Source organism: Schistocerca piceifrons, chromosome 1 (assembly GCF_021461385.2).
Source record: "Schistocerca piceifrons isolate TAMUIC-IGC-003096 chromosome 1, iqSchPice1.1, whole genome shotgun sequence".
Classification (NCBI taxonomy): Eukaryota; Metazoa; Arthropoda; class Insecta; order Orthoptera; family Acrididae; genus Schistocerca; species Schistocerca piceifrons.
Window position 1 is genome coordinate 630502106 of NC_060138.1, and position 139637 is coordinate 630641742.

General features: G+C 40.1%; 1 protein-coding gene across 2 annotated transcripts; it reads right to left on the minus strand.

The window, feature by feature from the left end:
• Positions 1 to 6274: 6274 nt before the first annotated feature.
• On the minus strand, positions 6275 to 110968 carry LOC124804785 (presenilin homolog). Of its 2 annotated transcripts, XM_047265122.1 has the most exons (12): positions 110844 to 110968; positions 110606 to 110738; positions 110283 to 110491; positions 91642 to 91783; positions 90863 to 90930; positions 76591 to 76811; positions 72437 to 72535; positions 46618 to 46764; positions 44772 to 44939; positions 19938 to 20050; positions 10990 to 11152; positions 6275 to 7586 (listed from the first exon to the last, which is right to left on the minus strand). In XM_047265122.1, exons 2-11 carry the CDS (start codon positions 110702 to 110704, stop codon positions 10997 to 10999), a joined length of 1422 nt encoding a protein of 473 aa, XP_047121078.1. In that variant the 5' UTR covers positions 110705 to 110738; positions 110844 to 110968; the 3' UTR covers positions 6275 to 7586; positions 10990 to 10996. The 2 variants fall into 2 exon arrangements, with proteins under 2 accessions (XP_047121078.1, XP_047121071.1); XM_047265115.1 differs by lacking the exon at positions 110844 to 110968 and having other exon boundaries at positions 110606 to 110832.
• Positions 110969 to 139637: the final 28669 nt, after the last annotated feature.

Genomic DNA, 139637 nt, shown 5'->3' on the forward strand with positions numbered 1-139637 from the left:
GTTTTTCTGGTTTGTACCCTTTACATTTAAATAATGTTTAACTTTAATATTTTGAGCTACAGTACTATTGCTCCATCAAAGATGGCATTTACTCTGTGTTTGAGCCTGACTCCCCATTGTGTAAAATCTTTATCAATATCTCTAATACCTTATTCTCCTGGACGACAATAGTCAGTTAATTTAAAATACAGCCTTCTAAGCCAAAAATCAATTAACAAAACAAATTAGTACAGAACACTGACAACTGTATGCTTTTCCTTTATAATAATTACAGAGTATAAAACTTTCAATAGCCAATATCATATAAATACATCTTTATTTTCAACAATTGGTTTTGACAGATTTTGCTGTCATCTTCTGGTCTGTAAAACTGTGCATATACAGGGAAAAATCTCTCCTATCATGACCTACGAGATAATATTTGAGAAAAATGTTTTTTTTTTGTCTGACATGACAAGAAACAGAAATGGAAACTACATTTACATACGTTCAAAATTTTTTGACGTTACGTAAATGTTCTGTTTCTTGTAACGTAAAAAAAAAATTTTCTCACATATCTGGCGTAAATCATGTATATGCACTATGTTACAGACCAGAAGATGACAGCAAAATCTGTTAAAACTGGTAGCTGAAAATAGATAAATCTTTATGTGATCTTGGCTATAGAACATAGTTGCCTAGTGAAACAGATCACTCTTCTTCATTTCTCAGCATGAGGAAATTCAATAACATTGTTATCATCATCTTTGTCATCCTTAAGGAGTTAATGTCCTGAAGAGTGAGTATAAGAATTCTAAGATCCTTAAAAATGCTTCTGCAAGATGTATAGCTACCTGTTTCACATGGTATTTTTACTGCTCACACCTAGTGAAAAAACATTTTATTCACTTTATGTGCACTGCACCGAAGTAAGATAACAAGGAGTGAAAATACACAAAATAAACAAACATTCTTGTCTTTAGGTGATCACAATGAGAGATGCTGAGCTCTTTGAGTAGAGTATCTAAAATTGACTCCATTTTAACATTTAACCAATTGGACACAAAGGAATTTCACACACAGTTTTCCATTTAGTGTATGAACTTAATGTCTGTTTCTGGCACTGACATGTCATTATCATTTGTCTGAAATTGCATTATATAAGTGTTTGTGTGCAAAGTTATCTTCACTCATATTTAACACAAGGAAGTTATAAAATCACAGGTCAAGAGGAGGTTATTAATAATATTGCAAATTTTAAAAACTATCAACCTGGTGATGATATAAAACGTGATCACATCATGTTTACAAGGAGATGGGATGAAATACACTCCTGGAAATTGAAATAAGAACACTGTGAATTCATTGTCCCAGGAAGGGGAAACTTTATTGACACATTCCTGGGGTCAGGTACATCACATGATCACACTCACAGAACCACAGGCACATAGACACAGGCAACAGAGCATGCACAATGTCGGCACTAGTACAGTGGATATCCACCTTTCGCAGCAATGCAGGCTGCTATTCTCCCTTGGAGACGATCGTAGAGATGCTGGATGTAGTTCTATGGAACGGCTTGCCATGCCATTTCCACCTGGCGCCTCAGTTGGACCAGCGTTCGTGCTGGACGTGCAGACCGCGTGAGACGACGCTTCATCCAGTCCCAAACATGCTCAATGGGGGACAGATCCGGAGATCTTGCTGGCCAGGGTAGTTGACTTACACCTTCTAGAGCACGTTGGGTGGCATGGGATACATGCGGACGTGCATTGTCCTGTTGGAACAGCAAGTTCCCTTGCCGGTCTAGGAATGGTAGAACGATGGGTTCGATGACGGTTTGGATGTACCGTGCACTATTCAGTGTCCCCTCGACGATCACCAGTGGTGTACGGCCAGTGTAGGAGATCGCTCCCCACACCATGATGCCGGGTGTTGGCCCTGTGTGCCTCGGTCGTATGCAGTCCTGATTGTGGCGCTCACCTGCATGGCGCCAAACACGCATACGACCATCATTGGCACCAAGGCAGAAGCGACTCTCATCGCTGAAGACGACACGTCCCCATTCGTCCCTCCATTCACGCCTGTCGCGACACCACTGGAGGCGGGCTGCACGATGTTGGGGCGTGAGTGGAAGACGGCCTAACGGTGTGCGGGACCGTAGCCCAGCTTTATGGAGACGGTTGCGAATGGTCCTCGCCGATACCCCAGGAGCAACAGTGTCCCTAATTTGCTGGGAAGTGGCGGTGCGGTCCCCTATGGCACTGCGTAGGATCCTACGGTCTTGGCGTGCATCCGTGCGTCGCTGCGGTCCGGTGCCAGGTCGACGGGCACGTGCACCTCCCGCCGACCACTGGCGACAACATCGATGTACTGTGGAGACCTCACGCCCCACGTCTTGAGCAATTCGGCGGTACGTCCACTCGGCCTCCCGCATGCCCACTATACGCCCTCGCTCAAAGTCCGTCAACTGCACATACGGTTCACGTCCACGCTGTCGCGGCATGCTACCAGTGTTAAAGATTGCGATGGAGCTCCGTATGCCACGGCAAACTGGCTGACACTGACGGCGGCGGTGCACAAATGCTGCGCAGCTAGCGCCATTCGACGGCCAACACCGCGGTTCCTGGTGTGTCCGCTGTGCCGTGCGTGTGATCATTGCTTGTACAGCCCTCTCGCAGTGTCCGGAGCAAGTATGGTGGGTCTGACACACCGGTGTCAATGTGTTCTTTTTTCCATTTCCAGGAGTGTATTTAGGTGCAGATGAACTAAATAATAGTTTCATAAATTCTGGGGAATTAGCTATAACAGATGAAAGAAATTTAGAGGACAATGAAGTTAGTCTTCCCAATTTGTGGGAAACAGAGTTACGAGTAGACTTGCCAAAATATGGATGGAGAACTATTTATCGTAAGGATATACTGAATTTAGTCAAATCACTGGGCAACTCCAGAACTGAGGACATCTATGGTTTTTCTAATTTTATCAGAAAGAAAATAATAGACACTATATGCAGTCCACTGTCTTATCTAATCAATAGGATGTTTACAGAAGGAACATTTCCAGACTGCCTTAAACTGACAATTGTATTGTTCCACAAAATTTCGGGAGAACTGCCGGATGTTTGCAACTTCCCACCACAATATTTTGGCACAGAGTCTTCTGGCAATCTTCAGGTGATACTGGCGAAAACTCCCTGATCTCTGGTATTTAGGGCCCCTCCAGCACATGCGTGGTGGATTCACTTGGCATTACACGTGCGCTATTTGAGCGTGTTCGATTCTGATGCGCCGCGTGCCATCCGTGGTGAAAACTCGCTGCATCGATATCAATTTGATTGTCATCCTGCGATCAAATTGATATCCATGCGGTGAGTTGTCACCACGGAGGGCGTGCGGCACAGCAGAGTCGAACACGCTCAAGTAGCGCACGCGCAACGCCAAGTGAATCCACCACGCATGTGCCGTAGGGGCCTTTGTGGAACAATATGTACGCCGGGAAAGTTTTAAATCTCACGATAATTGTATTGCCTGAATTTAAAACAGGAGGCAGAAATTCACCCCAAAATTATGGACCCATTGCAATAGTACCTATAATATCCAAAATTATTGAAACACTAATGAAAGACCAATTACATGTTTTTTTTTAGTCTTACAACCTCTTAAATAGGGCCCAATATGGATTCTGAAGTGGGCCATCAACAATAAAGGCATTTCAGGAAGTTTTATGACCAATATTACATGGTTTTGAAAATAGGGAACACACCTATGCAACTTCAGTAGCTTTAACCAAGGCATTTGACACTGTCGCAAATAGCATTTTAATTAAAAATCTTGAAAAACGTGGAATAACTGGTAATGTATGCCGATGACACAACTTTTACCATGTCACATAGTGATGCGAATGTTGTCAAACAAATGAGCAACTCAATCATGGAAAAGGCAACTCAGTGGTTCCATGAAAATAGACTGTCATTACATAAAAACAAAACTGAACACATCCTCTTTCCCCTTAGAGATATTAATAATGGACCAAATGAACTCAGACATTCAGTAAAATTGTTGGCATATATCTAGATACTAAATTATGCTGGAATACCCACACAGAAGAACTGTGCAGAAAGTTGGCAAGGATTGAGTCACTAACGAGTGCATGCTCCTGGCATATTATGCCTTTTTTCATGCACATTTGCATTATGGAATGCTTCTTTGGGGTAACTCTGTTGGGGCAAAAGATGTCTTCCAGTGGCAGAAGAAGCCATTAGATGTATTTTTGGCTTGAGCAAATTACCTTCTTGCAGACAGTACTTTATTGGGCACAAAATACTTACAGTGCCCAGTCCATACATACTCAAAGCACTTATGCAAGCCAAACACGTATGAAAGCAGGTCAGATGTGCACTCATATGAAACAAGAAACAGAAACTTATGAGACATTCCTTGGTCGCGTTTGAGTAAAGTCCAAAATTATTTTGTACATGCTGGCTAAGCATTTTTTAACACTATATCACATGGCACAAGGGAATAGCATGAAAATAAATTTAAAATGGTGGTAGAGATATGGCTGAAAGACAAAGCATTCTACAGTACAAGTGAATCCATACATAATGAAAAAATATGATGTTCTTTCATATAATGATAATATATTACTATTTTATATAATGAAAAATATGATGCTCTTTTATTATAAACGTGATTGTGAACTAACAAAATTGTAACTTATGATATACATCAAAATTTGTCTGTGCAACCAGTGTAACAAAACTAATTATGGATGAGCACAAGATATGCTATATTTATGTAATAATATCTATATATGTTAACCTTTTGTATAATCATTTGTATAACCATCTGTAGAATTATGTACCTACCTTTTGTATAATTTGTGTAAGCAACTGTATAATTACGTAACAATTTACGATGCCTTATACAACACAACAGTTGTCTACAGGCAAATAAATCCAATTCACTTCTGTTCAAGAATAGCACATCATCTATTAATAGGTACAAATTTATCGATAGCAATGTCTTGTATTGGTCGGGTGGTCTACTTTCATATTGAAAGCTGTGAGATGACGGATATTTGTACAGAAAATTCTAATAATCAAGGTATATTATTGGTTCTCATAAACCAAAGTTATCAAGTTTTGAAATTTTTATGGCAGTTCAATAAAAAATTGAAAATAAACACAAATCCAGATTTACAAAAGTTGTCAGTACTACACTAACAGTTTCACTGCTGACATCTCATTTCCAATCTTCTCTAGCACATTTCACAACTTCCTAAAAGTTATTGTATTCCAGAGTAAACTCTTGTTTTTAACTAAAAATTCAAACAATATTTTTTTCTGTTTAAAATTGAATCATATGTAACCAAAGCTATTTTCTGCCCTGTAAAGAGATTTGATACTATAACATCAGATCTTTCATAAAACAATAGCACTGCAGGGGTGCAGCAGTGTTAATGTGGTAATGAAAAGAAGTACAACAATAAATATGCAACTGATTTTATGTATTATAAATTCTATTATTAAAAATATATAAAACTGTACATGCAATATGAACAAAATAAATACAGTAATTGTATTTTTTATGAAATTTGAGTTGTTCAAATTAAATGTTAGGAACTACAGTCTTACAAGGACATCACATGCCAATTGGATTTTTGTAAATTTTTATATTTAGAGTAGGTGAAGCTTGGAACTCAAATATCAATTGATCAAAGCAGTTCAAAAAAATAATTTGTAATGTCGTTTTTAAATTTAAACATTGCTGATTATCAATTTTTATAAAAGATTGGTAATAAGAATTTATATTTGCTATAAAAACTGGATTTTGTAAGTGATATGTCATTAGCAATAAGAAAAACATGAATTTTTCATAAAAATGAGACATATATATGTGTTAACCAGCATATATCTGACAACTTTTGTATTTAAATGACATAGGTATTTGAAAAAAAAAAGGAATTACAAATGAGAGCCGATCAAGCAATTAATCTCAATGTTATTGATTGTTTCCCCATCTTTATGTATTTTACACTTCGTGGAAGTTTTTGAAGAACACACAACTTCGTTTAAAAATTTGAAACTGTTGGGAATCAAACCCAGGCCCCCTACACAGCAGGCAAGCACACTACCGTGCTTCCTGTAGAAAAATTGACCTTAATTTAGCATATTAATGATGATCAGAAAACTTCAAAATCAATTTTCTTGACCATTTTTGTGTGTGTGTGTGTGTGTGTGTGTGTGTGTGTGTGTGTGGCGGGGGGGGGGGGGGGGGGTGGCGGGGGGGGGGGGGGGGTTGCACACTGAACTGCTTTGGCAAATTGATATTTGAGTTCTGAACTTCATGTACCACAAATATAAAAAGTTAGGAAAATCCGATTGGCACGAGGTCTCCTTGTCAGTGATTCTTCCAATAAATATTATACTACAAGTAGACATTTTAACTCCACAACTAACTAATTAACTGATGTTGAGGGTAATAGCCACATCAAGAAACTGGCAGTGTCTTTTATATTTTAATTAAAAATATGGTCTTGAGAGGTGGGAGGAGAGTGGGGACTGCACAGGGCACCAGGCAAAAGTCCTGGTTCCTGAGTAGATAAATACTGAACTAAACAGGACAGAAGAAATTTAAAGAAATGGAAAGCACATAGGAAAATTTGTCATTCAGTGTCACAGCAATTTGAATTTTGTTTGTAATGTTTCACCAATTAAACCTATTTCATCCCATGTCTCTTTTCCATAATGCCGAAAAAATTATATTTCTGAGTAGATTTTCTTTTTATTTTCATAGATTTTTGTCTGCTCTCTGAACCATAAGAGGCGACCACTCACTTTGAAACCTTGATATTGTCAACTTTTCCATGTGGTGTCCATCCCAAACAACAAACAATTTATCTAAAGACTTTACACATCTTTTATGTGCTTTTTAGTTTCTTTTTTCACTTCAATAAGTGTCTGGACAGAATTTAACTTATCCATTATCTTTCATCAAATACTGCAGTATAAGCTGCATGTAAAACAGGTAGGCCTAATTATAAAGTGGCCGTACCTTAACAGAAAATTTTTAAGTAACTTAATGTAACATTTATTCATGAGGTTATATTTGTTAATGAACACATCCATTCAAAATAACGTACACGTCAGAGTCCAAGAATTTCATTCACACTTCATAATTACACAAAAGAAAAATACTAAACAACTGTTCTTCATGATGTTTTGATCAGCTATGATACTTGAGGATCAATATCAATTAGTTACTAAAGTTACATATAATATTTGATCTATTTTTCAACTTTAAAATTTTATTTATATTTGGCTTTAGTATAAGTTAGCAAATGAAGTATAAAAAATTGTTGCATGTTGTAATATACATATGTAAGTCCCATCTCTAGCTACTGAGTTTCAGATATATCAAGCTGCCAAAAATTATGGTAACAAAGACAAGTGAATGCAACAGTTTCATTATCACAGACTATAGATCAGTTTGCATGGTCTGGTGACAGAGGTTCCATCCAAGTAAGCAACACTCTCAAGCTGCTTTCAGCATCTGTCGGACCACAGCCAAACAATTACTTAAAGAGGTGAACATGGTAAAGACCTGTGAAGATAACAATAGTTTAGTTCACTTCAAAAGAGAAACAAAATACATATTTTGTAATAAATCAGTATAACAACTAAAGAAAATAAAGTGTTGTTGTAAAGCAAAGAATCATCATATAGGTTAACTCTTAAACAGAAGATAACAGCAACCAACCACTTTTTATAATGCTATTTATTTATTTTTTTAAATAGCACTGTTAGCGGTTTCAAACTGAAAGGTTCATCATCAGATGGCTTGTTCAGGTTAAGATACATTTTACATTAGTTTTCTCTTTTAGTTTTCCCAAATGATGAAATTTCCTTGGGGCGATGGTGCCCTACAACCAAAACAAGATATGAGAAAATGTCTATTTCACTGTAATTGTGCCTCACAACAATTTTAAATGATGTGAACAAATTATTGAAGTGAAGATGTTTTGGCCACTCATTGAAAAATCTGCACCGTTACATTCTAGTGCTGATTGCTTGTGTTCATGCAGCGCAGACTGTATGAAGCACTTTCTTTATATATGGTGCTTCATGCAGTCTTTGCTGCTGTATGAACACAAGCAGTCAGCACTGGAATGTAATGGCATGGATTTCAACGTAAGTGACCAAAACATCTTCCCTTTGATAATTTGTTTGCATCATTTAAAATCATTGTTACGCATAATTACAGTTAAATAGACACTGGCTCATATCTTGTTTTGGTTGTAGGGCACCACTACCCCAAAAAAATTTCATGTTTTTAGGAGAACAAAAAGTGAAAACTAATGTAAAATGAATCTTAATGTGAACAGGCTGTCTGATGAGCCTGTCAGTTTGAAACTGGTAACGGCATTATTTAAATAAATAACATTATAAAAAGTGGTTGGTTACAGTTATCTTCTCTGTAAGAGTCAACTTATATTTTTTACACAGCCACGGGCTCAGGCTGTCAGTTTTCGACAAAATAGCCCAAAGAATCACCATTTTGGTAACTTTTACAAGTAGTCTTCATTGGTATAACTGCTTGGGGTTTGTCACTGCAGTTGTATATGTGCCCTTTCTCTCCAGTTGTAACAAGGCAAAGCCGTGATATACAGCTGAATCATTTGTTATACCAAAATATCAACACACACTCAGTAAAGTTTTATTGAATCAAATGCTAATCACATTAGCTTAAGATCATATATTTTAAAACAAGACGACTGCCAATACAACAAATGTCAAAACATCAGATCTTGCTCTTGTAGAAATGGCAGATAAGGGAACATGAACAAAATTTGGAATCAGCAATTATGGAAAAACAAAATGGCTGACACCTACAGATGAAGAGTGTCACATGCAGTATGACAGCAACAGCTGAGCTTCAAATCTTAGCTTACCAATAAGCTTGTACAAGCATCTGTTTGTACCTGAAATAGGTTGAGCTCACACGACGTATGCTCACATGATCGGTCCAAGATAGTGAATGATTTGCATAGAGGTGAAATTTTATGCACTTTGCATGCTGCATTGATAGAAAACATGCTAATATAATTCCTACAGCTGCAATTTGGTCATTTTATTTTAAATACGAACCTATCCACCCAATGGTTTTATGTGCTTTCCACAGCGGATGCAAATTATGGATTTAATGGAATTGGTTTTGGTACAATGGCAGAATATCGGGTGGAGCTGTTCTTCAGCATATAATTTTTTTTAGGAGATTTGCAAGTCACTGAATATTTCAGAGAGTCAAATGCCACAGCCAGTTTGCAAGAACTGCCTTATGTATTTATACAACATGACACGTTTTCCTTTGATGACTGATATGCTAAAACCATCTGGTGTATCCCCCTTCATCTTTGTCTACCCTCCCCCTCATTACAGGTGGATCTTTCTCATTCTGGAATCTGAGTGACCTTCCTTCTCAACTTTTCCCAACACAACCCTCTCTCCTCCCTGACAAAGGAACTACTAATTCCATTCCATTTTCCATTGGTAGTAATGTATATTTCACTTCCTGAAGGTAAGTCTATCTCATAATATATCCTGCCTGCAAAAAAAAAAAAAAATGAAGCACCCAGAACATACGATGGAAATAAAATGAAACCTCATGGGTTGAGAGGGTATGTGGTGATTACAAAATAGAGTCAAATTTACAAAGAACTTGGCAATATGACTCCCACTTATCAGTATGATACTGCACCCTCTCTGTCTTGGACATACGCACTGATCTGGTTGAGAAGGGTTTAATTAAGCTGTTGTATCCTCCCATGAGGTGAGCTCGTTCACAACAGTTGTAATTGGTCCTTGATATCCTAAATACTGGCACTGGTACAGAGCTGATGTCTGAGCTGCTCCATCACTTTTTAATGGGGGGCCGATCTGGAGATCTTACTGGCCATGGGAGTACTTCAACATCATGCAGATGTTTCATAAACACATGTGCCATGTGTGGAGAAGCACTGTTCTGTTGAAAAATGACACCATGATATTTCCAGATGAGAGGTAACACATAAGGATACAGGATGTCTGTCACGTACCACTGTGCCTTCAGAGTTCCCTCAATCACTACAAGCCATGACCTGAAATCATGATCAATGGTTCCCCACAACACAACACCAGGAATAACACCACTATGTCTCTCCACAACAAAGGAAGAATTGGACCACTCTCCAGGTCATCGCCCTACTTGCTGATGATGTGGGGTAGTGCAGAGTTGCAATTCATCACTGAGCACAATGCGACATCATTCTTTCACTGTCCTTGCCTCCCAGTTTCAGCATCAACCCAAACACAGCCATTTCTATTATGGCGCTAACAACAGCCTAGTCTGACTGCTGCTAGTCTCCAACCAATGGTATGGGATGACTCAGAATGCTCAGGCAAGTTCATTACTTTTTCTCAGATGGCAGTCACAGACACGAGGGAGTTACAATGCGCTTGGTGCACAATATGGTGATCCTCCATTATGGCAGTCAGACATGGCCGACCAGAACCTTGAAAACAAGTATGTCTGCCATCATACTCTTACACAGTCTAACACTGGCTGGGCCACAGTCTCACTGATTGCCCCACAAATCTGGGTATTGTAAGATTTGACCAACCACCAACAACGAGTCTCATTTCAGATTCTGTTAGGTGCCCCTAAATATGTCTGACAGGAGTATGTGGCACATCACTCATATACCACACCTAGCATGGCCTGCTGTAGTTCTGCAGCTTGACTGGGGTAAGGCGTAGTGTCAGGTGTAGGAAGAAGGCAGGTGTGGTGGGGAATGTGGTGTTGGAGAAGGGCGGGGGTGGCTAACAGTTGGTACATCTATGAAACCCAATTGAAAATGTTATGGCATCTTGAAACCATCAGTAAATGAATATAGTGAATGCGGTTCATATTCCATAAAATCTTCCTAATGAAAAATAATAAATTGGTTTTACAAAAAGATGACACTTACCTGTGGACTAAATAAACACCTGCTCACTGGCCAGACTATCAGCAAATGGTTTGACAATTTCACGTGTTGTAAAATAAAAAACTAGACCAAATGTAATAGAAATTGGAAGAGCAGGCAATGCCTTCTTGAAAATTGCAAGCAGCAACAATGTGAGACAGAGGCCCTGCAAAATGACAAAAAATAAGCACATTTCATCAAATAAATTGATAAGTATGCAGTACATAATAAAAAGTTTTGTTTCTACCCATTTCACCTGCATAAGGAGCACAAGATGAATGGCTGCTTAAATTTATCTGAGCATGCTGTAATTAGTCTAATTTTACCTCTGCACTTCCCACTGATGCCTGTATGTAATCTATTACTAGAATCCTCACTTAAGATCATCCCTGTAAATCATTATATGAGATACTGAGTACATGAATTTGTTTGTGAAACTTCACATTTGTATATATATGTTAAGTATGCTACTAGGTATCAAGCCATAAAATGGAAAACAGGCAACTGCTCATCTAAATAAATATGCTTGGAAAGCTACACACACACTACCTCTGGACTGCCAGAATCCTTGATCATAGGTCATTAAAGTTTGACATCGGACATTAAAGTTTGACTAACTTTGCTGTCCAGAACCATAGTCTAAGGTTTCAAACTTTCTCAGAAAGATAATTTTAATTGTAGTAATTGTGACTGATGCCTTTTGACACAGCCACCAACCACACAGCAGAGTGCTGCAGGTTGCTGTTCTGCCAAAGGCACCTGCAACTTGACTGCAGCACATCACACCTGCAGCAGCTGTTGCGGTATAGCCGGCCGGGGTGGCCGAGCAGTTCTAGGCACTACAGTCTGGAACCGCGTGGGCGCTACGGTCGCAGGTTCGAATCCTGCCTCGGGCATGGATATGTGTGATGTCCTTAGGTTAGTTAGGTTTAATTAGTTCCAAATTATGGGGGACTGATGACCTCAGAAGTTAAGTCCCGTAGTGCTCAGAGCCATTTGTTACGGTATATGGTGATGCCACATCTGCAGGGTACAGCACTTTTATCACTGGCACTAGCTCACATCTGCAAGCCACTTGATATTATCTAAGTATCCTGGTATTCTTCTGCCACATGGATTCATAGCATGCAGCCCAACTGCTCACAAACAGTCAATGTCGGGAGTTCACAGTTAATGTTCTCTGGACAAGGAACTGACTGCGTAAGTGGTCCCACAATCCCAGTTCTATTCACCACAGCACAGCGCACACTAGTCAGAGCCTACAGCCTCATATACATGTCCAAACTACTGAGTCTTTGCAAGTGCTTCAACCACAGACTACACTCACATGAGGGCATTTCTGGGCTATATTAATGCTACCCAATTTAGGATTGACAGTATACTTAACTCAGTGGTTACTTTAGCATAATGGTGCAACAGACATTCATTCAAGAAACTGTCACTGTGTTTGGATGTGAACCTTTATCAGATCCAGACAATCTTTAGTGGTATTACTTTTGAAGCTGTTAGCCGTTTTACTTCTTAAGGTACTGTGTAATACAGCTCTATTGTTCTTTTGGCTACCTGGGCACATCTATCCATTGCAGCATGCACATCCCACAATGGGATTCAATAGTGAGATGAGGATAAGCTTGTTTTCTGTAATGCTCTAAACAGTTGTGATGAGGGTACAGTTTTTAGCAACAACTGTTTTGGTTATGGAACTTCGATCTGTGTGTCTTTGTACTCAACTGGGTAGCCTTCCCCTCTGTTTTCATGCCTCCTCCATGTGATATTTTTTATGGTTGTGGTAGACCAGTTGCTGTTGGGTGTTTTCTTTGTCTTATTTGTTTTTTTGGTGTCCCTTTCTTACATTCTGTAGCACTGTGCCCAGTTGATTTCACTATCGGTTGTTTTTGAGTTACACGTGATCACTGCATCTTTTGTACTTTCCAGTCCTTTGTTAACACAGTTTTCTGTGAGAGACATTGCTGTGTGTGAATTACCTGTTATTTACTAGTTTCTATTATGTCAGAGAGAACAGCTCTTCATTTGTGTGTGCCCAATTTTTGCTCTATCATATTCCATGATTAAATGTCACATTATTATTTATTTTGCTTGTTCCTGTATCATGATGGTGCACATTATTTCCATTTCTTAAGGTGTTTTGTTCAGTTACGTGCTAGTACTGTTAACATGGGGACCATCATGCCCCTGCACGCTCCCACAGGCAGCACACCATGTTCCCCACCACTACCAGCGTCTTCCCCATGCCTACCTTGCTATGCCTCCTCCACCCCACCCCATGCGTCCTCCTTACCCCTATCACTCATCCCAACAGACTGCTACTCACATCAGATACAGCCACAGAAGGGCCTGAGTGGCCAGAGACAGTGGCCATGTGTGTAAGAGTTGTGTTTGTGTGACTGTGTATGTGTATGTTCTCTATTTCGGAAGAAGGACTTTGTCTGCAAGCTTATACACTGAGGGTGCCAAAAGTCACAGGTTACCTCCCAATATTGTGTTGGACTTCCTTTTGCCTAGTGTAGTGCAGCAACTCAATGTGGCATTGACTCAACAAGTCATTGGATGTCCCCTGCAGAAATAATGAGCTATCCATAATTCCAAAAGTGTTGCTGGTGCAGGATTTTGTGGATGAACTGACCTCTCAATTATGTACCTTAAATGTTTGATGGGATTCATGTCAGGCAATTGGGTGGCTAAATCATTTGCTCGAATTGTCCAGAATGTTCTTCAAACCAATCGTGAACAATTGTGGGCTGCTGACATGGTGCATTGTCACTCATAAAAATTCCATCGCTGTTTGGCTGCAAATAGTCTCCAAGTAAACGAACATAACCATTTCCACCCAGTGGTCAGTTCAGCTGGACCAGAGGACCCAGTCTGTTCCAAGCAAACACAGCCCACATCATTATGGAGCCACCACTAGCATGCACAGTGCCTTGTTGACAAACTGGTTCCATGGCTTTGTGAGGTCTGTGCCACACTTGAGCCCTACCATCAGCTCTTATCAACAGAAATCAGGACTCATCTGACCAGGCCATGGCTAATCCACTCATCTAGGGTCTAACTGAAACAGTCACTAGCTGAGAAGAGGCACTGTAGGTGATGTCGTGTCATCACCAAAGGCACTCGCATTGGTTGTCTGCTGCCAAAGTCCATTTAAGCCAAATTTCACTACATTGCCCAAGGAGACATTCATCATACAGTCCACATTGATTGATGCAGTCATTTCATGCAATGTTGCTTTTATGTTAGCACTAGCAACTCTATGCAAATGCCACTGCTCTCATCATTAAGTAAAGGCTGATGGCCACTGCACTGTCCATGGTGAGAGGTAATGCTTGAAATTTGGTATTCTCGGCACACTATTGGCACTGTAGATCTCAGAATACTGAATTCCCTAATGATCTCTGAAATGGAAAGTCCCTTGTGTCTAGCTCCAACTACCATTCCAGATCAAGTCTTACTCATTGTGCAGCCATAATCACGTCAGAAACCTTTTCACATGAATACCTGAGTACAAATGACAGCTCCGCCAATCCACTGCCTTTTATATATTGCGTGTGCAATACCAACCCCATGTATATATGTGCATATTGATGTCCCATGACTTTTGTCACCTCAGTGTACATTTTAGCAGTCTTCTCATTGTGCCTGTCAGCAACTCAGTGCCTTCTCTATGTGGTGAGTAGCAATCTATCGTCTCCATATTCTTGTCAAATAATACACCCTGATATGGCAAATGAAAATAGAGAATTATTGCCCAGGCTAAGAAAACAATAAGAATGTTCTTAAGCAGAAGGTAGTGGTACTGAAAGACTTTTTCAAAGTAATATCAAAACTGACCTCAGAATAAGTTACAACACACCTGAAGACAGAAATCTCTGCACAGTCAGTGCCCAAGTCACCTGGAGAGGTTAAAAAACTACAGATGAGATGCATCAGTGACCACAGACCACTTATTAGGCTTTCCACCTTTGTGAAGAAGCATAACTCAAGATGCACAATAAGGCATACTTGTACCTTCAATGGTAAATATGTGGAGTGTTAATAGAATCAGATCTCTCCAAAAAATGGAACAACAGTACACATGAAGTGATCACAACAGCTAGTAGTAACACTATCCTATACAATCAACGAATACATACTGACCAAACAGTTGCAGTTAAGAATGGTGATATTTTGTATGTCAGCCTTATAAAAGATCATGGTTCTTAACATTTCAGTCCCATAGGATGGGCATATTAATGGAAAAGCCTATCAGAAGAAATTGAAATTTAAGGATCTGAGCATAGAAGTCAGTTGAATGCAGAATGTTAAAAGCTGATCTCTTTGTTGCCCTGAGGTCAGTACCATATAAACTGAAGAGTGGTCTGCCTAGAATCTGAGACTGTAGTAAAGACAAAGACAATGAAACACAAGTAAAGTACTGTTAGGATATGGACACATCTTGCATAAAGTATTGTAAAATGGCAACAGGTGTTCGAAATATTCCTGTATGTGAAACTTATTGTTCCTTAGTTACAATCAATATGTACTGCAATTATGTTACAGAAACATTAAATGAATGTATTAACAATCTGCAGAAAATTGTCGGAGATCCACATAAAGAAATTACATATCTCAAGAAAGAAAATAATGAGCTGTGATCAAAGAGTAGCACATGTGGAAATTTGTTAGCTACAAAAGGAAACATAGGCCTTGACAGTAGATCAATATTAAATGGAAATATGACCTTGCTAAACAATTCATTCCAAAAGCAGGACAATAAGTGGAAACAACAAAGTAAGTTTAGTGAATTTTGCTTATCCAATCAAGTTTACACTGTTTTGTCCAACTGCGAACAATGATCATATTACAAAAGCAAACGAATTTTGTGAACAACATAGAAAATGAACAACATTCTCCGCAAAACGAAGTGCCACTAAAAAAGCCAAGAAATCTTCCAATCCTGTTGAAATAGATACAGAATAGTGTGTTACGCAAGAACATTAATGCTGCTATAATGAGTTCCAGTCAATGACACATTCAAGTATTCTGAAAAAAAAAAATAAATAAATAAATACCATGTGTGTAGGATACCTTACAGAATGTGGGCACCAGCCTCAGTACAATATCCAATTCAAATATTGTAATTATAATCACAGGAACGAGTGACAGCTAAAAACAACAGCCAGAAAATAATAAATGATTTAAGAAGGATATTATCAGGCATTATGCCAAAGCAGATGTTTATAGTTGACACACCAGTTACACATCACTTCACAAATTGGTCATGTGTAAATATAGAAGTAATGAAGGCAAATAAATGTCTGCATAACTTGTGGTCGAAATTCAAAATTCCACCATTATAAAAGCAACAGAATTTTGTAGGGAGTGTTATATTCACGTGAATAACTTCCGACGAACAAAACTCTCAGAACTCATCTCCAAACCAACAAGAAGCAATGGTCAGTCTACTAGTATTACCTCTCAGATATAGCAAAAATTTCAATGTTACACCATGTTTTGCTGCAGCCTCAAACAAAAATTCCACCATTTCATGAGCAGACCTAACACTGTTGAAAGTAAGGATAGCGGCAGTAGCAAGAGTCCCATTGCTAACAAAACCTATAGATCGAAGTGTAAAAATACAACAACCATAAATGATATCAGCTCCTTACCTGTCCTAGAAACTTCTAACTATCCACCAAACAGCTCTAAATCAAGAAATACCCTGAACTGTCATCCAACCAACTTCAACTATACACTAAGGAATTACAGACCTTTGATGTGAGCGGGCATTGATTGAAATCAATGCGGAAAGTTGAAAATTTGTGCTGGACCACTATTTGAAACTAGGTGTCTTGTTTACTAGGCAGATGCTCTCACCAGTGAGCCATCCAGATACAGTGGTCATGGCAACTGCATTGACTACCCTAGTAAGCCTTCTGTCAGACCCAAATTCTCAACTTATCCACACACTACAAATGTGGTCCGCCTTTCTCATTATCCTCATTACTCATCGCATTCAACTATCATTAACATATTAGTGTGAAGCAGGACAATATGTAAAGCTTGCTGGACAATCTGATAAGAGTGCTACAGCATCACTACTTTGCAATTCACATCCAAGTGTTTGGCAGAGGGTTCACAGAACCAGTTTCAGACTATTTCTTGCCCATTCCACACTCAAAAGAGCACACTGGAAAAATGAATACCTAAACCTTGCTCTTATTTTTCTATGATTCCCATTTCTTCCTACACAGGGGGGACGTGAACACAATATTTCTACATACAGAGGAGAAAGATGGCGACTGAAATTTTGTGAAAAGATCTCGCCACAAGGAAAAATGTCTTTGTTTAATGATTGCCACCTCAGCTCGCATATCATATGTATGACCCTTCTCTCCCCTATTTTGCAATAATAAAAAATGAGCTGTCCTTCTCTGAACTTTTTCAATGTATGTCATTGGTTAAATCTGGTATACTCCACACCAAGATGAACAAGTGTAATGTAGCCAGTCTGTAGTATACTTGTCACATCTTCTAAGAGTTTTGGTGAAAAAACACAGTCTTTGGTTCACCTTCTCCACACTTTCCAAGTGATGGTTCCAATAAAAGTCTACAGAAACCATCCAACAATACCATTTCAGTTTTACGATTTTCCACCAAACTTTAGAAACCTATGAAATAAACACAATGATTTGGACACCACAATATGTATTAATAAACTGGATGTTTTAGTTATTACTGAAAATGGCATTCTGAAGAAAAAATTATCACTGCACACCCAATAACAATGAATCTTCGTTCTGTTGGTTAGTCTAACAATGATAATTTAAGAAACCATAAATATAACTTTAAGGATAATGCTTCTACATACAGCATGTACTTCACCCCAACTGACAATGAAATAAAATGCGTAGTGAAGGCATTATGCAATTCTATGTCTTCAGGATGTGATGGGCTTAACAGAAATATTTTGAAGTCTTGCATTGAAAACAAATCCGGGCCTCTTTCCATTGCACTTCATCATTTGCATTGGGCCTTTGTCCCACTTCAACACAAGGTCAGCCTTGTTCCTATGGATTTGGAGATGTTAGTGTCAGAGGATGGCCGGATGCCCTTCCTGTTGCCACCCCGTACCCTCTGGGACAGAATTAGTGTACCCCAGCTGTCTCCATCCAGTGTAAGCCATGAAATAGTGCGCACGTTTCAAAGGTCTGCAAGTCGTGTAACTGAAGCAGGATGTGGGGACCAGCCCGGTATTCACCTAGTGGGATGTTGGAAACTGCCCAAAAACCACATAAGAAGCATAAATATTATGGTCAATTAGAAATATTATGCAGTCATGTTAAAACTGAAATAATTCAATATTTCAATGAAACTCACTTTGTCATCACAAAGAAAGCACTGAACACTCGGATAAGATTTTGACACCACAAGACAAAAAAATTCTGAAATACATTGGAACTGATATTGCCACTAAAGAGAACTATGTTGAATTCCTGGGAATAACAATACAAGACACACTTCAGTGGACAGGCTTGTTTATTCTGTGGCAGCAAGCAAACTGGCTGAAAATATATTTGCCATAAATACACTTAGCAAATGTGGTAATGATATCCATGTACTAGAGACTCTTTATCATGTAGTGGTCTTGTCCAGTATAAAAAACAGAATAGAAGAATGGAGTGTCACAACACAAGCAAACCTTAAAAAGTTTCTAAAGTTACAGAACAGGACTGTAAGAATTATTTGCCGTGCAAAGCAAGGACACTCATGGTGTGATTTATTCCCTAAAGCTGGAACATTAACGATCACAAATACGTATGTTTTTAAATTGATCATGCTGCCTCAAACAAATATTGAAAATGTAAATTCTGACCTGCTAAAACACAATACTAGAAACAAAGATCAGCCATAGGACTGCACTGTATCAAAGAAATACACTGCATGCAGGACTGAGGCTTGCCAATGTCTTGTCGAGTTGTCACATCTCTCCCCACTGCAAAATTTAAACTCAGACCAAAAGGAATATTGATTGTCGACTCACACTGCTCATTATATGAGTAACTCAGCTTTGCACAGAATAAAGTAAATTTTATAGAGACTTTATACAAGTACACGTTTCGGAGGAGTGGACGAAGACAGAGACCATATGTGTATGAGTTGTGCTTGTGTGAATGTGTGTGTTGTCTATTTGGAAAGAAGGACTTTTTTGTCTGAAAGTTGACATGTTTAGTAGTCTTTTCATTGTGTCTGTCTGTAACTCAATGTCTCCTCTATGTGGTTAGTAGCAATCTATCCTTTTCATAATAGTGTTGTTACATTTTTGTATTGTCTGTCTGAATAAAAAATAATCAACATATTACTGAAAACTAAAGTAAGTTAAAATTTATTTATCATGATATACCATAGTGGAATATTTAACTTGAAAATGAAAGTTTGGAAAAAATGTTTCCTGCACAGTATATCTTCTCTGTAGCCTTATGCACTGAAGGTAATAAAACTGATATTTTAAATAGAAAATTAAAAAATTTACTGCTGGAACTTAACATGGTCAGCATAGCCTGCTGCAGATGAATCAACTGGATGTTTGCAGTATTATAAATATGTAAGGCACATTTTTGCTGGTAGTCTTACCTTCGAACAGTTATGCACAATCGTCACTTTTGAAAGAATCAGAGGACTATAGCCTTGCAATAGAGTGAAATACAACTACAAATGGATGTCACTGTTGCTATGAATAACAACTAACAATAGTATATCACTACAAGTAGATAGCTTAAGGGCAGTAAAATTCAGGCAACCAAGAAGATTGGAACCAACCACTGAGTATTGCTGAGAGAATGAACATCACATGATGGTGGGAACTTACAATCTGTTGAAAGCACTTATTTGTGTACAAACAATCTTTATTTACGTTCTGTAATATTCATACTTGTCCAATGCTAAATACTTACAATGAGAATTGCGACAAAACAAGCAAGTGTTGTATTCCAGTCTCCATATGATGAAGCTTTCCCAACAAGAACACTGTAGAAAATGAAGTCTCCTAAGCCCAGCTTAACACCTCCTGCAAACAGAAACCACAACTTCCAACTTTATTTCTCACTAAACATGTATACAAAAATGAACAATCATATAAGATAACTAGTAGGTAGTTAATATAACAGCCTTTCCATAAGCAATAATGTGGAACTGGGAAGAGGGGCGAATTTCTTTGGCAGGAAGACATGGCTAAAAAATATTCAGTGGAACTGAAAAATTCATCATCTTCCTTGCAGTGTCTTACAAAAAACTGTAATATTTATGAAAGCCCCTCCCTCTTATTTGAGGCTTTTTGTGAACTTCTTGTGGTAAATATGAAATCCAACGCGTACACAGTTTCATGATAGAATGTGTGGGGAAATTTGTGGAAAAGCAGAAACAGTTTTCATGGTGAATTGTTAGTTCATTCATCTTCTTTTCCACAGGGTGCCTATATTTCACCAAATACAAATGCCCTTTGTGTTTCTCATCCTGTAGTAGTTGTGTTCTTTGTTCAACTGCCAAATCCATGTTTTTCCCACCAGGAAACAAACAAATATGATGGTGAACATCAGCAACTGTCATATTCTGTGCATTTAAGATAAATATGATTAGGTGCCCTTACCTACAGCACTGCATAGATATTTTTTGCATATGTACAGAAATTCTTGAACATCATAATAAACCAATACCAAGCATCATTACTGCTGTTGTCTCAAACAATGGCACCTTTGCTCTGCTAATGAGTAACATTATTTTGAGCTAACTGACAACATTAGAAGAAATATCAAAAGAACAGCACCTCCGAGCAACCTGGAAAAACACAAACCATGACAGGTGGAGAGGGGAAATGATGATATGTGACAATGGGAGGAAGGGGAAAAAGCAGTACCCCAGAGGGAGATAAAGAGCCTAAATGTTGATATAATTTTAAAAAATGGTGTCACACTTTTACTGTTGAATATACTCTTGGAAACGTATGCGTGCGTGGAAGGAGGAGAGATGGCACCTGCGCTTGCATGTGGATGAATGTGTGCACCTCAAACAAAGACTTTGAAATCATAAGACTAAGTGGTCTACATGAACTATGATGATAATAATACTCCTGTAGTGGGGTGACGATGAGAACATTCAAAATCTAGTATGCGCTGAAATTTTGCAAAGAATATTAATGAAGACATGATTAATGTTTATAAAGATAGATTAGGGAGAGAGGGGGAGGAGAAATGGTACCAGACAAAAAAGGAGTCAGAAATAAATAAAGACAAAAAACAAATGTTATGATTGAAACAGGAATACTGTGAAAGGAGTACTGTTAAATACCACTTTTATACTTTTCAAGGGACTTCAAAAACTGTGTAAAATGTGGGGAAACATGAAAGGTGGGAAATTGCTATTTAAGCAGCAACAACTTCATGTAGATCTCCTCCTCCCCATGTTTTCATATTTTGTACATCAAAGTACCAATATCAGACTTGTTTATTATTTAACAAACGTGTTCCTAATTTGGTACTACGTTTAGCCACTAGCATGGCATTTCCTGATATTTTAACACAACAACTCATGTTACTAATCACACACTATAAAATGTCATTTGCTGAAGATGCTGGGCAAAAGCAATTGGATCAAAGCACACTCACTGGAGGGACAGTCACTGCCCCCTCATTGCAAAGCTGATTACAGATTTATAGGTTATAAAAGAAACAAGCATTTAATGTAAACGCTGCGAAGAACATATCAGATGTGTGCGACTGGGTCACACAGAAAAATCAGCTATAGCAGAACACAGCATAAATGAAGAACACACCTTCAACTTCGAAAACACGAAGGTACTGTGCCGAGCATCTGGCTTCTGGGAAAGCATTATCAAAGAATCCATAGAAATAAGGGTTCACGACAATCTGGTCAACAGAGATGAGGGATACCAACACAGCGCAGCATGGAACCCTGCGATAGCGGCAATCCATCGGGAGCGCGCCCGTCAACGTCCTCCGCTGCGGATGCAGACAGATGGCTTACACCGAGAACTGAACGCGGCCGCTGGGGGCGACTGCCATCCCCACCACTGCGCGCACGCCGCTGGTCCACCGCAGCCACTGGAGGTCCAGTGGAGGGGGGCGACTGCGCATATAAATAACCCGCTCTCCAAGAATCTCGACACTTCGCCAGAAGATGGGTAGTATGACACTTCCTGAAACGTCGCGAGATATCAACACTTATCATCCGGCTGGAGACCTGAGAAACCTTCATCAATAGTTTATGCCGGGAAAGCCTACAGTCACATATAAGCATTTAATGTGTTAACACATTGCAGTCGGGCCACAGATACTACTGCAATCCCTCAGAAGTCGTAGACTTTTGCGCCTTTTTTACATGGCTCCTGACCAAAAGGTAATGAAGGAAAGCAAAACCTTTTAACTGATGTGTGTGTTATCATCCTATATCTAAACATTTGTTTAAAGTTTTTTGTAAGATATCATATATTTACAGAATTATTATATTATGAAAATTAGATGATTCAGAGGTAGAAAAAAAGTTTGAAATTGCAAGAAATCAGAATTTATTATAAAATAAATGTACAAAATTATTTCATTGAATTTTTACAACTCTTTTCATTGAGTAAAATTTGTCTTTGTGTGATATTGCTTGAAACAGTCAGGTAGACACAATCCTACATTACATTCTTCACACCACCATCTCGTCTCCCTTCTCACTCGTTTGCCAGTACTCCGTGCGCCCTTCTCAGAGCAAACAATGCAATATCTTGATGCATATTTCTTGCTTGTTGTCGATGGGACGTGAGTGGGGAAATGCCTTGCTGTTAGCCTGTTTGCTGCTGAACCCTGCTTTTCATTTTCGTTGAAAACTTCGCCGGATTTCTCCAGTATTTGTTTTCCCAGGTTCACCATAAAAGTAAACAAGCTGGTTCGTTTGTGAGAGACAGGCCGAAGTTTCTTGTACAGAATGTAAGAATTGACCGCGCACATCATAAATACATGAAAAAATACCTTTTTCCACCATTTCATTGTTCGTCGTTGAAAATAATAGTAGGTCACCAGCTGATCTCCATGATCAACACCAGTTTTATTTTTATTATAATCAAGTATGAGATCAGGCTTCAGTTTTTCTACCATTCCAGCCTTGGATTTTGTCTTAGTAACACTACTTGTCATTCTATGTTTGGTAGAAAGGGCAAACACATCCCTAGTATCTTTCCAGTGAAGTGCTAGCACGGAATTTTTTCTCTTGAATACGATTTCACCTCTTCTTAGTTTATTCTGTTTGAATTCCTGTGGTAGGCCTCTTCTGTTTCTCATTACTGTGCCAACGGCAGATGTGCCCTCATCAAACAACTTTTCAAATAATTTTACAGAAGTATAAAAGCGGTCCATGTACAATGTATGACCCTTACGTAGATAACTGTTGCACAAACGTAGCACCACTGAATCTGCACTGTTGTCTTTTTCACCTGCACCGGTGTACACTTCACAGTTCAAAACATATCCTGTTGCTGAATCACTTAGAATGAAAAATTTTATACCATACCTGCTCGGTTTGTTCTTGATATATACTCGAAATCGAATTCTCCCTCTGAATGAACATAAACCTTCATCAACTGTGAGATTCTCGCCAGGAGAAAAACTGTTCTTGCTTTTCAGTACAAAGTTATCAAAAAAAGGTCGGATTTTGTGTATAGGATCATGGTTTGGTTGACCCCTTCGTACATAATTGTTGTTGTTATTTACGTGAAGCATAAAGTAAATTGACCTAAATCTGTCTCTTTTCACGATTTTTGCAGGTAAGGAGGAATCTAGCATTAGGTCATTGCTCCAATAGTCCGTAATATTTGGTTTGTGTACAAGGCACATGTGAATAATTATAGCAAAAAACTGTTACATCTCATGTAGCTTCACAGCAGACCAATTGGCCCAAAGCGACCTGGAAGTTATTTTATTTTGCATCTGCAATTTGGAAATTGTTGCTGCAGCGTAGCGGTTTGTTTCTGTCTTTATATTTTTGATGACATTTGCGTCAATAAGGACGCTCCAACGGTCAAATTCAGTGCTTTCGGCGCTCAAAGGTGCCAAGACATTACTTACGCCTTCAAAGAGCGGTAATTGTTGTAGGACATCGTCATTTACCCATTCAACAACGTTGTTTTGGGACTGCTGTTGTTGTATTCTGCCTCTGCCTTTTTGAATGGGAGCTTCACACTCTTCTAATACGTCTGATGGCTCATTTTCATTTTCGGACCACTCGTTGTTACCTTCGAAATAAATGACATAAGTCAGTGAAACTGCCGAGATTGTAATTGTGATTCGTAAACACAATGACTGACCATTATAATTACCATCTATTTCAGAAGAACTATTTTCAGTTTGAAATCCATCATCGTCAATTTCAGATCCAGATTCTTCCAGCAGCCTCAGAATTTCCTCTTCAGTCAAACTGTCCCCCATTTTACGACAAACGTTTGCGATAAAGACAACTACATATGCACACTGCAAGAGTGAATGCGCGGGAATCGTTTTGGCGCCTCTTTTGAGTGACATAGCGCTTAGAGGATGCAGGAACACCATCTAGCGGTCGTCCGATGTACTACAAGACCGAAACACTCAACTCCAGATGTCACTGCACGGATATAATGCGCCGCAACCTGAAATAATAATCGAGAAGGCGGCGCTCGGAGAATCTCCGAGCGCCGACTGTTACGGCAATAAATGCGCGCTCGTAGTTTCTACGGGCAACCACCGGAATGTGTTAATGCAGCCTAGAAGTGACATGAAAATTGGTGTTGAGCTGCTAGAACAACCAGGTATAGCCTCTTCTCATATTTTTCCAAATAACAGTAATAACCACTACACACAACACACACAAATCAACACTATTTTTACACTGACTACTTCACTGCTACAGCTGGCAACAAGCCTAAACACTCCACGGTAGCCTGGAGTGAGCCAAAGTTTACCAATTGGAAAAGGGCCACAGTAAAGAGGGTGATTAACAAAAATTATGCATTTTGGAGAGAGGCAGACAGTAGCCAATTGAGCACCGACCATGTTGATTTAAGTGTTTGTGATGCTAAGCTGGCATATTTGGCAGTTTTGTCTTCATACTCGTGTACTACACAAATGCAGTTTAAGTGTTACACCATGTAAAAGAGTTCTTCAAAATGCATCATTTGCAGTGCACTTCATCATGCTACATTGTTGGAAAAAGGGACGACCATAAATTAACACAGTGCCAAAAACTTGTGTAATCATTTTAGATTTTACAATGACAAGTGCATGAAGTATTGCAAAGTGCATTAAATATCATACACTAACATAAGAGACTGGGCTATGCTACGGATCAGTCTGTCACTTAGACTTTATTTCACATTCATAGTCGGTGGCTTCACCAAATAGCAACCAAACTGACAATTTACAAACTAAGAATTAACTTTGACCTCTGGCTTTGCTACAGATCAATCTGACACCATAATCAAGACTTTGGGGTGGGAGGTAGGGGGAGGCAGTTGTACATATCACAATTTAGCCTTTTAAGCACTTATTTTATAAAACACCAATAAGTCATTAACAACTGGTACAGCCATTCATACTTTTTACAAAAAATCAAAAATTGTTTATTGTTTTAAGTTTTTGTGATTTTTCAATATGGCTTTCCAGTTCATAAACACAATGGAGAGCTTAGACATCTATATCTGCAGCACAATTGTACTTTTTACTGTCTTCACTGCTGCATTTACATAGGCAACAGAGAGAATCCCACTGTAATCATCTCTATCTCTTATCATTTTACTGTATATAAAAGCCAGTTATACTTAAAACAATGCAAATGGTTTAGAAGTAAAGGAGGCAAGTTACGAGATGAAAGAAGCATTGAGTTATCAAAAGGCACAATGCACAATGACTACAGTTCATCAGGTAGGCTGTTGCGAGAGGTTGTGTCAGACAGAGTGAATAGAGGGAGAAAGGATGCAGGAGGAGGGAGGGTTGACAAGAGATGGCTGAAGGCTCAGAGGGAGGCAGCAGGGGATAGGAACACAGGAGGGAGAGGCATCAGTTGTACAGGATAGGGGTATGACACAGGCACGGGAGACGACGTTTTCGTGTGCGGCATAACGACACTGATGTGACAGAGTGAACTGGAGGAGGGTGCAGGACAGAGGATGGGGAGACTGTTGGATAGTGGGTGTGGGTGTCGTGGGTTAGTGGAGATGAGGCCAGGATGATTGTGGGAGTGAAGAATGTGTTGATGTGTTACAACTCCCACTCACATAGTTCGTAAAAGATGATGTTGGGAGGAGGGGGGGGGGGGGGGGTTAGTCTACAGATGGCACAGTTTGTCAAGCAGCCACTGAACTCAAGCATATTGTGTTTAGCAGCATATTCCGCCACTGGGTGGTCAACTCTGGTCTTGGCCACAGTTTTCAGTGCCCATTCATTCTGGTGTACAATTGTTTGGTGGTCATGCCTACATAAAACGCTTTACAGAAATTGCAGCAGATCTGGTACATGACATGCCTACTTTAATAGGTGCTCTGATGGAATTAGATAAGCCTGTGACAGGATTGGAGTGAGTGTGCTGGCTGGGTGACTCCAGAGGTCTTGCAATTTGTTCTTAGACAATTATATAACCCTTTTGAAAGGGTTGAGCGTTGGAGGGGCAATCGTCAAAAGCTAGCAAAGTAGGGGGTTGTCTCTTGCTCCTAAATTATCTCTATCTTCATCACATACATTTTCAACATTGTCAACATTATCGTCAGTATATAGGAAATCTCACACTGGATGCTCCAGCGGCAGCTTTTCATATAATGAACAATGGAGAGTTCCAGTGTCATCATTATTACTCAGTCTTGGTAAGTCAAATCCATTTCCTTCACCTGCCTGAAAGAACGCAGCTTTTCAGAAGCAGTTGGAGACTCTTTAACCTCTGTCCAAGCCTTGGCAATATGGTACAAAGCATCTAAAATTGATAGTTTATAGGAGGCCAGATGTTTTCTAGCTTCCATCAAACTTAATGCCTTCTGCACTATGGCTTTCTTGTAATAGGTTTTGAAGGTATGGATTAAATCAGTATCCAAGGGCTGCAGCAATATGCAGTGCAGTTTGATGACAGAAACTTTAACTGCACAATTTATATGTTTTGGATGACCATGGCAACAATCCATAAACAGGAGAATTTTCATATTACAGACACCCATTTTTGAATCAACTGCTCCTTGAATACTTACAATGTCATCCACACCTATGGTCCATGAGTAATGTTTTTACATTTTAAAACCAACGTACTTTTTTGCTATGAGCATTTGTACCTAGCATGACTGGATTAGTCTGTGTTCCCTTAATGGAAATTTCCTCCTATAAATGCAAGTGTTTTATTTAGAAGCATATTAAAAAAGAGACCATTTTCATCTATGTTGAAGGTGACTTTCAGTTTACATGGTTTTATAAGTTTTTGTAATCTACCACTCTGTCATTCACAAACAGTTTTCATGTTTATGTTCCTACAAGAATTCCAGATAAAATATATCACATGAAGGGTTCTCAGAACAAAGTTCCCAATGCTTTATTAAGATTATCTTTGAGTATAAATTAAATGAAACATACCAAGGGACCCGGTGTCATTGTTGTGATTAACTTTCTAACTGTAAGTTACACCAATACGGACCTTACCCTTAAAAATAAACAATGAATAAAGAATGGTGAATATTTAGCATTAAATTTCAGCAATGCACATAGGCAAGATTGTCACCATCTGAAGAGGAATTATGGATAATTATTGATCATATTTTGTTCTGGAGACTAAACTACTGGGAAATTATACGAGAGGGGTCAAAACGTTTCTAGCCAAACAAATAAACAATAGTAGAAATTTCATAATACCAATTTATTTTTCAATATAATACCTGTGTACACTAATACACTTGTGGGCATACTCAGATAACTTCTGCAAAGCATTCAAATAAAACGTCTTCGATTTTGAGTCCAACCAAGCGTTCGCAGCATCAATCACTGCATCATCACTGTCAAATTGTCCTCTTTTGAGGTCTTTTTTTGAGGTTTGGGAAAAGAAAAAAAGTCTGATGGAGCCAAATCTGAAGAATATGCCGGACGACGTAACAATTCGAACCCACAGTCATGCAGAGTTTCCAGTGTTGCAAGGGTTCTGTGCACCAGTGCGTTGTCCTGACGCAAATTTCTGCTCCTCCTTTCTCTCTCTCTTCTCTCAAATGGCGCAGGAGGGTGCAATAAAACAATGCATTGATAGTTATGCCCTTTTGCAAGTAATCTACTGTAATTACCCATTCTGCATCCCAGAAGACTGATGCCATCACTTTACCTGCTGATTTTTGCACCTGGAATTTATTTGGGGTAGGGGATAAAGTATGTTTCCATTATTGTGACTGTTTTTTTTTTGTCTCAGGATCAAGGTGGTGAATCCACACTTCGTCCATTTTCACATACCTTGCAAGAAAGCCATCTTCACTCACTTCAAATTGGCAGACAATTTCTTCACAACACTGCACACGTTCCCATCTCTGATCTGCATACAAGTCTTTCGGGATCCACTAAGATGAAACTTTCCGCATTCCTGAAATATCCACGGCAATGTCATGAGCATGCCCATGGGAGATTCCATATATCATTTCAATGTGCCGCAACATTGTTTGATGATCACAGAAAATTGTGTCATAAATTGCAGTCACTGTTTTATCAGTGGCAATGGTGCCAGGCTCTCTGCTCCTTGGTGCATCTTCCACACTCGTTCTTCCACATTTGAAGTCAGACACCCAGTTTTTCACTGTTGCATGAGATGGAGCACTGTCCTTAAGTGTATTCCACATGTCTCCACAATTTCTTTGGGCATCATTCCATTCAAATGGAAATATTCAATCACAGCACTGATCTTAATTTTCTCGATATTCATCATTTTGCTTACACTACAATACACAATGCATCCTAGCGACAAAACAAACAAAGCTGGAGCCGCGAAATTTGACTTGCATACCCACAAAGTGTCACCATAAAAGTTGGTGGTGGTGTTTGTGCGAGATATTATGGTAACTATCTTGAGGCAGAAACTTTTCAACCGTCCTTTGTACATACCTCAAAATGTGGAAGAAGATATAATATGGTTTATCCATAAAGGATAGAGACATTTTGGTTCTCATAAGTGTATTAGGCACATTAATAAATTTTATTACTTTAAAAACTTATGTAGGTAAATAATATAGCTACTAACATGCTGTGAAGTGTGGGGAGGCTAAAAATGAAAACAGTCACCTACAATATGAACTACAGTGGAACTTCCAATTTTATATTTTCCGATTTTACGTTTTTTGCAATTCTACACAATAAATTCGTAGCCCCTGTGTAAAACTCATAAGATCAATGCTAAGAATTCCCCGGTTTTACATTTATTCCTAGTAAGGTTTACCAAGATTCTAAGTTCTGACTTGACTTCATCCCATTTTCTTCCTATTGATATTTGATGTGACTGAACACTTAATAAGTGGCTTGAAATACAGATGGTTTGTACCATGGGTAGCGGGGGAACTAAGAAAATATTTTAGGCCGTTGAGGAGAGGAGAGATGTGAGACAGGAAATGCTGATGTAATCCACAACCAATGTAGCCCACACAACTTGTAACATTTACCTTTGTGGCACAATTATGATAGAACTACTGCTAGGTTGCAGTGGTAGTGGAAAAACAAGACAGTTGACGTGAATTGTTCTGGACCAAGCTAATACGTGATGAAGTGGCCCAGCCACCACCTTTTCTAATGCCACTTTTAACTCAGTCTCTTCTTTTTGCATGTATTTCAAAAGTATAAGAGGCATTCAAATGAAACCCAGTCACTAGCATAAACTAACGGCAATGATTTTATTAACTCAAAAATGTAGTTATACACAATACACATACTCAAAAATAGTCACCAAAACTGTTGGCACATTTATCCCACTGTGACACCAGCAGTCGATTCCATCGTTGAAGAAGCTAGGAGCTGCTGTCGGATCCAGGCCTGGACACAGTCACACACTTTGTCGTCCATTGCAAATTGATGTTCACAAATAGCTTGTTTTAGAGGTCCAAGCACATGACAGTCACACGGTGAAAGGTCGGGACTGTACGGTGGATATTCCAGTGTTTCCCACCGAAACTGCTGCAATGTTGTCTTCACTGCATAGGCCATGTGTGGACGGGCATTACCATGCAGGAGGATAATGCCATTGGACAACATGCCATGGCATTTCAACTTGATGGCTCATCTAAGGTTCTGTAAAGTGGCTTGATAATGCTGGGCATTGATGGTGGTTCCCCATTCCAGAAACTTGACAAGCAGTGGGCCCTTGTGGTCAGAAAAGGAAGACATCATGACCTTACCAGAACTGGTGTGCACGGCCTTTGATTTCTTTGCAGGTGGTGAAGTCACATGTTTCCACTGCTTGCATTGACGCTTGCTTTACAATTCAAAATGGAGGCAATTTTTGGTCACCTGTGACAATAAATGACAGAAAGCCGTATTCCTCCTCATGATAATGTTGCAGATGACTCAAAGACAGCGCCATACGAGTATTGTGCTGTTCGGCAGTCAGTTGGTGGGGAATCCACTGCGCACAGATTTTTCAAAAGTTCAAGTGTTGATGCATTATGATGTGGCTGGTGATTAAGCTAATACCCAGTAACCAATGGATCTCATCCATAATGATTTTGCGGTTGTCCAAGACCAAAGCATTCACTTCCGCAACCATTTCTGGTGTGATGACATGATGAGCCTGTCCAGGATGAGCATCGTCTTCCAGTGACTTGTGCCCCTCAAGGAATCGTTTGTGCCATTACACAATGCTTGAATAACTCAGACTGTACTCACCGTACACGGCCTTCACAAATCGATTCATTTCATGGCCTCCAACTACCTCCGCCGACAAAAATCGAATCACTCCTCATATGTTTGCTTACTCGCCTGCATGTTAGGCAGTGGACGATAACTTGTGTGAACACCTTCTCTTCAGCATGAAACCACACTGGCACTATGCAACGTCAAACGGTGTGCACACCTCAGTCTCGACCAATAGATGGCACAACCGTACCCACAGTTACTTGGTGCCACCTTACATCTAAGGCAAAGGTACATACAATGACCAGGTTTCATTTGAATGAAGCTCATACAATATTCAGCAACAATATCAATCATCAACCTTTTAAATTCAAACACTGAGTCTCAAAGAATATGCTCGGTCGTAATCGAGAAAACATTGTCCATTTCCAGCAAGCGAGCTCTTATTGGCTGGTGATTTATTAAGTTACACAACAGCCAGCACAGCCATCACACCACACTAATACACGTAAAATGAGCTCACCTATTGGATGTGTGGGGAGAGTGGGTTGGTTGGTTGGTTGTTTGTTTTGGGGAAGAGACCAAACAGCGAGGTCATCGGTCTCATCGGATTAGGGAAGGAGGGGGAAGGAAGTCGGTCATGCCCTTTCAAGGGAATCATCCCAGCATTTGCCTGGAGTGATTTAGGGAAATCACGGAAAACCTAAATCAGGATGACCGGACACGGGATTGAACGATCATCCTCCCGAATGCGAGTCCAATGTGCTAACCACTGCGCCACCTCGCTCGGTTGGGGAGAGTGGGAATGGCGCTTCAGCAATGGGGGTGCAGGTAGGGGTGAAATCATTTTGTGAAGTGCTAAAAATACACTTTTCATGCAGATTATGTGCTATGACAGAGATGTCACACAGAAATAGAACAAAGGTTTTTAGATAACACATTTTAGAGGCTTTAGTGTTCAATTCTGACGTGATACAGTTGCAACAACTACATACATTACTCATGTATATACTTTGCACACTGCAATCTGTAGAGATTGGTAGCAGTGACAGAGGACATGAAGCGAAACTGAAGCACCTGAATTGTCTTTCAAATTTTCATTTTACACGGTGTACAGAAATTCACTGAGCCAACTTCTAATAAGTTTGTAACATCAATTGGGAAAGTAAACTCATTATTTCACATCTCTGTTTCTCTCATTAAGCCTAAAATAACATTTTAACAGTGGTGAGCATAGGAAGTGCAGCTCATAAGAAAAGCATTAAACAATAACAGCAAAGGAGACAAAGAATGTCATTAAGCAGATGTATGCAAATTATGCTTATGGTTTAACCACTTAGCTGCTGTGATGTTTTTGGTTTAATTCAACATGTTCACCGATTTTTGCTTTTTTTCTGAGAGAGTACAAATTATGAACTCTCAAAAACACGTGTTTTGAATGTATAATTTGTAGTCATAGCATGTTGGAAGGCAGCTTGATTGCCTTGTACCTAGATACCAGTTTTAATTTTTTGATGATAATGGTCGAAGTAGAGAGGATATAAAATGTAGAGTCAGGAACTCTTTTCGGAAAGTATTTGTATGGATGTGAAACATTGAAGATAAATAATTTAGACAAGAAGAGAACAGAAGCTTTTGAAATGTGGTGCTACAGAAGAATGCTGAAGATTAGATAGGCAGATCACATAATTAATGAGGAGGTATTGAATAGAATTGGGGAGAAGAGGAGTTTGTAGCACAACTTGACAAAAAGAAGGGACCGGTTAGTAGGACATGTTCTGAGGCACCAAGGGATCACCAATTTAGTATAGGAGGGCAGCGAGGAGGGTATAAACCGTAGAGGGAGACCAAGAGATGAATACACTAAACAGATCCAGAAGGTTGTAGGTTGCAGTAGGTACTGGGATATGAAGAAGCTTGCACAGGATAGAGTAGCATGGAGAGCTGCATCAAACCACTCTCTGGACTAAAGACCACAACAACCCAAAGGATTACATGATTTAACTGCAACCGATTTTTTTTTACAGCTACCTTCAAACAGAGGAGGGGTAACCACTATCTTAGTACTGATAGAATGTTGGTCAAAGTACACAAAATTTTGTTCTTTTAAACAAGCTAATGTAGATACAGCAATAAAATGTTTAAGAGACTGTTTTAAAGACATAGGTAAGCCTTGCAGACTCCCACAGTTTACAAGTAATAACTTCAAAGAATGTTTAGCAAAAAATTATGATATCTATAGCCATTTCAAAATGTCATCCACAATCCAATCCTTGTGGCTGGATTATGAAGAAGATTGAATGTTTGTGTAGAACATATTGATCTAACAGGCACTGGCTTAGTTAATCCTTGAATTCCATACCACCTCGAATGAACTACTCCATATGTTTACAGGTTCATCACCAGTAAAAATAATCAATAAAACTGTTAATGGTGAACCACTGTTAAAGTTACACTTGTTTTGTAAATAAAACCAACTTTTCTTGGTGCAACTCTTCCCTGATGCATTTCGCCTTTTTCTTGCTCGAAGGCATCTTCAGTGGGATAGTTTGCTGTGATCTACATTTCCTCTGATCTGGTCTGGAGGTTGCACTACCATTTTATTTTCAAAACATAAGCACAATTTTGTATTCCAAACTTTCTCACACTGTTCACCATGTTTCTCCTTGTTAGGGAAATATAAAATAAGTTGCAGCAAGAAAAGGCGGTTTTATTTACAAAACAAGTATTTCTGTGCTTCCTGTTGAGGGTGGCCATGCAAACAAACTTGTACTGTTGATGTTGTTTAAGTGCTGCCTTCTGTGCCCACTAAATCTGAAGAACTACAAAATACAGTGAAGGATAATTTGCAAAAACAATTCGAAAGTAGATTAAGGAAATATAACAAAAAAGCAATTACATCAGCATTCTAGGTTGATGACTTAGTATTAGCCAAGGACTTCCATCCTAGTTCTAACTTAAAGAGAGAAACAAGTAATTCTTTTCGAAAATATAGGGGATCTTTAAAGATGCTTGGCCTTCCTCATCTAAAAGCAGTATACTTAGTAGGCCCAAACACTACTCAAGAGAAGGGCTTAGATAACATTGATATGTTAAAGAAACTTAAACCCTTAGGACAATCTGCCATCTCTGCATATTTGGCAGAGTGATGACCGCCAGCTTCCAAGTTAGCTGCTTTACATTTTCATACTTCCGTTTTCCCCAGAGCAGTTTCTTCTACTCTTACTATCCTGTGATTTTTAACTTGAATTTATCTTTCACTGTCCTATATTAATTTTAGTCATAGAATGACCCGTCTTGTTACAGAAAGACTTATTACAGTTCTCTCATATGGAAAAGAAATAAATACAAAAAATACAAACAAAAACCATTACAGCTACAGTACAAGATGTATTGTATATGTTCTGTATAGTAGGAGTTTCATACTTTTCATATACAGCACATCGATGAAGAACCCATCAAGAAGGGATCCTGGGATGTGGGGGTGGTGGTGGAGTGGGATTCTTTCTTTGGGACTCTATCTTCTTTCTTTGATCATAGCAAGCTTGTGATTAATTTTCATTTTCTTTCTTTTCTGAGAGGAATAGGCCCTACCAATTCTATCCTCCCCTTTTCCACATTCATATATTTCTATTGTCACATAGAAGAAGGTGTAATTAGAAGAATGACGAACACTAACTTCACTTAACATAGGTTTATTCAGCACTTGCACATACAAGAGCGCGGAGCGAACTGCCTCCGGCCAGAACACATACAGTATATATACAGCTACAGAACATTCCAGTACAATGATTCTTGTCATTTGTGGATACTTCTAGAATGTACTCGAACCAAATATAGAAATTAAAATTGTACAGTCTAGGTGAGTTTTGAACTCACGACCCTCTATCCAACAGTTTAGTATCATAACCACTACACCACAGCGCTACTCAGCTTCTTCTGCAACATTGCTCCCTCTTAAGAGAAGAGTGTCTCCGTCTTACCTCCTCCTAGTCTGGGAACAAGTCATCAGTCCTGCATACTCCGACTCCCAATGACTGATGCTTGCCCTGGCAGTGATCTTCTTAGAACTTCTTTGGCCGCTACACTCTTCGTCACCTTTTCACTTGTTGCCTGTCGCTGGAGCTTCGAATTTACCCTGGATGGCAGGATCCTTGTAGGGCTTCATTCGAAGGATGTGGACCGTATCTCTGATCTTTCGTCATCTTGTGCTGGGGTCGAAATCTTCAACTTCATAAGTAACATCAGACAACTATCTTACAACCTTATACAGTTCAAAGTAGTGCCTGAGGAGCTTCTCAGAGACACCAACCTTCTGAATAGGAGTGAAGATCCAGAAGAGGTCACCAGGCTGGTAGACAACAGGGCAGAGGTTCGTGTCATACCTTCGGCGATCGTTTTCTTCAGCCTGCAGCATGCAGAGTCAAGCTAACTGCCGAGCTTCCTCAGCTCTGGTTAACACCTGGCCGATGTAGTCGTCGTCCACGTCATCAGGATGTAACAGAAATACAGTGTCCATTGTCGTAGTTACCTCACGCCCATCCACCACGAAAAATGGCATAAATCCTGTGGTGTCTTGTTTGGATGTGTTGTAGGCAAATGTCATGAAAGGTGGTGCCTCCTCCCAATTGCTCTGCTCAACATTGAAGAACATTGATAGCAGGTCGACCAAGGTCTTATTAAGGCGTTCAGTAAGCCCGTTGGTTTGTGGATGGTAGGCAGTCGTCATGTGATGAGTAATGGTGCACCGACAGTTTATCTCTGTCACAAGAATCGATTGAAAAACTTTCCCGCGATCTGTAATTAATGACCTTGGGGCACCGTGTTTTAATACAATGTCTTCCACAATGAATTTGGCTACCTTGGATGCTTCAGCTACTTTCACGGCTTTTGTAATGGCATAGCGTGTCAGATAATCAGTGCAAACAATAATACATCTATTGCCACAAGCAGACGTTGGAAATCGTCCAAGGAGGTCAATCCCAACATGCTGGAAAGGAGTTTCGGCTGGAGAAATTGGTATGAGTTGGCCAGATGGTTTCTGAGGAACTGCCTTTCTCCTCTGGCATACTCTACAGTGCGACACACAGTGAGGGACACTCCTAAATAAACCTGGCCAGAAAAGTCTCTTGCAGATTCTATCGTAGGTCTTAATAAGTCCTAAATGTCTGGCCTCAGGTGTCTCATGGAATTTCTGTAGAACATCTAAGCGCATGTGTTTAGGAATCACTGGTAGCCACCTCTTTCCAAACAGATCAAAGTTTTTCTTGCAAAGTAATCCATTAACTACCTTAAAAAATTGTCCTTTCACATCCTCTGACCGATTTAAGGCAAGCATAATTTGAGATATCTTGGCGTCGTCCTCCTGCTCAGCAGAGAGATCCTGGAGTGCAGCGAGACAGTCATCTTCATCAAAGTCTTGATGGTCTTGCACAGGGTTTCTTGAGACACAGTAGGCATCTTGGTGTTTTCTTCCACTTTTGTACACTATGGTAATGTCATACTCTTGAAGACGTAGTGCCCACCTGGCGAGTCGTCCTGTTGGGTCCTTAAGACCTGTCAGCCTCCAAAGTGTATGATGGTCTGTAACAACTGTGAATGGCCTTCCATAGAGATAATGTCGAAATTTGCACATGGCCCAGATCACATCAAGACATTCTCTTTCTGTAGTTGAGTAGTTTATCTCGGCTTTCGTAAGTGTCCTAGAAGCATAGACTATAGCCTTCTCTTTTCCGTCTGAAATTTGCACCTTGATCCCATACCCACTGGCATCTGTGTGTAGTTCTGTAGGTGCTCTCTCATCATACAGACCAAGTACGGGGTCAGTCGTCAGAGCTTTTTGCAGCACATCGAAAGAGTCTTGTTGAGCACCACCCCAGATAAATTTAGCATCAGCTTTTAACAACTCTTGGAGTGGCCTAGCTTTGATACAAAAGTCTTTGATAAAATGGCGGTAATAGGAACGTAATCTGAGGAAGCTTCTCACATCTCTAATACTTTTAGGAATAGCGAATTCCATTATAGATCTCACCTTATCTGGGTCTGGCCGCACACCTTCGTTTGACACAAGGTGTCCAAGTACTCTGATATCTTTTGCACCAAAGAGACACTTTCTTGGATTAAGTTTCAGTCCGCCTTGTTGGAGACACTCAAGAACGGCCCTCAGTCATTTTATATGTTCATCAAATGTCTCTGAGAACACTATAATGTCATCTAAATAACAAAGACACATCGTCCACTTCTGGTGACATAGAAGATTATCCATCATCTGTTCAAAAGTTGCTGGTGCATTACACAAACCAAACGGCATTACCTTAAACTCATACAGGCCCTCAGGGGTGATGAATGCAGTTCTCTCACGATCAACCTCATCTACTTCGATTTGCCAGTATCCCGAGTACATGTCCATGGTAGAGAAAAACTTAGCCCCCTCCAGACAGTCTAGTGTATCGTCAATTTGTGGAAGAGGACGAGTGCCAACTGCCATCCTTCTTCCTGACGAGGACCTCTGGTGACCACCGTGGACTCTGTGAAGGCTGAATGATGTCATTCTTCATCAAATAAGCTACATCGTCGCGAATTATTCGATGTTCCGTTGCTGACACACAGTATGCTCTCTGCCTTATTGGTTGATCGTCTCCAGTGCTAATCTGTTGCTTCACTGTCAGTTTGTCTAATTTGCTCTTCACCTGTGGATTGAAGCATTCAGAGAACTCTTTAAGAATGGCAAGTAGCTTCTTCTGTTGTTCCTTAGTGATATCTGGTGATAGTCAAGCTAGAAGATCTTGTCTCGTAGGAGTAGCGCTAATTTTGCCCACAGACTCGGCATGGGAGGTTTCTATGATGCTCAGCTGTTCAAGTAACGGCTTTGTCGCGGACTGATGGGAGCCACTGTGTCGTCGATAATGTGTGCACCCGGTGTCACCACAAGAATAATGTGACTTAAAAGAAGGTGTAATTAGATGAATGACAAACACTAACTTCACTTAACAAAGGTTTATTCAGCACTTGCACACACAAGAGTGCGGAGCAAACTGCCTCCGGCCAGGTCACATACAGTATACATATACAGCTACAGAACATTCCAGTACAATGATTCTTGCCATTTTTGGATACTTCTAGAATGAACTCGAACTGAATATAGAAATACAGTTAATCAATGCAGACATTATGTTTGATGATAATACATATGTTAGTCACACTACAAAAACTGGGGGAAGTGGACAGGAAAGGAAACCATTCCCTAAGGGAAATCAATTACAACATGCTAACGTAAGCACTTTGAAGATTTCAAGTCATTAAGTATCTTATTATCGAGAAGACTAAATACAGCTTAGGAGAAAAGTAGAATTATTCTCAATAGAACTTGAGAAGAGGCTTTTAATATAGTGCAAGCAAGCATTTCAAAAAGTGAGAATGGAGTATGTTATCTGTCACTGCAAATTTCACTTTTGCATGATTTTTTAGTGCGGGCAGAATGTGACCACTGTTATAGTTAAGAAAAATAAATCATATAATCGAGTAGTAGTGAATATAACCCAGGCAAATAGTAATTAACAAATGCTATTTATAGGAAGGTAATATATAACATTGCAAGAAGTACAGGTAGAAATTATAAAACAATGAGTTATGAAACATCTGCCAGAGAAACCAGGTAGAGTCACCAGGTTACATGGAAACTTAGCCTTTGGGAGGCATAAGGGTCAGAGGCTCTGCAAGCTGTTTAAGTTTTAAGATGGGGTGTACCCAGTTTTAGACAGGTACTGGACTCATAGAAGGTGTGGCATATACCTAGATCAGGTGAGTCCATAGATGGAATTACCGGACTTACGTAATGAATGTGTAAGAGAGTAAAGGATAAGCAGATCCATGGAAAGCATGGCATATTCCTAGGTTAGGTGAATCCACAGACGTGGGGTCAATAGAAGTACACTCGCACTGAAAATATAAAAAGGTAATTGCTCAGCATCTGCCAACAGAATAAGCTGTAACAGCAGCTCTTATAGAGACAGGAAGCCGTACAGTAACAGTCACACTCTTGAAATGTTCTCCAAAATAGAAGCTAATAGACTTAGATGAGCACTGATGATCCTTTGCATCCAGATGCCTGCAAATGTTTGATTTACTACAAATATAAGATTTGTATAGAGTGTTGTAAATTAAAATATCAGCATGTACTTCCTTATGGTACAGATAAAGCTAACCATTTTTCTACCTCACCATAATTGAAAAACTTACACTCATGGGATCAATAACTTCAAAGTAAAGAAATAGCAGTTATATTGAATTAAACATAATATAACCCAACTGAACCAATTCAGCTACTGCTTGTACTCTTATTGACAGAAAAGAATGACCAATTGGACCTTCACAAACAATGCAACAAGTACATTCAGTATTAATCTATTCTTTGTCTGACCAATATGGATTAATTGATGAAGATTCATCAAAAATAGAAATGTATTTTGTTTTAGAAGACTTTAAGCATGCAAAATTATAATAATATAAATAAAAATAAACCTATTATAATTTAAATAACATTTTGTTCTTATGCAATGTTGTAGTTAGTTAAGTTTGTTGAGCTACACATCTTTCGGTTAAGTAAGGTGTAACCTGGGATTCATCAGAATAAAATGTTCCATCTTTATCCTCTTAGGCTCGCAAAAAATGTTTATGATAACTGAAAACATAGTTTGTGTCAGGACAACTCACTATGGGACATATTAACAACCTATGTATAGGTGGGATACAAAAGCCACTAGCTTTGGGCGTCATCAAGACGCAGAGGCGATTGTGCATCTCCGTCTGCTATTGAGGATTGAGGATCACTTGTTCTTTGGACATTATGGCTTAGCAGTGCCTTGGAGGTCGAGGAGCAAAAAGGCATGTGCAAGAACGTAAACAATCATAAACAACTGAAAAATCATTGTAAGATTTGTCATTGATTTGATGGCTAATGTCAAGGCAAGACACACACGTTGTAATCTGTCATCATCAGCTATGAAGTAAGATACAGTTGCTTACTTGTTATTGTAATTGAAGCTGTACAAGAAAAACATTGCGCATAAAATACAGAAGAGTTGCTGCAAAACTGTTTATGTCATTTAGCAGCTTGGACAGATTGAAGCTGTCTTCCAGCACCTGCACGTAACAATAAGATAAAGAAGTCCAATAGCACTGCACAGCAAGACCACAAAAGTGATTAACTTTGAAAACAGTGACCAAAAATTATTAAAGAGTGAAAATTGACAACCAGGCATCAGGGTGACAGTCTGTACATTGGAGTCTAACAATGCAAGCAGCCATCAGCTGTAACACCTCACACTGTTTCCTTCACCACATAGTTCTGTACACCACATCACACTGTTTCTTGAACCTCTTTTTACCCACCCATCAGATGAGGAGAAGTCCTCAACTCCAGATATAATCGCCACCTTATGCGCATTTTTGCACATCACACCATTCACAAGGATGTTTGAGGCACTTTCTGTCTGAAACCAGTTCTTTATAATTTCTTCCCGTTCCAGATATTTAGAATAACTGGCATATTTAATATTTTTTGTTTACAGCCTACTGTTACTTGCACTTTCCAGAACAAAGCTTTATTTTTCACAATGGTGTTCAGCATAGACACACGTATCCCTAACTCTGTGCCAATGCAATGTGCGTCCCATTATGGACTTTAACGTTTTCAAGAGTCTTTACTTTCTCTTCCATCGAAATTCCTCTCTCTTTTTGTAATACATTCATAAAAAAAAAGTTTTGCATCACCCCATTTCCCGGAATTCCTGAAGATAGATGTTGACTGTAGATACTGTATCAAAGACACAGTCCCTTTCACTGTTCAGAGATGTCACTAAACCTGGCCAAAGTTGCAAACAACCATACATGAGCAGCGCCTGTTAGACGGAGAGGGTCCGACAGCTGATCAGTTAGAGTCATTCCACCAGGAAGGAGGTACACGGCTTGTGTTGTCTGTAGTTCAACCATGCCTAGACTGTCAATACCACGGTTCGATCGCATCCGCATTGTTACTTTATGCCAGGAAGGGCTCTCAACAACGGAAGTGTCCAGGTGTATCGGAGTGAACCAAAGCAATGTTGTTCGGACATGGAGGAGATACAGAGAGATAGGAACTGTCGATGACATGCCTTGCTCAGGCCACCCAATGGCTACTACTACAGTGGATGACTGCTACCTATGGATTATGGCTCGGAGGAACCCTGACAGCAATGCCACCATGTTGAATAATGCTTTTCGTGTAGCCACATGATGCCGTGTTACGACTCAAACTGTGCACAATAGGCTGCATGATGCGCAACTTCACTCCCGAGGTCCGGGGCGAGGTTCATCTTTGCAACCACAACACCATGCAGTGCAGCACACATGGGCCCAACAACATGCCGACTGGACCGCTCAGGATTGGCATCACGTTCTCTTCACCGACGAGTGTCGCATATGTCTTCAACCAGGCATTCGTCGGAGACGTGTTTGGAGGCAACTCGGTCAGGCTGAAAGTCTTACCCACAATGGCCAGTGAGTGCAGCAAGGTGGAGTTTCCCTGCTGTTTTGCAGTGGCATTATGTGGGGCCGACGTACGCCACTGGTGGTCATGGAAGGTGCCCTAACGGCTGTACGATATGTGAATGCCAACCACCGACTGATAGTGCCACCATATCAACAGCATATTGGCAAGGCATTCGTCTTCATGGACAACAATTTGCACCGCCATCGTGCACATCTTGCGAATGACTTCCTTCAGGATAATGACATCACTTGGCTAGAGTGGCCAGCATGTTCTCCAGACAGGAACCCTATCGAACATGTATGGGAGAGATTGAAAAGGGCTGTTTATGGACAATGTGACCCATCACCCAATCTGAGGGATCTACGTCAAATCACCATCGAGGAGTGGGACAATCTGGACTTGTGGATAGTATGCCATGATGAACACATGCATGCATCAACACAAGAGAACATCTACTGGGTATTAGAGGTATTGGTGTGTACAGCAATCTGTACCACCACCTCTGAAGGTTCTCGCTGTATGGTGGTACAACATGCAATCTGTGGTTTTCATGGGCAATAACAAGTGCGGAAATGATGTTTATGTTGATCTCCATTCCAATTTTCTGTACAGGGTACAGAACTCTCTGAACCGAGGTGATGAAAAACTTTTTTTGATATGTGTACTTTTCATCTTAAAACTGCAACAGAAAACATTACAACTTGTACTTCAAAGAAACAGCTAACAACGCAACATGATGATCACTTATGCAAGGCTGTGAACAACACTGCATTCTCAATTAACTCATGGAATGGTGGGTGACAGGAGTAGATGAGTCAACTGAAATCAACTCGCCTCAGTCTGTGACAGCTTTATTGGTGCCATCAGCGTAGTCAACCTAAGATAGCAAATAATACTGTGTTCAATGCATATACAAGCCACAAATGAAACTATATTATTAGTTGCAAATACTGAAGAGTGGGTGACCTCTGCATATAATCATAATCAGAGGGTGAAGTTAACACTGAAGCAATATCTCTTAAATAATGTCAGCATACCACTTTTGTAAAGCACACAATATTGAAAGCTAAGGTTGGTAGTGACAAGAAACAAGTGAATGTCACACATACTTCTATTGAAACAGTTACTACCATCAGCTACCAAACCGAGTAGCGCTTGGCAGCAGCAGGAGGGAGAAATTCGTTGCACCCGACTCTTGCTGAGAAGTGATGTCAAAATGACATGTCTTCCATAAAACTCAACTCAAGAATGAAACTGTAGTTGACAAATGAAGAATTTTGGAGACACCATATTGGATTTATATTTCATTGTTTTCTTATTTTACTTTGCATGTCATGACAGTATGCCATTTCAATGCAATGGTGCATTGAAAATTTATTGCAAATTTGTCACTCTTGGTACAGTCTGTTACAATTAAATAGCAAATAATGACATCAGTGATATTAGCTTTCAGGATAACATAAAATGAAAGATAATGTCAAAAGTTGAATCAGTTCACCATTGCATAGTGAACAGAGGAGAGATATGGAGTTATGAAGTAGAAGGTAGTAGGTTCGCATTGTGCTGTATTCTACTTTTTCCTTTCACCTTTGCACTACATTGCTGTAAGTGAAATGAGCAACAATGGATCGCAATCAAAGTACTGTAGCTGCTGGATGAAATGTACCAAATTCCATATGTGGTTTTGGCATTTGCCTGCAAAGGGGCTGAGAATAACTATCAGATATTTTGTTAATTCATGTGTTGGTGCACCTATGTTGCTAACAACTGGGTGAAGTGGTATTTCTTCCTTGGGGATTTTAGGACGCCCATAAAGTCTAGGCAGCGTGGCTGACTGCAGATGAACTTTCTTTACCATTTTCTTGTCTTGGAATTTGTGCTGGAGCAGTTTGGTGGTCCTCCTCTTCACCTCGTTGGTAGGATCATCATCTATCCTCCTATAGGTGTCATGCTCTAATAGGTTGTACATGTTTTTTTTTTTTTTTTGTGGACACGGTAGCAGTACTGGACAACTTCCTTTGTCAAGTGGAAGGATGACTGTCTCAGAAGCTTCTCAGAGGCATTTAAGCACTTTCCTCTCTTCATTAGAGATGTTTGATTTCGATGAAACACCCCTGGTACGTGTACACCATGATTCATGTCTATACTCCACAGCATTCCATGGACGTGCAAGGGCAATTTGTTCCTCCATGCTGATAAATTCAACTGTTTCGAGGTCATCGGTCTTTGTGCAAAATTTTGCCTCTTTTCTAGTACAAATAAGGTAGCACTGTCAATTATTTTCTCTGTGCAGTTCTTACAGCTCTCCGAGGTTCGTCTTGAGGTTGACTGCCATTCTCTGTTGGCCTGAGACCAGAAAACTGTGTCTATTGACTCCCATGAGTCAGGGGAGAGTGCTGAAGCCAACTGCCACCGAAAGAGGATGTGGATGTGTTGACGCCACACTGGAAGATAAACACTTCTGGCAGCGACAGCAATGTGACCGAGGGCCCCAATTTTGTGCTCCAGTGAGATGCTTTCCCCACCACTGTGCCAGGTATGTGCCTGCAACCAGCTGGCCAGAGGCTGTGGGCAGGGTAGGGGATATAAAGGCGACACCAAGCTGAAGTCAGTCAGTCATCAGGAAATCCCAATGATGGCGAGGAGTCAGCTTGCTGAAACATTGCGCCTTCTGGATAACACCATCTGGCTGAATACCCAAGAAATATTCTAAATCTTTCTACACTAGGAAAATTAAAAATGACATTAATTAAAACACCATCTTTTGGATGACAAAAATTAAAAGTGTTGAGGTATTTTGACCTGGTACATTAACTATAATACATTAATTGCTTCAAGGTAATTTAAAAAGAAAGTATCAGAAAGTAGGATGAGCACTGCTCTTGCATCATACTTCGCAAAATTAGTTCATGGGAACTATTCTCCACAAAACCTATTATGTCCAGTGAATAACAGATGTTCCACATTCTAATAAATATTAGTAATGTGGGGGAAATTTCTACAAAAGAAATCAAACACAAAAGCACCTATCACACGAGAAAACAGATACACTATATATAAGTAAAAACATCAATATGGAAAGAGAGTGATAGTTTCAAGCAATTTTACTTAGCAGCCAAAAGTTTCTTATGTTACATCAGATCCGAATTTTATTATGCAAAAATTTAGATTATGTTAAACAAAGGGCCTTCCATCTGAAGCACTCAATTAGTTTAGATCAAATGCTCACAATTAACCACTGATTTACCAAGACAGTGAAGGTCAAAAGAAATATATAACACAGTGTAGTACTGAATGATATTTTTTAGCAAAACGCGAACTACAGCTATACAAAAGTTTCCCTTACACAAACTGCAGTTGTATCAAATAAACAGACAAAAAAAAGTACTCACGCTCCTCCTCTTCTGCAGATTCTTGTTGAGTGTCAGCAGGTTGTGTTATGGCTTGGTAGTCTGGTATTCTCCCTCCTGACGTTTCTCTCATTTCACGTTGCCTTTGCTGGATTCGCTGCTCTCTCGTTTCAGCCCACTCTCTTGAAAAACCATCAGCTGAGTCATTTCCTGTATGGAAGTAGTTAGTGCAATGATTGTTTTTATTTTTCACTGAAGCTACAGTCCAACACTGTTTTCAGAGGCGTTTAATGTAATCAGATACAAAAATACGAAAAAAGGGAAGTAATTTAGTTTTGATTGTGGCCTCATGTAAGAATCATCATCATAACAATTATCGATTTTCTTAGTCAATTCTTAACTACCTAAATCACACACTCAGAGTCAATACTGGAACCGTACTCCTCCTAGCAATTCTTTATCATTGTATCAACTAATCCACTAATAAAGAGAGAGCAATGAAAGCGGCTACTTGTAGAACCCCTAAACGTTAAAATAAAAAAAAAATTAAAAAAAGGAGAAGAAGAAGAAGAAAGAAGAACCAGAGAGAGAGAGAGAGAGAGAGAGAGAGAGAGAGAGAGAGAGAGAATGCTACCTTAGTGAATTGTTTTTAATTGTGTATTTCCAAGATGAATGAGCTTGTTTCCAACATAGGAAACACATGTACAGCATAATACAGGCTGTTCCAAGTCTGTCTCATTGGACACGAGTCCCCGTGAGTGCCCATCAGCTCACTCACACGCAGGTGCAGGCAACAGGCTATACAAATGGGAACATTTCATCCTGTTTGAACACTGTTCTGTTGTGTGTCCAAAGCTGTAGTTTTTTGGCACACACGATATTTGGCAACACTTCTGTTACTAAAGCATTGCATTTCGTAGCCAAGGTAGCTGTAATGATGACTTCCTGAAGACAGGCACGTCACTCAGACCCCAGGATAAAAGAGACCCCATCTGTTTTGCTACAGACTGATCACTGTCATCCTGGAATACGAGTGACCTGCCCTTAATTTCTGACCTTCCCCACTCCCAGCCCCATCCCCCTGAGTGAGTAATTATTAGTTTTGAAAGCTAGGATAGTGTATAAATTTTCATATAAGTCTCTTGCCAGTATTTAAATTTCAGCTCCTGAAAGTAGGTACTGATCAACAATTCTGTCTCATTATTTCAACATTTATAAACATACAGTTCTGCAAAGCAGTTGCTGCTTGTAATTTTTTTTTTCTTTTCTAACACACACTAGCTAACCATAAATACCAGGAATATCATGTATTTTTTTAGAAGTGAAATGCAAGACTGACAAAAAAAAGTGAAAATTTAAGGGGTGCCTCTATGCTGTTACATCAAAAATAGCATTGTTTCTTACTGTAGTTTAAAGTAAAGATGATTCAAAACATATCCACATAACAGAGTTTCATATATTCCAAGGGAACACGTAAATACATTAGTTTTAAACATACAGCCTGTGTGAAAACTGTCATAACCAGAATAGCGAAGTGCAGCTTTCCAGACTAGAGAAAGTAAATCATGCAGTTCCAAAAACGAAAATGTGTTTTACCAGCTGTAGATATTGTAAGATGGCACTAAGTAATTAAGGAATGACAAATGTATAAGATTGCTTCCAGTACCACTGGCCTCAAACTTACAACTTATTTCTCATAACCAGGTGATGTTTCACGAGTGAATGGAATATAAGAACAACTTCATTCAAGTACCAAATGGAAAACTTCTCTCACAATATAGGATACGCCAAATTAATTTATTCACTGTTTCTTTTTGTATAATAATGGCACCACCATTGAAAACTGAATATTTAAAAGATATCTTGAACACAATGTCAACTCTCTCACCCTCAGGTGTTGCTTGTCTCCGTCTGTTTGGTAAATTAGATTTATCACTTGAAGATGTCCGCTGTTGCTGTTGCTGAGGCTGGTGAGTTGTAGGTTCCTGAGCATCTCCGCCATCAGCAACACCCACATAGCTGTACAGTATGGTTGCTAATTTGGAAACACAACAAAAATTACAATCTGAAGTTAAGGTATAGACTAAAATCATTTTTAAAAGTGACTGACTATACAGTAAGCTACAGCATTCAATATAGAAATATTATATGAGGAATAAATGCAGATATACAATTACTTTTTGAATAAATTTTTGTGTGTATTCAGATAATAACCTATACTGTGATAAGCATACACAGCACCAGGAGAACTGCTGGGGGAGGGAGCTGAGAAAAAATGGCACAAGATTACTACGTACGGAAAAGCTGTAGTGCTTAAATTTTATATGTAGTGCAACAACAGAACAAAAGGATATTGCTATGATGAAAGCAATGTGTGAAGGAAAGTCTACTTTCACTTGAAGCACAGTCTGAATTTTATGTGATGAAACTTGAAAGCCTGTCTGTTTTCACTAATTGGTATTATACCTTGAAGCATCACAAGACAATAGTGAATTATGCAAAACAGAACACAATGTTCAAAATGTCATAACATGTCACAAAAAAGTTTACTCATGGATTTGACCATTTCATTAAAGACATAGAGAGCAGGGAAAAGCTGTTTGTCAAAAAAATTAAAGAACTGGGATTAAAACGAATATTTAAATTTGATTTCACAATGTTAGAGAAATGGTCAGTACTTAGTGACAAAGTATCAGCTGTAGCAGAATAAAGTGTAAATGTACTCTAACACACTAAGGACTAGCACAAAAATGACATGAAAGAATGAGAGTCAATAAACAAAATGATTAAAAAGTAAAAGAAAGTAAGTTGGAATAGGAAAGTAATGCACAACAGAGAAATAATTGTAAACGTGAAGTAAATAAATAAATAAATAGTGATGAGCCAGAAAATAATATAAATCTACATTAAGACTCAGCAATTCACTTGAATGGTTTTCCCCTTCCTTTAATATATGGCACAGGAAAAGAATTACTGTTTTTATTACTCTCTAAGAGCCATTACTATACTAATTTTATTGTTAATGTCTGTATAGGAAATGGTACATGGGAAGCCACAAAACTGAGAACTGAATTACAAGGGGTGTTCAAAAAGAAATGAGCTGGAGGCATAATTACAGAAACCAGTACCTGTATGTTGGAAGTATTGACCCTAACTGTCGAGACACTTGTCCCACTGTGACACAAGGCAGTGAATGGCTGTCTCTCAAAATTCCCGGGGCTGCAATGTTAACCAGTTCCGCAAGTACAGCTAGACACTGTCATACGAGCTAAATTGTTTGCCCTCATCCGAGGTAAATTGTTTGCCCATCAGAGCCTTTTTAAAGGGACCAAAAATGGCGTAATCACAAGGAGAGAGGTCCGGACTGTATGGAGAGTGGCCGAGAACCTCCCATTTCAATTTCTGCAGGAGTGGCGCAACTCTGTTGGCCGTATCAAGCTTTGCATTTTTGTGGAGCAGAATGACCCCACAGGTGAGATTGCCTGGTCATTTTGATTTGATCGCTTGGTGAAGAGTGGTCAAGGTTTGCGAGTAACGCTGGGCATTCACTGCTGTCACGTGTTGCAGGAAGTGAATCAGAATGGGGCCATCTTGGTGAAAGAAGAACGTCAGCATAACTTGCTCTGAGGGGCAAACGATTCACCTTGGACGATGACGTCCAGCTGTACGTGCGGAACCGGTAAACATCGCAGCCCTGGGAATTTTATGAGACAGCCATTCGCTGCCTTGTGTCACAGTGGGACAAATGTCTCAACAGCCAGGGTCAATACTTTTAACACACAGGTACTGTTTTCTGTAATTATGCCTCCAGCTCATTTCTTTTTGAACGCCCCTTATAGAATTCTGCTATAGATAGAGGTAACTGACGTAAGATGATAGTTTTACTGGACTATTTTGAGCTGTGCTCCCTTACCATAACTTGGAACAGTTTTCTGCTCAAGGGGCCAGAAGGAAGCAATGGCTGAGCATGAAGAAAACTTTCCATTAGCTGCCAGAGTATTGTTGAGTTTAAGCAAATTCAAATTTTATACATTAGCATTATCATTGGGTCAGTACATTCATCTCTACAGTGGTACAGAAACTGAATGAAAATGAAGTTTTCTCACTTTTTTCCTTAGAGAAGAAATGTTTGACTGCAGGCTTTTCCATTTCCGATTTTGTTTTCCTGTTATGTGTTTCATCCTCATCTTACCAAGAGGAAGCGAGGTGGAATGAAGAGTGGAAGCACAGTGACTTAGTGAGACATTAATAAAATAGCAGTGGAGAGACAATATTGACTGGATATTACTGCCACAGGGAATGTTGTGTAACAAGGCTGATGCAAAGGAAGGTAATGGCATTTTGTGGGGAAGCATTAAAATTGTGGGTGGCTTGGTGGTTTATCGGAGAAAATGTTAACTGTTTTTATCCAGTTCTCTGATTTAGTGATGTTTACAACCATTCTTTTGTCTGAAACTAGTATGCTCACTAAGTGTCCAGCTACTGAATCACTTATGCTTCCCATTCTACAGTAGAAGCACACACAGTTGGAAATGACACATGAAAAATACTGGAAAAAGACATTGTCCCCTATGATAACCTACTGTAGGCTCCTTTCAGTTGCCTTGTCTAAAAACTGCAAGTTTTCCAACACAGTAGTTTTATAATGTAAATCCTTAAAGGAAGGAAAATTAAATGTCTGCCAGTTGTTCTACCAATATAAAGTGATTAGATTGATAAAAAATCTACTTAACAACCGGTGGCAGAACACACACATAAAAGGAGGTTATAATTAGGCAAGCTTTTGGAGCCAGTGGCTCTTTCTTCAGGTAGAAGGGTTCAGGGGGTCAGAAGAGGGGTGAAGGAAAAGGATTGGAGAGGCCTACGAAAAAGGGTAGATTTTGGAAAAGTCATCCAGAAACATGGGTCAGGGGAGGCTTCTGGACACATAAGGCACCTCATCCTGTCCGATAAGGCACCTCTGAGCCTTGATTGTGTGTGACTTTTCTGAAAGCTACTCCTTTTCCTGGACCTCCCCAGTCCTTTTCCTTCACCCCTCTTCCTACCCCCTCTACCCTTCGGCCTGAAGAAAGAGCCACTGGCTCTGAAAGCTTACCTAATTATAAGCTTCTTTTATGTGTGTGTTCTGCCACCTCTTTGTGAGTAGATTTTTTTATCTATCCAATTACATTACACCGTCAAAAAAGATTGTTTTAATTGTTCTTCCAAATATTCTAACACACTCTTTAACTTAGATGGGTTATATTCTTAAAATGATTCAGTCACATTCACAATGACCAGTATTTACAAATACAATAACTGGTTTAAAACTGATATAATACAAAAATTCTTCCTGGTGCTTGTCTTTCAGGACTCACTAATGTCACAGAATAAGTAACTTGGAAAAATTTCCACCCACAAATTTCGGTCATTACTGCCATTACAAACTAAATCAGTTCTTTGTATGTACATAACTCAATTTATCATGTGACATTGAAGACAGATGGCATTATGAGGAACAGCTAACAGCAATTCAAACTACCTCACTTAACTTTTATAACATTGTTCAGGAATCATTCTCATACTTCTCATAACAAAAATTTTACAGGGTTTAACATATACAAGGCAGAGTGTAGAGAGGATCAACCTGCAGACCCAACTCCTCCTCTAGCAGTCCAAAAGGAAATATTTCAGTCATGGACGTGGCCTTTCTATGGAACACCTCGATCACAACAGCTAGTGCCCACAGCTGCCTCAAGTAACCATACCTGTTCTGATTATTAAAATTGATCATTGCCTTCCCATTTGAGATGTTGAAGTTACATAATAATTTTATGCCATAAAGGATCTTTTCCTAAGTGAAATCCAGTAAAAAGTACCACCTTACCTTGCAAAATAAAATAAACAACATTTTTAAACACAATAGCAAATGGCTGTGCTCTCAAAAAGGATTAGTCAAATATGGATTGTGGCTAAAATATTTCAAGTACAATATGCAAAAGCCACATCACACCATTAAATGCTAAATTTTCAACATACTAGAATTTTAGAACTTTAAGTGACAAACCAAGATGTAGATAATTTACACAGCCTACTAAATTTTGAGCATTGTTAGTTTTTACCAAAATTATTCATTCAATCCTGTAAATACAGAAAAACTGACCCAATAAATGTGCACTGCATGTAAAATTGCAAGTGTCTTCCAAATACGGACTTTCTAACTCTCTTTCCAACCACTCCTAAAACTACTGAAAAACATGCAACATTGTAGAAATATTAACCTTACCTTCTCCCAAATTTGCTAGATGTTATCTCTTTCATATACTGTGTATACTATAACATAGTGATAGTAAAATTAGTATATAAGCAATCATTATTACTTTTGAATGATTAAGCAATGGATGTGATGTCGTACAAGAGTGCTGGGCGAGGATGTCATGAGGGCTTGATTTTTTTCACAATCATGAAAACCACTCAGTGGCAAGGACCAGTTAGACAGCACCTTACTATATTAGCATGTGAAGTAGGAAAGACTACACTTGCTTCCCACAATCTGAATAAAGTGAATAACAGAAAGCACAAAATGCCAATCTCCATATCATTCATTACTCATAGTTGGCTACACATGTATAAAGAACTTTACTTGCACAACAATAGTTATTTTCTTTTAATTTTTTAAACCAATTTACTTCACAATGTGACATATTCAGTTAAGTTCTGCAGCTACAGCAATGAAAGAATTAAACTGGTTAAGGACTTGATTTACATAAGCCATTTCATCTTATGGGGACACACTAAGATTTTGAAGGATTTAGCTCCACACTCATTTTCTTGTACTCATTATTATTTTGACTACTCATCATCTTCTTGAGATTCCTCCATAAATGAGGAGCTTCAGAGATACGGAATGAGTAAACATACATATGAACATCAATAAACAGCTGTCTGAAACTACACAGTCCAGTCACATTAATGTGGCAACTGCCTATGTTGGATATCGACGTGCAATAACCACTAACAGATGTTTGGTGACAGCACTAGGAGTGGTAGGTATATAAAGTGTGTCAGGGGAACATGGGAAACTGTGCAAAAGTTGTTGTGCTGTGGAAACAGTAAGATTTATCTGACATTCTGAAATGGCTAAGTTTGCAAACTGTTCATGTGACACCATGGTTAAAGTACACAGTGCGTGGCAAAATAGTGCTATCCAAAACCGGTGCAGAGACAACTGTAGTGCATCATGGTCCATAGATGACAGAAGTGAACAACAGCTTTGGAGATGTGTACAGGCAAATAATCAAGCAACTGTTGAGTAACTGAGAGCCAAGATGAACCTAGGGGCAACCAACAGTGTCTCCTCAATAACCGTTCAGCAAACATGGCATCGTATGTGGCATGTTGCAAAAGCCATTAGGTGCCGATGCCACACATCAACACACCACTGTCTTGTTGACTGCCAGCTCAGCCCTTGCGACTACACAACATTTCAGCTCCGCCATTTGCAATGCAACCTGAAGAGGTCCTTTGTGAACACTGGACCAAATCACAGAGGGAGCATAAATCAGCAAGATATGTCGCTTCTGCCACAAACTTTTTGCTGCACCAGCCAGTGTCACATACAGCCCATCAGGTGGATGTGTACCTCTGCTGTGTAGGTATTTAGGACCATGCCTATGCCGATCGTGGCAGTTACGACACAGCCAGACAAGAGAAGAAGCCTATCCGGATCCAGTGCTGCCTCGACTGCACACCCCATTCACTGCCAAGGCGCCTCAGCAACATGCCCACAGGCCTGTTGGTATTCTGTCAGACTCATATGGCAAGACTGTAGAAACTGTGAACTCATACAGATTGTAAGTTATGTGTTAGTCTGTTCCAATGTGTTCGACTCAAGGAAGATGAGGACTTAAACAACTGGTAATCAAACCAATGGAGAACGAAACACTCACTGTAGAAGCTTTCATGGCATTGTTTCCTCAACCACGATTCGCATTCCAAGTACTTGCATTTAATCATGAACATATTTTCCTGTTAGGAACTAGTTACAAAGTTTGTTACTTGTTTGTGATGGTCAACGAAGACCATTTCTGTTGAATTAATTGTGTTCTTAAATATAAAGGGTGAACTACATGCTCATGTGTCTCCTTAGCACAGCACAACTGGACGTCTCCATCTGCAACAGCTAGCTACTTCCACCACCTTTCCGGGAATTTGATCGTAAGGTAGAACGCTGCTCATCAGTCACAAGTACCAGCAATGTCACTACAGATGGGCAAAAAATGAGCTGCTTGTGGTAAATCGGGCCACAAAGTGGAAGTCTGGCAGTCCTCCAAGGCAATGCGGGTGGACTGGATGCAGGTTGAGACACTCGATTTGGGGTGGACACAAGATGCTGCTAACCCCATTGGCATCTCTTTGGTACAGTTCATTATTACGCCCTTCAAGAAGCTGATGTCTATTTCTGCCCTAATTGAGAGAGTACAAGTGGACCTGCAGATAGACACCAGCTCCTCTACCACAATTATCGACTGGCCTACATATTGGAAGCTGGGAGCATCCCCCCCCCCCCTTGTAAAATTTTTGATGCCCCTTCTGTAGTTTCAATAATGACATTGTCTCTGTTATGGGAATGTTTTCAGCCCAGATCCAGTATGAATCCAAGACACTCATGGCTTGTATATTGGTCGTAGCCCACCCTGGCGCTTGCAACCTCCTGGGCTTGGACCTCTTTCGTGCCTTGGTCTTAACAGTCCTGCAACCCTATACCCACCATTAATGCTGTGGATGGTGGCCCTTACACAGAGGAGCTTTTTGACAAATATCTATTGGCCTTCTCAGGACCTTCCTCTGGCGTAAACAATTTAGAAGCACACATCACCTTTTTGCTGTTGGTGGTTCTGAAGTTCTAATAGCCAGTTCCATACTGTTTGCTCTACAAGACAGGTTCCCCAAGGAACTGCAATGGCTTCAAGATGAGGGAATTTTAATGCCAGTTTGCAACAGCAGATCGCCTACTCTCACAATAATTGTGGAAAAACCAAATGGTTTTTCACAATTTTAGTGCAACAGTTAATTCCCAAGCAGTGATAGACTCATACCCAATCCCCAAATTGGATGACATCCTAACTAAACTTGATGATGATAAAGTGCTTGCCAAGACTGAGCTACGGGAAGCCTACTACAGCTGCCAATGGATGCAGCTTCTCGAGAAGTGTTTATGGTCAACATGCCTTTTGCGTTGTTTCAATAAAATTGGCTGCCATTTGTCATTTTGAGATTGCCTGCCATTTTTCAAAGATATCTTGAACAGTTAATCTGTGACATCCCTGGTACAGCCAATTATCTGGATGATATCTTGGTCACTAGCACATTTATTGAGAACCTCGCATGCAACTTTGATGCTCTTTTTTCCCCTTTTTAATAAAGTTCAGTTGCAATGTAACAATGACAAATGTCCCCTCTTCATTCAACAAATGGAATACTTGGGACATGTGCTTCCTGCTACTGGATCGCCCTACCCCTAAGTATGCAGAGACTATTCAAAGACTGCCAGTGCCCAAAGATAAATCTCAACTAAAGTCAGTGCATGGACAACTCTTACAAGATATTTATTCCAAATGCCACAGCACTAGCCGAACCTTTGCACCAACTGCTCTGCACAAATGTTCCATGAAACTGGTTGCCACAATGTGACTGAGTATTTTGTGCCCTATGGCACACACTCCTGCAGCTCAACTGCCTGATCAAATATGACCCACTCAACCCTCTTATCTTGGCAACTGATGCATTGGATTACATTGTGGGAGCAGTCCTCTCACAAGTGATGGATGGGAGAGAATGGGCCAGTTGCTTTTGTTTTGAAGAGCTTGAATGCTGCACAGTGCAGCTACAGTCAGATTGAAAAGTAGGTTCTAGCAATCATCTTTGGAATTAAGAAGTTTCACAACACCCTCTACAGCCGACAATTCATCCTTCTCACTGACCATAAGCCGCTGCTTCCACTGCTCCAGTCCACTGCCACCATCCCCACCATGATGGCATGTTGCTTACAACACTGGGCCTCTTTCTATCAAGCTACACATAGACATCAAGTTGTGCTCCACATCACACCATGCCAATGCTGACTTACTTTCCAGGCTGCCCATTGGACAAGACCTGGCCTTTGGTGCGGATCCAGATATTTGTTTCTGCATGGATGCAGTAGTGAAGGAGATGGTTGCCCAGCTTCCACCTGATGTAGACCTTGTCAGATAGCACACAACCAGTGACCCCATACTCTGAGAAGTTCTACACTATATCCACCAGGGCTGGCCTTCCAACTATAACACATTGCCACATCCTGACCTCCAGTCATTCTGAGGGCACAAACAGGAACTGTTTACACTGCAAGGCTTCACTACTCATGCAGGGCCAAAATGGACAGACAACAGACATGCAGGGTTATTCCGTGTGGCCTCGACCTTCTCCAAGAATGCCATGGGGGGGGGGGGGGGGGGTCCCCCTCACCAAGTGGCTGGCACAGCAACATATCTACTGGAGGGCCATGGAAACTGCAATAACCAACATGGTCGCTGCCTGCTCGAAGTGTCAAAGCAAGCAAGCTGCACCACCTCGACAATACTCCCCTGGCCCACTACAACACCACCTTTGTCCCGCATCTGTCTTGATTTTGTGGGTCCATTCCTTGGAACATCCTAGCTTATCATTACTGATGCTGGCATGGTGTTTCCATTTGCAATTAAGATGACATCTACCTCTGCAACAAAGATGATCAAAGCCCTCACACACATTTTTGCCTTAGAACGTCTCCCTGAAATGGACCTCAGTTCACCTCCACTGAATTCTCTTCCTTTTATGCCAGGAATCGAATCTCTCTCACTCATACGACACCAGTCCATCTGGCATCCAGTGGCATCAATGACCAGTTTGTCCACGCAGCAAGACCCAAATGGCAAAACTGTGTCATTATCACTCCTTGGATGATGCACTCATTCGCTTTTTGGCATCATACCGGGTCAATATGCAGGAGGGGATCTCCCCAGTGGGATGCTTACACAGTCAACCAAATCGCTCCTCTCTTTCCACACTTCACCCCAAGGAACAGCAGGGCCACCCACCCCATTCCAGACAGCACCATTTCTCCTTGCAGGACCCATTGTGGGCAACGAACTGTGCCTGAGGTCAATACCACTGGCTCCCTGCTACAGTGTCCCGCATCCTTGCCTGTGCAATGCTCGAAGTTATCCTACAAGATGGCTCCTGTGGTCACAAACACATCAATCAGGTCTGACCATAGCATAGCTTTATTCCACTGACAGAAAATTTACCTCAATTTTCTGTTCCAGACACCCAGCATGACGATGGGCTTCCTGGGAGTGCCAACCTCAGCGCGTGTCTCCAATGGGACAGGAGGTGTCCGATGACACAGCCCGGCAACCCAATGGAAATCGATCCCACTCCACCCTCATTCACCTCCCAGAGCGAGCCAGCAGGACACGAGTAACCTTGCCTCTGTCACTTTGAGAGAAATGGCATGTCGCAAAAGAGATCAGGAGCCAACGAGGGGGTGTAGATCAGCAAGATAGGTCGCTCCCCTCACGAAGCTTTTGCTGCACCCGCCAATGTCACGTACAGCCAATCAGGTGGATGTGTATCTCTGCCATGCTGGTATTTAGGACGGTGCCCATGCTGATCACAGCAGTTACAACACAGCCAGACAAGAGAAGAAGTTTACTCTGGATTCAGCACTGCCTCAAGCGCACTCTGCCTTTGCCACGAAGGGAGCTCGGCAACGTGCTCGCGGGCCTTTCAGTATTCTATCAGACTCATTTGGCAAGACCATAGAAACTGTGAAGTCATACAGAATGTAAGTTATGTATTAGTCTGTTCCAATGTTTTTTGCTCAAGTAGAGCAAGGACTTAAACATTCGGGAGTCAACGTAGTGGAGGACGAATGGCAACTGTAGAAGATTTCATTGTGTTGTTTTCTCAACTACGACTTGTATTCCAAGTACTTATATTTAGCTGTGAACTTATTTTCCTGTTAGGAACTTATTACGAAGTTTGTTACTTATTTATGATGGTCTACAAAGACCATATGGGTTGAATTAATTGTGTTCTTAAACACCGAGGATGAACTAAATGCCTGTGTGTATCTTGCGGAAGTATTCCAAGTCCTGGATACTTCAGTATGGGGTTCTGCAGCAGCTACCTGGTTCATGCACTCAAATTGACAGCTGTTCATCAGGAATGAAGGCTGCAATTTGAACACCAATACTGCCACTGGACATTTACTGAATGGTGGCATATGACCTTTTCAGATGAATCAACTTTTACACTCCATCAGACTGAAAGTAAACACCCTGCAACAACTGTCAGAATGGTCCAGGGCAAAGAAGGAAGTATTATGGTCTGAGGAATGTTGGAAGGATTATGGTCCGAGGAGTGTTTTCATGGCATCCCTGGTGATCTCGTTATTCTCGAAGAGACAATAGATCAACAAAAGTATGAATCTATCCTTGCAGACCATGTCCACCCCTCTACACAGTCTGTTTTTCCTTGGTGTGATGGCCTCTACTAGCAGGACAGTGCTATGTATCACACAGCTTTTGTGTACATGCATGGCTCAGAGAGCACCAGGAAGAGTTTAATGTACTTTCCTGGCCAGAAAACTTCACTGATTTAAGCCATATTAACAATTTGTGGGACCATCTTGATCAAGTTGTTCATGCCGTGGACCCCAAGTGAGAAATCTAGCACAACTGGCTACGGCACTGGAGTCGGCATGGCTCCACATTTATTTATTTATTTATCGTTCCGTGGGACCAAATTAAGGAGAAGTCTCCATGGTCATGGAACGAGTCAATACATGAAATTATAACACGATATTAGAAACAGATAAAATGAAATATAAAAAAACATATTCAGGTGACAAGTCGTAAGTTTAAATGAAGAAAATCAACAATGTAACACTGGAATTTGCTTAATTTTTTAGCTCTTCCAGGAGCTCCTCGACAGAATAGAAGGAGTGAGCCATGAGGAAACTCTTCAGTTTAGACTTAAAAGAGTTTGGGCTACTGCTAAGATTTTTGAGTTCTTGTGGTAGCTTATTGAAAATGGATGCAGCAGAATACTCACTCCTTTCTGCACAAGAGTCAAGGAAGTGCATTCTACATGCAGATTTGATTTCTGCCTAGTATTAACTGAGTGAAAGCTGCTAACTCTTGGGAATAGGCTAATATTGCTAACAACAAACGACATTAAAGAAAATATATACTGTGAGGGCAATGTCAGAATTCCCAGATTTTTGAATAGGAGTCGACAAGAGGTTCTTGAACTTACACCACATATAGCTCGAACAGCCCGTTTTTGAGCCAAAAATACCCTTTTTGAATCAGAAGAATTACCCCAAAAAATAATACCATACGACATAAGCGCATGAAAATATGCGAAGTAGACTACTTTTCGTGTTGAAGTGTCACTTATTTCAGATACTGTTCTAACGGTAAATAAAGCAGCATTTAGCTTCTGAACAAGATCCTGGACATGGGCTTTCCACAACAGCTTACTATCTATCCGAACGCCTAGGAACTTGAACTGTTCCGTCTCTCTTACAATATGCCTATTCTGTCTGATCAAAATATCGGTTCTTGTTGAATTGTGAGTTAGAAACTGTAAAAACTGAGTCTTACTGTGATTTAGCACCCCAGTCGGTATCTTCCAGAACCTCACTGACAATCTTCCTGCACATCTCACAGGCATTTGACAGGTGATCACGTCAATGTGACTGGACTGCGTAATTCTCTGGCATTATCCACAGCATATAGCACCACATCTGCTTCAAAAGCTACCATCAATTCTTAGTTCCAAATGGTGTGTTACCAGACAGAGGGTAATGCCACATCTGACTGCAAGGAACAGTGCCGTCACAGAGTCCATAATAATCAGTCAGTCACCCAACATGAAAAATAACATGCCAGTTCACTAAACAACAAGCTTTCTGGGTTAACACTTCGCAGCTGAAAGACAGAGCTGTTCACCACAAACATCGCATGATATTTTCAGTACTATATGAGAGCTAGACATTCCCACTTACTTCATCCACTAGCCGTGAGCAAAACCACCACTATGCGCCACTTTCCATGGTGCCTCACCAGGCATCTTCCTGATTGCAGCAGTCACTGAAATGCCTGTAAACTAGGTTCTTGTGCCACAACATCATATTTTGCTCAAACCTGGTCCACTAGGATTGTCAACAGTATTATATGTGTTTTGTCACAGCACTAAGGTCACTTAATTTTGGGAACCACATTACATATCTACCACGAGGCCTCACTGCTCGAGAATGCACCAGTTACCAAGTTTGCAGGCCACACCACATCTATGAGGGCTGTTCAAAAAGTAAGGTGACTTTTCAAATTATGAGGGGCAATGTACATTCGATTAACAATCTTTTTTTTTCTTATGTTGGTACACATGTCCTGAACATATGTTCACAGTTTCAAGTGTACAGCATACTTTGTTTGTTTTTGACAGATAGAAAGGTTAGACGCATTTTAATGTGCTCGGTAAATTTCGATTATTATAAAAAAATGGAGCAAAGAATTTGCATCACATTTTGTATGAAAAATGGAAATGTTGACATTGGCATATGGTGAGTCTGCTCTAAGTAAAATAAATGTTTACAAGCTCTTCCAAGATGGCCGACAAGATGCCAATGATGACCTTGTTCTGGACGCCCCAGCACACCAACAACAGATGATAACGTTGAAGCAGTGAAGAAAATTGTTTTGGAAAATCATCAGCTTACCATAAGAAAAGTTGCTGAGGACATTGGCATATCGGTTGGCTCGTGTCATGCAATTTTTTCTGATGTTTTGGGCATGAGACATGTGTCACCTAAGTTTGTTCCAAAACTTCTCAATTTTGATCAGAAGAGCCATCGTGAGAGCATAACTCAGGAGCTCTTGAATGACGTCAGTGATGATCCTGATTTACTCAAAAAGGTCATAATTGACAATGAAACATGAGTTTACAGTTCTGACGTCGAAACCAAAGCCCGATAGTCCCAATGGAAGCATCCTGGAGAGCAAAGACCGAAAAAAGCACGTCAAGTTGCTCACTATTTTTTTCAATTACTGTGACATAGTGCATCATGAATTTTTGCCTCATGGTCATACGGTCAATAAGGAGTATCGCCTTGACATTATGCACCATTTGTGAGAAGCAATACACAAAAAACATCTGGAATTGCGGAAAAACAATTCATGGCTTTTGTATCATGACGATGCACCTGCTCATTCATCATAGCATGTGAGAGACTTTTTGGCCAAAAACAAGACGACAATCATGCCTCAGCCACCATATTCACTGGATTTGGCTCCCTGCGATGTTTTCCTGCTTCCAAAAGTGAAGAGACTTATGAAAGAACGAAGATTTTCAACAACTGAGGAAATAAAAACAAGTACTCAAGGCTCCACCAAAAAGCGCTTACGAGAAGTGCTTCGAGGATTGGAAGAAGTGTTGGCACAAGTATACTGTATCTGAGGGGGAATACTATGAAGGGGACAACATGAATATTGATGAATAAATAAATATTTTTTCATAAAGATATAAAATCACCTTACTTTTTTAACACAGCCCGTATATAAAGCCATTTGCTTAGCAGAAACCTTTCCAGTGTTATTTACATGCCCAATGCATAGTGAAACAATAAATAGATTAATTTAGCCACACATTATTCTCATATCAACAGGAACAATAAAAAAAGTAAATTAGTGACAAGTTTTGTTAGGAGTTCAGGTGTTACAGGGCTCAGTTAGATGTCTAAGCTGTCAGCATGCATCAGATCCTACAGTGCAAGCAGCAGCATTATGACCCAACTTTTACCAGCACACAAGGCATGAGACTAGCATTAGCAGTGTTACTTGTCTCTGCCAAAGGCAAGACCAGAAATGTCACTAGAGGTTGTCCGACAACTTTGGCCAACAGCTTTGTCACAGTATGCTCCTCTGGCAGTTTTTGGTGGGATCATGGAGGTTAGACTATTTCACTGAGGAGACTAGATAAAACCTATTCTAACATGTTGAGTATTGTACACTTTTAACTCAGTTACTGGAATAACCAGACAACTTTTATGAATATGTGAGATGGCGAGAGAACTGTTCTTTTAAATACTTGAAATGATTTGTTGTGTCACTGAAAAGCAAGATACAAACATTCTGGATGACTTCAAATAAATTCATCAAAACAGAAATACACTCCTGGAAATGGAAAAAAGAACACATTGACACCGGTGTGTCAGACCCACCATACTTGCTCCGGACACTGCGAGAGGGCTGTACAAGCAATGATCACACGCACGGCACAGCGGACACACCAGGAACCGCGGTGTTGGCCGTCGAATGGCGCTAGCTGCGCAGCATTTGTGCACTGCCGCCGTCACTGTCAGCCAGTTTGCCGTGGCATACGGAGCTCCATCGCAGTCTTTAACACTGGTAGCATGCCGCGACAGCGTGGACGTGAACCGTATGTGCAGTTGACGGACTTTGAGCGAGGGCGTATAGTGGGCATGCGGGAGGCCGGGTGGATGTACCGCCGGATTGCTCAACACGTGGGGCGTGAGGTCTCCACAGTACATCGATGTTGTCGCCAGTGGTCGGCGGAAGGTGCACGTGCCCGTCGACCTGGGACCGGACCGCAGCGACGCACGGATGCACGCCAAGACCGTAGGATCCTACGCAGTGCCGTAGGGGACCGCACCGCCACTTCCCAGCAAATTAGGGACACTGTTGCTCCTGGGGTATCGGCGAGGACCATTCGCAACCATCTCCATGAAGCTGGGCTACGGTCCCGCATACCGTTAGGCCATCTTCCGCTCACGCCCCAACATCGTGCAGCCCGCCTCCAGTGGTGTCGCGACAGGCATGAATGGAGGGACGAATGGAGACGTGTCGTCTTCAGCGATGAGAGTCGCTTCTGCCTTGGTGCCAATGATGGTCGTATGCGTGTTTGGCGCCGTGCAGGTGAGCGCCACAATCAGGACTGCATACGACCGAGGCACACAGGGCCAACACCCGGCATCATGGTGTGGGGAGCGCTCTCCTACACTGGCCGTACACCACTGGTGATCGTCGAGGGGACACTGAATAGTGCACGGTACATCCAAACCGTCATCGAACCCATCGTTCTACCATTCCTAGACCGGCAAGGGAACTTGCTGTTCCAACAGGACAATGCACGTCCGCATGTATCCCGTGCCACCCAACGTGCTCTAGAAGGTGTAAGTCAACTACCCTGGCCAGCAAGATCTCCAGATCTGTCCCCCATTGAGCATGTTTGGGACTGGATGAAGCGTCGTCTCACGCGATCTGCACATCCAGCACGAATGCTGGTCCAACTGAGGCGCCAGGTGGAAATGGCATGGCAAGCCATTCCACAGGACTACATACAGCATCTCTACGATCGTCTCCATGGGAGAATAGCAGCCTGCATTGCTGCGAAAGGTGGATATACACTGTACTAGTGCCGACATTGTGCATGCTCTGTTGCCTGTGTCTATGTGCCTGTGGTTCTGTCAGTGTGATCATGTGACGTATCTGACCCCAGGAATGTGTCAATAAAGTTTCCCCTTCCTGGGACAATGAATTCACGGTGTTCTTATTTCAATTTCCAGGAGTGTATGTTAATCTTCAATGACTATCATTTAGCACGTGAGTGAAAGACGAATACAAATTGTGGAATAAGATACTCTGAACACTTAAAGCACTGAATAGGAGGAACACATACACCACTTTTGGAAATGATCTCACATTAAAGAATCACTATCCTACTTGCATAAATACATTGGTAAGCTGTAAAGATAATCTGTAGACAGCTTCTGTCCATCTACTGCAATCCAAAAAAGATCCACTACAGTAACTTTAAGCATAAAAATTAACATAAACCACCTTTCTCACTTGCACAGATAATTTTTTAGATTATAATCAAGGTCTCCCTCCCATGAACCATGGATCTTGCTGTTGGTGGGGAGGCTTGCGTGCCTCAGCGATACAGATGGCCGTACCGTAGGTGCAACCACAACGGAGGGGTATCTGTTGAGAGGCCAGACAAACTTGTGGTTCCTGAAGAGGGGCAGCAGCCTTTTCAGTATTGGCAGGGGCAACAGTCTGGATGATTGACTGACCTGGCCTTGTAACATTAACCAAAACGGCCTTGCTGTGCTGGTACTGCAAATGGCTGAAAGCAAGAGGAAACTACGGCCGTGATTTTTCCCGAGGGCATGCAGCTTTACTGTATGGTTAAATGATGATGGCGTCGTCTTGGGTAAAATATTCCGGAGGTAAAATAGTCCCCCATTCGGATCTCCGGGCGGAGACTACTCAAGAGGACGTCATTATCAGGAAAAAGAAAACTGGTGTTCTACGGATCGGAGTGTGGAATTTCAGATCCCTTAATCGGGCAGGTAGGTTAGAAAATTTAAAAAGGGAAATGGATAGGTTAAACTTAGATATAGTGGGAATTAGTGAAGTTCAGTGGCAGGAGGAACAAGACTTTTGGTCAGGTGAATACAGGGTTATAAATACAAAATCAAATAGGGGTAATGCAGGAGTAGCTTTAATAATGAATAATAAAATAGGAGTGCGGGTAAGCTACTACAAACAGCATAGTGAACGCATTATTGTGGCCAAGATAGACACGAAGCCCACACCTACTACAGTAGTACAAGTTTACATGCCAACTAGCTCTGCAGATGATGAAGAAATTGATGAAATGTATGATGAGATAAAAGAAATTATTCAGGTAGTGAAGGGAGATGAGAATTTAATAGTCGTGGGTGACTGGAATTCGAGAGTAGGAAAAGGGGGACAAGGAAATAGTAGATGAATATGGATTGGGGCTAAGAAATGAAAGAGGAAGCCGCCTGTTAGAGTTTTGCACAGAGCATAACTTAATCATAGCTAACACTTGGTTCAAGAATCACGAAAGAAGGTTGTATACATGGAAGAATCCTGGAGATACTAGAAGGTATCAGATAGATCATATAATGGTAAGACAGAGATTTAGGAACCAGGTATTAAATTCTAAGACATTTCCAGGGGCAGATGTGGACTCTGACCACAATCTATTGGTTATGAACTGTAGATTAAAACTGAATAACCTGCAAAAAGGTGGGAATTTAAGGAGATGGGACCTGGATAAACTGAAAGAACCAGAGGTTGTAGAGAGTTTCAGGGAGAGCATAAGGGAACAATTGACAGGAATGGGGGAAGGATATACAGTAGAAGAAGAATGGGTGGCTCTGAGGGATGAAGTAGTGAAGGCAGCAGACGATCAAGTAGGTAAAAAGACGAGCGCTAGTAGAAATCCTTGGGTAACAGAAGAAATATTGAATTTAATTGATGAAAGGAGAAAACATAAAAATGCACTAAATGAAGCAGGCAAAAAGGAATACAAATGTCTCAAAAATGAGATCGACAGGAAGTGCAAAATGGCTAAGCAGGGATAGCTAGAGGACAAATTTAAGGATGTAGAGGCTTATCTCACTAGGGTTAAGATAGATACTGCCCACAGGAAAATTAAAGAGACCTTTGGAGAAAAGAGAACCACTTGTATGAATATCAAGAGCTCAGATGGAAACCCAGTTATAGGCAAAGAAGTGAAAGCAGAAAGGTGGAAGGAGTATATAGAGGGTCTATACAAGGGCGATGTACTTGAGGACAATATTATGGAAATGGAAGAGGGTGTAGATGAAGATGAAATTGGAGATACAATACTGCGTGAAGACTTTGACAGAGCACTGAAAGACCTGAGTCGAAACAAGGCCCCGGGAGTAGACAACATTCCATTGGAACTACTGACGGCCTTGGGAGAGCCAGTCCTGACAAAACTCTACCATCTGGTGAGCAAGATGTATGAGACAGGCGAAATACCCTCAGACTTCAAGAAGAATATAATAATTCCAATCCCAAAGAAAGCAGGTGTTGACAGATGTGAAAATTACTGAACTATCAGTCTAATAAGTCACAGCTGCAAAATACTAACACGAATTCTTTATAGACGAATGGAAAAACTGTTAGAAGCCGACCTCGGGGAAGATCAGTTTGGATTCCATAGAAACATTGGAACACGTGAGGCAATACTGACCTTACAACTTATCTTAGAAGAAAGATTAAGGAAAGGCAAAACTACATTTCTAGCATTTGTAGACTTAGAGAAAGCTTTTGACAATGTTGACTGGAATACCCTCTTTCAAATTCTAAAAGTGGCAGGGGTAAAATACAGGGAGCGAAAGGCTATTTACAATTTGTACAGAAACCAGATGGCAGTTATAAGAGTCGAGGGGCATGAAAGGGAAGCAGTGGTTGGGAAGGGAGTGAGACAGGGTTGTAGCCTCTCCCCGGTGTTATTCAATCTGTATATTGAGCAAGCAGTAAAGGAAACAAAAGAAAAGTTTGGAGTAGGTATTAAATTCTATGGAGAAGAAATAAAAACTTAGAGGTGCGCCGATGACATTGTAATTCTATCAGAGACAGCAAAGGACTTGGAAGAGCAGCTCAACGGAATGGACAGTGTCTTGAAAGGAGGGTATAAGATGAACATCAACAAAAGCAAAACGAGGATAATGGAATGTAGTCGAATTAAGTCGGGTGATACTGAGGGAATTAGATTAGGTAATGAGACACTTAAAGTAGTAAAAGAGTTTTGTTACTTGGGGAGCAAAATAACTGATGATGGTTGAAGTAGAGAGGATATAAAATGTAGACTAGCAATGGCAAGGAAAGCGTTTCTGAAGAAGAGGAATTTGTTAACATCGAGTATTGATTTAAGTGTCAGGAAGTTATTTCTGAAAGTATTTGTATGGAGTGTAGCCATGTATGAAAGTGAAACATGGACGATAAATAGTTTCGACAAGAAGAGAATAGAAGCTTTCAAAATGTGGTGCTACAGAAGAATGCTGAAGATTAGATGGGTAGATCACATAACTAATGATGTAGTATTGAATAGAATTGGGGAGAAGAGGAGTTTGTGGCACAACTTGACAAAAAAGGAGGGACCGGTTAGTAGGACATGTTCTGAGGCACCAAGGGATCACAAATTTAGCGTGGAGGGTAAAAATCATAGAGGGAGATCAGGAGATGAATACACTAAGCAGATTCAGAAGGATGTAGGTTGCAGTAAGTACTGGGAGATGAAGAAGCTTGCACAGGATAGGGTAGCATGGAGAGCTGCATCAAACCAGTCTCAGGACTGAAGACCACAACAACAACAATCAAGATCTAGAGTTTCCAATGCAGATTTTGTCTGCATGAGATGCTGCATTTTAAGTACAAACATGAGATAGGAATGACTAGACAGCCACACAACATGTATAATGCAATATATAGTTAATTATTATAAAATTCTTAAGTTGTTCAAAACCTTTAGTTTCCAATAGAGTAGCAATTTTAGACCATAGATTCTGAGATATATCACTGTTGCTATATATCTTGCCTTCACGATGCAACTAACTCCTCCTTTCTTGTATTAAACTTAAAAATTTCTCACACTCCACATTTTGTGTGTGCGAATGTTGTCCAGTTCCACAGAAGAAAACAAACTGAGATGAATTCCGCTGACCATTATCTGAAGCCTATATGTAGGGCATTGAGATTGGGTGCACTGAGACTGAACATGTAATGGCATACTGATGTGAAAAGATTGGCCATATTAAGCCACTGCCAGTGGAATGCTCCAGTGTCAGGCCCACTGTGGGTGCAGCCTGCATATTAGTAAAACATGGTTCAGTATTTTTCCAAGAAATTTAATAATTTAATACTGTATTGTCTCATTTAGTTTTCCTTCTCAGACCACATAACTGCCAAAGTGGTACCATAAACAGCATGTAACTGAACTGCATGGTCTCATCAAATGGTACCAGCTCAAATGTAAAAAAGCAGACAGTGGTACTTCATATGTAAAAATCTTGATAAGACACATATTGATTCAGCATGTTCCACATGAAGTTGCCTATATGAAAGCATCAAACTTTGAAACCACCGCTGAAGGAAGTGTTGACTACAGCAAACACATTCAAAACCATTCTGCAGGTTGATGTTGAAATACAACGGATCCAGGCAGGAGAAAAAAAAACAAAGCAATGACAGGTTTCTTCAAGCACATGGCTCAGCAGAGTCCAAGTCACCCTACAGATGTTTACATGGTGTTTATATTCAGAAATGGTATTAAATTATGCCGAAATTGCTATTCAGTGCACAGCTGCCAGACTACTTGTACACTTTGTAACAAATGGGGGCATTTGTAAATCAAAGCAATGACAGGGTTCTTCAAGCATGATGGCTCAGCAGAGTCCAAGTCACACCACAGATGTTTACATGGTGTTTATATTCAGAAATGGTATTAAATTATGCCGAAATTGCTATACAGTGCACAGCTACCAGTCTACTTGGACACTTTGTGACAAATGGGGGCATTTGGAATCCATCTGCCTAGAGAACAGTGCAGACTGTTTCACTTGTGTAACATCAAACCAATGAAAGCGATTGTTATTCAGTTTGAAGCTGCATTCACATGACCCCTCTACATTCAGAAAACAATTGGGACTTTTTAGCAAATATGGGAGTCGTAAGTCATATTGTCATACACCGAACATTAAGCATCTTTTAGATTTCTGTTACATGACCAAGTACATTTGGTACCACAGATCACACATTATGAGATTTAGTAAGCTTATATATTCTCTTCTTCCATATGACCTGAGCTGCACAAGCCATTTTCAGATTCATATTTCCCTGAAGGCAGATATAAAACTGACATATTACTGCACAAAGCCCATTTGTTTCACCTTAAGTGACACTGCAATGTTAGGAATGGATCAGCTGGCAGACAAAATAATAATATTGCTGATAAATTCCACCCAATAAATTCCACTCTCATTACCACCAATAAGAAGCAGTCACCGCAGATCCAACAACATGACCACCTGGCGAAATATTGTGCCCTTTAGACACTGACATCCAGCCATTCACATGCGAACTATTTTGTCATATTGTTCATGTTAATGAAATTTCAGTAATATCTATGCAGTATGATATTCCATCTAGTTAAGGACCATATGCCACTGCCTGACATTTTTAATCACACATGAGGCAGCTTAGATCATACAGCTCTACATCTGTAACAACAGGTGTGCACCCTGGCAATTTACAATTATGAAATATGCCTCCACCCCCCTACAAAACATGTAAATGCTGATGCATTGTTCTGTCTATTCTAGTAACCTGTTGCATATTTTGTTTTAAGGAAGATGGGTATTTTGCCTTGGACACAGCCAACTCTAACAGGACACCAGATTTTCTCGTGTATGTATCGCTCAAAAAGCGGAACACAACCCAATCTCATGGAATGTTCAAGTGTTCATACCTAGTGGTTGGTTGCCTTCAAAGTGGCAGATGGTTGATGCAGCCATCAGAAAATATTATCGTGTGCAACATTCTCTAGTGGCACAACACGGTGTTATTCTCCTTCATACACCTACAGACATAACTGGAAAGGCCCTTTGCATATTACACTGCCATCACTGTGGCATAACATGGATGATCGATATTGTTATTGCCGCTGCAACAATGAGGACATCAAGCACCTCAACAGGTTTGTAAAATCTGTGTTAAGCATTTGGTGGTACCCAAAACAGACTTCAGTCCCTGGCTGACACCATCAGAGCCACAAGTGTGAATGTATGTTGTTTTTGCTGCTTCTTTCTACAATTCTGGAGGATCATCAACATAGATCTATTTTTTTGAATTTTCCACATATGATACTCATTATTATGGATAACTTTCTGTGAGTTCTAAGAATAGTTCTCACCAAAGACCAACATGCACATGTAATAGTCACAGATGACAGACTCTCTTTTGATTAACATTGGTGATTTATCAGGAATTATCTGCCAGAAACTAGATTACAAATCTGAGTATGCCCCCCAAAACATTCACAGACAAATGAGGAAGTATGATGACGGTTCATATTTTTCAGGTACATGATTGTCCTGGTAAAGAAAAAGGATGATGCATTAACATTTTTTCTAAACATATAGTGGACAATTCCAATTAATAGCAAGAGACAGGTTGAAATTTTACGTGACCATCAACAGTGAACACTACAACAACTATTCTATGCTTAGGATCATTGACAGGTAATTCAGCATTAGCCTGAGTTCCATCCTAGGAAGGCGGTAACTCACATCTTCAAAATCCAATGAAAACGGACACTGGGAATCACTATTCAGAGACGCAGTGTTTAAAGGTGCACACCTACACATCATCAAACATGGTCATCTGACACCAAATTCAAGTGATATAGTGACATTTTAGTTTATATGGTAAGATGCAGCCTGTCCCACTGACGACAGACTCTAGCTCGTCTCCTGTATATGAAACAACTTTCTGTCTGTGTTTCTGCCAGAAAGAAATTGGGCAGTTCTTACTATGAACACTTGGGGCCTCTTGCATTGCAACTCCTAGATGTCAAGATGCATGACTTTACCACCCCAAAACCTTCATGCATAATCTGCCATTACACGTAGTTGACCTTGTCTGGCACTACTCAACCAACAAGGGATGGTGTTTGAAGGGGGTTGGGATTTGGTAACAGTCAAAGTTTGCAAGTCTTCTATTTCTCACGTTTCCAATAGTTTATACATACTCTGAGTTCCAAATGGGATGTCAATAGGCAGACAACTATGCTATGACCAAGTGGAAGGAGTAGTATGATCCACAGAGGATATGAATAGCAACCAACCATTATTTCTGATAAGCTTTTCGGATAATTGTTTCGAAGCCTAAAGCTATTGCTGTTCACTGTAGGCACTGTGCAACTTCCATGTATCATGTTAGCACTGATACTGACAATTTTCATTGTGCATTATTCCTGCATACTACCACTGCCATGTGATGAATTCCACACCAGTTTGCCAGCCATTTTCCTGCTAATTGCTGGCAGTCTTCATTCTGCCTGTGTGCTTGGTCCCTCTGTCCCCGCACCATGTCTCCAGTTGTGAATGGCATGGATAGGGAGAATAATTGTTGATAAGAGTTCATGCCAACTTGAATCTTTCTAATTTTACCTTGGTGGACACTTTGTGAGATACACAATATTTAGGAGGAAGCAATAATTGGTTGAATTTTCTATGAATGTACACTCTTGTAATTTTAAGAATAAACCACTCAGTGATGCACATCGTATCTCTTGTAGCATCTGCCAGTAGAGATGAAAGAGCATCTCCAGGTCAGACTCAACTAGCTACAACGCCATGCTGGGCGCCATCCCACTATGCCAAGGTTGCTTCCACTGTGTCACAGGCTCTGATATCTGCTACTGAGTCTCAATTTTCAGTAATCCAACAGCTGCTGAGTTTCTAGCTGGCTGACACCACACCACTATCACGCCACCCGCATTGCAGCAGCCCTTCCCATGCTGTTATGCAGCTATGTGGCTGGCAGATGAATAAAGAAGTGAAGCCAACCTTGCATTCTTCCAGTAACATCAACAAATTCCGTAGACTGCATTAATAATCAACTACCACTAAAATGCTACGAAAAAAGTTACACCATATTTGTATTTGTATCTGTATCTGTGAATTACAACTGATTATATAGCTACTAAAGCTCTTTGTGAATATATCTTGATGTACTTCCACTTATGTTTTTTAAAAGTTTCACAATGTTCCACACACTTGAACAAATAGAAAACATACATGTTAGGCACTATTTTTGTCCAATATTTTTCCAGGTAGATTCCTTTCCTGAAGTGTGATCCTAAAAGGTCTGCAAAACATCCACATATACTTCACATGGTCATCATATTCAAACATTTTCAAGCCAAAAATTTCTTTGTATGTGGGCACAGGTGAATGCCAGAGGATGCAAAGTCTGGGGAGTATGATGGATATTCTAACAGTTAATACTCAAATCACAACACCAAAGCACTTTTTCAGTCAAAGACAAAAACAGGAAAATTTAGGTTTAATGTCCCACTAACAATGCTATTGGAAACAAAGTGGAAGTTTGGTTAGAGCAAGGATAACATATGATTTGGGCCATGTACTTTTCAAAGGAACCATTCTGGCACTCATTTTAATGAATTTAGGAAAAACCAAGGAAACCTAAAAAAATTGACGATGACAAGGAAATCTGAAAACCAGTCCTCTTGCATGTGAGTCTAATGTGCTAACCACTTTGTCACTGGTCCATTGTCCTGAAAAAGGTATTATTTTTTCTTTTACTATCCAGGCCTCTTCAAATGAAATTTTTCATCCAGTGGGTCTTGAAGACTTGCCGAATATTCACCAGTTACTGTTTTACTTCTTGTGAGGTAAGCCATCAGAATAATTCATTTTTGCCACCCAGAAAACACTGCCCTCAAGCCTTCAAGTGGTTGGAATCAACTTCACATTTTTAGTGCAGGTCCACTGACTTCCACCCACTGCCTTGACTGTTCCTTGATTTCTAATGTAGACCTACATCTTATCCACAGCATAAAATCAGCATTAAAAATTGTTCTATTATATTTAAAGAGGTCAAACATTTGAATTCTGTACGCTTTCAACAAATGCAGCATAATAACCATACAAAGCTTTTCTTCACATAAAATATAGGGTGTTTGGAAATTCCTGTTACAAACTTCTAGGGCATGTAGAGGGGAGTGGGTAGATAATGTTTTGAATAGGAACCCATGTCTGGAAACTTTGTTTCCATGCTACAGACATTTGAAAACAGGTTTGCTAGTTAGGAATGCAACAGGGTAGTCATGGTGGGGTGGCGGGTGGGGGGTTACAGTGGATTGGCTGATGTCATCTGACGTCTATCCTACCTCTCTGACCAGGTTTGAGCCTCATTTACAGGTCTGTGAGTGTTAGAGCAACATCGCTGAGTACACATTTGCAGAATACACTGATATGATCCTTCTGAATGGCGAAGCTCACGGTTGTTCTCCACGCTGTCTGACTCCATTGCATACCCTTTATGCCACAATTAAGAAATGGCTTAGAGATAGGATACCTTCACTATCAGCAGGCATGACTCTGGTCCTCCAAGCAGATGCCACACACCCTAACTGGAAGAAGTCATACTGCATCATGTTGAAGAGAACTCAGTACACTACCAATTCCTTTAATATTAATGAGTGGAATTGTAAAACAAATGACATACTGGGTCACACTTAATTACTTGTAAAAGTGGTCACGTTACCAACGTGTTTTCAAATAGTTGTAGCATGGAAACTGTATATTACCAGACAGGGATTCCAAATCAAAATATTATCTGCTCACTTTACTCTACAAGTCCTAGAAGTCTTAACGGGAATTCCTGAACACACTGTGTACCACATCCTTTTTTATGATATGCTTATGAAATCAATTACTTCAGACACCTTTGATTGCTCATTTTCAGTCATCAATTTTTGGTATTTTCGCTTGGTTGTTGGAGGTTTAGGACATCTTTCACGCAGATTATTTTCAAAAGAAGTATGGTCATGTATCAATTTGGTCATCAATTCTTTAACTGTTGAAAAGGAAGAAGCAGACTCCTTACAAACCTTCATCAACTTTGGATAAATTTCTGTTCAGGATAAGTCACCTAGACAATCTAATTTCATAATGACATGTGAGCATACAGCTATCACCATAATGTACACATACACCACATGTATTTCACATGGTAAAATATACTTACAAGAGTAAATCAGTGCAGGAAAAATTTGCTCATTTCTCTCTTGTGCTGTTTCAACCAGTATGCGAAGTGGTCCTTTTGGGCTCAAAACTGCTACCAGATCTGTTAAGAAATAACATCAAGAAGAATAATTCAGAACAGTATACAAAATTTAACACATCAATAAAATAAGTCAATATCATTCTGTAATATGAACTTGTATGTTTTCAAAGATAAAAGTTGTATTCCCAAATAAATGCGTCGCTTTGCAAAAGTAGGAGCAGTACAAGGGCTACATGCCCATAAGCTCCACCTCCCTCACTCAATGCTGCCACAATATTTATGCTACACACTTCATGCCTAACATTTACCCACACTGTGGATACTGACTTCTCTTATCCAAGAAATGGATATCATAAACTGCTTCATCACTTGTTCTAGTATGAAAAGTCCAGACACAAAAAAAAGTCAAACATGACTGTCAAAAATGGTTATTACTGTGTTATGCACACAGTACTGATAGAGCACCAAGATCTTTCTCTGATTCAGTAATTGAAAGCCAAGAGCTCAATGAAAATTTTACCAACTGTATGTTTCCTTTTGCTAAGTGCTGAGCTGTGTGTTGAAATGGGAAGTGGACAGTGGCTGAAAAATTACAAAATAGTCCAGGATAGCATTGAAAAAATACATCCAATAAAACATAACACCACTGATCATGATTCACATTAAAGTCAGCAAAAAAATTCTAAAACAATTGGATGACCGCACTCTTTCACAATGATTGAACTATTTAGGTCTAAGGGAGACCATTCAAACTTGCTAGCTTTTGTTTGAATTTATCCTTTGACAAGCCAGAGTACACACACACACACACCTGTGCCCCCAATATGGTGACAGATAGTGCCAATGCTATTTTGTGGCAGATGGACTGGTTGTGATGGGGGTAGTGTCAGGTTGGGTGGGGAGAGGGGAAGGGAGAGGGAGTCAGGAGTCAAGGAGAGGGACTGGGACTGGGTACATAGCAACTCAGGGAGAGGCAGCTGGCTTGCTGGCTAGGAATGCGGGCGGGAGGGGTGGCAGGTATATAGGCTGACAAGACTGTAGTGTCCCGTGGGAAGCAGCACATGCTGAAGGCGACGTGAGGGGTGATAGGACACACAGGACACAGGAAGGGGAAACTGTTGGGTGGAGGGTGTGGAGACAGCGGATTACCTGCTCCACCAAACAGTTTCCCCTTCCATCGTCCTGTCATCCCCTCCCACTTCACATCCTTGTGTGTGTGTGTGTGTGTGTGTGTGTGTGTGTGTGTGTGTGTGTGTGTGTGTGTGTGTGTGTGTTTTTACTCTAGCTCATCAGATCCAAAAGCTAGCTGGTTTTCTGTCTTTTGTTTGTTCCTATCAACAACAAAACACTTCTGCCGGTCGGTGAGTGGTCTCCTTTAACCCCAAAGTATTTACAGTCAACAAGAACTTTCCTACGACATAGACCGAAGTCTGAGCGCCAACACACTTACCTATTAACTAAGTTGTCTTTCTCATAGTGTTTTCTTACGTACAGAGACACTAGATTTTTCTAGTTAACCCTAACATGATAGCAAAAAAATGACATTGGCAACTATGTAACACCAATTTCTAACTGCTTTATAACCACCCTCTTCACTGTCTAACAAAGTAACATGGACAGACTGCAGCAAAAAGCTATAAACAATGTAGGACATATGAGGTCTGTTCAAAAAATTCTGAAACATTCATAATTTTGCATCAATGGTGTGTTGGAGCGAGATGTGGTTGGCATCCCTGTACATGCCTGTATATAATGTGTAACTGCTGGAAGTTTCATTGTTGTATGTCTGTTAATTATTGTTCAGTGCTGCACTGAGTAGAGCATTGTGTCACACAATTTGCAAATTTCGAGATGGCAGAGTTGGAGGAGCAATGCGTCTGCATTAAAATTTGTGTGAAACTCAAGGAAACCTTTAGACACACACCAAATTATGCAGGAAGTGTATGGTGATGAGTGCTTAAGCTGTATACGGTCTTACGAATGGTTCACATTGTTTAAAAATGGCTGGACAAAAGTTGAAGATGACCCTCGTTCAAGATGCCTTTTGGCGTCTACTGACGACACTCATGTCAGGAATGTCAACAAAACTGTGCATGCCAATCAAAGACTGACTGTCCGAGAGATTGAAGAAGAATGTAATATTTCAGTTGCATTATGTCATGAAATCTTGATGGCATCCTGGAATGCAACATGTTGCTGCCAAGTTCATCCCATGGCTCATGAGAGAAGACCAGAAAGTCCTTCACCTTGCAGTCTGTGAAGAGCTTTTGGATAGTGCACATGAGAGATGTTCCTTAAGAGAATCATAACTGGTGATGAGACGTGGGTCTATGGTTATGATGTTGAGACCAAGGTTCAATCTTCACAAAGGGTTGGGAAAGGTTCTCCGAGATTTAAAGCAGCTCGTCAAATCAGGTCAAATGTCAAAGCCATAATGATAGTTTTCTTTGACTCTGAAGGATTAGTCCATCATGCCACTGGACAAACTGTTAATTGATGGTACTATTGGGATGTGTTGCGATGCCTACAAGAAAATATGAGAAGGAAACAGCCTGAAATGTGGTGAGACAATTCATGGCTGTTGCACCACAATAACGCACCTGCACATTCATTCCTGTTGGTGTGTTACTATTGCACAAGAAACAATATCACCGTGTGCCTCATCCTCCACCGAAAGATGAAAATCCTGTTGAAAGGACGAAGATTTGCAACAATAGCCGAGTAAAAGAAAACTTGCAGACAACGCCTCACATGATCCAATAAGATGCATACCAAGACTGCTTCTGGAAGTGGAGATGGTGTTGGGGGCAGTGTATAAATTGTGGAGGAGAGTATTTTGAAGGAGAGAATGCACAATGAGTAAAACATAAGTACAAAACAATTCTGTAGACAAAGTTCCGGAATTCTTTGAACAGATCTCTTATACAGCACTAGGCTTTCTTCAGATATTATCCTTTTCACTGATCCAACTAGTAGCTCCTAAGAGTGTTATTCTTGTTCACAGATAATTACAGTTATAAGTTTAAACTCTCCAGTGTTATTAGAAATGTTTCACAGTTCATATATAAGGAGAAAGAGACAGGCAGATAATTATGAATGTTCCACTTTGATATTTGTTTCATAAGTGACCGACACTGAACTTTGATTAACAAATCCTGAGTTTGGATCTTATGCGATGACTTTAACCAAAATATGAGAATAACGTAACAGATAAATAGAAAAATAAGATAAAAATATTATTCGCAACTGTCGATACAAATATAGACAAGTTGTGGTAAACTAACCTTATTCTTAATCACTAAAAGTTAACTAGCTTTGGTCTTGTAGGAAGCATTTTTCAGCTGATATCAAGTATATGTTTGACTGGGAGAATGGTGTAGCAGGTATCACTTGTAAATGTCCTTGTATGCTTTAAACAAGGTTATTTTTAATTTTTTTTAAATAAAACATCTTACAACCGAAGTTTCTGCTGTTGCCATAAGAAATGGAATGACCACTTATGTCCATTCATGGATAAAGCAGGTGGTAGACGTCGGTTTATTGGTAGAATACTACAGATGTGCAATCAATCTACAAAGTAGATTGCTTACAAATCACTTGAGTGACTGGTTCCAGAATATTGCTCAAGTGTGTGGGACCCAAACCAGATATGATTAATGGGAGATATTGAACATATGCAGAGACGGACAGCATAAATGGAAGGTTTGTTTAATCCATGGGAGAGTGTCACAGAGATATCGAAGGAACTGAACTGGCAGACTCTTGAAGATAGATGTAAACTATCCCAAGAAAGTCTACTGGCAGACTTTCAAGAACCATCTTTAAATGACTCTAGGAATGTACTACAATACTCTCTGTATCGCTCACATAGGGATTGTGACGATAAGATCACACTAATTACTGCACGCACAGAGACATTCAAACAATCATTCTTACTGCACTCCATATCTAAATAGAACATGAAGAAACCCTAATAAATGGTACAGTGTGGTGTACCCTCTGCTATGCACTTCACAGTTGTTGTAGATGTAGGTGTAAATACTTACAATGCTTTGGAACAATGCTATGAAAATATAAGTAAGAAATGCTAAGAATTACATGAAATCTATACCTACCCCAGATTGAAATTACTGCCAATACAACCCAAGTTGTCCACTCCGGTAGGTATTTGATGAACACCAGTGCCATAAGAGCAGCAACAAATATGAGATATGCTTGCTGAAGACGCAGAGGACCTCGCCAGTGGATGCATATCATCCCAACAACACCAAAGTTCCACATAAGGAAAACAAGGGTAATGTAATCCATTGGCACATTGAAAGCTCTAAGAACTTCCCTGAAATCATATTTAATACTAATCAAAAATCCAAACATACAAACAAAACTTTAAAATAATGTATAGTTCATAAAGAATACAGAAAAAAGTAGCTGAAAGCCTACCAAATATTCATTTTTTCACTGGAGCTTTCAAGATGACAATGAGTTTATAGTGCATTTGAAGAGGCTGTATTTCATTAGGTTCAATAAGATTAGATACACTGCTCATTTTGCAGACCCATGGTAATGAGATCCTCAAGGATTTGAAACTTGACAAAAAAAAATTACACACCCAAAAAATAACTAATATGCTATTTATTCCAATGATCCTAAGTGAAACGGTCCTGAAGACCATGGCAAAAAATGTTCTCGTTTACAAATCAAAACAATACTTATCTTATTATATTACACAGAACACAACTTATTTTGACAGTATATAAGTAAACTGGCACTGCTAAGAAATTCATTAATGAAGTAGGACGAGATGGCAACTAAGAAAACGTTTATGTTCTACATAATCTTTACTTCATTAGTAGCTAAAAATTTTACAGTTACCAGCAAGTTACTGAAAATGCATGTTCCTGAATAACAAATGCTTTTTCAAAATAAAGTGATTTTTAAGCCTTTATATAGATTATTCTTTCTCCTAGTATTTATTTTGTGACATGGGATATTGCTCTCAAAGAGATTGACAGGGTGTATCATAATAGCAGGTGAAAGTATAAAAGACAAAAATGTTCCAGTAAATATGGGTCTGCTTATGAGCTGTCTGCAAGATAGTTGCTAATGTGTGGTTACAAGCCACAACTGATTGCACAGTGAAATGTTGCCTACTTAATAAAATAAATGTGAAATGCACGTTTCTGGATATAGACGCCAACTAAGATATCTCAAATTTCACCCGAAGATTTGGAAAGCAGTTGCACTCAGTGACTGTTATATTGACTTGTAAATTGTAGATTGCAGCAATCAGTTGTCCTTTTTAAATTTTATTATGCAGGGCTAGATTTTGGCTAGAAGCTAGCCATTCTCAATGCTAAGAATACAAGAAGTACATAGTCAGATGATGTAATAAAAAGTTACAAGTAATGGCTTAACACATATGGTTTGTATATTACATACCATTATTATTTTCGCTCAAAGCATTGAAGTCCCTGTTGATCAGGCTTCACCCACAGTTCATTGAATAACTACTGTTTGCGGAAGGCAGGCTGTATGGAGAACACATCCGTTAGTTACATGGCACCATCTACATGAACTACTTATATAAAATTCAAGGGAAGTAAACCACTTCAAATTTGCATGAGAATTACATAAAATGAAATATCTGTAAAATTCTTGCAGTTGCCAGCAAGTAATAAAATTTCCATGTTCACTCCTTGTGAGTCTGTTATTATTATTAAAACATCTAAATTATGTCAGATGGGTAAAACTTTTTAAATTTTTTAAAAAATTTATACGACACAAGAAGAGACAAGCTGTATACACCTATTAGTTGAAATGGCTTAAATATTTTTATCTTTATATTTTATCTCCCTTTATTAACACATAATAAGTATACTGTTCATCATATTTACTAAATCGTTCATAGATGGCGCTAAATGTCAGTCAGATGCATGGTTGGTGCAATTTGACCATTCCGCTATAGATATAGAGGGTACTAACCTCATTATACTGTTTCCCAGCAACAAATCTTCGAATAATTCCCAGAACTGCGCATTTTTCGTAACAACCTGGTCATTAATCAGGTTGCAGTAGGTATTTTTGTGATGGCAGAAGATGTCAAGCTCTTCTAGGAGGTTGAGGAACCTGCCCTTCTCGCACTTATGGAGCGACCTCACATTGGATGTCGAAGTCAGCACCTTATGTTTTGCTGTAAGTAAATGTGCAGCCATACTCGATTTCTCCATGGCATCTTTTCTTCCCAATGCGACATGTTCCCCAAACCTGATTTCCAGCCTCCTTCCTGTTTGGCCAATGTAACAGGCCCTACAATCTCGGCAATCAATTTTATAACTCCAGAAGCATGAAATATGTTTTTTACATCTACAGAGTGTTGCAAAATACATCCTAAGTTATTTTTAGTACCAAAAGACACTATCATATTGTACTTCTAAGGATAGTTGCAATCCTGGTGCTCATTTTTCCGTGATAAGGTAAGCTGACAAACTTAGTATGTTCTTTAGAAGCTGTATTTTTATTGTAAAGCGTCATCCTATTTTTGTATTTATTAGCTATGTTCTTATAGCAAGCTGAAACAAGTGACAAGAGAAATGAATACCTATAAGCTTGATATCCTGGGATTGAGTGAAGTAAGGTGGCCAGAGTTTGGTGAAATGCAGACATCAGATGGAATTATGCTTTTATATTCAGAATGTGAAGAGGAAGAGGAACACCGGGATGGAGTTGGGCTATTGTTGACCAAGGCAGCAAAGGAGAGCCTTCTAGAATAGAGACCTGTGTCCAGTAGGATCATGACTGCCAGATTTACGACGAAGGTCCGAAACGTGACACTTATCCAATGCTATGCCCCCACAGAGACATCAGAGATTGAGAAGGAGGAGGAGTTCTATTACCTGCTACGAGAGACTGTAAGGAAAAAGCTGATAACGGACTTCGACAAAAAAGATATCCTCATTGTTATGGGAGACATAAATGCCAAGGTGGGAGATAACAGTGAGGGTTTGGAACAGATAATGGGGGTACATGGCTTGTGTGAAATGAATGACAATGGGGGAAAGATTTAGTGACTTGCGCAAGCCATGACCTTGTAATAAGAAGGACCTTGTTTCCTCATCGGAGATGTCATAAGATAACATGGGTATCCCCAGATTATATTACAGAAAATCAAATTGACCACATCACAGTATCCAGGAAATTCAAGAGGAGCCTGGAAGATGTGCGAATAGAAGAGGAGCAGACACAAGTAGCGGCCACCTTCTTATTACTGCCTGTTTTTGAATTAAGACTGTGGCTTCCAGAAAGAAATTCGAGCCAAGGTATAGAAGATTTGATGTAGGTAAACTGAAAGATCCACAGACAGCTGAGGGGTTCCAGCTGGAGCTCTGGAATAGATTCCAGGTGCTGGAACTGGAGAAGGCTGAGGATAAGGACATGGAGGAAATGTGGATAGAAGTTAAGAATACTTTTGTGCAAGTGAGTGAGAGACAACTTGGCTTTAAAAATTGCATGTGGAGAGATTGAATGTCCAGACATACCTGGAGGAAAATCACCCATAGAAAGGAGGCCAAGGGAAGAGTAAATCAGAGCAGGACCAGGCAACAAAAAGCACAGGCACAAGCTGATTATAGAGCAGCAGATAAGGAAGTGAAAAGGAATGTGAGAAGAGACCACAGAAGATGGATAGATGAACAGGCTGATAGAGCAGAACAGGCAGCACGGAGAGGGGATGTGAAAGAACTATATGATATCACTAAATTGCTCTCCAAGAAAAGCTTCCAGAAGAACCGACCAGTAAGGAGAGATACTAACTACACATGAAGAACAATCACGTAGGTGGAAGGAACACTTTAAAGAAGTTCTAAATAGAGACCTCACAGTGGAGGTAGAAGAACAAGAACAAACGGAATACAATGATCCTAATCCCAGCATTGGTGTAAATGCACCCACAAAAGCAGAAATTCGGACAGCACTGAAGCATATCAAGAATGGGAAGGCACCAGGACCAGATAATATAACATCTGAGATGCTGAAAACAGACTTGGACACCACTGTCGAGTTATTGTACATCCTCTTAGAGAAGATATGGAGAGAGGAGAAACTGCCAACAGACTGGAAACGAAGTATTATCGTGAAAATACTCAAAAAAGGAGATGTTACCAACTGCAACAACTGGCAGGGCATTACCCTATTGTCAGTACCGAGTAAGGATCATTTTAAACTGCATTAAGGATTCTGTGGAAGCACAACTGAGGAGAGAGCAGGCAGGTTTTAGAAAACATCGAAGCTGTGTGGACCTTATCAATACTCTCAGAATTATTCTGGAACAAAGTGGGGAGTGGCAACACACCCTCTACCTTACCTTCATTGACTTTGAAAAGTCAAAGAGCCATGGGATACTCTTGCAAAATATGGCATTGTAACAAATATCATCATCATCATCATGATCATCATCATCGTCATCATCAAGGAAATGTATGAAGACTATGAATGCCAAGTACTACATAATGGAGAACTAACAGAGCCTTTCCAAGTTAATTCAGGAGTACGACAAGGGTGTATTCTTTCGCCAACACTATTTCTTTTGGTGTTGGACCATGTGATGAAGAGAGGTGTACAATGAGGCATGCAGGATAGGCTCGAAGATCTAGATTTCGCATACAACATTTGCTTAATGGCACAACAATATCGAGACATCGAAGAGAAACTGGCCAGGTTACAGAGAGAGGCGGAAGTTGTAGGCCTCAAGATATAAATGTTCGCAAAACCAAAGAAACGCGGATAAATTCGACCATCACAAATAGGCAACCCATTAATGGAGAGGACATAGAACAGGCCCAATCTTTCCTCTATCTCAGAAGTATAGTCACGACTACAGGAGATGCTGAGGAAGACGTCCCTAGCCGCATCCACAAAGCAAATGGTGCATTTGTACAACTGCACCCTGTCTGGAGAAATAGGCACATCTCAAAGAAGACCAAACTCCGGCTTTTCAATAGCAATGTGAAGGCTAGTCTTTTGTATGGTTGCGAAACTTGGAAGGTGAATAACCACATACAAAACCAGCTCCAAGTTTTTATCAACCACTGTCTCTGGCGTATTTTAAATGTGAGATGGCCAGATATAATGACAAATGAAGATCTTTGGAGGGAGACAAATCAGCAACCAATCAATTTACAAATCAAAGAAAGAAAATGGAACTGAATTGTGCATAGATTGAGGAAACCAGAAGGAGCTGTTGGAAGGATGGCATTGGTTTGGAACCCTCAAGGAGTTAGAAAATGTGGGCGTCCCAAATAGACATGGAAAAGGACGATCGAGAGAGAAGCTGCAGAGGATGGGAAAGCCTGAAGTGAAGTGACGTACCAGGTGGAGGAATTTTGTCGTGGCTCTTATGTTCCAGGGGGAATGACAGGAACTAAGCAAGCTATGTTCTTATATAGAGTACCTACAAAGTCAAATGGATAGTTCTTTACTTTTGCAATGTGAATTATTGTTGCCATTTCCTCATCTTGTTCGTCCTTTGACAGCGGAATTTTAAACAACCGATTGATAGCAAAATTGAAAAACGTCTTTTTATGTTGAACAGGGTGGTCTGAAGCAAAATCCACAATGCCATTGGTACAAGTCTCTTTACGAAATGTACCAAATGTGTGCCTGCCATTTTCATTTCGAGTTGATAGATCTAGAAAAGTAACAGATTTATTTATTTCGGTCTCAGAAAAAAAAAGATATTTTTCAATTTTGCTGTCAATCGATTGTTTAAAATTCTGATGTCGAAAGACAAGCATGATAAGGAAATGCCAACAATAAGGTAAAATTGCAAAAGTAAATAACCATCCATGTGACTTTGTAGATGCTATATATAAGAACATAGCTAATAAATACAAAATAGGATGTTGCTTTACAATAATAATACGGCTTCTACAGAACATACTAAGTTTGTCAGCTTACCTTACCACGGAAAAATGAGCACTAGGATTGCAACTATCCTTAGAAAGTACAATATGATAGTGTCTTTTGGTACTAAAAACAACTTAGGATGTATTTTGCAACAATCTGTAGACATAAAAAACATATTTCATGCTTCTGGAGTTTATAAAATTGATTGCCCAGACTGTAGGGCCTGTTATGTTGGCCAAACAGGACGGAGGCTGGAAATCAGGTTTGGGGAACATGTCACATTGTGAAGAAAAGATAACATGGAGAAATCAAGTATGGCTGCACATTTACTTACAACAAAACATAAGGTGCTGACTTCAACATCCCTCAACCTCCTAGAAGAGCTCGACATCTTCTGCCATCACAAAAATACCAACAGCAACCTAATTAATGATCAGGTTGTTACGATGATTATAATTCTGAACCAACAGAACTTCTTCCATGATACGTTAGTTCAGATGCATATACAGTATAATTAACAGCAATTCATTATATTGGTTGTTCTGCATTTACAAGGAAAATCGGTTATAAGGGATAATGAGGTTAGTACCCTCTATATCTATAGTAGAATAGCCAAATTGCACCAACCATGCATCTGACTGACATTTCGTACCATCTATGAACTATTTAGTAAATATGATGAACAATAAACTTATTATGTTTTAATAAAGGGAGATAAAATATAAAGATAAAAATATTTAAGCCATTTCAACTAATAGGTGTATACAGCAAGTCACTTCTTGTATCGTATAATTTTTTTAAAAAATTTAAAGTCTTACCCATCTGACATAATTTAGATGTTTTAATAATAATAACAGACTCACAAGGAGTGAACATGGAAATTTTATTACTTGCCGGCAACTACGAAATAAGTCGGGACTACAATGTAAAGAATTTTACAGATATTTCATTTTATGTAATTCTCATGCAAATTTGAAGTGTTTTACTTCCCCTGAATTTTATATATGTAGTTCGCATGTAGATGGCGCCAAGTAAGCAACGGATGTGTTCTCCATACAGCCTGCCTTCTGCAAACAGTAGTATTCAATGAACTGTGGGTGAAGGCTGATCAACAGGGACTTAAATGCTTTGAGTGAAAATAATAGTTGTATGTAATATACAAACCATATGCGTTAAGCCATTACTTGTAACTTTTTATTACATAATCTATGTACTTCTTGTATTCTTAGCATCGAGAATGGCTTGCATCTAGCCGAAATTTAGATCTGAATAATAAAATTTAAAAAGGGCGACTGATTGCTGCAATTTATAATTTACAATAAATACAATAGTAATTTAGCATCTTTAAATTTACTTCACTCTCAAAACCTGTTAAAGGTGTTCCATATGTTGTGATGGCTTTTAAATGCAATACTGCACCCATTTCTGCAGTGAGTTACAAATTCTTTCAACTACCAGCAGATCATCTCGCCAATCTTGATAAGATTCGCTATTGCAGTCCTTCTACTGTATCAGTGGGAGTGCAGTAAATTTCACTTCTGATATAACCCTAGACGGAAAAATCCATAGGACTGAGGTCAGGCGATCTCAAAAGCCAAGGTACAGGCCGTACTTGACCTACTTATCTCAGACTTTATTGGCACGTAACATATCTTACATTAGTAGGAAAATGAGCTGGTGGCCCATTACGCATTTATGGCATTCCTCAACCATGAGCAAAATTTGAGCCCAATTAGAGGGGGAGCTAATCAAAAAGGTTATATTTCAATTACATTTTTATAAACGAGGACAATATTTCACACTGAAGTCAGTGATGGCTTGTAACCACATATTTGCGATTATCTCACAAAAGATATCATTTATGGACCCATGTCACTAGAATGTTTTTCTTCTGTCATCATATACTTTCACTATTTAGTGTTTTTCCAATGTGAAATTTTAGTTACACGCATTTGTGAAAAAGATAGGTTTACATTTATTGAAACCATGGACAAGGGTTGAACAAAACCATGTTTAGTTTCAGCTGGTTGGCTGCTTTGGATTCATTTATGACTGTTATGAATCTGTGTGTTACACAGTATGGTTTCCTCAGGGGCTTGTGCTTCTGTTGTATTTACATTAATTAACAACTGTACACAAATTCAATCTTACAGATAAATGACCTCGATGAGTGGTAGAAAGATTCATAACAGTTATTAATGAGTTAAGTGAATCCAAAGCAGCCAACCAGTTGCAACAAAATGTGATTTTATTCAACTTGACCATGGTTTCAAAAGATGTAAACCTAACTTCTTGAGAAATACATGTAACTAAAATTTCACATTGGAAAAATGCTAAATAATGAAGCACTCTGACATCTGTCCACTGAAAATATGCTATCGGTACACATCATTATATAACTTATAAAATATGCTGGACCCTATAATCATGGCCTGTCAAGTAAGAATAGTTAAAAATCCATAAATAAAACCAATCAAATAAAATGTAAAGCCATGTTATGAACTGTGCACCAATTCAACTGGTTGGCTGCTTTGGATTCATTTATTAATCTCTAACCACAGCTGAAGTGCAGCCATGTTCAAAATGTTGAAGTCATAAATGAGATATTATTTTGCAAACAGCAGAACTGAACAGAATGTGCACTTAGAAAGGGCAACACGTGGACATGCTACATCATTTCGGGTATATTCACATTGAAGTAGTCCAACACCAAGAGTCACAGCAACCACATTATTCAGATCTTTGCCACGAACTGCTCCATTCCACTGTGTTTAAATCATTTCACTGAAACTCCACTTTTACACTCTGTTGACAAATAAGGGAACATACAAGAGCAACACAACTTCTATTTTGAGAAATATGACCTGCAAATATGGTAGTGCTACGTGATAACATATACTGTCACCAGCAAATGGTTAGGTTTTTGTCAAATAAAACATCATTTATGACTCTTGTGAATCTGCCGTAGGTTTTAATAGCTTCAATCACAATACAATATAATATCAACTAGACAATAACTGGTTTTGGTTGATTAGCAGCCATCCTCAGATCATGCTTACACTGTAACTGGTAACTATATACAGTATTAACCACCACAGCATCATTACTAACAAGTGCAACTTGCTGAAATACCTGCGCTAGCAGAACAGAAATGTCGAAAACCCAAGTCCAAAAACAATTTATTGGACTCACCAAAATGAAACAATAATGCAATCTTCAAAAAAACAACAAACTCGATCCCAATTGTGGGTCATCACAAATATGAAATAACATATAATAATAGAAAAGACCTGACTCTTCACAGGGAGAGATCACAATAAAACAGTTCTACAATGTCAAAATGTTGGTCAACTATACCAAATCCATCTGCAAGAGATTGGCAAGCTAGAAGAGACATCTGGCCATGGCTGATGGGGTGGCCGCTCTGTATACTTCCAAGCGGTGCATCAAACTGCCCTTTGCCGGCAGTGCGCCGCTCTATAAAGCCCATTTAGTAGATGTATCTGCCGGAACTATTTGCAATCACGTGCTTGGCATATCAAAGTAGTTCCTGGGCTAGCTGCGACATCGGGTGAAGCTGTTCTGCAGGCTCTGCGAACGGGTAGTGGCGGCCTTTGGTGGAGACAGGGAGCTGTGTTGTGTTGTGGCTGCCAGTAAATATTTGTGTTGACAACATAGATGACATAGTTTTTCCTGGTGAATATATGCCCTGTGATACAGGCATCCCGTTGGTTGGACATGAAGTGGGATGTCGATGCAGTAGGCGCTACAATGTACGCAGCGAGCAGCCACAGCACTTGCCAGTATCCCAAGGCACGCCAGAGAATTACTGTTATCATATAAAACCAGTAGGAGACTAATCACTGCATGTGCTTGTCTGTAATCATCATACTTTGCCAATTAGAACTGTATACGGCTACCAATGACTGTGTGAGCATGATCAAAGGATGGTTATTAATCAACTGAAACCAGTTAGCATCTAGTTGATATTACATTATATTGCGATCAAGACCGTCGAAAATTATAATAAGAATATAATAGAGGGAAACATTCCACATGGGAAAAATACATCCAAAAACACAGACGATGTGACTTACCGAACGGAAGTGCTGACAGGTCGACAGACACACAAACAAACACAAACACGAAATTCAAGCCGTCGCAACAAACTGTTGCCTCATCAGGAAAGAGGGAAGGAGAGGGAAAGACCCGCATCCTTTCATCTTTCCCTCTCCTTCCCTCTTTCCTGATGAGGCAACAGTTTGTTGCGAGGGCTTGAATTTCGTGTGTATGTTTGTGTTTGTTTGTGTGTCTGTCGACCTGCCAGCACTTTCGTTCAGTAAGTCACATCATCTGTGTTTTTGGATGAAAATTATAATAAATAATATACGCTGCTGTGGTTCACACAGCTGCCAATGACAGGAATTAAGAATCTTGTGAAACTGCTGGTCATAACTGCTTGTAACACGGTACTGTGTCTTGAGCTATTTGCACTTCTGTAGTCTTATTTGCTAACCGTCAAACATTGATTGTACGGAAATATAAAGGCTTACAGATGAATGACCTTGATGAGCGGTAGAACAGACTTTTTGCATTTTAAAATAATTTTTATTCAGTTTTAGCCATGTGAGTTGGAGTACTTCCCTTATAAGGAGTGCTAGTAGTTTAAAACAGTTCCCAGAACAGGCTTCAACACGATTCCATAGCACACTAATTCATATTACACCATTCTGGACTCCTAAAAATTAGCCTGACTTAACATGCTACTCACCTCAAAATATTACACTATAGGACATTACGAAATGAGAGAAACTGAAGGAGGTCAGATTTATTATCTTTTATCACCCATGTCTCACAACATTCAAATTGCATATAAAGATTTGTTTAGTGATTTTAACAGTTTTGTGGTATGCTTGCCTCAACTGAATTTATCACCAAGTCACAATATAATGAAATTAACAGTGTTAACTGTTTCCATCTGCAGAGCCTCATATTTTATGCATGTGCCTCTTGTAGTTTCTGAACCGCATATGAGTTTCCCACTCTTTAATGACAATGGGATGCCTAGTAATGTTCCAGCGATAAATTACAGATTATATAAACAACTTAAAATCGGTAAATTAAGAGAAACACTCTTTTATGGAAATGTTTATTTTCTGCATAAGTGTAGGTTATCTTCAGTCTAAAAATTTTACGATGGACATTACATTGTTTGGTTTAGTGAAGTATATAAGAGGTGGAATCCAAAATTTTCGGGACTGGTGCTGCCATCTGGAAAGTAGAAGTAGTAGATCTTTGCACTGCAAGGTGGCGAGAGCTGCATATCTGATGAGTCAGTATGCAGAGTGGCATTCAGCTGGGAGGATGTGTTGCATGTCCACAGTGATTTCCGTACTACTCTGTGTTTAGTGTGTGGCAATTTTACGATGGATCCGCGAACAGAACAGCACATGTGTATCAAATTCTTCGCAGATCTCGGGAAAAGTGCTACAGAGACCCTTGCAATGATTCAACAAGTATTTGGGGACAGAGCATGAGCCATCCGTGTGTGTGTGAGTGGAAGAGCCCGGGCTCTCAATGACCCAAAAAAGCGAGACAGGTGAAGAGCAAAGTGAAGAGCATGATCATTGTTTTCTCTGATACCAAGGGAATTGAGCACAAAGAATTCGTCCCAACCAACCAAACTACTGTGATGTTTTGCGACGGCTCCATGAAAACGTGTGGTGACGACGGCCCGAACTTTGGCATCAAGGGAACTGGCTGCTGCATCACAAAACACGCCCTGTCGCACATCCTTGCTCACCAGGACCTTTTTGGAAAAAAACAACATGGCGGTTGTACCCCACCCACCATACTAGCCAGATTTGGCACCTTGTGACTTTGCGCTATTCCCAAAACTGAAACTCAAGTTGAAAGGCCATCAGTTCGACAGTCTAGACAGGATTCAAGAAGCATCGCTGGCGGTGATAAACACCCTCAAAGAACAGGACTTCCAGAAAATGTTTGACCAGTGGCAGAAGTGCTGGGACCAGTGTGTACGTGTGGATGGGAGCTACTTAGTGGGTGATGGTGACCATTAGTCCAAAGGTAAGGTTTTCAACAGATGGCAGCACCAGTCCCAAAAATTTTGGATAGTACCTCGCTTGCACATGACTGGAGTTACTTGGAAAGGCTGACCTCAGTTATTCCAAGGTTGCACTTACTGAGCCTGATGACGCCAACTTTTCAGTAACAAATATTAAATGGGAATATAAGCTTTCTCAGTGAATTTCACTGATGAAATAATCTCAAATTATCAGCTGAGTGTGGTGTCACATTATCACAACATTTCGACAAGTTTTCTATGCATAACCTTCAGATGAAGTGTTGCATTTGTGTCCAGTTCGTTCCTTTATAGTTGCTGGACCGTAGACTTCCCTGTTGAGTGCTCAATGGGTTGCCTCCAGCAGAGATGTCACAGACAGTGGTGAGGGGAGGGACCCTGGAGGGGTGGAGGGGAATGAGAAGGTCCTGGCTTTGAGCCCTGGTGCTACCAGTCTGTCCTGCCCACTGCCTCTGTCATTTTCACATCAGAATGTTCCTGGTGTATTTTTGCTAACAACCCATGCTCAGCTCAGCTGGAATCTGCTGCTACAGTTGAGAAGATTGCCATTAAATCTTAATTTCGCTGTCTCAAAGAGTTGGTTAAAAACAGACAAGGAAAGGTCCTCAGAGGTGGGATAGACTTTTTGAAACCATCTATGGTGATGAAGGTTATGGTCTCCTCAGCTGATTTGAAACATTTTATTTTCAAATCTCTATCAAGATGACTTTGGTCATTATGTTTATTCAATTGGATTAAATGTATTTTTTTTTAATATTTCTAATCCTGTGTCACATCATTTTAATCATCATATTAACTATTTCAACTGTTCTTATTCTGTCTTCAAATCATTCTTGCTTTTCATTTGGAATCTCTGTGCATGAGATTTTATGTATTTTTGTGTACTAATTTCTACCGTGTTATTACTTTATATTTATATTTTCGTTCATGTTATTGCATTCGTTATTTCTATTTCTCATGCTGCTTGAATTTCTGTTTTATTTATTATACTTTCTTTTGTTGAAATCTTCATTTGCACTATTTTGTCCACAATGCAAGAAGAATTTGTATTTTGAAGGTTTATATAAATGTTACCATCCAAAATGTGTACATCTTGTATTAAAAATACATTTTTGACACCATTGCAAAGCCAACATACATATATTACTTTGTCTTTTGTTTTCTAAACAATAGAATGGTATTTTCAAATGATTAAATATTGTGATAGATAGTTAAACACAATTAATATCACTTGGCACAAAGATTCCTACCTTTCTTTTTCAAGACAAAATTAGAGAAAATGAAATATTTAATATGATGATTTAAATATTGTAACAAAGGACTTGAAATTGAAAAAAAATTACATTTAAATCAATGAATTGAATAAAAATAATGATCAAAGTCATTTTGATAAGAATTTGAAAATGAAAACTTTTGAAGCACATAATAAGATTTGAACCCACAATCTTCTGCATGTAAGGGACATACCATAATCCCAATATCACACCTCTGTGTACTATTAATGTTTTTAAGGCTCTCTAATATCATGCGAAACTATGATTTTTTCCCCCCAGCAATTAGTTGCTGACAAGGGTTGACCAGGGTGAATGGCTGCAGAGTGTGATACCTGGGACTCTCACCCACAGCACCATATAGATGGACCTCTCCTTTTGAGCTCCACATGGGATGTGACATTAGCAAAAATATATCAAGAATGCTTTGACTGACATGAAAGTGACAGAGGCAATTGGCAGAATCGACGGGCAGCACCACAACTTGATACCTGGACCCCTCTCCACCCTTTTGGGAGACATCTCTAATCGACTACAACATCACTTCCAAAGGCATATGACTGGCCCACTTTTTGGGTTCTGAATGGAGACTTCTGCAGTACAGTAACCATAAAGGGACAAACTTGTCATGAGCCTGACACTTCGGCAGAAGATGATAAGCAGAATACTCATCAAAATGTTGTGACACTAAATGCTTGTTAAAAAGTTTTGCCACGCTACACACATCTGATTCCAGTGTATAATTTAACCCTCAAAGCCATCTACTAATTCTTATTTATGAGGCTACTAGTTTTCTTCTTTCCTCTGTTTCATATTGTCTTTATTTTACATGATGCTGTGGCTATCCTCTTCCCAAAATGGATTTGATTAGATATTCTGATAGTATATTTGGAAAGGAAAGGGCCAATTTCCTTCCCCAAATTAAGAAAATTCAATTTGTGGAAGCTAGCAAATAGTCATGTTTAGTTTGTATGTAATTCTACTGCCAACAGATAAGTAGAATAATTTTTTATGGTATCTGATTCCAGTTTAAAATGTAATAGAGTCAGACAAAAATATACTATTTGAAATCAATGTTACACATGATAATTAATACCTTTTGCGTATACTTACTCAAGATAAATGTATGAAAAAATGAACAGCAGCATTAATGAAGACACTATCAACCATCCATGTATGACCTGCAAACAGAATTAAGAATGAAGTGTAGAGCTAATACATCAACAAAAATAATCAATTTTTGAAAATATAATGCAAATGGATAGATAAAAAAATCTACTCACCAAGCCGCTGCAAAACAATGACACACAATTAGCACACACACCAATAGCTCTTTCTTCTGGAAGAAAAACTGGATGGGAAGGAAGAGGTATGAAGAAAAAGGACTGGTGAGGTTTAGGAAATGGGGGGAATTAGGAAAAGTTGCCCATAACCCCAGGTCAGGGGAGACTTATGAGACGGGATGAGAAGGAAAGACCATTTCCATCCCATCTGTTAAGTCTCCCCTGACCCAGGGTTCTGCTGAATTTTCCCAACTCTCCCCATCTCCTGAATCTCGTCAGTCCTCTCTCTTCCCCTTCAATTGTTCTGCAAGAAGGAGCCACTGGCTCCAAAATTCCTTAACATTTATATTGTGTGTTCTCTTGATGCCACTTGGCAAATAGATTTTTTATCTAACCAGTTAAACAAGGTAGAGAAGATTACAAAAAATTATTGTAATCACATTACTTTTTCCCATTAAAAGCAATGATGCAACAGATTAGTGTCAAACAAAAGGGCGGAAAATAACACTGCCATGTAGTTCTGAAATACCTCTCTACACTTATGAATGGACTTTTAAAGTTATTTATTGCATGACAGTGTGGAGTGGGGCAAACAATATAAATCCTCACCTTGTAACAACGATTCTTGTATAGAACAATCAGAAGAACTGTCATCACCACAATAACAGCCATCAATATTAAAGAGTTTGCAACAGCATTCCATGCTTTGGTACTCGCATGAGGACTATCTTCATGAAATGGGGTATAAAGCCTGAAAAGCAAATTATAGGTACATTAGTCAGTACCATTAATTTTAAACCATTACTTGTTATTACAATAAACCACACATAATTAAATTAATGCACTAAAGTCAAAATCAGGGCTAGCATAAGTCATGGCTGTATTTCTCTACCGCTCATGGGTTGTCAAATTGTCAGTTTCGCATAGCCAATGGGATGACACTTCCACGTAACCAATGAGAGGTGAGAAAAAAACATTAGATATCTGGTGCCAAAATAGAAACCATTTTCTTCTTCATTGTTGTCACAAATATTTTACTATTTTTTTCTGAATGTGTGATAAAATACAAAGTTAGTGTTAGGTTTGGAACTGACAGAGCAGCTTAAATTGCTGCAAGTGAAATGAGTAGTAATTACATTTATAATCTGTGTTGTCACAAACATCTGATCTTTTTCCAAGTGTGTCATGAATTACAACACAGTGGTTGGGCTGGAATGTGAGAGTTTGGTTTGAGTTGGTGAAGCCAACAAATGTGAAAACAAAAAAAAACCTGATTGTGGAGAAAGATTGATCTGTAGCTTAGTCTGATGTTTAAGTTAGGTTGGAATGTGAGAGTTTCGTCAATGTGAAAGTTAAAATACCGGCAGCTTAGCCCAAGGCCTTGGTTAGATTTGAATATGACAGATTTATTCACAAATATTAAATTAATAATCTTTGTTGTCATATGCGAATTTTTTCCAAATTCGTCAAGAGTTATGAGGTTGCGGTTAGATTGAGACCTAATAGCACAACATACATTAAATTCATGATCTTCAAAACATTTGCCTTTTCCTTCCACATTTGTTAGCACTTTGGAGGTTGTGATGAACTAATGTTAGTATGTGACAATATTTCTTTGAAATATGTCATCTGCCTGTTGCTCTCTCACTGACTGTGTAGACCTAGCAGCTGACGCATCCTTTTTCCCACCCATCATACCTTATAGCGTTTGGCGATAACACTGCTGTATGAAACATGTAAGTACACCAGTGGCCCTGATGTAGACTTTTAAATATTTAATGAATAAAATATTTTTTTTTTTTTTTTTTTTTTTGCAGACAGCTCTACTTTTCACATCTTTCAGCCTGCCATTTTTTATTAATCCCTTATAAAACTACTGTGGATTGTTATACAGACCTCACTGTAATCATAGTGATTTTGTCCTAATATAGGATAATTTATGAAATTTCAATGGCAGATGTGTCTCCCTCATAAAATTATAGTGAGAAAAAAATTACAAGTTTAGATATGATTTTATGAATGCTGCAAAGAACAACAAAATGCTAGAGTAGAACAAACAGGCATATTTTCAATAAATATTTGACTGAAGTAATATATAAGAAGCTCTGAACTCTTGTAAATATGGAAAATGTGTGAACTTTCAGCTTAGCATATGCTTCAACAAACAAATATTTCTTGTTACCAGGCATTTAAGATAGGTTAATTGGTAGCTCTCCCCAACCACCTTATGTGTTCATTATTCTATTTACATGAAACACTAACTCTGTGAATCTGACATCTTAAACTCTAAAAAAGTTGATAGGACAAACAAAAGAATGTTTAAAAATAAACAAACATTGAAGAGGTAGCAGAAAATGGTCAGTTTGATTGCAGAGGAAGTGAAGGAGCCGAGCAAGCAATTTAGAAATAACAACGGAAGTTAGGTTTCACAGAAACAAAGCATATTTTTTTTGCGTAACAGAGGTCAGTACATTTTCCGTATGGCAAATATTCATCAGAGACAAAGCCAACCTCAATAGTTCCCAGTGAACTGTGATAGGACCACTCCTGTTCTACATGTATATTCACTTTCTAACAGGAAGGGTGCACAGCACTTGCCCCGATAGCCCAGTATGTTAAAGTACATGTTTCCACAACATGGGAACGTGTGCCGCCCTGGATCAAATCAGCCTTATGGATTAATGATAAAAGCTGGTGAACTATCAAGTCTAGATGTCGCTTTTAGGCAGTTTTCCACGTCCACCTAGGTAAATACAATGCCGGTTCCCATACTCTGCCTCAGACACACGATGTATACACACTTTGAAGGAACAATGTGACATTTGACCATGCAATTGTAGTAGACACAGACATAAGGTGCTTGTAGCTTTAAAATACCTTTGGGAGTGGTGACCTCACCGTGACAACAGCCTATATAAGGATGCCAGTCCAAGCTGTTGGAGATGGTGGTCATGTGTGCATGAGGTGTGCTTGTTTGTGTGAATGTGAATGTGAATGTGTGTGTGTGTGTGTGTGTGTGTGCGTGTGTGTGTGTGTGTGTGTGTGTGTGTGTGTGGGCGCACGCGCCATTATGCATGTGTGTGTTTTCTTTTCTGATAAAGGCTTTGGACGAAAGCTAAGTGTGTAACCGTCTTTTTGTTGTGCCTTGTTGCAACTCAATGTGCCATCTTTACAATGAGTAGCATTTTACCTTTTCCTCATATTGTTGATATTCTAACCTGGAGTTTCCACTATTTGAAGTATTTAGATGTAGTCTTCCAAAATGACATGACGTGGAATGAACACCCAGCATCAGATGTAAGGAAGGCAAATGGCTGACTGCTGTGTATTGGGAAGGTCGTGTGTAAGTATAGTTCATGTACATGTACATATTCCTGTACAAAATGTTTGTTTGACTGATTCTTGAGTACCTCTTGCCTGTTTGGATACTCCACCACATGAAATTAAAAGAAGACATTGAAGTAATTCAGAGGTGTGCTGCTAGATTTGTTACCAATTGGTTCCATCAATACAAGTATGTTACAGAAGTGATTCATGAACTTAGATAGAAAACTGTGAAGGGAAGACAATTGTCTGAAGGGACTTCAATATAAACCTTGTGAATGAAACTGCATCACAGGAGCAATTTCTGAATGCATTGCATAACTACAATGTGTTTCCTCTTATAAATAAATAACAATTAGAACAGAAAGTCTTACAGACAATGTCTTTTCAAATGTGTGACAGCTCTGTGAAAGAGAGAGATTACATCTGCCTACAGATGAACTTTCTATGTGGAAAACTGTGCAAATTTTGTAAATATTCTAAGTGAAGAACCCTGGTCAGAAGCACTTTCACAATCAGGTGTTAACAATGCTTATAATGTTTTCCCTTTGTTATTCATGACAAATTTGGAAATGTGCTTTCCAATGAAATTGTTCAAATTTCATTCATGTGGAGACACTAAATCTAGTAACTGGATTACAATAGGCACTCAAAATTCGCTTAGCACCCTAAAAAATCACAGTTCTCAAATGAAGATATCTGCTGATCCATAGTGTATGGAATATGTAAAGAGCCACAAGAAAATATAATGAAAGGTAATAGTAAAAGTAGAACTGCTGAGAAATGGTAGCTAGTAAGAATTACTAAAAATCTGCGGTAAACTATAAAAAGTAAAACAAAGAACAGGCATGAGAAACAGGAAACCACACTTGAAAACACTGGCAACATTAGTATTGGCACTAATGACCTGCTGAATTATATAAATGATTACTTTATAAATCCTTGAAAGCATGAAACTACTTCCAATTAGTGAACATGAAGGAGTAAATGCGATTAAATGTATCTAACTATATCAGCAGACGTAGATGAAGTACCAGTGTCACTTATGCTTGGATTAAGAAAGAATGGGGATGGTATTGGTCATCCTCTTTCAAAGGACCCATCACAGCATACACCTTATGTGACTTAGGCACATTAGAGAAAATCCATGGGAAGCAGTGGTTGGGAAGGTAGTGAGACAGGGTTGTAGCCTATCCTCGATGCTATTCAATCTGTATACTGAGCAAGCAGTAAAGGAAACAAAAGAAAAATTTGGAGTAGGTATTACAATCCATGGAGAAGAAATAAAAACTTTGAGGTTAGCCGTTGACATTGTAATTCTATCAGAGACAGCAAAGGACCTGGAAGAGCAGCTGAACAGAATAGACAGTGTCTTGAAAGGACGGTATAAGATGAACATCAAAAAAGCAAAACAAGGATAATGGAATGTAGTCGAATTAAGTCGGGTGATGCTGAGGGAATTAGATTGGGAAGTGAGACACTTAAAGTAGTAAAGGAGTTTTGTTATTTGGGGAGCAAAATAACTGATGATGGTCGAAGTAGAGAGGATATAAAATGTAGACTGGCAATGGCAAGGAAAGCGTTTCTGAAGAAGAGAAATTTGTTAACATCGAGTATTGATTTAAGTATCAGGAAGTCGTTTCTGAAAGTATTTGTAAGGAGTGTAGCCATGTATGGGAGTGAAACATGGACGATAAATAGTTTAGACAAGAAGAGAATAGAAGCTTTCGAAATGTGGCACTACAGAAGAATGCTGAAGATGAGATGGGTAGATCACGTTACTAATGAGGAGGTATTGAATAGAACTGGGGAGACGAGGAGTTTGTGGCACAACTTGACTAGAAGAAGGGATCAGTTGGTAGGACATGTTCTGAGGCATCAAGGGATCAGCAATTTAGCACTGGAGGGCAGTGTGGAGGGTAAAAATCGTAGAGGGAGACCAAGAGATGAATACACAAAGCAGATTCAGAAGGATGTAGGCTGCAGTAGGTACTGGGAGATGAAGAAGCTTGCACAGGATAGAGTAACATGGAGAGCTGCATCAAACCAGTCTCAGGACTGAAGACCACAACAACAACAACAACAACAGAGAAAATCCGAACTTCTTCACAAATAGATAATCTATCATTTATTGAGTGACTGTTACCAAAGAGATTACAAATTTTGGAAGTGGCACGATTATTCAAAAGCAGTAACAGCTGTGAAGATTTTGTAAGTGATACCATTATTCAAAAGCGTAACAGCTCTGAAGTTGAAAATAATGGGTCTGTTTCACTCATCTCAGCAGTCTCTAAAGTATTCCACAGATTAATGAAATAATAAATCATCAAATACTGAAACACCACAAGCTGCTGTATAGTAATCAAATGGCATTTGAACAGGTAGACTGGATTACATAGATGAAGTAACTAAAAACTTAGAAAACAAAATAATGTTGTTGGAATTAACTCAGATCTTTCTAGAGCTTTTGATACTTAAGTCATGAAATACTTTTACATAAGCTGAAAGCAATAGGAATAAGAAGAGAAGAAAATAATCTGCAAAATAGGACAAAGATTGTGGAACACACATCATCTCATTCTAAGCATAAAGTCAGTCAAAATTTGATGGAAAGAAAGGTAGTGTGTTAGTCTCCCTTCCATCCCTCATTTATGAAAATGACTCACAGCCTTCAGACACTGCTGCTAAGACATAATTTTCAGATGACACTAGTGTTATAGTGAGGAATGTCAAGGAATTTCAGTTCACAACAACTTATCAGTTTCTTAAGTCCATGTGCTCATGGCTCAGTATCAACAGCTTGATTCTTAATGTGAACAAAACAAGTTACATACAACACGGAAAAATTACTCGAAAGCTATAATACATTGGCTTATAAAAATACTAGGCCTCTGTTAATTGTTGAGTACTTTTATCACCAAATAACAAGTGTCCTATCTTTATTGTGTATGTCCCTCCAGAAATATGTTTGTGTTACTGGTTTCCCATTTTCTCTGTTCTTGCAAAACACCACCTCAGTTAAGGGAATCATTTAAGAGAGGGGTGGATAGGAAAAAGTGTTACCAGATGCTTGTGTGTTTAATATAACAATGTTTAATGCTCGCTAAACCCCTTGGGTATTGAGCCAGGTGGTGTCATCCAGAAGATGCAATATTTAGGCTATCTTGGGTTGTTCCTGATGACTGACTTCTGCTGGGTTCCACCTTTTTCTGGTGTGCAGCCTTGTATGGAAGTGAAAAGCAGATGATTAGCAATTCAGACAAGAGGAGAATAGAAGCTTTTGAAATGTGATGCTGCAGAAGAATGCTGTAGATAAGACAGGTAAATCACATAGCTAATGAAAACTTACTGCATTGAACTGGGGAAAAAAGAAATCTGTAGCATAACTTAACAAAAAGAAGGTATGGGTTGATAGTACACATCCTGGGGCATCAGAATAGTCCATTTGTTAATGGGGGGGGGCAAAGGGAGGGGGGGGGGGAGGGAGGGAGGGAGACTGTGGAGGCTGTGTGTGTGTTTGTGTGTGTGTGGGGGGGGGGGGGGGTAAAATTTATACATGGGGACCCAGGCAGGAATACAATAAGCAGTTTCAAATGGATATAGTTTGTGGTAGCCGTGCAGGCATGAAGAGGGGGGGGCAAAGGGAGGGGGGGGAGGGAGGGAGGGAGACTGTGGAGGCTGTGTGTGTGTTTGTGTGTGTGTGTGTGGGGGGGGGGGGGGGTAAAATTTATACATGGGGACCCAGGCAGGAATACAATAAGCAGTTTCAAATGGATATAGTTTGTGGTAGCCGTGCAGGCATGAAGAGCATGCACAGTAAAGAGTGACATGGGCAGCTGCATCAAACCAGCCTTTGGACTGAAGACCAAAATAACAACAACAAAATAAACGAAAATAGATGATGTTTTGGGGCACACAAATGATCATATCTTCTCTTGCACCATTTGTGAGAGGAACAAGGAAGGGAATGGCTAGCAGTGGTACAAATTACTCTCTACCATACACTATACAGCAGTCTGCAGAGTATGGAAATGTGTTACATGGGAGCTTAAAACAATGGACAATCCAGGATGTAATTTTACAATATTATGAAAAGGGTAGATGCTGAGTTGCAGATGGGCACAACCACAAGAATGTCAGAAAATGAGCTTTCAGCCAGCAAGGCCTCCATAAAAAATATACACACACACACACACACACACACACACACTAGTCTCCGGCAACTGAAGCCAGATTACTCTGTGTGTGTGTGTGTGTGTGTGTGTGTGTGTGTGTGTGTGTGTGTCTCGTCTATTTTTGACAAAGGCCTTGTTGGTCAAAAGCTTACTGTGTGTTGTCTGTATTTGCAACTTCGCAACTATCCTTTTCATAATATTGTTATGTGGGAGCTTGTTGCACTTATTTGCACTATGGAATGTTAGTCCACTGTGAACCCAAGGCAAGAAAACAAAGTTATTTTTGCATCTCTTATTATGTTATTCTTGAAGAATCAAGTCTGCCAAAATCACTAGCAATTCTTTTTATTCCTATGACCAGTTTCGGCAGATCTATGCTGCCATCATTGGATCTATGTGTCTTTCAGTGATGTAACAAGCATGTGCATCTAATAATGTTGGTTGGTTGGTTTAAAAGAGGGGCGAGGGACCAAACTGCTAGGTCATCAGCCCCTTGTTCTAATTAAAATAATTCCACGAGGGTGGGAGTAAAATAATCGAGACATACAAAACACAGCTGGAAGAAAGGAGAACACCACAAGAATGACAGAAGGGCAACAAACACTTAAATGGACAAAATTGGACAAGAAAATCACAGAGAGATGCAAGAAACACGTAGAAGAGATCAAAACGAGAGAGCAGATTACCAAGGCTGGCTGATCATGAGAATAAAAAGGAGAAGCCAGCCACTCTGCAACACATTAAAACCTCCACCCTAAAAGCACTAGTGTGGAGGACACAGAGGGACAAAGGACATGCGCTAAAACTTAGATCAAATGATAAAACCCTCACGAATAAAACATAAAACTAAAGCTGCTTTTGAAGCATTGCCGCCCAACACCGAAGGTAGGGTGCTGGGAAAGTTAAAAGTTTGCCACAGAGCGGCTAAAAGTGGGCAGTCCAGCAAGAAGTAGACAACCGTCATTTGTGAGCCACAGCGACACTGAGGTGGGTCCTCATGACAGAGGAGGCAACCATGCGTTAGCCACGTATGGCCAATGTGGAACCAGCAGAGGACAACTGATTCCCCGCGAGAGAACTGCGTGGAAGACTTCCACACATTCGTAGTCTCCTTAATGACATGCAGTTTGTCGTGCATACTGTTATGCCATTCTGTCTCCCAAGCCGAAAGACCCTGCAGTGTAAGACAGAATGCAGGTCAGTTTCGGAGATGCACATCTCCAGAAGTGGTTTCCGCATAGCCTGTTTGGCCAGCCTGTTGGCAAGTTCATTGCCTGGGATTCCGATATGTCCTGGGGTCCACACAAACACCACTGAATGATGGGACCATTGCAAGGCATAAATGGACTCCTGGATGGACACTACCAAAGGATGGCAAGGGTAGCACTGGTTGATAGCTTGTAGGCTGCTCAAGAAGTCAGTACACAGAACAAATGACTCACCATGGCATGAGCAGATGTGTTCAAGAGCAAGAGATAGGGCCACCAGCTCTGCAGCGAAAACACTGCAGCCTCTAGCAAGGAGTGCTGTTCAATATGTTCTCCATGAACATACGCAATGCCTACATGACTATCAGCCATCGAGCCATCAGTGTAAACCACTTTATGGCCCCGGTACACGTCGAGAATCGAGAGGAAGTGATAGTGGAGAGCTGCAGAGTTAACGGAGTCCGTAGCCCCATGCAAAAGGTCCAGAAGAATCTGTGGCCTAGGTGTACACCTTGGACGTATACGTGAATGGACCTTGAGGGGAGTTGGTAACAGGAATAACTCCAGAAGGGATCGGATATAAACCGCAATTGTAAGCCCTGACCTGGGCCACCGATGTGGAAGATGAACTGCCATGGTTGGGAAAAGAATTCGGATGCGCAGGAGAACTACAAACATGTGCAATGTAACTGGCGAGCAGTTGTGCACGCCTAACCTTCAATGGAGGGACTCCAACCTCCAACAGGACAGTGGTCACCGGACTCATTCTAAAAGCTCCCGTCACTAGGCGAACACCACACTGGTGCACTAGGTCGAGTAAATGCAACACTGAGGGTGCTGCCGAACTGTAAACCAGACTCCCATAGTCAAGGCAGGATTGAACAATGACTGTGTAGAGCTGCAGCAAGGTAGAGCGATCTGCACCCCAGTTTGTGTTACTCAGGCAGCGGAAGGCATTGAGGTGCTGCCAGCACTTCCACTTAAGCTGACAAGGGTGAGGTAGCAAAGTCAACTGGGTGTCGAAAACCAGTCCTAAGAATCAATAAGTCTCCACTAGAGCGAGTGGATCATCATTAAGGTAATGTTCTAGGTCTGGATGAATGGTGCAACGCCGACAGAAGTGCATGACACACGACTTTGCACCCGAAAACTGGAAGCTGTGGGCTAGAGCACATGACTGCACCTTGTGAATGACTCCCTGTAGGCACCACTCAGCAACACCAGTACTGGAGGAGCAGTACGAAATGCAGAAGTCATCTGCATACAGAGACGGTGAGACCGATGGCCCTATGGCTGCTGCTAGACTGTTAATAGCCACTAAAAATAGACAGACACTCAATACACGGAGTCCTGCAGAATGCCATTCTCCTGAATACGGGGGGAACTATGAGAGGCACCAACTTGGACATGGAAAGTACGGAACAACAAAAAGTTTTGGATAAAAATCAGGATCGGGCCTTGGAGACCACACTTATACAATGTGGCTAGGATATGATGTCGCCAGGTCGTGTTGTATGCTTTACGTAACTCAAAAAGACGGCAACCAGATGTTGGCATCTGGAAAAACCTGCTCAGATGGTAGACTCAAGGTACACAAGATTATCAGTGGTAGAGCGACCCTGGCGGAAGCCGCCCTGACATGGAGCCAGTAGGCCACCTGACTCCAAGACCCAACCCAACCGCCAATGCACCATACGCTCCAGCAGCTTACAAAGACAGTTGGTGAGGCTGATGGGCCACTAGCTGTCCACATCAAGTGGGTTTTGACCAGGTTTGAGCACTGGAATGATGGTGCTCTCCTGTCATTACGATGGAAAGGCGCCATCGCACCACATCCGGTTGAAGATGATGAGGAGATTTCACTTGTAATCAGAAGAGAGATGTTTACTCATTTGACTGGATCTGATCCAGCCCAGGAGCTGTGTCAGGGCAATGTGCAAGGGGGCTGAGGAGCTCCCACTCTGTAAATGGGGTTTATAAGGTTCACTGTGGCATGTAGTGAACGAGAAGACTTTCCTTTCCATATGCTGTTTGAGGGTGCAAAAGGCTGGGGGGTAATTCTCTGATTCAGAGGCTCGAGCAAAGTGCTCAGCAATCGTGTTTGCATCAGTAGATAACACGCCATTGATGTTAATGCCAGGGACACCTCTTGGAGTCTGAAACCCAAAAAGATGTCCGATCTTCGTCCAAACTTTGGGAAGATGACATACAGCACCCAATGGTTGAAAAGTACCTCTTTCAACACTCCTGTTTCCCGCAGTGGTTAGACACTGGACTCGCATTCAGGAGGACGATGGTTCAATCCCGTGTCCGGCCATCCTGATTTAGGTTTTCCGTGATTTCCCTAAAAATCGCTCCAGGCAAATGCCGGGATGGTTCCTCTGAAAGGGCACAGCCGACTTCCTTCCCCATCCTTCCCTAATCCGATGAGACCGATGACCACGCTGTCTGGTCTCCTTCCCCAAACAACCAACCAACTCCTGTTTCCATTGCTTTATAAGCTGGCGAATGCAGGCACAGAGCCACATAAAGGCTAAAAGGTGCTATAGGGAAGGGTGCCGCTTATGTCGCTGTAGAGCTCGCCGATGCTCTTTAATTGCCTCAGCGACTTCCGGCGACCACCAAGGGACTGTCTTTCACCGGGGGCACCCTACAGAATGAGGGATTGCGTGTTCCGCCACAGAAACAATCGTCGTCGTGACCTGCTCAACGACAACATCGACGGCACCATGTGGGGCAGATTGAATGGTGACAGCAGAGGTAAAGGCCTCCCAGTCTGCCTTGTTTAAAGTCCATCTCGGTAGACGTGCGTGAGCATGACGCCGAGGGAGTGACAGGAAGTTGGGGAAGTGGCCACTACCGTACAGGTCAACATGTTCTATCCAGTGGATAGATGGGAGAAGGCCAGGACTGCAAACCAAGAGATCAATAGCCGAATATGTGGTATGTGCCACACTGAAATGTGGGGGGACACCTGTATTTAAGGGGCAGAGGTCGAGTGGTCACAGTAAATTTTCGACCTCCCTACCTCAGCCAGTAAGCATGGTGACATCCCACAAGGTGTTATGCACGTTAAAATCTCCCAAAAATAGAAAAGATTTAGGGAGTTGATCAATCAGTGCAGCCAATATTTTCAGGGGTACTGCACCATCTGGAGAAAGATATACATTGCAGACAGTTATTTTCTGTGTCGTCCTCATCCTGACAGCCACAGCTTCAAGAAGGGTTTGAAGGGGCATAGGTTCACTAGATACTGAGTTCAGGACATAGACGCAAACTCCACCTGACACACTATTACAGTCGCTACAGTTCCTGTAATTTCCCTTACAGCAGCGGAGGGCAGGGGTCCGCATTGCCGGGAACCAGGATTCCTGGAGGGCAATGCAGAAAGTAGGTGTAAAGCTTACCAGTTGCAGTAGCTCAGCCAGGTGGTGGAAAAAACGGCCGCAATTCCACTGGAGGATTATGTGATCGTGAGACTGGGAAGGCATGAAACACTCAATGAGGCAGTCTATGCCTCAGGGTCACCCGCGGCCACCAGATGAGTACCTGTGCAATCAACATCTGTTGTGTCTGAGGGCCCAGAGATCTAGGCCCTCCGCGGATACCAGAATCTCCACCTCATCCTCAGACACAGAGCTTGTAGGTAGTGGTGGTGTGGGTGCCACTGTAGTGCCTTGGTTCTTGGGGGGTCTTTTTCTTTTTAGGTTTCTCTCATTGCTCCTTAGATTTGTACGGCTGGGAGGGCTTCACTGATTCCGTCTCACGGACTGAGGAGGAGCGTGAAGCCCTATGACCAGCTATCTGTGGTTGCTTCAGCTCCTGACGGGTGTCAGCTTTGTCACTGGTAGGAACCTGGGAAGGGAGTGACCAAAGGGATCCCTTCCTCGTGAGAGGAGCCGAAGAAGACTTACGCTTCTCTGGCTGAGAAGTGGGGACTGACGTCATCAATGGTTGGAGGGGGAGGGGGGGGGGGGTGTTGCTCTTGAAGTAGGTTGTGTAGAAGCAACAGGGAGAGATGTGCCCCCACCACCAAGGTAACAGGTAGAGTCTGATGGCTCTGAGAGCCAATTGTATGCAGCATATGAAGACGGTAGAACCACTGTCATAGTGGCGGCGTAGGTTGACGTCATATGCACAGGATGTATTTAGCCTCAGTGTAGGTCAGTCAGTCCAGGGTCTTGTATTCCATTATTTTTCTTTCTTTCTGGTGAATCCTGCAGTCTGGTGAGCAAGGTGAATGGTGCTCTCTGCAGTTGACACTGATGGGAGGCGGGGCATAGAGAGTATTAGGATGCGATGGATGTCCACAATCTTGACAGGTGGGGCTGAAAGTACAGCGGGAAGACATATGGCCGAACTTCAAGCACTTAAAGCACCGCATCAGGGGTGGGATATATGGCTTTACGTCACAGCGATAGACAATCACCTTGACCTTCTCGGGTAATGTGTCACCCTCAAAGGCCAAGTTGAAGCAACCTGACTATCCCTCGGACCCCAATGGATGCACTGGATGAAATGGACACCTCGCCGCTCTAAATTGGCGTGCAACTCATCTTCAGACTGCAAAAGAAGATCCCTGTGAAATATGATACCCTGGACCATATTTAAGCTCTTATGAGGCATGATTGAAATAGGAACAGCCCCCAGCTTGTCACAGGCAAATAGTGCCCGTGACTGGGCGGAGGATGCTGTTTTAATCAAGAGCGACCCTGACCGCATTTTGGACAAGCGCTCCACCTCCCCAAACTTGTCCTCTAAATGCTCCACAAAAAACTTGACAAGATATATTCCCCATCAACTCTCGTACATACAAGGTAACGGGGTGGATAAGCTTTGCTGCCTTCCTTAGCCTGGCATTCCTCCCATGGTGTGGCCAAAGGGGGGGGGGGGGGGGGGGACGATTAGGGGTAATATTTCTTAGCACTGAAATTAGAACTTGACTCCTTAGAGACTGCAGGAGTTTGAACACCAGAAGGAAAGGAATATGGGCCGAATATCGGAAGGCCCTTGTCAAATACAATCTTGCAGCTAAGCAAGCAAAGCAGGCGTCCTAGGAGGTATTCTGTGAGGAGGTAGAGGGTATGGCTGTTCCGGCCAGACTTCACAAAATCCTCACTAGGATACCATCTAATCCAGGAAGAACTTTAAGGAAAGATGAGGGAGGATGGAGAGTATACAAGGACACCATATGAAATGCTGGAACTACTCCTCAAGACTCATCTTTCTCAATGTACTCTGACAGACAACATAGACCAGGATGAGTTCCTGTGAGATATTGGTTTTCAGGTATTCGGAGGGAGAACTGGGAAGCTGCCAGAGAATGTGTTGACCACAGTAAAATCCAATGGGCGGTGGGAACATTCCAACTGTTCAAGTCACCTGGCCCAGATGGAATTTTTCCAGCACTCCTGCAACAAGCAGGAGTGAACTTCATTTATTGCTTCCCATGCAGGTTATGTAGGGTTAGCCTAGCAGCAGGAAGCATTCCTAACATCTGGAGGGCAGTGAAGGTTGTCTTCATTCCAAATCCAGGGAGAATTCATCATACCAAGGTCAAGGATATGAGACCAATCAGTCTGTGCTCCATTCTTCTTAAAACATTAGAAAAACTGGTGAACGTGCATGTTAGGGAGAGGAGGTTAACTAGGGTCCCTCTACACATAAACCAACATGCACACCAACCAGAAAAATCATGTGAAACTGCACTCCACCAACTTGTTGGGAAGATAGAGAAAGCACTACACTTTCAGGAAATAGCCCTCCGCATCTTCTTGGACATCGAAGGGGCTTTTACCAACACCGACCTTGGAATCCATGGTTAAGGTAGCAGAGGTGCATAGCTTGAAGACTACCATTTGCAGGTGGATTAGAGCCATGCTTAGTGCTAGAAAGGTAGAAGCCACAGTGATGGAAGAAAAAATGGTAATCAACACCACCAGAGGCTGTCCACAAGGAGGGGTCCTGTCCCTTCTACTGTGGAATCTTGTAGTGAATGAACTCATTATACAATTAAACTCTAGACTGTACTTATGCCAGGGATATGCAGACGATCTTGTCATAGTAATACTTGGCAAATTTTCAAGTACAGTCAGAGCTATGGCACAAGGAGCATTGAACATTGTGCAAAATTGGTGCATGAAACAGGAACTATGGGTCACTCCTAAGAAAACTGTTGTAGTACCATTTACGAGAAAGCACATCCAACACACATATTGGAATCTCAAGCTTCTCAATGAAACAGTACCAGTGAAGGGGATAGTGAAATATCTAGGGGTAACACTGAAAGAGAAACTATCATGGACCTCTCACATAAGGATCACCTGTTCCAAGGCAAAAGGTACTCTAATGAGTACCAGGAGAGCTTGTGGTAAAAACTGAGGCTTAAGCCCCAAGAGTATGTACTGGATATACACCACGGTAGTAAGACCTATGATCACTTATGGGGCTATAGTGTGGTGGAAAAAGTTAGAACAGGAGATAGCTGCTAAGGAGCCTGCTAAGGTAAAGAGATTGGCCTGCTTAGCCATTACAGGAAGAATTAGCAGCACACCCAATGCTGGGATGGAAACCACACTGTACATGCCCCCATTACACCTGTGGGTAAAGATGGGGGCAGCAGCTGGAGCACACAGGTTAAAGACTGGCAAAAACTCGAACTCATTGGGGTAACCAGGATCTCACACTAAAATACTGAGTGAGGTAACCATAGGTATGGTTGGGGAAATGCCAGCCGACTATATAACAACTCCCAACTGCTTCAACAAGTCTTTAAATGTATTAATTGGAAGTAGAGAGCTCTGGGAGAACAAATTTTGACACCATACTGAGGACATAGTCTGGTTCACTGATGGTTCGAAAACAGACCAAAGTGTTGGGGCCGGGGTATACGGGGTGCAGCCAAGGCTGGAGGGTATCATCTCTCTAGGGAAGATGGCCACTGTGTTTCAAGCAGAAATACCTGTTATCTGGGAGAGCATGGGGGAGAATTTGCAGAGGTGCTACAGAGGTTGCAGCATTTTCATTTATTTAGACTGCCAAGCAGCCCTGAAAGCACTGGCAGCCTCTGCAACAAGATCAAAGATTGTGGCAGAATGTCAGAAAGTCCTTGTGGAGCTAGGGGAAAGCAATAGGGTAAACCTATTGTGGGTCCCTGGTCACTCAGGGATTAGTGGTAATGAGCAAACCGATAGGTTGGCCAGGATAGGGGCGATGACGCCATTTATTGGAACAGAACCTGTCCTGACAATCTCCAATGTTATGATCAAAATAAAACTTCAAGACTGGAGAAGGAGACAGCATGTAGAATATTGGGCTACAGTCCAAAAGCAAAAACATGGCAAGGTATTAATGCCAAAGCCAAGAATTCTCTCAATCCTGAATTTGAACAGGAGAGAAATGAAACTCATGGTTGGACTATTGACAGGCCACAGTAATTTCAGAAAACACCTACATACAATGGGGATAATAGAAGACCCCAAATGTAGGATATGCATTGGGGGCGAGGAAACCGCATCACATTCGATCTTCAAATGCGAGGCATTAGTGATTAAAAGACACAGAATATTCGGATCAACCCGACCTGAAGAAATTGTGTCTCGCAAAGCACTGGTAAAGTACCTCCTTGCACTGTTGAAGGGCACTGGTTGGCTTTACTAGAGACAGACTTCCATGACACCATTCTGTGTGTTGGTGTCCTGGGGCCAGCTGTCAAGAAGCCAATCCAGTTCGACCAAAATCCACACTGTCAATGCACAATGCTGATTACGTCAGGGCCTGGCTCTTGCCATGTTCCAGATGATTCATGGTGACCCATAAACACACATCCCTTACACAGACTCATTACTAAGAACTAGCATTTACATCTGTCCCATCTGAGTACATGACATATGGCGTGTCAAGGCCATCCACAGCACTTGCCACGTGTCAGTTGTAGCTACAATTGTGCTGATGCAGCCCTGGAGTCTTCACTATAAACTCTGCCGCTATCGGGCCACAGTCCACGAACTTCTGCCTGTCTGCCCAGACCAGAAGGCCCACCACTGCTTTTCAGCCGTCGGTCCAGACTTCCATACAGGGCAGCGCTATTGCCGCGTCACTGGGATGCTATGTCCTATTGCTAAATATAAGATGTCGCTGCCTTGCTCCACACCGCAACCAGGCCACATGTGGTGTCTGCACCATCACCATCAAGTCAGCGTGCTGTGTCAGGATTCCTCTGTGTAAGCAGCTCGCAATCCTGCACCTTTGCCCATTACCTTGCCTGCCGCTACAGCACCACAGTATTACAGGGAAGCCTCATGGCTGTCCACAGCCACTTCGGATCAGTTACATGGTGGAGTCCAGGCTATATAATTAGTAGAACAGTAAACAAGAAGTTATTGTACCCTCACCAGGACCACCTACTGCTGCTGCACATGTCCATCCCATCTTCGGCAGAGAACCACCATGCCAACACCCCACCAAAGAACCAACTTTTTTCTTACCAACAGTACTCAATAAACATGTTACTGTACAGTGTTTGAACCAACAAGAAGAATTCATGAATATTTGAATATACAAAGGACCTATTCGCACTGCTTGCCACAACAGGAGTATATAACATACCTTGCACTTTCAGTCAAGTGTACATATGAATTACAAGAAGCATTAACATCTGCTTTAAGGAACACAAGAGCAATTGTTGCCTGTGCAATATGGATAAATCGGCAGTAGAAGTTCATGCACTGGGACCAGGGAGAGACCATACAAATTCTAAAGAACAAAAACGACTTTAATAGAAATGAATAAATACTTAAATTACACAAGTTGTGGACCTTAGTACCAAATACAACAAACAACTTAGAATCTTTCCCACTACAACCTATGTAACATAAATTAGTGTGCCTCTGCAATCTCAGGCAGTGGTCTGACGACACCACGAACTGACTGTCGCATAGATACATATAAACAGTTCAGCCTGCTCAGCTTGTTTGAGACTGCAACTGCTTTCTGAGCCATTAAAGCCTCTGATGATGTCTCCAGCATCAGAAGACAGAATATTAAGCAGAGACTTATGCCTTGGACCATGGCCTAATGCCCAAAAAACAAATATCACTAATAATCTTTACAGAGGTCTCTGCAAGTAATGGTTATCTATCAAACATAGTATTTCTACTGCTTATTTTTGCTTAATACACTACCTATTTTAGGTGTACTGCCCAACATGAGAATTCTGTAAGATGAAAAATTGCAAAATAATACAATATCATTGTTTTCAGGACAACATAAAGATATTTCTACCTATAAAACATAACAAACTGAACTCTGAGCCTCTACATCAATTTTTCAGTCTGTGGACTCCACCTTCCTTGTTATTCAGCTAGACTCCAAAGAATTTTAGACACATGTGTTTCATTCAGTGTATGACCATTAATGTCGCTATTTCTTACACCAGTAGACCAGTCTTAATTTATTTATTTATTCATATACCATGATTTATAAATTATATCATGAAGGAGAGTTTCAGGGATGTGTAATAAATCAAGTTACACATGAACAGGCAAAAACAGCTATCAAAGACTTGCAAACTGGATGTGACGTGTTAAAGGAAAACTGGATTCATAGTATTTTCTCAATGCCAGTGAAGGTGGAGATAAAGCTTATTCATGTGGCAGAGCAAGTGGAAGGGGCACTTGCCTACAGAGGCTAACAGTAGGAAACTGCCACTTTGTAGGAAGAGGAGGGACCTACAATGGCAGAAAAGATAGCCACCCAATCGGTTGAAAAGGAGCAGCCCCCCTGCTAGCAGTGCACAGGGGTGACTTCCCAGCTACATAAAAAGTATGTAATCATGAAAATGTTGAGCACATATGGAAATCAGACAGCCTCTACAATGATGACAGACTCAGATTGATCTAAGAATGGCTACTTGGAATGTATTATTGACTCTTAATAGAGCAGGGGCACTCAGAAACATGACAAATGCCCAAACCATTACACAATATTTTGCAGCATTGGTGGTACAGCTAATCTTGGAACTGGTTTCCTAGTACGCAGTGCGCACAGTTTGGAAATATCAAATTTTGAGTCAATATACAGTAGGCTATTTAGACTGAGAATGAATGTCTTCAATGTCACATTGATTTACACCCATGTTCCAGCAGAGTACATGAATGATGAAGCTAAAGACTCCTTTTATGAACAGCTCGAAGGCACATATGATGCTATAGTGGAAAATGATGTGAAAGTTATTCTACGGGATATGAATGCCAAGGTTGGAAGGGAAACCATGTTTAGACCAAATGCGGGCTGAAACTGTTGGATCCCATTCACAATAATCGTTATGATGTGGAACGGTGCAGCATAGTGATTTTTTTAAGGAAGAAAAAGAAAGCACACCCCTCATTGCATCTTTACTTGTCAATTATCAGTGTCAGTTGTTGCTCTTACAGTGTAGGGGTATCGCCACGTCTGTTGCTATGGTCTAGTGGGTTGTTAAATTACTCTTGGGCAATATGAAAACCTATTTAAACGAAATCAACATCATAACAGTACTTCTTACAAGTATAAATCCTTGATTGTGTAGAAGTTGACAAAACTGATGGTAGCAACGACAACCAACATGCATAGTGAAACCGGGACAAATAACTTAATGACATGTTTTGCCCCATATTTTAGCTCTTCTTCTTCTTCGCTAGGCCATTCGCCATTAGACGGACTCCCTGCTGAACTAGAGGCTATGACGACTTCGGGAATTGCACCATTCTCGTCCTGCAACAAAAAAATGCTGGTGAAATAGCATATATTACGACCACTTAGTGGGGTACTCATTGATGTGTAAATATCACTTCATAGGCTTTGAAACGGAAACCGGTAATTGCTTACTTCGTTAGCAGTCCGACGTTCTGTGCTCCTTCTCTTTTGTCGTCTGCCAGGTCTTTCACCAGAAATCTCGCTTCTGCTCTGACCAACATGTGCATCCATTAAACCGGTGGTTTCTGTGGCTGAATCAAATTCGCTATCAGACATTCAAAAGAAAATTCACAGTACAGTTAAAGAACATGAACGTATTTACAAACACACACGAAAAGTCAAAACATATGATTTACTAACGATGTCCTACCGTCAAAGATGGTCGTTTAAATTTGTAGTTACAACTTTGGGTAAGCGATCGATGAATGATAAGCAGTGATAGATACCGTATCTATGATAAGACAATGTACGTCATTCTAATTCTGGTTTGTAAGCTATTTTTCTTCTGCGCCATGCTGTGCCCTGACCTGGACGATTCTACGCTCCAAGTACAATTTCCTATACGTGCTTTATGGTGTCTGGCAGTTTATTGTATCACATCGACTAACTGATAAATGGGCTATTTCTTTCACACTGGTTCTCAGTTTTAAATAAGTTTGATTAGTTTTAGTTATGTGCTCCTCACCACTTTCATAAATAACTTTGTTATTTTATGAAATATTTTTGTATTGTGTTTTTATTGGACCTTTAGGTCATACTTCGTACTGAAAGAAGATCATGGTATCGTACAAATCAGAGTAGGTGATATGATGGTATATGACGGTTACATTTAAAACACAGAGTAGATTGCTTCACATAAGTATTTATCTGAGAGAGCATGTCTACTAAAGACATTCATTCATTTCTGTGTCCAGTCAGCATTTCCAAAAAATAGCTGTGATAGCTTTGTCATTTCCTTCGTAAACATCTTGTATTGTGCACGGGTTGTCCAATAGGGGGCATAAAAGTAGCTGGCTTGGATCTTCTTCGGCCCCACAGTCGCAAGAGGTGTCTGCGCTCGCTGGAAGGATTCCCCATTTCTTCAGGTTGATCTTGCATTGGGGGACGCCCACTCTTAGGCGGTTGTGGGACCTCTATACAGGGTATAGTAGGTTTGTACCAGGAGCTAGTTCTTTTTTTGGTGATACATCCAAAGGCAGTGAGCTCTTCCCTGCTGCAAAATGAATTGCCTTTGGTACTCCCTCCAGTGGCACAGTCATAGAAAGGAAACACTTGCGGGATTTAAGGTGGGATCTTGCTGCCAGATAACCATACAGAGGATGTCGGCTGTCATACTCCTGCTTTGTTCTCTCATTGTCTGCAGCAGTGGCCTTTCAGATATTGGGTGTTGGCTTCAAGTATCCTGAGATGATCCTTGCAGTATCTTTGACCGCAATATCGACTTGCTTAGCATGAGCTGAAGCGTTCCACACAGGAGCAGCATACTTAGCGGCTGATACACAAAGTACAAGTGCAGAAATCCTTAGGAGGTGCGGGTTGGCTCCCCAGCTGCTGGCAATCAGTATGCCATTGCGAGCAATGACTTTCTGCTTCGCGTTTAGACATTGCTGCCTGTAAGTTAGAGCCCTGTCCAGTGTGACACCTAGGTAGACTGGTGTTGGGCAGTGTTTCAGTTGCTCTCCTCAGCATGTGATGTCCAGCTTTTGCTGAGCTTCTCTGTTTCGTAAGTGGAAGGCGCTCACTTGAGTTTAACTGGGATTGAGCTTCAGGTGGTTGGCATCATAGTACTTGGAGATGTCATCCATTGCTAGAGACAATTTTCCTTCTACTTCTTTAAAGGTTGGGCCCTGAACAGCTACTGCTGAGTCATCTGCATAGATGAAGAGCCTAGTACTTGCTGGTATTGATTGATCATTTGTGTAGATATTGTACAGTGCTGGAGCAAGAACACTGCTTTGAAGGAGATCATTCTTCTGCGTTCGCCATCTACTCCTCTTACTCTGTAATGAAACTTGGAATCTTCTGTTCTGAAGGAAGGTGCTAATAAGGGATGTTAGTTGGTAGTCCTTAGTAAGGTCATACATTTTCTTTAAGAGTTTCCTATGATTCACAGTGTCGTATGCAGCTGTTAGATCAACAAAAGTGACTCCAAGTAATCTCACCACGCTCAAAACCGTCCTCGATATCCTGGGTTACATTCAAGATCTGACTACAACATGATTAGCCAGCACAAAAGCCTGCTTGTTGTGGGATGAACTTCATTTCGAGGGTGGCACTGATTCGGTTAAGTGCCAGCCGTTCCAATATATTGAAGGTGTGGCATAAAAGGGAGATAGGTCGACAACGTTTTGGGTCACTTGGTTTCTTCCCAGGCTAAAGTATTGCAATGACTCGAGACTCCTGCCACATTTTGGGGATGTGTAGCTTGGCGACATGTGTGTTCATTAGGCTTAGTAGCCACTCCATCGTTTTACAGCCAAAGTTACTTATCTGTTCAACTCTAAGGTCATCGACACTTGGAGCCTTATGCATCTTCAAAGTGGAGATGGCAGCTTTTAGTTCAGCAATGGAGAAGAAAATAATGCTCTGTTTCTGGGTCGCGCTGAAGAGCTTCTTTGGGCGTCCTTCCTTTTATTTTGCCGTTCTGCAGGAGCTCGGTTGCCACTTCGTCAGGAGTCACACTCATAAAATTGTCTTCTGATTTTACAGGGTCACCACTCAGGTTTTTAAGCAGTTTCGAGGCTTGTCTATCGTTCAGCTTCATGTCAAGGTTCTCTATCAGGTTATTCCACTTGGCCTTGCAAGTTGCTGAAATGGCTTGCAGCAACATTTCACCAGCTTGAATCGTTTCTTCTGCAAATGGATCCTCTTCATAGAGTGTTAGGTATCTTTCTAATAACAGCTTGTCGTCACTGGGTATGCCTGGAACATACTGAGTTCTGCATCCTCTTGGAATAGTTTTCCTCGAAACTTGTTGGCCGTATTTGATGAAGGTTTCGTACATTTCAGGTTGCAGTAGAATGTTTATCACTTTTGAGTCAAGCCCTTCACTAAACGTCTGCCAGTCAGCTTTCTTGAAGTTAAACCTCTTCTTGAATGGTACCTCTTCAGGGTCTACTATGGGATTCACAGTGCATGTGACACGTCTATGTTGGGTATGGAGGATGGACTCTCCTACAGTCTTCATACATTGTGAAGCTGCCTTTGAAGAAACAAAGATGATGTCTGGGTTGTACCCTCTTTTCCACCTGCCACTGTTAAAAGAAGGTGGGAGCTTCATATCATGGATCAGATGTAGGTCATGAGCCTCAGCCCATGTTTCTAGACCCGTACCATTTGTGTCGGTATTTGGGTATCCCCATGATGTGTTTCTGCAATTGAAATCGCCTATGACAAAGATACCCATCATTGAAGGTGGTTGGTGTTTTAAGACATCAAAAAACACATTAATGGTACATTTCTTAGTACAAAGGGTATTCATCTGATCTGTAATTTTGAGCAATTAACATTTCTTTCCACAATATTGTGTTTAGAGTAGGTCAGTCCACGATGCAACAGAATAACACCTTTTAAACATGAGAAAAATAGCGGGGAGTTTCCACACTGAAGAATTACAGGGAGTAGCATACCGGATGTATTCCTTGTTCAGCGTGTTCTGAGATCTTGGGGGAACAATGCACTGGTTCTATGGCTGGGGTTTCTGCCTTGACAAAACAGCTGGATGGATGCCAAAGCTCTCAAATGCATGTAGTAGCATAGCAGGCACAATAGCAAGCATGCTGTATACGGTAGTGGTGGTCTTCTAGACAATTTGCCTTAAGTATACATCCCAACTTTAAATTTGTGGATCAGCAGGAAAACTGGAAAAGCGTCTACCATGTGGTGATAAAGGAAGTAACCTACTTCTACATCACTACTTCCCAATTCACACATCAGTGTTTGGCAAATTGTTTCTAGAACTGCTTTCAGATTACTTCTCAGCCATTCCAGTCTCGAACAGTATGTGGGCAAATGAACAAAAAATATTTCTGTGTGAGCTTGCATTTCTCTTATCTTGTCTCAATGGTCATTTCTCCCTAAGGATGTAGGAGTCAACTAAATATTTTCACCTTCAGAGCCAAAAATTTATGATTGTAAATGCACGAAAATAACTCTCCACAAAGAAAAACACCTTTATTTTAAAGACTGGCACCCCAACTCACCTATCATATTCATTGTACTCTCTCCCTATTTCGCGATAAAACTAAACGACCTGTCACCTCTTCGAACTTTTTCAATGTTCTCCCCCAGTTCTACCTAGTAAAGGTTCCATACCACGCAGAAACCCTCCAAAAAGGACAGACAAGTGTAGTATAGGCTGATTTGTTGCTTCTTCAAACGTTCTGTCCATGAAATCCAGTGTCTGGTTTACCTTCTCTACAACATTATCTATGTCACGGTTTCAATTTAAGCTGGTCATAACTGTGATCCTCAAGTATTTAGCTGGATCGATATCCTTTAAATCTAAGTGAATTATCAAATAACCGAAATTTAACGGATTTAAGTACGCGTGAAGACGACATCACGCCTTTTATTATTTAGGATCAGGTGCCTCTTTTTGCACCATATGGTTATCTTGGCTGAAATACTTTGACATTCTTTCTGATCTCTGAGGACTCTACCAGAAGGTAAACGACAGCATCATCTTCACACAATCTATCAGAAAACCGAGTTCCTGTCATTATGCGCTGTGTCAAGTGAAGCTGACAGTTGCAGTTTCTCTCATTTATAGTTGAAATCAAGCATCGAGTTTGACAATTCAACGAACTGTAGTACTACTCATACACATGTAGGGGTGCAGTTAACCTAGTTTCTCCAAAATTCCTGATAAAAAAAGCAGTGGTTATTATTTTTACATCTGGTCAAGTTGGAACGTATTGACAGTTCTTCTGGCAAGCGACAGAATGACTGGAAAACAAAATAACAGTTTCGAGCATAGCATTAGTTTTCTCACTATTTCACAAGCATATGAGTGAAATGCTTTAGTAAGCTTTTGTAAGAAAGGAAATTCGTATATATGCATAATGTCAAGCATTTACACAAAATAAGCATGTATGTTTTCTGACTTTTGCTTAATCCAGTACAGTTACCGAAACGATATCAAGACAGAAAGCGTAATATATTTGCAAAATGTTGATTATACTGGTGTAGTGAGCTTGATATTAACGATATGTCGTCTCAAAATCTTAGTCATTCACGAAGTTTTACATCCAAGGACCAACATCCATGCTACCTTTCAACTTATGGAAATACCTCTGCAAGCTTTTTAAAGTAATTCATTTGTACAACTGACATTTTCATCACTTTATCTAATCTGTAGGATACAAAACAACTATCTAATCTGAGCATATGTGAAGGTCTCTACTTCTTCATCTAGTAGTAGTAGTAGACTGTAGCTTTATTCATCCATAGATCTCTTTTTACAAGGATATAGGACTTTTTTATAAGTTTAGACCAATTTAAAATAAGCTAATTCGTGTACACATACATTTACAGACTTCTATTTAGAGACTATAATTAGATTTACTCCTGGTATACAATACTTTTTTTATACAAATAACATATTAAATAATATAATGCCCCACTGTTCACTCATATCTCACTATCAGTCACTGCACACACTATACACACATTGTTTCATAACACTTCACTCACTACACACACAAACACACACACTCTGGTGATCTCTGGGCCATTTTCTGTACTACAACTTCACATTTGCTATCCTGAAAAACTGAGTCAGCATCCCTCTATAATGAGAAAGATAATGAGCTCAGAAAGAGGAAGAGGTGTTAGTATTGTACAATGCATGCAATGCATAGCTTGGAAGTAAGTTTTTCTAGAAAAGGGAAAAAGAAGGACAAAACATATTGTGAAGGTGTTATGTGGAATAATCATTATCATTATTTATTTGTGTATTTTTTTATAATCATTATTATTATTTATTTGTATATTTTTTTTATCAAACCCCTACTCTGGTCTATCTAAGTAATCCTTCAATGTAAAAAATGTATTGCATAACAGGTTTTCTATTTGCCTTTTTAAATAAGTGTATTTTTGCAATTTCTTTTATCTCTTTTGGTAATTTATTGAACTCTTTAATCCTTGGCAGAAAATACTGTTATGAGTTTTATGTTTATTTTTTCTTGGCAAATGTAAGTTCCGTGGTCATGGACAGAACTGTTTTTGCAGTAATTACCAATGTTATTTTCCATGTGTACAACTGACTGGTAAGAGTATTCACATGGAGTAGTTAAAATCTCCAGTGTTTTGAACAAATCTTTACTATGAGCTTGTCTACCATTTTTGGTTACGATTCCTATGGCTCTTTTCTGGAGTTTGAAAATTGTGTTCATATTTATTGCTTTTGTTCCCCAAAAAAAGAATTCCATAGCTAAGAACTGAGTTTACATATGAATAATATTTAACTAAAAGACACTGCATGTTACACACTGTTGATAGGATTCTAAGGGCGTAACGTGCTGATGACATTCTGTTTGCAAGTATCTTTGTGTGTTCACACCACTTCAACTGAGAATCAATATTCATTCCTAGACATTTTGCATTTGTTACACAGTCTATAGAGGTGCCATCTACATTTAATTTAACATTGTCATTTTCCACTTCAAACTGAAATTCATGGCATTAGTTTTCTGTATGTTCAATGTCACTTTATTGCTTATTGACCATTCGTAAACTTCCCTGAGAGCTTCATTTGCTTTCTCTGCAAGGAGTTCTCTTGTTTTCTCAGTAACTATAATACTGTTGTCATCAGCGAAGAGAATTTTTTCACCGTAAGTAACACTACTGAGAAAGTTATTGACGTATATCAGGAATGGTATTGGTCCTAATATGCTACCTTGTTGAGCCCCTATATTAATGTATTTTGGTCCTGATAAGTGTTTTAATAAATGCTAAGATATATTTGAAATATGTATTATCTCTACTATTTGTATGCTATCTGCTAGGTATGGTTGAAACTAGTCATTAGCTACCCCTCTTATTCCTAATGCTTCTAATTTATTTAATAGAATCTTGTGGTTCACTGTATCAAAGGCCTTAGAAAGATCTAAAAATATGCTGCAACATGCTCATCTTTGTCAAGAGCATCACGTACAACCTTTGTGAATTCTACTGTGGCTGACTCTATATTTTTGCCACTTCGTAAACCAAACTGTGATTCACTTAAAAGATTGTATTTATTCAGGTAATTCATTAATCAGTCTTTCATAATTTTGAGAATGGTGACAGCAGAGAAATGGGCCAGTAATTTTCTATATCTTCTGCATTATCTTTCTTAAACAAAGGTGCAACACTTGCCTGTTTTAACTGCTCTGGAAATGCCCCTGATGTGAGAGATTCATTTATTATATTTGCTAAGGGGTCTTGTATAATCTCTATGCATTGTTTCACTACACACATTGGTACTTCATCTAAGCCTACTGACCTTTCATTTTTTAGTTTTTGAACAATTTTATTGACTTCATCCTCTGTGGTTGGAAGGAACATCATTGTATTTAGTGCATTATTTACAGATGTTATATTTGTTTTGGGGACTTTTTGCTGTAACGTCTCCACAGTACTTGAAAAATGCTCATTTACATAGTTTGCAAAGTGTTGTGGATCATTTATTACCTCACCCCCCTCCGTTATCAATATGTTATTCTGCCTTTCTTTGCCTCTTCCCATTTCCTTTTTTGTAACATACCAGTCTGCTTTGCTTTTATTCTCTGCATTATTTATTGTTTTGTCACTAAATGACTTTTTTTGCAGCAATCAGCACCTTCCTATAGATCTTTTTGTATCTATGATAGAAATTTAAGAATTCTGGATCATTAGAAATCTTTTTCATGGAACTTAGGTATTTGAGTGTTTGGGAGGACCTGCTGTTATCCATCTGTTTTTGTGAAATGTTGATACAAGCATGCATACTTTTGGAAATGCCTTTTCAAAGTTCAGTTTAAATAATGTGGAGAATTTAGGGAATTTCGTATTCACATTGGTCATTGGTTTCCTTATACACTTCATCTCAGCTTTGTTTTGCTAGTCCCTTTGAAAAATCTTTCATTTTGATGTCTGATAGATGTTGTTTGTTGGCTTGTAGTTTAGAGTATGATTCGATGCCTGATTTTACTGTTGTTATTTGACAGAGATGGTCTGATAGTCCGAGATCTTTTACGGCTACATCACATTTTTTCCTGTCTGTATTTGTGGCCATACTGTCAATTACTGATGCAGTCATTGTAGCAACCCTTGTTGCACTATTGACCAATAAGCACATGCCAAAAACTTTGAAATATATTTAAGAAGGTGCTGCTGGATTCATTTATGATATTAGTGCTGATGTTAATGTCCCCACACAGAATTATGTTGACCTTTGTACTTGAGACTTTATCTAGAACTGCTGTTAACGTATTGAAAAAAGTGTTTACACTACCACTGGGAGATCTATAAACACATAAAATAATTAATTTCTTGGTGATATCAAACCCTGTTAATTCAATAGCTGATATTTCAAAGTGTTTGTCTACACTTGCTGTACTGAGGTAATGTCTTGATTTGAACTGTGTTCCTTTTCTGATAAAACACATGATTGTCCACCCCTTGAAGCAGTTCTACAGTAACAGTTCGCCCTTTCATTCTATGATAACACTGCATGTTGGATTTCTCTCTCTCTACACCAGTGCTCAGTAACACAAACTACTGTGCAGTTTAAAGATTGGAGCTCAATTTTTAATATTCTAATAGCTGTATTTTATTCTTTATTGATTGCATGTTTTGATGGAGGATTGTTAAGTCTGTGAAATTCCCCATGTTTGTTTTTCCAATTCTTTGTTTTCCTTTGCGGCATCTGGTATGTGTGAAATTTGAAGTGTTAAAAATATTCGTTGGTATGTCAAAAAATTGTGCGCTATAAATGCGTAATCATATGCTCGGCTTCGTGCCCCGAGTGACGTGACTTAGCTGTTGGTTTCAGTAAAATGACATCATGCACAGTCTATGTTGTCTGTGGTCTATGGGCGCGAGAGACAAAATATGTATAGCTGGTTTTGCACGGAGAGTTTTCTATCGAAGTAAGAGTTTTGTTCATTATTCTTTGTTATGATTTAGTGTGTTATAAAGTTATGTATTGAGTAATCACCGTGTTTGCATTTTATAAAGGAATTATTTCTTGTTGACGAGTTAGCCATGATGGTGACCTCAACGTGATACCTTGAAAAGGGCATTTGGAACTAAGATTTTTCTTCTTTTTTTTTGCGATAATGACACACATGACATCGCAGTCTCGCCAGAGGCTGAAGTCATAGTGGAACAAACCACATCATCTCCAGCTACACCACAAAGTTCAGCCACCGACATAAATCAGCAAGACGTATATCCCACAACTCGCTTTGGTCATGTGAAACTTGTTCGCGCACGTAGAGTGGATCGTTCAGTAACACGGAGTGTGCACCAATGATGACAAGTGTGTCCTCGTAATTGCACATTTAGAAGGAGCAATGATAGAAGAAATAGAAGACGTTCTACACTCTGCAAATCACTAGGCTAAGCGCAAACTGAGATGCGTATAGCACGCGTGACGTGATACGACACTGTGGCGCGACGCGCACGTCACTCACGTGTTGCGCGGGTCCAACGCATAATGAGACGCGTATACTTATTTCGCGCGCGCCAGTTGGCGACGCTCTGCACTGACAGAAACTATTCAGTAAAAAATTTCATTTCTACCTTGCTTGTACCGTTATATGTCAGATTCGTGGCGAAGTGCCCATCATCTCGCTAATGGTCATACTTATTGTGGAACACACATTTTAGTAACACGCTACGCAAAATTCGAAAAGTTTGCAATGAAAAATAGGAAAACTTTAGCTAACATGTTGAATTTTTCTTTAGACTAGGGAGGAGGTCTCTATCTGCCTCCGATCGCGAGAAAATGGATCCTATGTAGCACGTTCACTACCGATCTCACGCCCGCGGAATGAAATATTCACAACTTCCCTCATATCTCGTAAACCGTTCGAGACGTCGAGACGAGAATTTGGCGAATGATAGCACACAAGGAAGAGAGTACTTTGCCAGTTCGTAAACACAGGGGACTTTCTTATGTTTGGCCATATATCAGTAGTTATACTTCCTTTTTATCTATTTTTTTCACTCCACTAAGTGTAATTTTTTAAGAGTAATCGACAGCTAATGAAATAAGAGTTTCCTATTATGAAAATAAACATGAAAATTCTTCTGTTATGTTACTGTGAGGAGACACTATGAGGTTTTTCTTAAGCTATTGAGCTCCCTGGTTACCAATTACTTGTTTAATGAGGCACTCTGTTTCAGAATTCTGCCGCATTAGCTCTGTGAGATGAAATTGTGCAAACTACACTGTGTTTTGGCAAAGGAAGTGCAGTCAAACCTGTCAACAAAAGAAATGTGGCGCTCACTCATAAATGGTGATGTTCCTTCGAATGAGAAAAGGTTAACAATTCACACAAAAATAAACTGCCACTTCTGTTGGAATTTTTGTTGAATCCCCGTAATCCACCGTATTTTTAACACTGAACGACTGAAATGGAAACTTACCGAAAGATTTTATTCCTTCTCTTGATCTGAGCATTATTAAATAATGATGAGCATTTGCGATAGTCGGAATGGTAGGCACGTGCCAGATGCTGTTTACCCAGCTACGGTTTGCCAAACTGACAATGTGTGATTCGCTAAAAAAATAGTTGTTATTGAGAAAAATAAACAATTGATCTGCCGCACAACACAATGGTCATTGTATCGTCAGCAGATGAGAATAATGGACATGACGGAATGTGAAAGCTAGCCACTTGTGCCTTGTGAGCAGGAGTTCGAAAAACATTGTCACGAAAGTAGATCTGCCTCTCTCAGCAATATATTTCAACAAATCAAATATATCTAATCACCACTTCTACTTTCGTAATAATACCGACCACTTTTTTTCATTTGCAGAGCCTGTTGTATAATTAGTTTATTAATGCTGAAAGTGTGTATGCAACAACTGAAATTCTTTTTCTCAACACAGTGAGCCAATTAAAACATTGTTATGTGTGACTGCTTTTCGACTGTTTCTAGCTTGAAGTGGAAATGTGATGTCCACATGTACAAAGTAAAATGTCTCACAGTACATAAATATCCAAGTAACGATAGTGAAACTTATGTACCTCATTCCTTGACGCTTTTTACCAGATACATGTTGTTGTTGTTGTGGTCTTCAGTCCTGAGACTGGTTTGATGCACCTCTCCATGCTACTCTATCCTGTGCAAGCTTCTTCATCTCCCAGTACCTACTGCAACCTACATCCTTCTGAATCTGCTTAGTGTATTCATCTCTTGGTCTCTGTCTGCGATTTTTACCCACCATGCTGCCCTCCAATACTAAATTAGTGATCCCTTGATGCCTCAGAATATGCCCTACCAATCGATCCCTTCTTCTAGTCAAGTTGCGCCACAAATTTCTCTTCTCTTCAATTCTATTCAGTACCTCCTCATTAGTTATGTGATCTACCCATCTAATCTTCAGCATTCTTCTGTAGCACCACATTTCGAAAGCTTCTATTCTCTGCCTGTCTAAACTATTTATCGTCTATGTTTCACTTCCATACATGGCTACACTCCATACAAATACTTTCAGAAATTACTTCCTGACACTTAAATCTATACTCGATGTTAACAAATTTCTCTTCTTCACAAACGCCTTCGTTGCCATTGCCAGTCTACATTTTATATCCTCTCTACTTCGACTATCGTCAGTTATTTTGCTCCCCAAGTAGCAAAACTCCTTTACTACTTTAAGTGTCTCATTTCCTAATCTAATTGGCAGCATCACCCGATTTAATTCGACTACATTTCATTATCCTCGTTTTGCTTTTGTTGATGTTCATCTTATATCCTCCTTTCAAGACACTGTCCATTCCGTTCCACTGCTCTTCCAGGTCCTTTGCTGTGTCTGATAGAATTACAATGTCATCGGCGAACCTCAAAGTTTTTATTACTTCTCCATGGATTTTAATTCCTACTCCGAATTTTTCTTTTATTTCCTTTACTGCTTGTTCAATATACAGATTGAATAACATCGGGGATAGGCTACAACCCTGTCTCGCTCCCATCCCAACCACTGCTTCCCTTTCATGCCCCTCGACTCTTATAAATGCCATCTGATTTCTGTACAAACTGTAAATAGCCTTTCGCTCCCTGTATTTGACCCCTGCCACCTTCAGAATTTGAAGGAGAGTATTCCAGTCAACATTGTCAAAAGCTTTCTCTAAGTCTCCAAATGCTAGAAACGTAGGTTTGCCTTTCCTTAATCTATTTTCTCATATCTGTGGAAATTACGCCGTCTCGACTTTTTGCAACAGATCATAGAGATGCGTCAGCATAACAGGCAGCAAGTAGATAAACATGTTTTACTTTCCTGCCTTGCTTCTAAATCATGTGATTGTGTAATATTCCTTACTCTCTTATTCACTGCCTTCACGATGAATCGTCTATTCCTTCTTATGATCTGAAAACATTGTGGAGGCAGAAGATATAATCCCAGTGCTAATGGCTCACCACTTATTGATGTGTGCATTGTTCTTGACAAAAGTATAAACAAAGAAAAGAACTGTACAGATATATGTAACTGAAAACTATTATGTACTAACGAAAAGAGATGGAGAACTTAAATGGCGAAAAACGATACACTACTCAGTGATAATACAGTAAGGCCGTATTTTTAGGACGGGTAATACTTCCACTGCCCATATGCGCCATGCCGAAGTGAACATCTGGCAGGACTCCCTTCCCACTACCCGCCTCATCCCTCCCGCAGTACTCGCGTGGCGTGCGGCACTAGAAACTGTGTTACAACCACAACGCCGCGCTACCTGTCGCAGGTGCATGTCGCGACAGGCGTCTACAGCTAGCGAAATGAGGGATGCTCAACTACCGGACCTACCGATAGATGGCTCTACCAGCTGATTACTGTCGTCTGTATTGCCCGCCGTATTCGAATTTGGCAAGAAGTTTCTCTCGGTCTGTACGGTGTATAAGGAATTACGGATTATCGAAATGGTGATTTCTTGTTCCGCGTTCAATTGTACGAAGCGATGGAGTAAGGAGAGTGACTTACCATTTCACAGGTAATACGACTACCGATACAATACGATAAAAATACAGACTTAGTGCGTTTGCTAATTCGATGTTTTTGAACAGGTTTCTTCTAAAGCACCCAGAGCTACTAAAGATGTGGATTACTTCCGTGAAGCGGAAAGATTTTAATCCTACGTCTTGCAGTTTTCTTTGCGGAAACCGTTTCCGACAAGATGATTACGTAGTGAGCCCTGGAACGTGGAAGAAACGTTTCAAACCCGAAGCAGTGCCATCAGTTTCCGACACATTTGATGCACCAAATAAACAGCCACGACGACATGTTGTTAGGTTTTTGAGTGACAACGATGATTCTACATTTGAGGTAGATAATTACTTTCCTTGCTGTGTGTGCGCTTTTTACTTTTGTGAATTTATTTCGTACGCTACATAGGTCTAAGCAATGTTGTAATACAGGTCCATATTTTTGTTTTTAGCGTTCTGTCATGGAATCCGTGCTCGATTTGCCGATTGCAGACGCTACTGATTGCGTGGAGAATGTTGTCAATGAGAATTCTTCCGTGGAAAACATGTCCCACTTATCCAATGCAGAAGCTGCGAATTGTGTCGAAAACGTTAGTATTAGGATGTTTTCACACCCCCAACGTTTTCTTATAATATTTTTTCATCAAGCCTTGAGTTATTTCAATCGTATATAGCGAAATTATTTCCTTATTTAGAGTGCAGTTGGTTCTTCAGTAATTGATTGTGGTATACAGTCGAAAGTAGAAATGGAAGACAAGGCGACCGAAACTTGCATTTTTTTTGTTGTTTTTTTGTGCACGAAATAAAACGTAAACTGAAGTGTGTCCGTGAAAAACTTCGAAGAAGAAAGTGTTTTCCATGGATGACATCATAAGTTCATTCAAGGAGAAGGGGCATCTTCCTGAGAAGTTACATAACTTCCTCAATCATCAGAAAGGAACACAAGTGGAATTAGTGTGCAATTTAGTGAACAACTCTGTCTCATCAAAGGGTAATAGATACACAACAAATGTGAAAATGTTTGCGATGACTGTGTACATTTATTCACCAGCAGCATATGAATACCTGAAAAAATTAATGCCTCTGCCCCATACATCATTGATTTCAAAATGGGTGGCAAGTATAGACTGTGAACCTGGCTTCTTAAAAGATGTTTTCAAGTACATTGTAAGGGACCAGTTCAGCGATTCATGTCTAATTGTAGACAGTATGGCAATTAGGAAGCAAGTAGTTTGGTACCAAGGAACTAAGCAGTACACAGGTTTTTTAGACTTTGGTGTGGAAGTGCCTCAGTAAAAGAAGTAATAGAGCCATCTGAGGTTCTGGTTTTCATGCTTGTCTCTATTAAAGGCAAATTTAAATGCCTGATTGCATATTTCTTTATCAACAGTGCCCAGGCAAATAATCAGGCCACACTGATAAAATCTGCTTTAGAGAGGCTGCATAGTTCTGGCATTAGGGTTTGGTGTGTTACATGTGATGGCTGTAAGGTAAATATAAGCACTTTACGTTCACTTGACTGTACTTAAATTTTTCCAAGGGCGATTTTAAAAGCTACTTTCCTCATCCTGTGGAAAAATACAATGTTTAGTGTATCTTGGACATGTGTCATATGATTAAGTTTGCCAGAAATGCTCTAGCAGAAGTATCTGCTATTGAGTCTCCAACTGGCATTATTAGATGGCATTTCATTGAGCAATTGAACAAGGTACAAGAAGAAGAAGGTATGACATTTGCCAACAAACTCTCAGGACAACATATAAGTAGTGTAAATAGAAAAATGAATGTTTCATTAGCTGCACAGACTTTTTGAGTTCTAGCATGGCAGATAGTATAGAGTTTTTGAGGAGGGTTGGTGATCTGAATTTTAAAGGAAGTGAAGCAACAGTAGAATTTTTGTATTATATTGATAGGATTTTTGATATTCTGAACTCCAGAAATCCATTAGGTAAAGGGTATAAGGGCCCCCTGAGACTTGACAACAAATCTTATTGGCTTGGTATTTTCAGACACTGAAAATTATATCAAAAGCTTAAAAATCATTGGTGTTCCATTGCTGCTCCATGCAGGAAATGTTAAGTCTGCATTAGAATGTATTTATCTCTATGCTTTTCCCAATATGGCCAATAAAAATGCATTTGTAAATTTTGTTAACTGGGGAAAACTGTTTAAAACAAGTGACTGCGTGTACTCTGTTGTAGAATACTCAGAAACTGTTTCAGATGTTTGTGATTGCTGGGGATATGTGTCAGAAATATATACAGGCCAAGATTTTGCATTGTGTTAAAATTAAATTTGTAGATTACCCATTTCCTGCTCCTGCTCATGATTACCATTATGAAATTGGGATTGAGGATTTACATCAGACTCAACTTGTTTGTAAGATTGCATCCCTGTACTCCTGCACATGCTTAAAAACATATGGGAAAAAAAGCCCACTGAGAAAATTTTAAACAACAAATCAAGTATAAGGCAGAAGTTAAATAAACTCATATTGTTTAACCATGTATAGTGCTCAAATTGGAAAAGATTATGTATTGGGACATTTCGTGCAGATGGGTGTGACATTTTGACAGATTTTTTAAAACTATTTTGTACATAGATTTGTTGTTGTATAATGATGAACTTCAAACTATGAATCACATTGAAGTAAAATTAACTCTTTACATCCTGTGTAGATATTGTAACAAAATTATAATTATTTATTATATAAGCTTATTTTAAGATGTTAGATGTTACAAAATATGCACTTGCATTAAAAACAGGTGATTTGTGTGAAATTAATGAAAAAAAGTTCTGAGACTTATTTGACAGATAGCTTTCAGTGTGAGAAAATATTTCCCTCAATAACTATGTTAACTTGAATTTTTCACTTTAAGAAAACAGTTTAATCACAGAATGGGTGTGATCTAATGGAGTATGCAGTGGCCCTATGTTTCAAACAGTAATGTTTGTGGATACTCTGAAACATAAGAGCAATAAAATTGTTACTCTCTTAATTCTTGTTTTAATACTTTTTAGAATGAACACAATGTTCCAATTGATCGTAAGAATTCTTATTACTTTAGAACCATTCTAGAATAACGGGGCCTGATTCAGGCAAAACCTAATTTTCTTAATTTTGTCTTTATTTTGCTTGGAGGTCTTTCTATTATATTTTCCTGTGTTGAGGGAGGGGGGAGGGGAAGAGAATGCAAATAGTCATATAGAATTATCTTTCTAGCACTACAAAGTACTGAATACAGTGATTACAGTTACACTTGGAAATTTCAAAAAATGGTTCAAATGGCTCTGAGCACTATGGGACTTAACATCTATGGTCATTAGTCCCCTAGAACTTACAACTACTTAAGCCTAACTAACCTAAGGACATCACACAACACCCAGTCATCACGAGGGAGAGAAAATCCCTGACCCCGCTGGGAACCGAACCCGGGCGCGGGAAGTGAGAATGCTACCACACGACCACAAGTTGCGGATTAGGAAATTTCAGTATTCATGTTACATGCCTAATTTTCATCAACATTTACCTTAATTATACAGTTACACTTTTTGCTGATTTGAACTGTGTACTACATGTTAAAAAGATTTTGTTTGGTCATAGTAATAAAAGCATTTCATTTTCTTTTTTTTAAGGTCATGTCCCATATGGAACTGAAATTATCAAGTTACAATGACAAAGGAAGGAATTAACATTAAGGAATCTTACTTCACAGAAATTATGTAACAATGGTTACACTTTTTGCAAGTTAACTTTAACATAAACCATTCAGTTTTCCATTAAGAGTGAAAGCAGTTGCATGAGTCACGTAAAGAACAGTTTCCCATAGGGAACTAAAGTATTTTACATTTGAGTTATTGCAGACCCAAAGTATTGTGATCTTCATATTTCTATTTAAAAAAGTTTGTAACTCAAATTCACAGACATTTTGGAATCTGTACATACATGTGTGTAACAACGTATTTTTCATGTGTCATGTGGAAACTTTAATTTTCTGGTTTAAATATAATTTATTTCATGAATTACCTTTAATACCAACAATGTCTGAATGCAATATTTGCCATTTAGAAGAAGAAATATTAGTGTACAGAATAACAAACCTCATGAAAAATGCGAGAGATTGTAATGTACCGAACTTGAAATGGCTCTTTATCAATAGCAGGTAAAAAGAAGGCTTCTGTTAAATGTTCAACGAAACCAGTCAGTACCTCTTAATTCACCATAGAGGTGATACAGTAATAAAAGAATTTACTTTTTTCAGAATTTCTGCTAAGTATTAAAAGTGTTAAGACCTATTCAATAAGTATTTGCTTTACCAATAACCTGTAGTACAAGCACATGTATAAGCAGGTAATTAAGGGAATCAAGACTTATGTTAAAATTAAAGATACCGACTGGCATTACTTGCTCACAAAACATTGTAGTTGCTGTACAGTTTATGCTGTAAGTGGTGTACCCAATGTGATTCCTGGAGGACATAATATTCTGTTATCCTATGGGAATGCACTGCTACCACACCTGTTGAAAGTAAGTTTTGCTGTGGAATAGTTGTATCAGACGTCTGTACCAGAAAACAAATCTCCACTGTGACACCCTCATGTTCTTGGTATGCTATTAGCTATTATTACAGGAATACTCTTCACATGGAGGAAGGAGGGAGGGAGGGAGGGGGAGAGGGGGGGGGGAGAGAGAGAGAGAGAGAGAGAGAGAGAGAGAGAGAGAGAGAGAGAGAGAGAGAGAGAGAGATGGGAGAAAACCATGTTCTTATGAGGAGCAAGCTTTACAGCAGCATATGCTGTTAAAAGCATAGTGAGATTTTCTTTTTCATCATTTCCAATGTTGTACACAACTTTCTTGCACTTCTATTTTATCACATTTTTCCCTTGAGAATGGAGAAGAGAGAGGAAGAAAAAAAAAAAGAAAAAGTAAGCGAGCTTTCATAAGAACTGAAAACTCTACTTGTGTCATTTGTTATTTTCAAAATGTTACTCTCTTTCCAAATGCTGTTCTATTTTTTCAAACCAATTCTGAATGTCTCAGGTTATTACATATTATTTACTGTACATTGTCCAGCAATACTTCTGTTGTTACTGGATAGTTTGTAATTTGGCACTACCTTTGTACCACTGGTATTGGCTAGTGTACTTTTGCAGATAAGAAAATCGACTGGACTAGAATGTCCTGTCAGTATAGAACAAATTCAGACAATATGGAACTTTTTACACTAAATTTGCAATATAATGTCACCCTTGTCTAACACAGATTGTAGCAGCCATTGGGGTGGCTGCGTGGCCGGCTTCTACAGCTTTCGCTTTCAGGTTTGTTTTTTGCTTGGGCCATATCATGACAACCAGTCATTCCAGTGATTGACACCATGTCAAAGACTGGAACCAAGATTCACAGAAATAAAATTCCATGGTTGTAATTCATAGTGTAATTAATTTTGCTCACTGACATGTTTTGAATTCAATTTTAAAATAAAACCATGGTACCAGTCATTATTTGGGTGTCAGACTGGAAAATTACAGTTTTAAGACACCCCAACCTTAAAATTAACAGCTGTGATCAATGTTATTTTCAACAAGTTCCTTCACTTCCTACATCATCATGGATCAGTCCAATATAATATTATTACTACACTTAACTTCCAAATGATACAAGTTATGCATTTAAGAGGAGCCTTAACGTTGGCCTTTGTGTTTGTCTCATTTAAATGTATTTCTTGTCTCATATCAAAAACTGAAGTACTGTCAAAAACTGGTGCTTCTACCTTATCACTCAGTTAAAATACACTGTGTCATATACAGGCATTAATAAAATCATGGCATTTAAATTTCTGATCAAAGAGAGAGCCAAATTCGTAAGTGAATGTTGCAATTACAGTGTCAGCATATATGGAGATCGGTAATGCATCACTTCAGATAAAGAAAAATAAGTTTTTCTTTTTATAACTAAGTAATACTTTATTAGTTCAGTTGTAATTTCTGTTGTCAGTAAAGATACGCCTAAGCAAACGATGTCAACTTTTTTTCAAGACACGTCTTCACTGTTTTCCACACTTGATTTTCCGAATTATACCTGTAGTTAAAAGCTTTGGCAACCAAGGTAATTTGTTGAGCTCCATTGAATCTTAAATAGTATTTTAAAACGGGCATATAAGTAAAGCACTCATAAAATTAATAGTAAACAATTTATAGGTCAGCTTGTCAAACTTCCAAAACACACTCGAATTTAGGAATTTCATAGCAGAACTGTCACTGTTTTTTCTCACTAGATTAGAAACACTTCATTATGTTGATGTGTAGATATCTAGAACATCCAATATAAAAGACTTATCAGGGCGCAGAACGAAAAACATTTTCATCCGTGTTTTGACACTTCGTTTTTCGCCAAATTCAGATATGGCGGACTGTCAATGATATGATCTTTGGCCGGCACGCGCTAGAGCCATCTATCGGTAGGTCCGGTAGTTGAGCATCCCTCATTTCGCTAGCTTTAGACGCCTGTCCTGTCGCGTCCCAGTCGCATCGCGTCGTAATTCTGCGGTCCCACTTGAACCTGAGAAGTTTCAAAAAAGCGCGCTGCGCTGTGCCGCACCACACGCGCTATACGCGACTCAATTTGCACATAGCCTAAAGGACGCACTTACACGACGCTACACATTGTTGTCAGAGCTTAGGCTGCAGAAAGTTTTTAAGGATTAGCAGCTAGGCGTCAAGTCCCCATTTCAAATGTTGCGAGCCTTACATGCTTAATCTGACCCTAATCTACTGCCTGAACAGTAGCTATGTGTGCTGTGCCTCTGTAAGTCATCAATTGGTATTCGCAAGTCGTGGAAACATATCAAGATTTGCCATTGCAGGCGCTGGCAGAAATGGCTGATGCAGTAGTGAACATTGAGATTGTTGATCTTACGATTGTCACAGAACGAAAACTGAAGTAGCTAGTGCCGCCACTAGCACCAAAACACATATGATAAATGCAGATGTGCCAACACAGGGGGAAAGAGTGGAGCAGTTTGAAGATCAAATTGCATGCCGAACCTGAAGCTATCAGCAAAGCCGTGCAAATTACACGCCGCTATGAGCATACTCCCGAGCAGCGTACAGTGCGCAGGAAAGATGATCATAGTAGATTGGATACGACTACTGACCAGTGGCGCTGGTATTACAGGCGACTTGGAGATAAGGCTCACCAATGCACCTGGCCCTGCTGTTATTCAAATGCTGTGGAAGGATGTTAGATGACTCTGACGTTCACCATGAACAATGTAGGCGTCTGCAATTGAAGGTAGAAAAGTAGCATGTAAATGCAACGCTGTTAGCACTGAACCAGTCACAGTGATTATTCATGCAAGATGGAATCCTCGGAAAAAAATTCTTTGTGTATTCCAGTTATGAAGTGAATGTTTACCCTAAACAGGGTGAGTGTTGTTCCTGCCCCACCGACACACATACAAGTTTACTCATCACAGTGAACGACTTGTGCATCGAAATACAGTGAACATAGAATGACATTCTATTTGGGTCTTCAGTATGAACCTACTTGGACATTTAATTATCACCATTGCCATCAATCCTATACTTGGTACGGATTTTTTGTCTCATTTCCATCTGGTGCTGGATTTAGTGAACTGTCGTTTAACTATAGTCAGTAACAGTGCCAATCTGTCAAATGTGTCATCTGTAATGGTAAATGAGGAGTAGGTAGCGCCAGTTCAACAGCATGGAAAACATCTGAGTGTCTTACATGAAACTGACTATGGGGCAAAATGTTTTATGGCCAATGGGAACCTTAATATAATAAATGCTGTCAATCCTTGGCTACATACTTCAAAAATTATTTTACAGTGTTCACACATCTGGCCACCACTGATGGGAAGTGTCGCCTCTTGACAATGCGCCGTATCCACACCTCAACTGGTCAACCTGTTGCAGCTCATCCAAGGGGGCTTCCATCTCACAAGCTCTTGGCTGTTCAAGCAGTGCTCTAGGAACCGTTAAAAGCAGGTATTGTGAGTAGATCAGATAATACTTGAGCGTCCCCACGATACATGGTGCGCAAAAAAGATGGCTCCTGGCGATATGCAGTGACTGCAGAGCACTCAATGCCCACACAGTTCGCTATTGTTATCGCGTTCCTCATGTGACTGACTTTAACAGGTGTTTAATGTGGTTCATTGCACGAAGGCATTTTTGCAAATACTGATAGTGTTAGAGGATGTTCAAAAACTGTTGTAATAACAACTTTTAAGCTTTTTTTTTATAATAGAAAAAGTGCATGTCTTTTGGATTGTAAAACGACATGCAGATGTTGCAGCATTTTGTGTATGAAATGTTGTGTGAGTTGCCATTCCCATTCTGTTACGTGGCTGATTTCATCATATTTTCATCTACAGCTGGAAGAATGTGACTCACCTGCGCCTATAGGAGCATGGCACATCACTAATACCACTAAGGGTGTTTTCAGCAAAAGAGAGGTGTAATTTTTGGGATATGTAGTCTCATCAGCCGGTCTGTCACCTATCCCTGGATGTGTGGCAGCAGTGCAAGACATGGCTTTGGCAACAGGATTGCACAGATTTTTGAGAATGTTAAATTACTGCCAGCGACACGTTCCAGGGCTGGTAAATCAGCTGGAACCATTTACTATGCTGCTTTCAGGTAAGCATACAACTGGTAATTGGAAGATACCTTGGACCTAAGCGAGTAAAGCGGTATTTCATAAAGTCGAGCAAAGTCTGGCACAAGCAGCATGGCTGGCTCACCCACACATTAGTGCCCCTTTGGCTCTATTGGTGCACGTGAACGAAAATGCAATAAGTGCAGCACTGGAACAGGGAATGGATGGTCAGTGGCAAACACTTGCCTTTTACTCACGGAACCTAACACCAAAGTAGAAGAAATAAAGTGCTATCGATAGTGAGTTTCTGGAAATCCAAACAGACATTAAACATTTTCGATTGTCTGTGAAACGAAGACATTTTAAAATTATTACTGACCACAGACCACTAACTTATTTCATCCAACACACAATGTATCATGCCTCTCTGCAGCAGTGTAGACAAGCGGGCTATATAGTCAAATTTGCAACTGATGGGCATGACGTTTCAGGTAGAAACAAACTGTTGCTGATTGCCTATCATGAAATCATGCTGAGATAGCGGCCAAGCAACAAGAGGACACTGTGCTGCATGACTTGCTCCAAAGTGAACACACAACCCTGGTGCTGCGAAGTATTGCATGCTAAAGGTTGCATTAATGTGTTACTCATCAACGTGGATGGACACCTCGCTGCTAATATTGTTAGGCCTGTGTACATCAGTTGATGAGTACCTGCAATGTTTGCCAGCCAAACTGGTCTATGCCAAGCAGTTGCATGTACCAAGTTAACAGGTGAGCAGTCGACCACTTCAGAAACAGTGACAGAGTTTGCATGACAGTTCAGCTCCCAGGTGAAACATCTGCATGCGGGCCCGCCTCTCACGCATGGAGAGAGAAACGTTTTTGTCGACAAAGATCTGCTTGCAGCATCACATGTCTGACTCAGAGATGATAATGCGTGCCCTACAGGGTGCTTTCGAAAAAGAAGAACATATTCAAGACCGACCAGAATGGCAGGCATGGGACAGTCTCCATGGAGCGACTAGAGGCTGCCTACCACTAGAAGGAGGAACCTCTGCAGCATTGTCCTGTCAGTTTTCCACTGGCCTGCGCTGAGCTTGCAACAATGAGTGACACTGCAGCCTCCCAGGAGACTCAAGAAGTCAACACTATTTCTTCAGCTGCTACCACGACACATCCCCACCAGATGATTTCCATGAAGGCTGGCCGACAGGTTAATGGGAGAAAAAAGTTTCCATCTATACTACCAAACAGACTGTTTACCACTACCGACCTACTTAAATTCGTCAAAAACTTCTGCATCTTGAGATCACACTGAGTGTTCACGCAAAATACTTCACCTAAGACAATGTGGAAACCAGAATGTAAAATTGTAAATTTAGATCTTGAGGAAGGATCAGGAACCCGGATGGTGGCACAAGTTTAAGAAAAACTGAAATAGCATCTACTACTTTGATTCGTTTGGAGACCTATGACCGTCTGACTGTTTTGCCAACAACTATGTGTTCTACAATTTTCAAAACTTACAAAAATTCGATACATACATATGCAGACATTTGTGTCTCATTTTCCTACTCCTAGAAAATATGAAAAATTATCTCATTTACCAGTAGTGCTTTAGGTGTGATATCATACACATTGCTCATCAGTTCTACCTCCAATGTACTTTCTGCCTATTGGTTTAAGCAGAGGGGATTAGAGTAGGACTATTGCACTGACTGATTTAAAAACCTGCAACACCATAGTGATCATTACATAATCAAATTGTGAACTGGATCTAGCAGACAATAAAATTGTACAATTACGCTATGGTGCACGAAATATTGATGATTTAAATAATATTTAAAACAGTTGGTACAGGGGATAAAGATACATTCAGCCATCAATTAGTTTAAACTGAAATAAGAGCAACAAGAGAGATAGACTTTGAACAAGAAGGTTCTATGGGATCTCTGTTTAACTTTAAGATAGGTACAGTATTTGAGACTGAAGCCTGATAAACATTTTAGTGAGTTGGATCAGCCATTAGAGATTGAAAAGACTTTATTTGAGTTGAATACTTTCGACCAAGATCAACATCTCATTGACTTTCACAGTGAAGAAATCGTAGTGAACCTATATTTGATGTACACTTGCAGAATTGAAGTAAAGTATAAAACAGACTTATGAAGCCAACAATGTGTCAACGGAAAAACATTGCACTAACACAGAAAACTACAAGTTCTTAAACTGCTACTCTTGAAACCACGCAATAAATGGGTTATACAACAAAGATAGTACTTGCACAAACCTTGTGCTTTGGCAGTATTTAATAACAATGATGAGGTCAGAATTCGCATTCAGCACCAGGATGCTTTAACAGTTCTGTGGAACAGTTTCCTCTATCTGGAAAGAAAACTTCGTGAAAATGCATTCGAATTCCTGTTCCACTGAATGGTGTTAAAATCACTCACATGAGAAATGTTGGGATTACATGAACCATTAAAACATATGTTTCATATAGTAAGTGGAACCAAATGGTTTATAAAGTGCAGGATGGTTTGAGACGAACTAAGAGGCAGTATGGTGTGGCAATTGAAGATATAAAAATTAAAACAGAAGTTTTAAATTTCGCTTTCAGGAAACGGTCACATAGGAGAATTTAACAAATGTACCATCGTTTGACCATCTAACAGACTCCTGTGTGGACGACATTGTAGTAAGCATACCTGGCGCAGAAAAACATCTGAAGGAGCTGAAAAACAATTAAGACACAAGTTCTGGATGGAATCCCAATCCGGTTTTTCATAAAGTGCTATAAGACACTGGCCCCTTACTTAGCTTGCATTTATCGTGAATCTCTAGTCCAGCACAAAGTCACAAGCGACTGCAGAAAAAGCGCAGGTGTCTCCTGTGTGAAAGAAGGGCAACAGAACAGATCTGCAAAATTGCAGACCAATATCCATAACGTCTGTTTGCTGCAGAATCCTTGGAACATATTCTCAGTTCATTATAACAAAATTTTCTTGAGACTAAGAAGCTTATGTCCACGATTCAACAAGGTTTTAGAAAGCATCGCTCGTATAAAACTCAGCTTTTCTCAAACGATATACTGCAAACTATGGATGAAGGGCAACATGCAGGTCCGTATTTCTAGATTTCTGGAAAGGTTTGACATGGTGCCCCATTAGAGGCTGTTAGAGATAGTACAAGCATATGGAACAGGTTCACAGATGTGTGAATGGCACGAAGTCTTCTCAAGCTATAGAACCCAGTATGTTGTACTTGACGGCGAGTGCTCACCAGAAACGAGACTATTGCCAGCAGTGCCTCAGGGAAGTGTGACTGGACCACTATTCTTCTTTATATACATACAGAAATGATTTGGTGGCTAGGGTGGCCAGCAATCTGTGGTTGTCTGCTGGACAAGGTGTCGAAATTGAGTGACTGTAGGAGGATACAAGATAACTGAGAAAAAATTTATGGTTGATGCAATGAATGGCAGCTAGTTCTAAATGTAGAAAAATGTAAGTTAATCGGGTGTGTAGGAAAAACAGACCCATAATATTCAGATTCATCGTTAGTAGTGTTCTGCTTGATACAGTCACGTCATTTAAATATCCGAGTGTAATGTTTCAACGGATTATGAGATGGGGCGAGCATGTGATGATTGCAGTAGGAAAGAGAATGCATATAGCATGCTAGTGCAAGCAGTTCTTGAGTATTGTTCGACTGTTTGGGATCCACACTAGGTTGGATAAAAGGAAGACATTGAGGCAGTTCAGAGGCCGATTCCTAGACTCTTCACTGATATGTTCAAACAACACACAAGTGTTATGGAGTTGCTTCGAGAACTCAAATGGGAATCCCTGGGAGGAAAGCGACGTTATTTTCGAGGAACACTGTTGAGAAAATTTAGAGTAGTGGCATTTGAAGCTGACTGCAGAACAATTCTGTTGCGTCCAACATACATTGTGCGTAAGGACTACGAAGAGAAGATATGAGAAATTAGGGCTCATACAGAGGCACATAGACAGTCGTTTTTTTCTAGTTTCGTTTGCGAGTGGAACAGGAACAGAAATCGCTAGTAGTGGTACAGGGTACCCTCCACCACACTCTGTAAGGTGGACTGCAGAGTATCAATGCAACTGTAGAATGTCGACAGACAAATGCAAAGGGATTGGCACATGCATCCTGTTGAAACTGCTAATGGAATGTTTTGAAGGCATGAAACACCTCTCATCAATGTAAAACAAGAACTTACGAGTATTTTAGTACGAAATGCAACAGACATCAATGCTTACAGTCAAGGATCGAGTAATGTGCAAGATAATAAGATTGTGATCGATAACCATGTATGGAAGACACCTTACTTCTCATTATTTAATGGGGAGCAGTTAACATATTACATATAATGAGCATGTGCTTTCAATTGCCTCTAAGTTTCTGTTCAAGGGAACTGATTACATACGCTGTACTTTATACTGCTCCACAACGAACATGGCTTATTAAAACAGCAGTTCAACTAAAAATGCCTTATTTCGTCATACTCATGCTGCAGACAGACAGAATCTCTCTCTCTCTCTCTCTCTCTCTCTCTCTATTCGTTTAGTCGGTTTCGCTTCCGAATCTCTGTACCCCATGAACCAAGGCATGCCAGATTGTTCTGTCCTGCACTTATTTCTGAACGCTTTCCAGGTTGAATCACATTACTTCTGTGATGCCATCGATCCATCTCATCCCCTGACGTGCTTTTCTTCTAGAGCCTTCGATTTTCCCCAGCATTAGTGTTTTTTGCAGTGAAACATGTCTTCTCATGATGTGTCCAAAGTGGGTCAGCTTTTGTTTTAGTATCAGACCTTCCAGGGAGCACTCTGGTTTTATATGCTCTAATATTGTCGTATTCGTTCTCTTTCCAGTCTGTGGGACGCTAAGAACTTTCCTCCAACACTACAATTCAAAGAAGTCTATTCAGCGCAATTCCGCCTTTCTAACGGTCCAGGTCTTACATCCATATATCACTACTGGAAACGCCATAGCCTTTACAATAAGAATCTTTGTTCTAATGTTATATCTCTTCTCCTTAAAACCTTGTCATGGTTTGACATTGCCTTTCTACCTAGCAGCAAGCGGCTCCTGGTTTCGTGGCTGCAGTAACCATCAGCAGAAATCTGGGAACTGAGGTAATTGAATGTAGACACTACCTCTGTCGTTTCTCCTCCTATATGCCATGAAATGAAAGGTGTAGTTGCCATAATTTTCGTTTTCTGAACATTCAACCTAAGACCAGCTTTTTCACTTCGTCTTTCACCTTCAGCAAGAGTGTCTTTATCTCTTCTTCACTTTCTGCCAACAGTATAGTATCATCTGCGTATCTCAGGTTGTTTACTTATCCCAATTACTTTAATTCCAGTTTCTTCTTCATCTAGCCCAGCGTTCCTCATAATGTGCTCCACATACAGACTGAATAAGTAAGTTGATAATACGCAGCCTTGCCGTACACCTTTCTGAATCTTGATCCGAGTATAAGCTCCTTATGAGATGACTGAGGTGATTTGGCACTCCCAGATTTTTGAGTATTCCCAGACTGACGGAATACCGAACCCAAAATGTTATTTGTCAATTTTTAACTAACACCAAAGCATACCAAAATTCGGATATCTCTCCCTATCAAAATATGCAGCAGGATTGCAGTTATAACGTTTACAGTTTGCCGTTAGATATATGAGGACCATAAAAAAAATTCTGGATGCATGTGCACTGTTACACAGTTATTAATTTAGTAGTTTTCAACGGTATCTCGTGCGGTTTGTGGCAAAATAATGGTTTAATAAATTTTTGGAAACATTCGTTCACTGTGTTTTTTAGAGTTTTCTGTATGTTGAAGTCGTTTAGTAAATTTCTTGTGGTAGTTTTCAGCTGATGTTTCATATTGTGTCTGGTGAAATATTTCAGTAAAATTTTCATTCACTGTTTTAACTTTGTTGAGTGTTCCAGCGGCCGCTTGAATGTTTGGTTTTAGCTAATAAGTTGTGTGAATGTTTGTTGGCATCGGTATTAGTTGTGTTTTATTAGTATCAATAAAAGTTGTTGCTTTCTTAGTAGAGAGGTAAATTCGAGGCCACTATTGTTAGTTCTATAAATAGTTCTACTGGTGTGATTGAACTTAAGTAATGTAGACATTTCGTTTTTTCAGTAACTTTAAAATTTTACCATGAGTGAAAGTGTGGGCTTTGTCATAGGTTTGTAAATAGTGGGTTATGATGTGGAATTGGTTCAATGTGTAAAGGTGTGGGCGAGCAAAGCCAGGAAGTGTTGGGGAATGAGTACCAGGTCACCAGCATTCTGAATCCTAGAGCAGGGGTGGTTCAGGTGACTGGCAGCGTAGGGGAGTTATGTAGAATTTTACGAAAGAGGATCAGGTAGCGACTGTGGGTGGAGCAGGGAATAGTCTTGATAGGGACGGGAAACATGATGCAGGTGGTGATCTGGTAAGATAACTACTCAAACTGGTGGCATCAATGCGCATTTTGTGCAACTGTTTTTCAAGGAGTTCCTTGTGGAGTGGGGGAGTGGCCATGTATGTAAAAAACAGTAGTTTGAGCTCATGGCACTGCACTGAACATATATTTGAATGTTGTGCAGGGGTTGTTGATTTAGTGAAACTAAACTTCTAATTGTTGTTTATAGGTCCCATATCTCTGACTTCAGAACATTTCTGCTCAAGCTAGAGAAGGTTCTTGGTTCACTTTATAGGAAATACCAGAGATTAGTTACATGTGGTGACTTCAATATTAATTTTGTATATAACTGTTCAAGGAAAACGATGTTGATAGATCTACTAAACTCATAGGATCTTATGCAGACTGTGTTTTTTCCAGCTAGGGTACAGGGGAACAGTAGCACAGCCATAGACAATATGTTTATTCATTCTTCTTTAATAGATGGGCATTGTGTTAGTAAAAGGGCAAATGGCCTTTCAGACCATGATGCACAAATTTTAACGCTAAAAGGCTTTTATACTCAAACAAATGTCACAATTAATTACAAACTATGTAGGAAAGCTAATCCAATGGCAATAGAGAGTTTTTTAAACCCAGTTAAGAAACATGTGTGGCAGGATGTTTATAGTGCTAATAACATAGATGACAAATATAATGCTTTCCTGAACACATTTCTTATGTTCTTGGAGAGTTGCTTTCCATTAGAACGTTCTAAATGGGGTACTAGCAGTAAAAGGCAGTCTGGGTGGCTGACTATTGGGATAAGAATATCATGTAAAACAAAGTGGGAACTGTATCAAAATGTAAGAAGTAGTCACAATTAAGTTACAGTAGCACCTATGCAAACAGTATTGTAAGGTGCTTAAAAATGTTTCTAGGAAATC

Excerpts from the sequence above, each read along its gene's own strand:
- LOC124804785 (XM_047265115.1), bottom strand. The coding sequence starts at position 110,749 with ATGTCTGATAGCGAATTTGATTCAGCCACAGAAACCACCGGTTTAATG. Across the intron at positions 76,812-90,862 it reads TTTTCATACATTTATCTTGA|GGAAGTTCTTAGAGCTTTCA; the intron begins GTAAGTATACGC and ends ATATGATTTCAG. Across the intron at positions 11,153-19,937 it reads GTTTTGTCGCAATTCTCATT|GGCCTCTGTCTCACATTGTT; the intron begins GTAAGTATTTAG and ends GTCATTTTGCAG.